Source organism: Esox lucius, chromosome 9 (assembly GCF_011004845.1).
Source record: "Esox lucius isolate fEsoLuc1 chromosome 9, fEsoLuc1.pri, whole genome shotgun sequence".
Lineage (NCBI taxonomy): Eukaryota > Metazoa > Chordata > Actinopteri > Esociformes > Esocidae > Esox > Esox lucius.
In genome coordinates this window covers 7,474,282-7,618,249 of record NC_047577.1, presented here as the reverse complement: position 1 = coordinate 7,618,249, position 143,968 = coordinate 7,474,282, and the positions used below count along the sequence as shown (strand labels likewise).

The following is a 143,968-nucleotide window of genomic DNA, read 5'->3' as shown; positions in this document are numbered from 1 at the left end:
GTCATTGTAGCAGGCAAAGTTTAATCCTTCAATTCAAAATTATGTTTCAAGTTAATTTTTTTATTGTAAATACCTATTCTCTCTTTGAGAACACTGTTTTACAGTCTGTGCTGGCTTATGAGATCCCTATGATATCTGTTTATTTCTAATGTTCTATGTACAACCAACTCTGTATTGTATTTTAGGGAAACGGACCTCAGGTGTGAGTAAAACTGTAGGAATCACAGCGGTTGTTCTGGTTGTCATCCTCTGTCTCTCTGGATTCATATGGTTCAGGTGAGGTATCATTAATATGACTTCCATTATTTTACCCAGTTACTCAGATATTTCACTAACTTCATACATTCATTTACACAGCAGAAGGAAGACATCCAAATCCACTGCTGATACCAGAGACACAGCAGACAATATACAGGTGAGTCTGTCAGAGAAAATGTAAATATATACAGCATGTGATCCTTTGTGGAACATGTCCTCATTTTGTCCTTTTGTCCAATCAGACAGACTCCAGACCTGTGTATGACAACGTATCAGACATGGTCATGACCTCTACTGCAGCACAGACAGCAGACACAGACAACCAGGATGTCCTTCATTATGCCAGCATCCACTACTCTTCCTCCAGGAAACAGGAAGTACCTCTGCACTCCACCGTCCAACTGTCTCATCACCAGGAACAGGAAGAGGAAGTCCAGTATGCTGCTGTGAAATTCAACTGTCCCAGTGCTGCCACCCGGTGAGTATATTCTGTCACTACATCAATGTACAGTCAACAGTTGAGCTTGAATGTTATTCGTACTTCATGCTTATACCTCATGTAGGGGACGTCTTCAATAAGCAAAGCATTTCACCCCTGTGTTCATTAGGGGTCAACTGATTTCAGTTCAATGTCAGTGTAATGAATGATATACTCTTCTATAATCAAGGAGTTATGTAGTGATGAAGAAATGTTGGGTTGAATTGCACCCTGTCCCTATTTAGTGCCCTCCGTATGACAAAGATCCATAGGCCCTGTTCAAAAATAGGGCACTAAAAAAGGAAACCAGATTCTGATTGATTCTGAAATTGATCCTTTTAGACCGACAGCACAAACAATTCAAGAGGATCCCAGTATTATCTACAGCACCGTTAACAAACCCAACAAAGAGGACCTGAACACAACAAGACCTGAACACAAGACCTGAACACAAGACCTGAAATCAATTAGACCTGAACACAAGAAGGCCCCAGCCCAACATCTGAACACAAGAAGATTGAAAATATCTTTTCCTGGCATACGCCGGTTTGGAAATTGTGCTGTTCGGTTACTTATCTGACTTATGTGCTTTTTCTGTAAATGTGGCCCCTGTCAATTCTAGACCATTAAAAAAAAACATGCGTTTAAAACATGGCTTTTGGAAAAGGCATTATTGGATTGAATCCTGACTATTGTATATCTGTCTCTGCATATAAAACCCTACTTCCTGTCACGGTGCTTGGTCAACCAGGAAGTGTGCGTCATAATCCCCACGCATTCTCCGGCCAAAGACCTCGACTGAGTTCACAGGTACCCAAGCCTCCTCGAGGAGACGATGGAGCTCAATGGTAAAGATCATACTTGAAAATAATGTACAAAAGACTACAGAATCAAACATTGATTTAAAAAAAGCATAACTGCCCCACAGACAGCCATTCTCATCTGTTGCTATGGAAATGGGAATGTCTGTCAGAGAAATGTGGGTCTGCATGGAAGGTACCAGGAGACAAGCAGGCACATGAGACTGGAACACCTTTTATTCAAATGAGGTGTAGTGGGAGGGGCTTCACTAAGTAACTGTCATCTGTATAAATCATTTTGATGAAGGCAACATTGTTTTCTATTTAATATCCACTGTTTGTCAGTGTATCACCAAGTTACAGAGGTGTAATCCATGTGTTAGGAAACAAGGTTTCTGGAACAAGTTCACTGCTTACCCTTTACAGCTGTTTTTGCATGCAGTTTGGACACATTACTGCATTAAAAACATGTTCTGAATTGTCCATACAGGAGAATGTAATGTGTACATTTGGAGATTGAGCCAATTTTTATCAAGCCGCCAATCAAAAGATTGCATGTGAGTGATATTTTATTTCTAAATATATGTTTTGGTTGTTACAGGAATGTAAATATTTACAGTGTCAGAGTTGGAGGGTTAATCTGCAGAATGATCAGGTCAGATTCAACACTAGGCATTTGACTAGATCCTTATTATGTCGATAGACAGCAGCTCGCAAGTCTTCATCCCCCTTGTTTTATTTTGAACAAGAAATGTAAATGGATTAAAAGTTTCAGCCATTGTTTACCATCTTGAAAGTGACTCCTTTTGCAGAAATTACAGCAGCAATTCTTCCTGGATGAGATATGTGAAGCTATTAGTTTATTATGTAACTTAATCATAATGTAATTCAAAGTTCCAGGATGCCATTGTTGAAGTATGACCTACACTTCCCCAAGTTGGTTGATGAGAAGAGACACAAAGGAGATACATGTACCTGGAGACACTGTGGCACTCAGTCCAACAGAGTCTGAACATTGTAGTTCAGCAAGCAATATTTATACTCGTTTTACACTCTATGTTTGGCTCAGGCCACACTCTTAGTTCCTCTTTTTGACCAGTCCAAACTGGTTCCAGAGTCCAAACCAAGAGTAAGGGGAAACATTTATTTTGAACAGCTAAATGTATTAGTTGTACTTTTTAATGAGTATTAATAAAAAAGTGAACTAAGATATTGGACAAAAAAGGAAAGAAAAACTGATCTAAAAAAAAAATATCACCAGCCAGTAGTAATGCCAATTAGCTAGCTAGACTTACACATTCTCAGTCAGACTGTCAGCTCAGCTGTACAGAGATCAGTTAGTGATGGGACACTTGAAGCAATGCTTCAGTTCGCGCCTCAAGACAGGTCATAACGAAGCTTCGGTACCTGTTTCAGATAAAAGAAAACACCTGATAGATTCTGCACTGTACAACCTGATGTGCTGGCTTTGGGTCTTGAGTCCAATTTGTGTGTGAAAGGAAGGGAAACACTGTAAATGTCCGAGAATGGGCAAGAGTAATGACTGAACAGTCATACTGTAACTGGTGGGATTTATGGAATGGAGCCATTTAGGGGAAAGAATGTGTTCCTCAGTAAAGATTTATAAGATATTTCCCTGTTAAAAAAGCACTGTTCTTCCATCACTGTCCAGGTACAAAAGCTCAGTTGCAAGTTCAAATCACATGTAAAAGCGCACACAAATGTCATCTCTCTTTATTTCTTTACTCACAGATTAAATGTGCACTTTTACATTCAGTATGTACCTACTAATTAGAGAAATAATAACAAACATTTAGGAAAAAAAATAAGAATACACAAATTGTGAACAGGCTTTCGTAATGAAAGAAACATTTTAGGCTATGGTTGTATTGACAATATTGACTTTGCATTGCGAGTGATGTGACTGACGTGAGTCCTTACTGAAGTGAATGACTGAAGCTTGAATTGAGCCAATTGAGTCAATGGGGTAATCATTATTTGACCTGCAGGTGCCCTCAGTGAGCGCTAGAAATGTGCTGGAAAGACTCATCGATTCAACAAGGCCTCATTTGGGCATCACTACGATCAGCCATAATGACCACTGGTAAAGTGAATATCAGTGATAACCTCATTATCGTGGCACCTGTCAGTGGGTGGGACTAATTAGGCACCAAGTGAACATTCTGTCCTCAAAGATGATGTGTTAGAAGCAGGAAAAATGTGAAGCATAAGGATCTGAGTGACTTTGACAAGGGCCAAATTGTGATGGCTAGATGACTGGGTCAGAGCATCTCCAAAACCGCAGCCCTTGTGGGTTGTTCTTGGTCTGCAGTGGTCAGGACCTATCAAAAGTGGCCCAAGGAAGGAAAAGCGGTGAACCGGCAACAGGGTCATGGATGGCCAAGGCTCATTGATGCACGTGGGTTGTGAAGGCTGGCCCGTGTGGTCTGATTCAACAGATGAGCTATGGTAGCTCAAATAACTGAAAAAGTGAATGCTGATACTGATAGAAAGGTGTCAGAACACACAGTGCATTGCAGTTTGTTGTGTATAGGGCTGCATACCTGCAGACCAGTCAGGGTGCCCATGCTGACCTTTGTCCTCTGCCAAAAGCGTCTACAATGGGCACGTGAGCATCAGTACGGGACCATGGAGCAATGGACCAAGGTGGCCTGGTCTGATCAATCTCGTTTCCTTTTACATCACATGGATGGCCGGGTGCGTGTTTGTCGCTTACCCAAAGAAGACATGGCACCAGGATGCACCATGGGAAGAAGGCAAGCCGGCTGAGGCAGTGTGGTGCTTTGGGCAAAGTTCTGCTGGGAAACCTTGGGTCCTGCCATTCATCTGGATGTTACTTTGACGTACCACCTACCTAAGGATTGCTGCAGACTGTGTGGTTGTTCTGGTTCTTGAATATCTCTGTCTTCATGGTGTTCAGCTGAGGTATCATTAACATAATTACCATTAGAAATGCTCAGATATTTCACTAACTTCATAAGTTCATTTATACAACAGGAGGAAGAAATCTCAATCCACCGCTGATACCAGAGACACAACAGACAATAAACAGATGAGTCTGTCAGAGAAAATGTAAATGTATACAGTATGTGTTTCTTTGTGGAACATGTAATAATGTTCTCTTCTTGTCCAATCAGACAGACTCCAGTCCTGTGTATGATAACGTATCAGACATGGTCATGACCTCTACTGCAGCACAGACAGCAGACACAGACAACCAGGATGACCTTCACTATGCCCAAAAAAGTATTCAGCTCACATATGCTTGTACACACAACGGTTGAATTTTTTTTTTTTAGAATAAACATAATTGGCACTTAATTATCATAGTTTTGATTGCGTTTTAGGAAAATATGTTGCTAAAACACAAATCTGCAATAGTGAAACCAGAAAAGGAACCAGGCAAGCCAAGTTCAGCCGGCCCACAATTAAAAGTGGTAAATGTCATGGCCCCTTTGAAAACTGACTTTTTCATCAAGTGAAAAGTTGCGAGGATCGTGGAAACTCCTACTCTTTTACTGCCCAAGGGATTTTGATCTAGCCTATATTACCCAAAAAGCATGCAAGGAATAGTTGCAATATTTATTTTATTTTATTTTAGGCTTACTATAACGTAACAAAGTTTTAGTCTATCCTGACCCCAAAAGCATGCACAGATGTGTAGTCTACATCAAACATCCACCAAAAATAGTTGCAATATAACCATGAACAGGTTTATTTTAGGCTTAATACAACGCAGCTACTGAAGGTTGTGCTCTGACTGGGACAAGAGTCAAACACAGGACCAATTTGTCACAGATCCGTGTCTCTAACCTCAATGCTTTTTAACAAGAGTCAGTCAGTCAGTCAGTCAGTCAGTGAAGTTCATTCTTCTTGGCCGACTTCGCTTACGCGGTCCGGCAAAAAGACAATCATTCCTGGAAAAAAAATGATGTAAAGACTAGTTTTTATTTATTTAAAATGTTTCCTAGTGAGCTGAAGTTGTCCCCTTGAATGCTGCCACATCACTTTGAAACATGTAGTTCAGTCAGTAGAGCATGGGGGGGGGGGGTATGACATTCTGTGAATATGTGCACACAACTCTGTACATTTCCCTGGAGAAGAACGTCTGCTGAACGCCTTAACATGTTTCAGACTAAGTATGATTGGCCTGAGTCTCACCGTACAAGAATGTTGCTAGGAGACAGCTGAGAATTCAGCTACGTAGCGTAGTTATCCTGATAATGTATAGAGGCTGAGCTAACTGTGTTCAGCTAACTGTGTTCAGCTAACTGTGATCAGCTAACTGTGTTCAGCTAACTGTGTTCAGCTAACTGTGTTCAGCTAACTGATCAACGTCAACAGCCAGTCAGCATGACATCCGACCATTCAGAAGGAATGACTGGGATGCATCTTTAGATACAAACATTGACTGGGAGGCGTCCTTGACATGGAACTAATCACCAGATTTAGAGGAAAGTATGAATTCACTCGTCGTGTTTAAAAAAGCACTGAAAGAAATGTGGTGTTGTCACGTCCTGGCTATGCCCCTAGCCATCTCTGCGCTGGGCTGGGGGAATAGTCAGGACAGGACAGGAGGTGGCACCTTTTAGTCTCCCCAATTGGAGGCCCGTGCTGCCCAGGGGCCGCAGCCGCCAGTTCCCCCTGCTGCCCTATTTTCGACGCCGCCAAAACCCGCCGAGGACTGGTCGCCGCCCGAGCCCACCGATGACTGGCCGCCTCGTCCCGTGGCGCCGTCTCCTGTCCCGGCCGCTCTGCCGGCTCTCCCTGCTTCTGTCCCTCCGTCGTCGTCGTCCCGCCCCCCCGCCAGCGGGGTTGTTCCCGGTCTTGAGGTCGGTCCTTTAAGTCTGTTTACGTTCCCTTTTTTGCCCTTGTGGTTCATTTTGGTTTCTCCGTCCTTTGTATGAAATACCCCACGTCACTGGTTGCTGCTGGTTGTTTTTTTTTTGAGTCTTTTGTGTCATTAAAACATGGATTACACCCTTTTCCTCGACTCTGCGTTCGTGTCCTATACCTACCACAACCATGACACTTGTCTATGTTAAATTCTACATGGTCTTTAACCATCCTAAGCACCCAGATGATGAGAATATATTGAATGAGTTAGTGGAATAACATGAATGAGATCACAGGTCTGACCCAATCTACATGGAACCCCTTTCCTGATGTGTTGGTCTGGTCGTCATGTATGTTCATAGTGACAGTGGATCTGACTGCCTTGACTCCTTGTAATGTGAATCCACCTCAGATCTCACACTTACCTGACAGTTTTCTAAAGAACAAAACCTCCGTTCTTCACTTCTAGTCCTGAGAATAAAATTGAAATTGAACAATGAGTGTTGATGCAACGCAACACGTGTTCAATAAGTTACTGTGGTTGTCGTCATTGTTGTTGGCACTGATGTTTTTGTTGTCGTTTTTGTTGTTGTTGACCGGTGAAACCATAAGAATTACTTTGACGTTGAGACCCAGCTGATGATGATGATGTGAATACATTTAATGGGATTATTAAATATTGTGAATGACATCATGAGCAGACTAGATTTAAATAGAACTTTGACCTGTTCTTTGAAGAAGGGTAGAGCAACATATTCTTATGTCTTATAAACGTTCCAAATTGAAGGCTATTTCTAAACAGTTCACATGATTTTGTATGTAGTCAACAGAACACACAGCACAAGACACATTACATCTTTTTGACAAAATCATCCACTTCCTCAAATAACTACGGTGGCCTGTTGAACATTTTCCATTTGAAAAACAATTACGCCCCTTTTCTCAAGTGCCTGTCTGATTGTGATACCGTCTTTATAAGGAAGGAAAAGAAATTTCAGCATCAGGGATTTTTGTCTCAACTATTTTTAATTTCTTTCACCAACAAAACTCCCTTTTTATTGTCACATGGTTTTGCTTCAATGCCATTTAGTTGACTTGTTACACAACAGGAGCTCTTACCTTCACCTGCAAGTAACTAAATCACACACTTGACAATGTCTAGAGGTAATCATTTTTATTATAATATTTGGTTTTGGAGGGTTGACATGTGTGACATTTTGGAGGGTTTGTACTGAATCCTTTTATTTATTATGAGGTGTGTTTAGGGTATTACTTCTAGATAATATATAATATGTTCTTTAATTGAGTGCTGACTTAGGATGTGTCCACAGTATCTTTATTACATAGAAGGTGTGTATATGTGGGTGTGTGTATGTGTTTGTCAAACATAATGACATAGTGTACATTTGTATAGGGCTTCGCTTTAACACTGTGAAGGGTGGATATTTTAACCATCCACATGGGTCTCTTTTTTACTGAAACATTTTTTAAATGTTGAATCCTGCAGAAATATGCTTATTGTTGATGATGATTGATGACGATGAACAGGACGATTTCGAAATAATAATGTCAGCTTGAGAAGTGAGACGCAGACAAATGTAACACACACATGTACATTTTCCTGTAGTGTTGGGAAAAGTGTTTGGGAAAGTGAATTTCAAATTGCTATTTTTGCTGAACAATCAAGTGACATTAAAATATAATTAAATGATGAGTCTGGGACAAGAGAACAGAATCTCACTTTATATGTATGCCTGTTTCAACTAAATGTTTTGCCAGCTAAGTATAAAAACACTTTCAAAGTTTCATTACCATATTAATGTATATATAACTCAAATAATAATGATGTTATAATAACTAAATCTTCCAATAAGTTGTACATCACAAACATTATATACACTGTCCAACTAGCATTAAGACCTTGAGGATTCACATGTAGACAACACTATTAGATCAAACAGAACAGAATTATATGAGACTGGTTCCTCTTCAGTTATGGGTCCTTGTTCTCCATTGAGAGGGTACCTGTCTGTATGTTAAATGTACCAGTCCTAGAGTGAGTGGTTCTTTATATTTCCAAGACTACAGGGAGGGAGATACATCAATGGTCTTGAGAACAACAGGAAGTGTGTTGGTGGTCTTTCTTTGGTCTTTGACAGGTATGTACTGTTTCCTTTCCTTTACATTCCCTCACCCATCTGCATAGGTTTCTTAAAGGAGGACTTAAGTATTATTCGAGTGTGTTCTGTGCACATTCATTGACTCTGAGTGATGGATGCTTTATAGACTGCTCATGAAATCTACTAAGGAATTTACCAGTTTTTTTGTAACATAATTTATTTATTTCTATTAATTTATTTCTATTTAGTACAACGCATTGAATTGCCAATTTGATGTTTTTGTTCTAGTATTTGTTTTTATTCTATTGTAGTTTCATATTTTCTTTTTAGAAGCACATTGAATTGCTTCTATGTATGACTTGTGCTATATAATATAAATAAACCTGCTTGCTCGTGTTTAAAGTAACATCCTGTTTTGTGTGAAGGTGTTGCAGTGGTACTGGGTCAGAGTGTGAAGTACACCTCCCAGAAGATCTGTGCCTTGAAGGGGTCAACCGTGGACCTGTCCTGCTATTACACAAATCCCTGGGGTTACACAGTCACAGCAACTGAATGGTATTACAGGAAACATGGAATCTGGACTAAAATCCCAGATAATTCTGCTGGTCGTGTATCGTATCGTGGGAATATGGACAATGACTGTACCCTGAGAATCACAGACCTGAGAGAGGAGGACTCAGGATCATATTACTTCAGATTTACAACTGGATATTCATGGATATCTGGATCACAGATTGTCCTGTCTGTCACAGGTACTGGAACCTTGGTTGTGTAATAATTATATTCCTTCAGTTTTACACCTTGGGATTCAATGAAAGATGACTATGTCTCCCTGACTGTCACAGGTACTGTAATCGTAGTTATGTAATAACATAGTACAACTGGGATCATGTATTACATTTCCAATAAGAACAGCTATGTTTTAACTAACTAATGTTTCCATTCTTTTAAAATCACACTGTTCAGATCTACAGGTGAATGTGGGTTGGTACAATGAAAGGACTCTGACCTGTAGTTCATCCTGTTCTCTGCCTTACCAAACCACCTACATCTGGTATAAAAATGGACAACGTGTTAGTGGGGACTCTTCCAGCTTGTATGTTCACGACTTTAGTAATGGAGACAGTTACTCCTGTGGTGTTAAAGGCCATGAGAACCTACTGGCTCCTGCAGTGTGTGAGTATGAAACAAACACCATTGTAAAACAAACACCATGTTGTGAATCATAAGTGATATTTCTCAGTATAATTGTTGTATTCCAGGTAAGGACAGTTATTGTGTGAAGTACACCTCTCAGAGGATCTGTGTCTTGAAGGGGTCAACAGTGGACCTGTCCTGTTCTTACACATATCCCAGATATCAAGATGTCAAGACAACCGAATGGTATTATCAGAAGAATGGAAACTGGAAAGCAATTGTAGATAATTCTACAGGTCGTGTATTGTACCTTGGGAATAAGGACAAAGACTGTACCCTGAGAATCACAGACCTGAGAGAGACTGACTCAGCATCATATTTCTTCAGTTTTAAAACTGGATTTCATTGGACAACTGGATCACATATCACCATGTCTGTCACAGGTTATGGAACCTTGGATATGTAATAACACAGTACAACTCAAATCAGGTGTTACATTTTAAATAAGTGATATTGTGATATTGGTTTTAACTAAAACACGTTTTCCTTTTATTTACCCTCCAGATCTCCAAGTGGAGGTGACTGGTGAAGATATAAAGACACTGACCTGTAGAACCACCTGTTCTCTGACTGGTAACCCCACCTACATCTGGTACAAGAATGGACAACCTGTTGTAGAGGGCAATTCCAGCTTTTATGTACACAAATTTAGTGATGAAGATCGTTACTCCTGTGCTGTTAAAGGCCATGACAGTCTCTTGTCTCCTGCAGTGTGTGAGTGTGGTCATGTTCAAATGAATACCATTTTGTTGTATCTGATATATCATATGATATAAGCAATCAGAATTTTTCGATATTTACATCTATATTTATATTATTTTTTCATTTCAGGTAACAATGATAATTGTGTGACTTACTCCTCTCAGAGGATCTGTGCCTTGAAGGGGTCAACAGTGGACCTTTCCTGCTCTTTCACATATCCCAGGGGTTACACAGTCACAGCAACTGAATGGTATTACTGGAAGAATCATGACTGGAAGAAAATCTCAGATGATAATGCAGGTCGTGTATCGTACTGTGGGAATAAGGTCAACAACTGTACCCTGAGAATCACAGATCTAAGAGAGGAGGACTCAACATCATATATATTCAGTTTTGCAACTTGGGATTATAGGAAAGATGGCTCTTCTATCTCACTGACTGTCATAGGTAATCTGTCACTCCTTGTTTACTTTAATTACCATGTTAAAGGTGGACTCAGCTAAATTAGTTCACCATGATCAGCAGATAAGATATACACTCACCTAAAGGATTATTAGGAACACCTGTTCAATTTCTCATTAATGCAATTATCTAATCAACCAATCACATGGCAGTTGCTTCAATGCATTTAAGGGTGTGGGCCTGGTCAAGACAATCTCCTGAACTCCAAACTGAATGTCAGAATGGGAAAGAAAGGTGATTTAAGCAATTTTGAGTGTGGCATGGTTGTTGGTGCCTGACGGGCCGGTCTGAGTATTTCACATTCTGCTCAGTTACTGGGATTTTCACGCACAACCATTTCTAGGGTTTACAAAGAATGGTGTGAAAAGGGAAAAACATCCAGTATGCGGCAGTCCTGTGGGAGAAAATGCCTTGTTGATGCTAGTGGTCAGAGGAGAATGGGCCGACTGATTCAAGCTGATAGAAGAGCAACATTGACTGAAATAACCACTTGTTACAACCGAGGTATGCAGCAAAGCATTTGTGAAGCCACAACACGCACAACCTTGAGGCGGATGGGCTACAACTGCAGAAGACCCCACCGGGTACCACTCATCTCCACTACAAATAGGAAAAAGAGGCTACAATTTGCACAAGCTCACCAAAATTGGAAAGTTGAAGACTGGAAGAATGTTGCCTGGTCTGATGAGTCTCGATTTCTGTTGAGACATTCAGATGGTAGAGTCAGAATATGACCATGTCCATCCCTTTATGACCACCATGTACCCATCCTCTGATGTCTACTTCCAGCAGGATAATGCACCATGTCACAAAGCTCAAATCATTTCAAATTGGTTTCTTGAACATGACAATGAGTTCACTGTTCTGAAATGGCCCCCACAGTCACCAGATCTCAACCCAATAGAGCATCTTTGGGATATGGTGGAACGGGAGCTTCGTGTCCTGGATGTGCATCCCACAAATCTCCATCAACTGCAAGATGCTATCCTATCAATATGGGCCAACATTTCTAAAGAATGCTTTCAGCACCTTGTTGAATCAATGCCACGTAGAATTAAGGCAGTTCTGAAGGCAAAAGGGGGTCAAACACAGTATTAGTATGGCGTTCCTAATAATCCTTTAGGTGACTGTAGACTTCTGCATGTGAACACATTTGTTTAACACTGTTGAAGTGGGGTTGTCATGGGACACAAACATTGATAAAGTTGTGGAGAAGATCAACCTTGTATCCCACTCTCTGAGTTGTTGTATAAATTGAGCCACTTTGTTGATTTACTATAGATGTTGTGTTGGAGATGGAGCCTACATCTGTGTCAGAGGGGAACAGGGTCACTCTGACATGTACAACTAATTGTAGTCTGGACCCCAACCCAGAATACAGTTGGTATAAGAATGGACAGCCTATAGAAAACATCACCACCAACTCTACTGTCCATATCCTCTCAGTCAGCAGTGAAGATGCAGGCAAATACTCCTGTGGTGTCAAAGGTCATGAGACTCTCCTGTCTCCTGAAAAGACTCTCAATGTCACATGTAAGTACATGAGATACACAGTGAATTGTACATTCTCAATGTATATATATATATATAATACAGTATTTATATAATATTCATGTTCCCCTGAATGCTGATGGGCTGAAAGCCAAGGCAATTTTGACAGTATGACACAAGTGTGCCATCAAATAACTTGACATTTACTATTGTGTCAGCAGTTTTAAATTGCAAAAATGAATCTTGAGGGGTTTGTGGTTTACACCACACTATGTTTTCTACTGATTAATGTATGGTCATTGGTATTTGTTGAGATCAGGCCATGGCATGCATAATTAATGATGCTCTTAAACATCCTAAACTACATCCAGACTGGCATTAAGTTACACTGTGAAGAGCAAAGTCAATACAGACAGAATTGGGGCATTCGCCAGAAGCACTTATATAATTCCAAACGCATGCTGACCGTTTTCTGCCTGGTAGTCCTGATGTCCTGTGTAGCAAACAGTTCAGAGAAACAGTCAGAGGGCAAAGTGAAAGCACACACCACAGGCAGAAAATATTTCCTGCCTATCTGTGGTTGCGAATGACAGGTGTGCTGGTCGTGTCTGGGGTCTGACTCTCACCTCATGTCCAAGGTACTTGATGCCTCTCCTGGACAACTGGTATTCAAGTGGCTGAAGCTCGAGACCCTGAAATACCCATTCAAGAAGCGTTTAGTGTCCTCGGAAAGTTTGCCATCCAGATCGATCCCTAGAAATTTGTGTCTACACTTGAGATTACAATTAGAGTATTTTTTTTTTTACAATTAATCTCATTTTAGTAGGACAAGAACAAGATACACATCTGTGTTTAGATTCTCTCTCTGTAAGTCACATTCTGACAACCTCAGTAATGTATGATTGACCATCTGGCATGGGGGTGTCATTGAAAAGTGATTTGTGGGTTCATCTTAATGTACAGCTCCAGAAATAAATATTTTAATTTTGTAAGTATATGACTGTACCCAATCTACTGAATGACTGCTTACTACTGGGGGTTTAAGGCTGGGTATTTGTATGAGCAATTTCTGATTAATTCTAATTTACAAGGGACAAGACAACACATTTACTAGATTGACTTTTATGGAATGGCTTTTCAGATACATTTCTTATAACATTTAAAATACATCTTTCTATAAACATTATGATCCTAACAGATCCTCCAAAGAACCCCTCAGTGTCAGTCAGTCCCTCTGGTGAAATAGTGGAGGGCAGTTCAGTGACTCTGACCTGCAGCAGTGATGCCAACCCACCTGTGGACAAATACACCTGGTACAAGAAGACGGTAACCTCACCAAAAGCATCAGGACAGAGTTACAGCATCACTAACATCAGATCTGAGGACAGTGGAGAATATCACTGTGAGGCTGAGAATAAATATGGACGTCTCAACTCTTCAAATGTGTTTGTGGATGTACATTGTAAGTAAACCAAACATTACCATCTGATGTTTTCTTTAGTCACAGTGTCACCATATCAAACAGACAAACTGAATTTGTTACAGCAATGTTTTACTTGCAAATCCATGCAGTATATTCTATAATGCTCCAGTGTAAATATTTATTTTTTAAACAGTGTATTGAAACATAATGTTCCCCAGATGCTCCAAAGAACACCTCAGTGTCAGTCAGTCCCTTTGTTGAAATAGTGGAGGGCAGTTCAGTGACTCTGACCTGCAGCAGTGATGCCAACCCACCTGTGGACAAATACACCTGGTACAAGAAGACTGTATCCTCACCAAAGGCATCAGGACAGAGTTACAGCATCACTAACATCAGATCTGAGGACAGTGGAGAATATTACTGTGAAGCTCATAATAGAAAAGGAACAAAGAATTCAACATCTCTGATGGTCATTGTATCAGGCACAAGTTAATTCTTCAATTAAAAAATATTTTTCATGTGTGTATTTATTATAAATACATATTCTCTCTTTGGGTACACTGTTTAATGACAGTCTGTGCTGGCTTATAAGATCCCTTAAGTATTGCATAACTTTGATATGTTGATTTCTATGTACAACCAAATCTATTTTGTATTTCAGGGAAACTGACCTCAGGTGTGAGTAAAACTGTAGGAATCACAGTTGTTGTTCTGGTTGTCATCCTCTGTCTCTCTGGATTCATCTGGTTCAGGTGAGGTATCATTATTAGGATTTCCATTATTTTACCCAGTTACTCAGATATTTCACTAACTTCATACATACATTTACACAACAGAAGGAAGACATCCAAATCCACTGCTGATACCAGAGACACAGCAGACAATATACAGGTGAGTCTGTCAGAGAAAATATATACAGTATGTGTTCCTTTGTGGAACATGTCCTCATGTTGTCCTCTTGTCCAATCAGACAGACTCCAGTCCTGTGTATGAAAACATATCAGATATGGTCATGACCTCTACTGAAGCACAGACAGCAGACACAGACAACCAGGATGACCTTCACTATGCCAGCATCCACTACTCTTCCTCCAGGAAACAGGAAGTACCTCTGTACTCCACCGTCCTACTGTCTCAACCCCATAAACAGGAAGTCCAGTTGGCTGCAGTGAAATTCAACTGTCCCAGTGCTGCCACCCTGTGAGTATATTCTGTCATTACATAAACAGATTCAACAGTTATAACAGAAAGACAGAATCAAGGTCATTTAAATCATATTAATGTTTTGACTATCGTAAACAGAGGATTACATGAATGCCTAAAATAAACAACAGTTTAATCCTTATTCACTTGTTAGAGTCAGGACCAGTAATAACACTATTCCTGCCCAGAGTCTAAAACGGAAAAAGTTTGAATTCTGCTTGAATTCTGTCTCTCTTTAGACCTCTGGCACATGGAGCTGAAGGGGACCTCTCCGTTATCTATAGCACAGTCAACACAACCAGACCCACGGGGCCCTGAACATAAGAAGACCTGATCGCAACAGAAGACAGGAAGTTGGATCTTTAGTATCACTGGACCTAGTGTTAATTGAATCCATGCTCCGTTCTCTACCGACTGAGCAACATTTTTGCTTTTTATAACTGAAGTCGGCAGTCTCAATGTCCACACAGATTTTAAATGTTCCTTTGAGGGAGGCATTAACTTACTATATTCCACAGCGTTGTTGAATATTTGTTGCTGATTGTTTGGCTGGAATAAGTCCTAGAATGCACATACATTTCTGATATCTAGGACACATAATCATGAGATATAACGCCACAAAACTAAAATCTTTAGAAATCGTTTATGGAGTTGGTTATATTGTTTACACTGCAGATGCCAGCAACATAAGCAAACATCTTATATCAAGAGTTATGTTTTCGGATTTACATTTACACGTTAATTACATTCATTCATTCATTTCTGCAAAATAAAGCTTTTTGATCTCAGTGATTCTGTTTGGTACCAGCCAAACGCCACACATAATCCTGACAACACAATCTTTACATTGAAGCACCTTGAGACAACTGCTGATGTAAAAAGGGCTTTAACAATTAATTTGATGGATTGATGCTATGTGGATGATTCTTCACATCAGGGCCTGGAATGACTGTGACTGTGAGACATTTGAAGATGGAGGCACCAATCCTGGTAGAACAATATATTGTGACGGTTTGGGTTCCTGTCACTATACCAGAGTAATTAAATGATCAGACCAGAGATGAATTCAGGGGATTTATTGTCAATGTATTTTCCATATTTTGGTCTTATTTTATCTCTCTTCAGCCCATTACAAACATAGGAATGCAATTCCAGCACATTGCCAGTTAAAGAAATTAAATGAACATGAATTCAAATAATGATGGCAGTTCCAAAATGCAAAATCACCAACAGTCACACCTAAATAGAAGGCACAAGGTGATTAGTGGGTACAGCTGTGAATGGGTGGGTGGTGCTACAGGTACCTGACCACTGGGGGGCGATCATGAGTGGAATGTTCCCCTGCATTGGTCACTGAACCATCACAATATATATATACATATTTTGGGGCCCCTAAGAAGCTACTTATTTCGCTTATGCCTGGAACCGGCCCAGAATAGACCCATCTATTTCATACTTTATCATCCATCCATCATCTTCCGCTTATCCGGGGCCGGGTCGCGGGGGCAGTTTAATACACTGGACACTTATTCCAAATTAATTTAAATGTATTTGTCAAATAACTTTTCAACATTATTAGTAGACACATTGAGGAGAACAAGTATTTGATACACTGCTGATTTTGCAGGTTTTCCTACTTACAAAGCATGTAGAGGTCTGTAAAGTTCTGTAAAAATTCAGAAAATCACATTATATGCTTTTGATATAATTTATTTGCATTTTATTGCATGACATAAGTATGACTTATGACTACAGGCAGGGGGATACAACAATGGTGTTTACAAAATGCAGTTGCATTAGTCACATGATTTCTGCACATGGGATGGGGTTTTCTGCTTCAGTTAAGGAAAGGGCCGTTCTGCTTCAGTTACTTCTTGCTCCAACAACCTAATATCAACCACAGAACAAACACTTATTTCTGTCACTTGGTTTCAGGAGTGCTAGCAACTTGACTGACTGATGTGCCACAAGACCTCTTCTTCAGATCATAGTGTGAGTGATGACAGTGCAGGCTTGATGATATTTAGATTTTGTTGGGTAGATAAGTGAAAAAGAAATGAGCTACTGGTGTTTGTGGTGTTGATGAAGATGTTGATGATATCTATGATATGTTCTTTTGAATTCACAGCATTTCTGTAAACAGACAAAGAAAGACATATGACACTTCAGACACAATACGTACATGGAGAATAGACAGACATACAGTACATTGAGTATTCACATGAACAATCAAACAATACAATGCAATTGACATACATACACTACATTGAACATTCATATAGATAACCATACAATACAATATCATACAAAACAATGTTAGCCTGGTTCATTTTCAGTAATGTCTTCCTGTACACCATCTACAGTTTACACTTCTGAATGTTAGATGTAGTGACTCACAGTTATATAGTGAGTTGTTGTTCATGTGTTTCTAAGACAACAGGGACGGAGATACAACAATGTCCTTGAGATCAACAAGTGTGTTGGTGGTCTTTCTCTTCACTGTAACAGGAATTTACTCTTCAATATGACCTGTTTATCAGTCTATACACATTTGCCAAAGTGGAAATTAAATATTATTCTGGTGTGTTTTGTCTTAAATGTTTTTTCTTGAACATCATCCGTATCCATCTGTTTCCATCCACACAACTACGCCAACAAAGTGGGGCAAAACCCAGATATCAGAATGATTCAAAAGGTGCCAGATGCCAGTGCAAAAGAAATCCTCTTGTGATATGTCTGACTGTGTTCCAGTGGTACTGGGTCAGGATGACTGGAATGTGACCTACTCCACTCAGAGGATCTGTGCCTTGAAGGGGTCAACAGTGGAGCTGTCCTGCTCTTTCACATATCCCAGTGGTTACACAGTCACAGCAACTGAATGGTATTACTGGAAATGGATCTGGACTAAAATCCCAGATAAGTCTACAGGTCGTGTATTGTACCTTGGGAATAATGACAATGACTGTACCCTGAGAATCACAGATCTGAGAGAGGAGGACTCAACATCATATTACTTCAGATTTACAACTGGACATTCATGGATATCTGGATCACAGATTGTCCTGTCTGTCACAGGTACTGGAACCTTGGTTGTGTAATAATTATATTCCTTCAGTTTTACACCCTGGGATTCAATGAAAGTTGACTATGTCTCCCTGACTGTCACAGGTACTGTAATCGTAGTTATGTAATAACATAGTACAACTGGGATCATGTATTATCATAGTACAACTAGGATCATACTACAACTAGGACTCAACATCATATTACTTCAGTTTTAAAACTGGATATTCATGGACATCTAGGTCATATATCACCCTGTATGTCACAGGTACTGGTACCTTGGTTCATATAAAGTGTTCACCTACAACAAAAGTATAGTTAACACAATAATACATAATATTACAGTTTTTTTCAATTGTTTACACGCAATTTTGAAAACAGAGTTCTTTTTGTCAAAATATAATCACAATTATCCAAACACCACAATCAATTTGCAAACTTCCTAGATTGTTTGCAAAATGACACACTTCAGTCAAAACATACACACTTCAGTCAAAACACATATACACATATTTGTGAAAATGCTATTTGTTTTCATTTAACCAACACAGTCATCAATGATCATACACTATTGCAGCCAGTTACACACTGCTGTGATTAATAAAAAACACATTTGTAAAAAAAAAAATACATTGATTTTTGGCCAGACATTCTTACTGTATGTAAGAGATAATTTAGGTGACAAAAAATAGTGAGAAACTCACAAAATTATTCATGATTTGTTTTGAGATATAAGGAGAATGTAGACAAATACTGTAGGCCTACTATAACCTTACCAAGCACTGCACAACACTTGATCCTGCAGACTGAATATTTCAAGTATTTATTTCAATACTTACAGTATTTCTTACCATAATCAGTTACAGTAATCAACCAACAATGATATCAATTACTGTAAACAAATAAAATCAGTAGACAAATAACAATTACTCCATGAATTACAGTACATACACTTTGACTCTGAAGAAAAGTAAAGTAAAAGTAAACAGAAATGAAAGAAAACTACTGTAAAAGCAACAAGAATACTGTAACTATCCGTCTCTCCGTCTGGCTGGATCAGGCCATGAGATTTCATCCACATCACAGGCTATGTCTTCATTGGCAAGGCACCATTGGAAGAATCGCCTTGTGTGGCGTTTTCAAATTAGCACATGGGTGCTTCCACACCTGGTAGATGTGTTTATCCAATTCCTTCATTAGTGTGGTAATTGGCAATCCGGTGCTTTGTAATGACAAGGAAGTAACCTCACGATCCTTATCTGTGTCTAAGGTGTGAAAATGTGTGTAGAGTTTTAAAAATCACTGTGTGTAATGTTTTGCAAAAAGGGTGAAGCGGACATTGTGTGTAATGTTGTGCAAATCTGTGGAGGTGTTTTACTCATTGGAGTAAAATGTTGCTAATTGTGTGGAAATTTAAATTTTAGTGTGTAAACAATCGTAAAAAACTGTAATGCAGGTCGTGTATCGTACCTTGGGAATGAGGTCAATGACTGTACCCTGAGAATCACGGACCTGAGAGAGAAGGACTCAGCATCATATCAGTTCAGCTCAACAACTGAGTATCCAAGGACCTCTGGATCACATGTCTCCATGTCTAACCTTGGTTATGTAATAACACAGTACAATTCAAATCAGGTGTAATAAGGACATTGATATAGGTTTTAACTAACAGATATTTTCCTTTCATATTCTCTATCCTCATTTCTCCAAGTGGAGGTGACTGATGGAGATATGAATACACTGACCTGTAGAACCACCTGTCCTCTGACTGGTAACCGCACCTACATCTGGTACAAGAACGGACAACCTGTCATAAAGGAAACTTCCAGATTGTATGTTCACTACTTTAGTAATGAAGATCGTTACTCCTGTGCTGTGAAAGGCCATGAAAATCTCCTCTCTCCTGCAGTGTGTGAGTGCGGACACTTTCAAATAAATACAATTTTGTTGTATCTTAGGAATCATATGAAATTATCAATAATTATTTATCAATAAATAATAATATCTGATATTTCATAAGTCAGTGCCATACAATATTTTACTTGCACAACCATACTGTTTTTTCTATAATGCTCCAGTGTGATTATTTGTTTTAAAACCCTGTATTGCAACTTAATGTCCACCAGATGGCCCAAAGAACGCCTCAGTTTCAGTCAGTCCCTCTGGTGAAATAGTGGAGGGCAGTTCAGTGACTCTGACCTGCAGCAGTGATGCCAACCCACCTGTGGACAAATACACCTGGTACAAGAAGACTGTAACCTCACCAAAAGCATCAGGACAGAGTTACAGCATCACTAACATCAGATCTGAGGACAGTGGAGAATATTACTGTGAGGCTGAGAATGGAATAGTATCTATGAACTCTACAGGTCTGATGATCATTGTGGCAGGTACAAGTTACATCTTAATTACTTTAATACAATATTTCTTGCAATATTAACTGATCAGCCATATCATTATGACCACCTGCCTAATATTGTGTTGGTCCTGCATTTACCGTCAAAAAAGCCCTGACTTGTCGAAGCATGTGTGCTCTGAAAGTGTGCTGTGGTATCTGGCACCAAGACGTTAGCAGCAGATCCTTTAAGTCCTTTAAGTTGTGAGATGGGGCCTCCATGGATTGGACTTGATTGTCCAGCACATCCCACTGGAACCACTTTGTAGGATTGATCTAATGACATCACAGAAATGGAAATTAAAATGGTGAATTGTTTGATGAAGAACTCAGAGGTTAAATGCAACACATTGTAACACTACAGAATACATTGAGACTTTCTGAATAAAGGGAGCCTGCCTTGAAATGAAGACAGATAATTAGATGTGTTCTGCTTCACATTCTGGGTTGAAATGCAGTCAGCTCCATTTCCTGACACACTGGTCTGTTTGTTATGACTGTTAATGACATAAAGAGGAAGGAAAAGATAATCAGCTACTTGTGCAATAACTCTTTGTAATATATACCAACCCAGAATTACTGTCAGTCTCAACCTGCTGACAGTAAGTTGAATGGGCGTGCCAGAACTCTCAGCCAGGGACTCCAACAAGGGGGGGACAACTGAGAACTTTGTCCCGGGCCCAGGCCTTTGATTGCCTTAATATAATTATTAATTTGTCAGTCATTGATAGTATTCACTACAAAAATGGTTTGTTCTACCGACAGCCAATCAATGATACCCTAACAACTACAGCCAATCAATGATACCCTAACACCTACAGCCAATCAATGATACCCTAACAACTACAGCAAATCAATGATACCCTAACACATACAGCCAATCAATGATACCCTAACACCTACAGCCAATCAATGATACCCTAACACCTACAGCCAATCAATGATACCCTAACACCTACAGCCAATCAATGATACCCTAACACCTACAGCCAATCAATGATACCCTAACACCTACAGCCAATCAATGATACCCTAACACATACAGCCAATCAATGATACCCTAACACCTACAGCCAATCAATGATACCCTAACACATACAGCCAATCAATGATACCCTAACACCTACAGCCAATCAATGATACCCTAACACCTACAGCCAATCAATGATACCCTAACACCTACAGCCAATCAATGATACCCTAACACCTACAGCCAATCAATAATACCCTAACAACTACAGCCAATCAATGATACCCTAACACCTACAGCCAATCAATGATACCCTAACACCTACAGCCAATCAATGATACCCTAACACCTACAGCCAATCAATGATACCCTAACACCTACAGCCAATCAATGATACCCTAACACATACAGCCAATCAATGATACCCTAACACCTACAGCCAATCAATGATACCCTAACACCTACAGCCAATCAATGATACCCTAACACCTACAGCCAATCAATGATACCCTAACACCTACAGCCAATCAATGATACCCTAACAACTACAGCCAATCAATGATACCCTAACACATACAGCCAATCAATGATACCCTAACACCTACAGCCAATCAATGATACCCTAACACCTACAGCCAATCAATGATACCCTAACACCTACAGCCAATCAATGATACCCTAACACCTACAGCCAGTCTTAGTGGTACTAGTGATGGAAGGACAAATCTAAAAGGGAATGTCTAAATATATGTAGCAGTTATGTAATGGCTGATTGGGATTGAATGGGTTATGAATGGAAAAGATGTGACAATCACTTGTGGGTGATTAGAATGTGGCCTATTTATGAATTAAAACATTAAACAATAAAACCTTTATGACCTATTTTTTTGGACATTAATGACTATTAATTTATTTTATTTTTTTTACCTTTCTGTCAGGGTCCCTGCTCTGAGCATGTGTTTTTTTTTTATATATTAAGATGCTTGATATTTTATTTCTAGCTAAATGTTAATGTATGTTTTGGTTGTTACAGGACTGTCAGTATTTACAGTGTCAGAGTGGGAGGGTTAATCTGCAGTATGATCAGGTCAACCCTCAGTGAAAACACAGAGATTCAACACTAGTCATTTGACTAGATCCCTATTATGTCGATAGACAGTTGCTCGCAAAAGTCTTCATCCCCCTTGTTTTGCTTTGAACAATAAATCTAAATGGATTAAGAGTTTCGGCCATAGATTTTTGGCCACCTTTTGCAGTAATTACAGCAATAATTATAGGCTAAGATGTGTAGAGGTATTGGTTTATTATATAACTTGTACAATCATAATGTAAGTCAATGTTCCATGATGCCATCCATAGTAATTGTTTTAAAACACTGTATTGTAACCTACTGTCCACTAGATGGTGCAAGAAACACCTCAGTGTCAGTCAGTCCCTCTGGTTAAATAGTGGAGGGCAGTTCAGTGACTCTGACCTGCAGCAGTGATGCCAACCCACCTGTGGACAAATACACCTGGTACAAGAAGACTGTAACCTCACCAAAAGCATCAGGACAGTCCAAAAAAATCACTATCATTAGATCTGAGGTCAGTGTAGAATATTACAGTTTTTCTCAAATGCTAAAACACAAAAGCCAATCCTCTAAACCAAATGACCAGTTGTCTAAACACATTTACTAAATCTAGCCATCATTTTCCAATATCATGAACACATTTCACATGAAGACACAATTCACAAAACACAATCCTCCGTTCTCATAAATCTTAACAAATGTTTCCTTGCTAAAACACAAGTTGCAAAACAACTCTGCTCATATTCTCAAATGAAAGCTCATGTGATGCCAAATGCTTGCCACAGTCAGCAATATTTGAACACAACGAACACACCTGGCATCATTCATTACACACAACGACTCAAAATTGAAGACACTTGTTGCTAATGCTGTGACCACATGTATAAAAGCACGTTCAGAGTGCACAGTTTGCTAAAGATTCCAAACAAACACAATGGATGAAGGCAGAGTCAGAGAAGAGCTGGCCATGGAAGAAGAGGAGCAGGCCAATGAGGAAGAGGAGTTCAAATCAGAGGAAGAGGAGCATGCCAACAAGGGAGAGGAGGAGGCCAACAAGGGAGAGGAGAAGTATCTAGGGGTATTGTTCACGAGTGAGGGAAGGATGGAACGGGAGATTGACAGACGGATCGGTGCAGCTTCTGCAGTAATGCGGTCGATGTATCGGTCTGTCGTGGTTAAGAAAGAGCTGAGCCGCAAGGTGAAGCTCTCGATTTACCAGTCAATCTACATTCCTACTCTCACCTATGGTCATGAGCTTTGGGTCATGACTGAAAGGACAAGATCCCGGATACAGGCGGCTGAAATGAGCTTTCTCCGCAGGGTGGCTGGGCGATCCCTTAGAGATACGGTGAGAAGCTCGGTCACCCGGGAGGAGCTCAGAGTATAGCCGCTGTTCCTCCACATCGAGAGGGGTCAGCTGAGGTGGCTTGGGCATCTGTTTCGGATGCCTCCGGAACACCTTCCTGGGAAGGTGTTCCAGTCCCGTCCCACCGGGAGGAGACCCCGGGGAAGACCTAGGACACGCTGGAGGGACTATGTCTCCCGGCTGGCCTGGGAACGCCTCGGTGTCCCCCCGGAAGAGCTAGAGGAAGCGTCTGGGGAGAGGGAAGTCTGGGCATCCCTGCTTAGACTGCTGCCCCCGTGACCCGGCCCCGGATAAGCGGAAGAAGATGGATGGATGGAACCATACACTAGAGAGAACCTCCTAAGGGCAATGGAGCTGGCCTGTGTTGACATCCCAGTGGAGGCCTTCCAAGGATGGATTCGCTATTCCAGGGCGTTTTTCCTGCGGTGCCTGGCAAGAGACAATATAGCCTGCGATGTAGATGAGGTGATGTGGCCCGATGCAGCTCAGCGACATGATGCCGCACAGTGATTGTGGTGTGTGTGTGGTGTGAATAAAGTAACTAAAATAACTTCACACCCTGATCATGTTTTCAAGAGTACTGTTGTGTGCAATAGATGTGTTGTGTTGTGTTACAGTAGTGTACATGCAGAATTTACTATAGATTTATACTCTTCATATGAAACTCACAAATCTAAATGCCTAATCCTCTGCAGAGATCTAAGAAGATCCATTACTGTAAAGTTTCAAAAAATATGCATTGGCAGTTATGAAACAAAGAACCTTCTCACAAATTGAGCATTGTGTTTTCAATTGTTTTGCTGTAGTGTGTAATGATGTGTATAATGTTTACATTTTTGAAAGCTTCGAGCTGCTCTTTCGGTGTGAAAGTTTGAGTTTTGAAGTGAGAAGGTGTGGTTGTGTATATGTAGCTTTAGAAAAGGGTGTTGTGTTTAGACATTGGGGAACATGGAGGAAACGTTTGTGAAATGTGTTTTAGCATTTGAGAAAAACTGTAATGTGAAGCTGATAATGTATGTGTCAGAAATACCCAGGCATTTAGCTTTGCAAAGCAGCACTGAGTCATTTCCTCATTCAGATCTCACAGTGAAACACCACAAACAAAGTAAGTATATCCATGGTATATTTTATTGCAATCATTTCTTAAAACACTAAATAAAAAATGACTAAAAAGATACAACTCTAAAATCATAAAGGTAGTAACCAGTGTTTCGGTTGATCACCCAGTCCTTTACTGTTGTCATGACGATGTAGAACTCTGTCCAGTCCGTCCTCAGAGCTCTGAGTTCTGGTGTCCATTAAGATGTAATAAGCATCAGACAGAGTGAGTCAGTGTGCACAGAACCCACACAAGTAATACCAAATTTCTCCTAACGAATAAGAGACAGAACATTCCTGTCAAAGACGAGGGAAAGACTACCAACACACTTCCTGTAGTCTTGGAAATATAAACAACAACTCACTCTGTAACTGGTGAACCACTGCATCTGACATTCAGAAGTTTAACCTGTCGATTGAGTACAAGAACCCATAACTGAAAATGTAGGCTCCCCATGGCTCAGCAGGCTAACATTGTTCGGCGCTGTGTGGTTCAATACTGTTGTCTACATGTGAATCTGTATGCTAGTTGGACCATGTGTATAATGTTTGTGATGAACAACTTATTGCAAGATTTAGATTTTATAGTATTATTATTTGAGTAGTATATACATTAATAGTGTGATAGGTTGTTTTTGTCCTTACCTGGTAAAACATATTTGTTTTGAATCAGGCAGAAATATAAAGTGACATTTTGTACTCAGGCCCGAGATTCATCTTTTAATTATATTTTCATGTGCCTTGAGTGTTCAGCAAAAATAACAATTTGGACAATTTCACTCTCTTAACACTTATGGAGGGAAATGTACTAAAGGTGTATTACATTTGTCTGCGTCTCATATCTCAAGCTGACAGTACCTTTTCATCTAAACAGATGTATTCAAATCCTCCTCCTCATCATAAACAACAACAAACACATTTCTGCAGGTAACTAATCATGCGAGAAAGTAACATATTAAAATTATTTAAAAATTGTTTCAATATTTTAAAAATGTTTGAGTAAAAGTGACCCGTTTGGATGGTAACAATACATATTCTTCATAATGTTTAAACCGAACCCTGTGTTTGAAAAATTAAGTCAAAAAGGAAGGTTTTGAGTGAGGAACAGAAGGGTTAAAATCAAGAGACCACTGAAAATGTAACGCTTCTGTTCAATTTTTTTTGAAAGGAAAGAAAAAGGTACAGTGGTCTCTTAATTTTTACTGGAGCTGTATATCGTCTTGAAATAAAACATAAAACCAACAAAAATACATAAAAGGATTAAATAATTCAGTAAAAATCCTCAAAAATGTCACTTATACACAAAAAACAAATATTATAATAAAAATGATTACCTCTAGACATTGTCAAGAGTGCGATTTAGTCACATGCAGGTGAAGGTAAGAGCTCCTGTTGTGTCACAAGTCAACTAAATGGCATTGAAGCAAAACCACATGCCAGTGTGATGGAAATACCTATGGATCGACACTCGGAGTAAGGGACACACAGACAAAATTATCTTTGTACATTATAACTATTTTATTAACTATTATGCACAGAGACTATTATGAGAGACACGTCAACCGCTTACACACAAATAATCGTCTGAGGAGTCTCTAACTCAACATAGCTCATTCAACCGTATATTTCACATAGAAAAAGGGGTGTGGTAAGATGCTGCCATCGGTCTTGTCACAAGAGTTTACCCAAAGGGCGGGCTGTCCCCCCACCTTATCCTTCTCAACTCCTGAGGAGACACAATGTCTGGATAATCAACAGAGACACTAAAGGGTTATAGAGATTTACGAGTACCCCTCTAATCCACACGTGCCGGTCAAGGATGTCTCCTATTCAAACACCAGACCCCTCTCGGTATCATTAACTAGTAACTCATTCATACATGTATATGACGACAAAGAATACATCCTTCTTCTAGGCAGGAGGACATGGCCCAAATACCTAATACTCCTCTGATATTATACAGACATGTGTGTCACAATCAAAGTACAGATTTACATACCAGCCAATAGAAAGACAGACATTTCTCAAATGCACCTTAGTTCAAAATTTCCATAACACCAGTAATAAGGGATTTCTATTGGTGAAAGAAATAAAAAATTGTCGAGACAAAAATCCCTGATGCTGAACAGTCTTTTACTTCCTCATAAAGTCGGTATCACAATCAGACAGGCACTTGAGAAAAGGGGCGTAACTGTTTTTCAAACGGAAAATGTTCAACAGGCCACCGTAGTTATTTGAGGAAGTGGCTGATTTTGTCAAAAAGATGAAATGTGTCTTGTGCTATGTGTTCTGTTGACTACATACAAAATCATGTGAAGTGTTTACAAATAGCCTTCTATTTGGAACGTTTATAAGACATGTAGCAGCCCTTCAACTTGAAATAAACAGTCTTGGGAGTGTTTCCATACGGGTGTACTTTAATCCAGATGAGTGTGCATAGCACCAACACCGTGAAAACTCAAGGGAAAAATAACAAAGGCAATTTAGCCAGATACAAAATAATCCTTTGACAAATGCACTTTAGCTAGCTAGCATCACATTGATAACAGCATAGCAGGTAACAGCTATCATGTGAAATGAACGTATGAAATGAATTTATATGAAATAGTACACTACAATGAAACACATACCTCGCTCCGCATATCAAAGGGTGCTAAAAAGTGGTGATCCAGGGAAGGCTGCCGCCATTAACTTAACTTGGCCGAAGGAACGTGCATCGTCTTGTAATGTGCCTTCCCATGAAGCTATTGATGTATATTTGGTTATATTTTTTTTTGTGTAATATTTTTTAATTTAATTTAATTTTTGTGTGTGTGTGTGCGAGATTAGTCCCCCATGCAGATAGCATAATGTAAAAATAAGTCCCATGAAATAAAAGTATGAAACAAAATACTCATAATAAAACACTGCTAGTGGTCATCTACACTCCCACCACTCATGTTATGAAGAGTGAAGACAAAGATCAACAAGGCTGAACGGCTCATACTTGAGTCCTATGTCTGTATCAGTGTTTATAGATATGTGCAGGTGAGTACTACTTAATAACTAAGAGAGTGTAGCCTATGTCATAAGGGGTAAAGGTGTAGACAACTAAACTGATCAATCACTCTCGAGGAGGAGAACTAGTTTCTGAATGGGCCTTTCTATAATCAAAGGTTTGATAGGGCGATCTTGTTTCACTGACGTCCTTTCTCCTACTAACACCTTGACGCGACGCACTAGTCCATCGCTCTCCTTTGTGGTTTCGACCACTCGTCCCAGGTGCCACTGATTTCTAGGCTTAAGGATGACTGATTTAGTCTCCCACCGACACGAAGTGCTCCTCCTTCTAAGATGGGATCCAAGCGAAACAGAGGGCTGGAGTTTTGAAGACTTTTTCCCTTTTGAAGTATCTTCATCTCTTGGGAGAATGCTTCTTCTTGTGCAAGCCTCATTACTGATTCGGCAGCTCTCTCGCGTTCTTCCACACTCACAGGTTTGCCAGGATGGGTTTGCTTTGAATTCAGCCTCTTGATTCTTGCGATGACTTTCAGTAGTTTTGACCAGGAGGAGAATCGATTTAAACGGGTCAGAAAGTCTGACTTTGAGGGTTCAACTTTAGTTGTAAACGCCTGCATTGACCTGACCTCAGGATCACCAACAAGCAACTCAGGAGTGAGGTGAGACTCTGGATGTATTTCTTGTTCCCACAGGAATTTGGGTCCTGGTAGCCAGTTTGTTGAGGATATGTCTATTGCATGGAGACCTCTCGACGCATGGTCAGCAGGGTTTTCTGTTGTGTCTATGTAGTGCCACTGGCTGGGGCTGGTGTGTTCTCTGATCATTTGCACACGATTGGCAACGAAGACATGGAACCTTCTTGCTTCGTTGTTGATATAAGCCAGGACAACTTGGGAATCAGTCCAGAAGAATTCTGCATGGATCGGCATTTCAAGCTCGTTTCTCAGCATGACACTTGATCTTGCAGCGACCACTGCTGCTGAAAGTTCCAATCTTGGAATGCTTGTGAGTTTTGTGGGCGCAACTCTGGCCTTTGCCATCACGAGGCTGCAGTGAACTTCGCCATCTTCATTCTTGCTTCTCAGATAGGAACAGGAGCCATATCCTATATTGCTGGCATCCGAGAAGTGGTGCAGTTCCCTCGTGACAATTTTGAAGAACCCTTGTGGTTGGTAGCATCTCGGAATTGAGACTTCCTTCAGCCTTTGTAGGTCGCTCTTCCATCTCTCCCACCGTGGACTTAAGTCTTCGGGAAGTGGGTCATCCCATCCAATGCCTCGACGGCACAACTCCTGGAGTATGCACTTTCCGGTTAAGATAAACGGAGCCATGAATCCGACTGGATCGTACAAAGAAGCAATGACGGATAGGATGCCGCGACGTGTGGAGGGCTTGGTCTGTGGGTTTATATTGAAGCTGAAGGTGTCATGTTCAAGGGACCACTGGATACCGAGAGCACGTTCTGCTGGAGCTGCATTTAGGTCCAGATTGAGGGGTTCAGATGTGACCGCTCTCTCAGTTTGATCCACAGAGTCCAGAACTGACCGTTCGTTTGAATTGAACTTGTGTAGACGCAAACCTCCTCTCTTGCACAACTCTCGTGTTTCAGCGATCAACTCCTTTGCTTCTTCTATTGAGGGGACGCTGATAAGCCCATCATCGACGTAGAAGTTCTTTTCAACGAAGGCTGACGCTGATGGATACTCTTCCTTGTGTTGACGTGCCAAGTACTTCAAACCAAAGTTGGCACATCCGGGTGACGAAGCGGCGCCGAATAGGTGGACAGCCATTTGATACTCTTGAGGCTCTGCTTCAAGGTCTCCATCCTCCCACCAGAGAAACCGTAAGTAGTTCCGTAGTTCAGGAGGAACGTAAAACTGATGGAACATTTTCTCTATGTCGCATATGATGGCTACAGCCTCTTTCCTGAAACGACAGAGCACTCCAAGGAGAGAGTTGATCAGGTCAGGACCTGTTAGCAGTGTCTCGTTTAGTGAGACACCACGGAACTTCGCTGAACAGTCAAAGACGACCCTTAGCTTCTCTGGCTTCTTGGGGTGGAACACCCCATGGTGTGGTATGTACCACGTAGTCTGCTGTCCTGTTGCAGGAGAGGCTGGCTCTGCGTCGCCTTTCTTTATCATATCTTTCATGAAGGCCTTGTACTGTTCTTTATACCGCTCGTTATTTTTCAATCTTTTCTTTAGGTGCTGCAGTCGAATTGTTGCCAGCTTCTTGTTGTCTGGTAGCAGAGGAGGCTCTGAGCTCTTGAAAGGGAGGGGCATTTCATAGTGTCCATCTTTCCTTTGAGTTATGTTGTCACTCAGGAGCTGAATGAAGCGAACGTCATCTTGTGACACATACTTGTCTTTGTCTGCATACTTCCTTTCATTGAAGTCTGATTCCAAGACCTTCAGCACGTCAGTGGTTGATGGTGCTGGTATTTCCTTCACTGTCACTCGATGGACAAACCTCTGGTTTCCCTGGCGGTCCAGATGTGGATTGGATGAGCCTACGATGCTCCAGCCGAGTTCCGTTCTCTGGGCGAATGGATCATTTTCGCCTCCTGTGACGACTTCCTGGGGGGCTAACGCCAACGGGCAATCACTTCCAATTAACAGTCCGACCTCACAGTCCTTCAGCAGTGGGAGTTTGTTTGCTAGATGCTTTAGATGAGGCCAGAGCAGCGCTGTTTTGGAAGTCGGGATGTAGGACTTGTCGACTGGGATGAAGTCACGAGTGTAGGCTTGGCGTAGCTGAATCTGTTTTTCAGACTGTAGTCCTCGAACTTGTAGACCGTAGACACTTTTACTTGCTATGGGTGTATCAACAGCTGTCATGGTGCTCAGTTTGAGCTGTACTGGTTTAGTCTCCACGTTCAGCTCTTCGAGTAGGTCTTCCAAGACGAATGTCGAATCACTCTGCGTATCTAGCAGAGCATACGTTAGAACTTCTTTCTGTGGTTCATTTACAGATGACATGAAAACAGGGACTATGCTTGATGTGGCAAAGACACGCTGCGTCACTGCATGGGACGTCACTTTGATCTCCTCCTGACTAGTGCCTTTGTCTGTAGAAGTGGACTGTTTCTCTTTTGTTTCCACAGATCGGTTCTCTCTCTCTTCATGTAGACAGGTGGGGTGACGTCTGCTGCATATGCCACAAGAGTGTCGTGTTCTGCAATCCTTACTGTTATGTCCCTTTCTCAAACATCCGTAGCACAAATTGTTTTCCCGTATGACGGCCTTCTTATCTTCCATAGATTTTGCTGCAAAGGTAGGGCACTTTACGACGCCGTGCATCTCATCTTTGCAGATAGGACAAGGTGGCTTTGACTTAGTGCTGAACACTTTCTCAACCCTTTCTGTGGGAATGTTCCCTTTAGTGTTTGTGTGAAGTGCTCTAGCTCTCTTGGGCTGCCTATCATCTGTGGCCTTGATCAGAAGTGGAGAGGCGACAGGGTTACAGGCTATCCGAGCCTCCTTCTGGATGAACCTTGTGAAACAGGAAAAGCTTGGGTAATCCCCGGATTCGTCCAACCTTTCCGTGACGACTCTGCTCCATCTTCGTGTGATCCAGTCTGGTAATTTCTTCAGCAACTTGTGGTTCTCTTCACAGTCGTCCAAGATGGACAATCCTTTCACATGAGGCATTGCTTCAACGCATCCTTGCAGGAAGTCAGCAAACTCTCGAAGTGCAGCAGGATCACTGGTACCAACCTTAGGCCATTTCATGAGCTTGTCTCTAAAGGCCTTTTGCACAATGAAGTGGTTTCCGTACCTTTCTTCCAGGACCTTTAAGGCCCCTTGATATGCTTCTTCTGAGTTTCTATAGAAGAATCCCTCTACAGCTTTACGTGCTTCTCCATTCAGATAGTTTTTTAAATAGAACATTTTTTCATGAGCTGGGAGAGGCTGGTGGTCTATGAGGGCCATGAAGGACATCTTCCAGTCTACATACTTTAGGGCTTCGCCAGAGAACTTTGGTGGCTCAGGAGCAGGCAGGCGATTCATACTGAGTGAGTTAATGAGTGCTTGGGTAAGGCCATCTTTCTCAGGAGATGCTAGCGCATTGGCATGTGCTTGTGGAGGCTGATATGCGTTGGCCTTTGGATTAAGCAGGCCTTTGAATTCAACTGTGAGATCAGTCTCTTTTAGCCAGTCTCTGGAGTCATGTTCAAAGCTCTCATATGCGTTTACTCTCGCCTCTGCTATTCTTACTCCTGACTCTGCTTGAATTTGCTGTAGTCTTTTTCTCTCCTGACGCATGTTTGCCTCTATCCTTTTAAGAGCTACTTGCCTTTCTTCTTCCAACCTTTTAAGAACTAGCTGTTTCTCTTCTTCTAACTTGCTAAGAACTTCCTCTTGAGCTTGTATTTGATATACTGCTTTAACCCTTTCTTGTTGAGCTGCGAGTTCTGCTCCCGCATCTACATGTTTGCTTGAGCCCTGTGAGTGGATTGAATTTTCTGTGAGAGAGAGTACAGTGTCTGTCTTGGTCTGTCCGAAAATAGATCCATACTCATCCTTCTTAAGTGCCATCCTCACTCGTAGTTTCTCAAGTTCTGGATTGAAGACCTCATCTATAGTTTCTAGCCGCATCTCTATTATTTCGCTGATCTCTGCAGTGAGTGCTATACAAGCATCCATTTTCGGTACAATGTCTGGGGTGGCATTGTGGTTGCGTTGAATGGGCTCATAACATTCACTTACTGCATTGTGTCGAATTTGGATTTCTTCTCTGATTTTATTTAGTTCATCTTGAGAACAGAATGATTTTAGTGCAGTCCTAACCTTTCCTGCCACCTCTTTCCAGGAGCCATAAGCTCTCATGAATTCTTTCTTGTGTTTAATGGCTTCCTGTTTGTGCATCTCTAATCCCTTTTCTGTAAATGTTCTTTCACGTGAACTAGACCTGACTGGCTGTGGGTTATCTGTTTGCATGGGTGGGTCATGTGTGCTAGCTACTTCTTCTCCATTAAGTGACATTTTTGTTGAAGTTGTGTTGCTGTTTGGTTATATTGAACTACTGAACTATAGTTCAATTACTGAGATATAGCTCAGTAACTCGACAAATACTTAATATCAAACATGCACTGGGGGATTATCATCAACAAAAAATTTAGTCTAACACACAAACAGCTTAGCAATGGATGCTATTATACAGATTTACCCATGGATGAATTTACCTTTAACAGGTTAAATTACTTCAATAGTTTTTTGTTTAGTTTTTTACCCTTCTGTATCTTTATATTCCCCTTTCAAATGTATGATTAGATCATTGCATCAAACATGTACAGTATATTGTTTATAAAGGTGACTTCAGTCCATTACATAAATATCACTGTTCGCAATCAAAGAGTCCCTGTGATTTTATGCAGCAATCCGCATAAACGAAATAGTCCGATCTTGCCTGGGTGCCGGTTGAAGTCAGGGCGTTGGAACAGAAGGTGGCAGTCTTGTTCACGGAATGGCGAATGGTAATCCTTCTAACGTCGCGTTGAGTTTCACTCCACATCGATCGACGAGTTTTCACTGTAGCAGCCCTTCAACTTGAAATAAACAGTCTTGGGAGTGTTTCCATACGGGTGTACTTTAATCCAGACGAGTGTGCATAGCACCAACACCGTGAAAACTCAAGGGAAAAATAACAAAGGCAATTTAGCCAGATACAAAATAATCCTTTGACAAATGCACTTTAGCTAGCTAGCATCACATTGATAACAGCATAGCAGGTAACAGCTATCATGTGAAATGAACGTATGAAATGAATTTATATGAAATAGTACACTACAATGAAACACATACCTCGCTCCGCATATCAAAGGGTGCTAAAAAGTGGTGATCCAGGGAAGGCTGCCGCCATTAACTTAACTTGGCCGAAGGAACGTGCATCGTCTTGTAACGTGCCTTCCCATGAAGCTATTGGTGTATATTTGGTTATATTTTTTTTTGTGTAATATTTTTTAATTTAATTTTTGTGTGTGTGTGTGCGAGATTAGTCCCCCATGCAGATAGCATAATGTAAAAATAAGTCCCATGAAATAAAAGTATGAAACAAAATACTCATAATAAAACACTGCTAGTGGTCATCTACAAGACATAAGAATATGTTGCTCTACCCTTCTGAGTACTAAATAGAACAGGTCAGAGTTCAACTTACATCCGGTCTGCTCATAATGTAATTCACAATATTCAACTATCCCATTAAATGTATTGGCATCATCAGCTGTGTCTCAATGTCAAAGTAATGCTTATGGTTTCAGTGGTCAACAACAACGACAAAAACGACAATAAAAACATCAATGCCAACAACAACAACAACGACAACAACAGCTGATTTTCAAATAGAAAATGTACAAAAGCTCCTCCTATTTGAGGAAGTGGCTGATTTTGTTAAAAAGATGAAATGTGTCTCGTCGTATGTGTTCTGTTGACTGCAAACAAAATCATGGGTTTGTACTGAATCCTTTTATTTATTATGAGGTGTGTTTAGGGTATTACTTCTAGATAATATATAATATGTTCTTTAATTGAGTGCTGACTTAGGATGTGTCCACAGTATCTTTATTACATAGAAGGTGTGTATATGTGGGTGTGTGTATGTGTTTGTCACACACAATGACACACTTGTACATTTGTATAGGGCTTCACTTTAACACTGTGAAGTGTGTATATTTTAACCATCCAAACGGGTCACTTTTTTACTCAAACATTTTTTAAATGTTGAAACCTGCAGAAATATGTTTATTGTTGTTGATGATTGATGACGATGAATAGGACGATTTGAAATAATAATGTCCGCTTGAGAAGTGAGACGCAGACAAATGTAACACACACATGTACATTTTCCTGTAGTGTTGGGAAAAGTGTTTGGGAAAGTGAAGTTCAAATTGCTATTTTTGCTGAACAATCAAGGGACATTAAAATATAATTAAAAGATGAGTCTGGGGCAAGAGAACAGAATGTCACTTTATATGTATGCCTGTTTCAACTAAATGTTTTGCCAGCTAAGTATAAAAACACTTTCAAAGTTTCATTACCATATTAATGTATATATAACTCAAATAATAATGACGTTATAATAACTAAATATTCCAATAAGTTGTACATCACAAACATTATATACACTGTCCAACTAGCATTAAGACCATGAGGATTCACATGTAAACAACACCATTAGATCACACAGAACAGAATTATATGAGACTGGTTCCTCTTCAGTTATGGGTCCTTGTTCTCCATTGAGAGGGTACCTGTCTGTATGTTAAATGTACCAGTCCTAGAGTGAGTGGTTCTTTATATTTCCAAGACTACAGGGAGGGAGATACAACAATGGTCTTGAGAACAACAGGAAGTGTGTTGGTGGTCTTTCTTTGGTCTTTGACAGGTATGTACTGTTTCCTTTCCTTTACATTCCCTCACCCATCTGCATAGGTTTCTTAAAGGAGACATTAAGTATTATTCAAGTGTGTTCTGTGCACATTCAGTGACTCTGATGAATGCTTGTGGTTTCTAGTCACACTCAGCTGAGGAAAAATACTGTTGCTTTGTGATTCTGATAAAATGCGAGTTCTGTTTCTGTTAGATTTCAGTGCTACATTTGACACTGTGGATCACAGAACACTTCTAGACAGGCTAGAACATTGGATATGACTCTCCGGGACAGTCCTTGATTGGTTCAGATCTTAACTGGATGGCCGGAGTTACTTTGTCGCCATTGGCAATCATGAATTTGATAGGGCAGCTGTGACATGCAGAATTACCCAGGGACCCCGTGCCCCAAATGTATCACTTTTTAAACCCAGATTGAAAACACTTCTCTTTTCACGTGCTTATGACTGAGCACTTAAACTGAACCACACTGTTTAGCCTTATAGCTGTTATAGCTTCCTCATTAAATCTACTAAGGAATCTACCAGTTATTTTTTAATATAATTTTTATTCTATTTAAAAAAAAAATTCTATGTACAGCACATTGAATTGCCAATTTGATGTTTGTAATTCTAGTATTTTTTTTTTATTCTATTGTAGTTATCTTTTCTTTTTAGAAGCACACTGAATTGTTTCTGTGTATGAATTGTGCTATAAAATATAAATAAACCTGCTTGCTCGTGTTTAAAGTAACATCCTGTTTTGTGTGAAGGTGTTGCAGTGGTACTGGGTCAGAGTGTGAAGTACACCTCCCAGAAGATCTGTGCCTTGAAGGGGTCAACCGTGGACATGTCTTGCTCTTACACAAATCCCAGGGGTTACACAATCACAGCAACTGAATGGTTTTACAGGGAAAATGGAATCTGGACTAAAATCCCAGATAATTCTGCTGGTCGTGTATCGTATCGTGGGAATAAGGACAACGACTGTACCCTGAGAATCACAGACCTGAGAGAGGAGGACTCAACATCATATTACTTCAGATTTACAACTCTATATTCATGGAAATCTGGATCACAGATTGTCCTGTCTGTCACAGGTACTGGAACCTTGGTTGTGTAATAATTATATTCCTTCAGTTTTACACCTTGGGATTCAATGAAAGTTGACTATGTCTCCCTGACTGTCAGAGGTACTGTAATCGTAGTTATGTAATAACATAGTACAACTGGGATCATGTATTACATTTTCAATAAGAACAGCTATGTTTTAACTAATAAATGTTTCCCTTCTTTTGAAATCACTCTGTTCAGATCTGCAGGTGAATGTGGGTTGGTACAGTGAAATGACTCTGACCTGTAGTTCATCCTGTTCTCTGCCTTACCAAACCACCTTCATCTGGTATAAAAATGGACAACATGTTAGAGGGGACTCTTCTAGCTTGAATGTTCAGGACTTTAGTGATAGAAACAGTTACTCCTGTGGTGTTAAAGGCCATGAGAACCTATTGGCTCCTGCAGTGTGTGAGTATGAAACAAACACCATTGTAAAACAAACACCATGTTGTGAATCATAAGTGATATTTCTCAGTATAATTGTTGTATTCCAGGTAAGGGAAGTTATTGTGTGAAGTACACCTCTCAGAGTATCTGTGTCTTGAAGGGGTCAACAGTGGACCTGTCCTGCTCTTACACATATCACAGTTATCATGATGTCAGGACAACCGAATGGTATTATCAGAAGAATGGAAACTGGAAAGAAATTGTAGATTATTCTACAGGTCGTGTATTGTACCTTGGGAAAAAGGACAAAGACTGTACCCTGAGAATCACAGACCTGAGAGAGACTGACTCAGCATCATATTTCTTCAGTTTTAAAAATGGGAATCATTGGACAACTGGATCACATATCACCATGTCTGTCACAGGTTATGGAACCTTGGATATGTAATAACACAGTACAACTCAAATCAGCTGTTACATTTTCAATAAGAAGAGTGATATTGGTTTTAACTAAAACATGTTTTCATTTTATTTTCGCTCCAGATCTCCAAGTGGAGGTGACTGGTGAAGATATAAAGACACTGACCTGTAGAACCACCTGTCCTCTGACTGGTAACCCCACCTACATCTGGTATAAGAATGGACAACCTGTCGTAGAGGAAAAATCCAGCTTTTATGTACACAAATTGAGTGATGAAGATCGTTACTCCTGTGCTGTTAAAGGCCATGAAAATCTTTCTCCTGCAGTGTGTGAGTGTGGACACTTTCAAATAAATTCCATTTTGTTGTATCTGATATATCATGTGATATAAGCAATCATTATTTTTCAATATTTACATTTATATTTATATTCTTTTCTCATTTCAGGTAACAATGATTATTGTGTGACTTACTCCTCTCAGAGTATATGTGCCTTGAAGGGGTCAACAGTGGACCTGTCCTGCTCTTACAAATATCCCAGAAATTATATAATCAAGACCACTGAATGGTATTACTGGAAGAATCATGACTGGAAGAAAATCAGAGATGATAATGCAGGTCGTGTATCGTACTGTGGGAATAAGGTCAACAACTGTACCCTGAGAATCACAGATCTAAGAGAGGAGGACTCAACATCATATTACTTCAGTTTTTCAAATTGGAATTTAAGGAAAGAGGGTTCTTCTATATCACTGACTGTCACAGGTAATCTGTCACTCCTTTTTTACTTTAATTACCATGTTAAAGGTGGATTCAGCTAAATGAGTTTACCATGAGCAGCGCATCAGATAAGGACTTCTGCATGTGAACACATTTGTTTAACACTGGTTGCCATGGGACCCAAACATTGGTAAAGTTGTGGAGAAGATCAACCTTGTATCCCACACTCTGAGTTGTTGTGTAAATTGAGCCCATTTGTTGTTTTACTATAGATGTTGTGTTGGAGATGGAGCCTCCATCGGTGTCAGTGGGGAACAGGGTCACTCTGACATGTACAACTAAATGTAGTCTGGACCCCAACCCAGAATACAGTTGGTATAAGAATGGACAGCCTATAGAAAACACCAACACCAACTCTACTGTCCATATCCTCTCAGTCAGAAGTGAAGATGCAGGCAGATACTCCTGTGGTGTCAAAGGTCATGAGACTCTCCTGTCTCCTGAAAAGACTCTCAATGTCACATGTAAGTACATTAAAGACACAGTGAATTGTCCATACTCACTGTATATTTGCTAAATTAAATTAATGTTCTTCTGAATGCTGATGGGCTAAAATTGTGACTATAATCAATTGTTACTATTGGGTTGGTAAGCAGATCTAAATAGAAAAAATGCAATAAAGGTAAGAATACATGGCTGACTGGTTCATTATTTCTGACATTTTAAATATTGAATTTAAAAAATGTAAATATTGAATGGATAACGTCCTACTGTACATATCAACCCAAAGCCAGATTAGGCAGGTAGCGAGTGCGTAATGGAGAGTCAAAAACGAAGTAACAAAACAACGCAAGGTTTCTGGTCACACGGTGTCAACAAACAGACACAATAACCCGTGAGTTGCTCACAGGGTGGAAACGAGGAATCATAATAACTAACTGAAAACAGGTGTGTGGGTGTGTTGGGTGCTCTGCTGCCATCTGCTCCAGGCGAGAACAGAGACCAGGGAACGGTCGTTGAAGCTCCCCCGCAGCCTCGGAGTCAATCAGGGCTGTGGATGTATGAGAGGGAAACCCACCAGACAACACCACAGAGCAACAGAAAGGGCTTGCTGTATTATGTACAGCCCCCAAACTGTGCTGCCTTGTTACTCAAGACCTTCCTGCCCTGGACCTGGGCCTAGACACACCCCTTCAGGAAGTGCCCCTTCTCACCACAGAACAGGCACCGACACCGCAGACTCTGTCCTTCTCTCTCCGCTGCGAGAGGGAGAGTGATGGGCGCGGCGCGCCAAACGGTCACGGTCCTGAAGCTGCCCGTCGATGGCAATGGTTCATTCTCTAAAGACAACATTTGTAAACTTTATCCCTTCCTGCCTCGGTTGTGTCTTCCTCTATCTTGTCTTAGGTGTTTACTCTAAAGGGAGTAGGGGAGCATCGTAAAGTCACTCTCAGACAGCTAGTCCTATTCCTGAAGAACAAAGAACAGATAACCTTATTGGTTTAGGCAGATTAACAGATGGTCAGAGGACCCAATTATCCACTGATATTATTCAGACATCACAAACAAAGACCAGTTACATACCAGGGAGTAGAAAAGCAGACATTTCTAAAGTGTACATTAGTTCAAGAAGTTCCACAACAGTTTACACCACACTTTATGATTTCTGCAGATTCATGTATGGTCACTGGTATTTGTGGAGATCTGGCCACGGTTTGCATAATTAATGATGCTCTAAATCATCTCAAACTACATCCAGACTGGCAGTATGAAAAGCAAAGTCAGTACGGACAGAATTGAGGCATTCACCAGAACCACATTCACATTTCCAAACACCTTTTAAAGGCAGAGGAGTGTCCTGATGTTCTGTGTAGCAAACAGTGCAAGGAAACAGTGACTTGTGAAAGCGAAAGCACCAACCACAGGCAGAAAGTATTTCCTGCCTATCTGTGGTTGACATTGACAGATCACTCACTGTGGAGGTCGTGTCTGGGGTCTGGGACTATATATGACTGTACCCTATCTACTGTATGAATGCATTGTTTTGGGGGTTTGATTCTGGGTGTCTGTTTAAGCCATTTCTGACAATTTACAAAGTAATTTATAAACTAATTGACTGACTAATTGACAAAATGGCTTTTTAGATTAATTTCTTATAACATTGAAAATACATCCTTTATACGTATGATCTTAACAGATGCTCCAAAGAACACCTCAGTGTCAGTCAGTCCCTCTGGTGAAATAGTGGAGGGCAGTTCAGTGACTCTGACCTGCAGCAGTGATGCCAATCCACCTGTGGACAAATACACCTGGTACAAGAAGACTGTAACCTCACCAAAAGCATCAGGACAGAGTTACAGCATCACTAACATCAGATCTGAGGACAGTGGAGAATATTACTGTCAGGGTGAGAATGTAAGAGGATCTATGAACTCTACAGTTCTGATGGTCATTGTGGCAGGTACAAGTTACATCTTTGTTACTTTAATGCAATATTACTAGCAATATAACTCTTTACAATGAGTATTGCAATAACAATTTATATCATATTCATCTGTTGTGTTTTACATTATGCCATACATTCATGTCATTCAAATGGCATTTTAGGAAAATCCTCAGTTCTGACTGCATCTGTAGGAATCACAGTGGTTGTCCTGGTTCTCATCCTCTGTCTCTTGGCATTCATCTGGTTCAGGTGAGGGGAACATCACAATTTGTAAAATTATTTGATCTGTTGATTATTTGGTTAACATTATTAATTATTAATTAATCTACTAAACAGGAAGAAGGCTCCCAAATCCACCTCTGATACAAGAGGCAAAAGAAACTCAGAAGACAGTAGACTGGTGAGTCTGTTACAGAACCAGTAAATAAACATACTGTTTAGTCATTTAAAAACCCCTCGGGAAAAGTGCACTATTTCTTACATTTTTTTTATTAAATGTATATTAATATGTATTCTGTACTATTGTCACATAAAGGTAAATTAGCTAACAAAGGTCACTGACAGATTATACTTTACAATCATACAGTGTTTTCCATATTAGTATCATGACATTCAAGTCAAATAGGATGTTTGCTGTACACTCAAGACACAGGAAAATACACTTGAAAGACCATTATGAGGCAAAAGTGCAGAATGTCACCTTGTTTCTGTCTGCTTCAACAAATTTGTTTTACCAACTAAGAACAACACTTAATATACTCTGCAATGATATTCTAATCACATGCATCTGATTAGGTACACATGGTTTAATTTAACCAGTTTATTTGGTAGGAAAGTCCACATTAGGAAATGTCGTTTCTATAGTCTTTGTTTACATACATGGTATCAATTGTAATTACTTTGTGTGATTGGTTAAATATGCTTTTCGTAATCCATGAGTGTAATTAGAATTAATCTCAAACATACATGTGTGCAAATATGCAAAGTGAAAGTGTCCCTTTTCACATGACTGATCATGGTTGACCACATCTGTTCTCACGCTGTCCTCTCCTCCCATCAGAGAGACTCCAGTCTGGTGTACCACAACGTGTCAGGAATGGTCACCATGAGCCCAGACTCAGACAACCAGGAAGACCAGGTCTACACCAACATCCCCCTCTCTTACCCCCACCACCAGGAAGAGGCTCTGTACTCCACCGTCCAGATGCCTCCACCCCAGAATCAGGACACCAGCCTGATGTACACTGTTGTGAAATTCAACAGCGCCAGTGGTTCCACCCGGTGAGTATTTTCTGTCAGTCACACAGTACTTGGTTGTCTGTTGTGAGATGAGAGTATGTCATCAATTTACATGAACAGTGGGACCTCTAACATCCACTGATTTAGTGATTTTATAATTCAATTAACATGAACAGTGGGACCCATAACAACCACTGATTTAGTGATTTAATAATTCAATTTACATGAACAGTGGGACCCGTAACAACCACTGATTTAGTGATGTAATAAATCCAATACTAGTTCATAATGAGTGACTTGATGATGGTTCTGAAGAACTGTTCAGAATGTGTTCCAAATGGTTCCCTACACCACATGTACCACACTACCTTTGACAGGAGCTTCATAGGCCCAGGTCTGAAGTAGTGGACTAAATGGGATCATGGTCACATCTGGGGTGCAGATTCAGACTTTTGGATTGTCTCTCTACAGACCAGCAGCACCAATGACAGAAGAGGATCCCTCTGTGATCTACAGCACAGTGAACAAACCCAGAACGTGACGACCTGAACACAACAACATCTGAAGTCAATATGACCAGAAATCAAAAATAAAAGACATTTGATAAAAAACGTGTCTCTGTGTTAGACGGTTCTCTCATCTCAAATTGATCTGACAAATAAAGGTTTTAGTGTGAATGTGGTGTCATGTGAATACTTGTCTACTAATGATGACTGGATTGAATCCTGTCCATGTACAGTATATCCTCATCTGTCCCTTCAAACAAAGTGATATTCAGATATAATCTGTGTAGAAGTCAGTCACACGTGCACAGCCACATTGGATTCAGTTACAATTCAGACCCTTCACTTTTCTCCACCTCTCCACCTGTTGGGAAGACGATGAAGAGGATGACGAGGAGCGTGACTGGAACGGCTTTGTAGGATAGATCTAATGACATCACAGAAATTTAAATTTAAATGGTGAATTGTTCAATGAAGAGCTCAGGGTTAAATGTAAAATATTCTGACAACCTATAAACATAACAAATTGTGTGCAATCAGTAAACACATACAAAATATACAGCAGGGCTGTTTAATTAATTTGGAATGGGGGCCAGCTTATGAAAAGGATTCCAATTGAGGGGCCTGACAAATATTACTTGAAATATGAGTAATTGCAGTTACAGATATAGTAAAGAACCACAACATAGGAGTGAATATTGTATTTTGTAAATGCATAAGAACAGAATCTGTGCATTGTATTGTATAAACACAGAGGCCCAAGGCATCTCTACATTCAAATGACAGTATAGGCTACATCACGTTCAGTAATCAGTCCAGGTGATCCAGATCAGACTTTTATTTCTCAACAGACAACATCCACTTAAGTCCACCCAACTATACCAACTAAAACCACACAAGTGCAAGGTATGGTACATAAAACAGAATTGTAACAACACAACCGTGTGTTTTATGAAGGCAAATAATATCTATATTTATATTGCATCAGACACCTCAATATAAGTCCATGTGAGCCATACATACCATATCAATGGCTACATTAAGTGCTTAAAATGGCATTATTTTATTTCATGTCACATAAGTAATATTCTAAATGAAACATACACCCTGTTCAAACATCTAACCTTATTACTTTTTTCTTGAACATGCCTCTTAACATATGTAACCTACTTTACTTAGCCAACATTTGCCATCTCATGAGAGAAATTACATTTCTTCGATTTAGCTAGAGCAGTGAAGTCAGGTGAATATATTGTGAGGGCAATACACAAACAGTGGTGGAGATGCTGGGCAGAGAGGGATGTGCGATTATTGGTTTTAATTGCATTCATGTGTGAGAATGACGACTCACGTGTGTAAATTGTGCCAAACATTGTGAAGACAGAAAGTGCAAGACTCCAATAAGGCATATCTGCAGACTTAATGTTACTTAATATGGGGGTTCCTGAATATTAAGCAATACGAGAAAAAACTCAGCTAAACTTTTCTGTAGGTATCTGCTGTGTAGATCTCACCAGTTTTCATGCATATGATATTCTCCTTAATTTGACTTGCACTGTTCAATTTAACATCAATGCTGTAGAGAAGTTGAAACTGGTAACAGGAAGTGTTGAATTCTCTAATGCCTGTGGCAAGGTGGCAAGTTTCACTTTGCACCATGTTAAGGTCAGGGTCAAAATAGCACAACAGACATTACTGAAAGTCAAATAATGTAAAAGTTAATGGCATAACCTAAAAATACACAGTTAAATTATTTGCCAGTTAGATAATGAAACATCTAATCACCACATCAAATGTTCAAAACATTCAACACTGACAAAACTAAACTGTTTCTTTATGTGCTGTATATTCATGGGCTGTATGCTGCTGGCAATACTTGGCCCTCTTTCAGGGAGGTTGCGGTTGGTGGCTGTCCCTTTGGTTGATGCCTGGCAATGTGGGTGGATTGATTTCCTGCCTGTTGGGCCATGTCTGGGGCCTCCCCCGGGTAGGGCCACAGTGTCACCGGACCCCCCCGTCTCAGTTCCAAAGTGTTACGCTGCTATATTATACTGGGGGATATGCTATATTATACTGGGGGATAAATTTTAGGTGGTGATGAGGTCCTGGTCCACACCTGCGGAGTACCTGGTTTGGGGGGCCCGTTGCTGTCCCTGTCCTTGCCCACCTGGTCATACTTTTGACCTAGTCTAGAATCAAACAGACTCTGTATTTAGCCCAGAGAAATGTATTTATTATTCTAATTGGACTCTTAATATCTCACACGGCACAGCCAGAAGAGGACTGGTCACCCCTCTGAGCCTGGGTCCTCTCTAGGTTTCTTCCTAAAATTCGGCCTTCTTGGGGAGTTTTTCCTAGCCACTGAAATCCAACACTACTGTTGTTTGCTCCTTGGGGTTTAAGGCCGGGTGTCTCTGTAAGGCACTTTGTGACAACTGCTCTTGTAAAAAGGGCTTTATAAATAAATGTTATTGATTGATATAAATAAATTTGATATTCAGTTTTGCAAAGATTCGGTCCAGTTTACTCTTGCTAAACAACTGATGTTTCTTGTCTCTTTGTCGCGTCAAACTATATGGTGTTTTCTGAATCTTGTAATTGTTGTTGTGTGGAAACCAGCATTAGCTGATGGTTTAAAGACAACTAATGGGTAGCCTCATCAACAAAAACAATTAACAGAAAAGTCCAAAAGTCTTTTGTCCATTTCGTCCATTTTCGTCTTCAGAGTTATCAAACAAAAACATGAACGGGGAGAAAGCTTCTTGTTCTTCCTCTAGAGTTGAGGCCTCTCTGAGCATCTGCACAGCACCCTGTATTTCCTCATCATTCAGGGGAGAGGACTTGTACCCGGTCTCAGAAGAGGCCTGTGTTGGCATTTACCCAGGCAACAGCATGCCCCAGGTCAACAACGCACCTTGGCAACTGAAATGACGATCTCCCGATTCTAGCATCGTTCCTGGAATTGGCCAGGATACACACTTTCTGAGTGGTGTCCCTTCCCGTGCGATTAGGACTCGTTGTGAATTGGAAGAAGAGTGTGCCGAGGCCAGCTCAGCAGGTTTCTCTGTCCTCAACCCCTACAGACGTTCGGTTTGGGCTATAGTGCGTGCAGTGGTCCCCCTGGGGCTACTGCACATGGTCCCACTGGGGCTACTACACATGGTCCCCCTGGGGCTACTGCACATGGTCCCACTGGGGCTACTGCACATGGTCCCACTGGGGCTACTGCACATGGTCCCCCTGGGGCTACTGCACATGGTCCCCCTGGGGCTACTGCACATGGTCCCCCTGGGGCTACTGCACATGGTCCCCCTGGGCCTACTGCACATAGTCCCCTGGGCCTACTGCACATGGTCCCCATGAGGCTACTGCACATGGTCCCCCTGGGCCTACTGCACATGGTCCCTCTGGGCCTACTGCACATGGTTCCTCTGGGCCTACTGCACATGGTCCCTCTGGGCCTACTGCACATGGTTCCCCTGGGTCTACTGCACATGGTTCCCCTGGGCCTACTGCACATGGTTCCCCTGGGCCTACAGGCCTGGTTCGCTCGCCAGCCGGTCGACCCTGTACGTCATCGGAACTGGACCTTGTCTCTGCCAGCTCACCTACGAGGGGACCAGGACTATTGGAGGGACCCCTTGGTGCTCTCTCAGGGCGCTCCTCTGGGCAGGGTGTCAGAGTGCGTTCAGGTTTTCACGGACACCTCTCTCCACGGATGCGGCGGTGTGTGCATTTTGCTAGGGAATCTCTTGCTTTGCCTTGATTCTATCTCTGCTCTAACCCTACAGATTTCTGCAGCCTGCTTGTGTTCAGGGCTTTGCCTTGATTCTATCTCTGCTCTAACCCTACAGATTTCTGCAGCCTGCTTGTGTTCAGGGCTTTGCCTTGATTCTATCTCTGCTCTAACCCTACAGATTTCTGCAGCCTGCTTGTGTTCAGGGCTTTGCCTTGATTCTATCCCTGCTCTAACCCTACAGATTTCTGCAGCCTGCTTGTGTTCAGGGCTTTGCCTTGATTCTATCTCTGCTCTAACCCTACAGATTTCTGCAGCCTGCTTGTGTTCAGGGCTTTGCCTTGATTCTATCTCTGCTCTAACCCTACAGATTTCTGCAGCCTGTTTGTGTTCAGGGCGTTGCCTCCTCCTTGGGGCTTCCCCTATATTGTGACCTTTTTGTATCCCCATGTGGTGCGTGAGTGTGTTTTGTTGTGCTCATGTGGAATGTTATGCTGAAAAAACTCGGGAGGGCGTTCTCTGGGCTCACGGGTCCTACATAGGGGCAGGCGTGCCCTGATTGGCTGTCGCATCTTGCATAATTAGTTTTCAGTACAGCCGCGGATGCGGCCAGGGTAACCCATTAGGAGCTAAAGCCCCTTTACAGGACTCCGCTCCACTCATTTAACCAGAGTTACATCCCATCTTGGGGCTCCGCTCCATGACATATTACCAGAGTTACATTCCCTCTAGGGGGCGGAGCTCAACTCATATAACCAGAGTTTCATTCCCTCTAGGGGGCTCCATTCATATAACCAGAGTTACATTCCCTCTAGGGGGCGGAGCTACAATCATATAACCAGAGTTACATTCCCTCGAGGGGGCGGAGCTACAATCATATAACCAGAGTTACATTCCCTCTAGGGAGCTCCACTCATATAACCAGAGTTACATTCCCTCTAGGGGGCTCCACTCATATAACCAGAGTTACATTCCCTCTAGGGGGCTCCACTCATATAACCAGAGTTACATTCCCTTTAGGGGGCAGAGCTCCACTCATATAACCGGAGTTACATTCCCTCTAGGGGGCAGAGCTCCACTCATATAACCGGAGTAACATTCCCTCTAGGGGGCTCCACTCATATAACCAGAATTACATTCCCTCTAGGGGGCAGAGCTCCACTCATATAACCGGAGTTACATTCCCTCTAGGGGGCAGAGCTCCACTCATATAACCGGAGTTACATTCCCTCTAGGGGGCAGAGCTCCACTCATATAACCGGAGTTACATTCCCTCTAGGGGGCAGAGCTCCACTCATATAACCGGAGTTACATTCCCTCTAGGGGGCAGAGCTCCACTCATATAACCAGAGTTACATTCCCTCTAGGGGGCAGAGCTCCACTCATATAACCGGAGTTACATTCCCTCTAGGGGGCAGAGCTCCACTCATATAACCGCAGTTACATTCCCTCTAGGGGGCAGAGCTCCACTCATATAACCGCAGTTACATTCCCTCTAGGGGGCAGAGCTCCACTCATATAACCGGAGTTACATTCCCTCTAGGGGGCAGAGCTCCACTCATATAACCGGAGTTACATTCCCTCTAGGGGGCAGAGCTCCACTCATATAACCGGAGTTACATTCCCTCTAGGGGGCAGAGCTCCACTCATATAACCGCAGTTACATTCCCTCTAGGGGGCAGAGCTCCACTCATATAACCGCAGTTACATTCCCTCTAGGGGGCAGAGCTCCACTCATATAACCGGATTATATGAGTGGACATTTTCACTTAGGGGTGTACTCACTTTTGTTTCCAGCGGTTTAGAAAATAATGGCTGTGTGTTGTGTTATTTTGAGGGAACAGCAAATGTACACTGTTATACAAGCTGTACACTCACAACTTTACATTGTAGCAAAGTGTCATTTCTTCAGTGTCACAGTGTCACATGAAAAGATAAATTAATTTTTTTTCAAAAATGTGAAAAATGTACTCACTTTTGTGAAATACTGTATATCAACCCAGAGTTACTGTCAGTTTCAACATGCTTGCATTAAGTTGAATGACTGTGCCAGACCTTTCAGCATCACTTCACTTGGTAAGTTTTTTTATTAAGACGCTTACTTTTTATTTCTAGCTAAATGTTGAGCTATGTTTTGGTTGTTACAGGAATGTCAGTATTTACAGTGTCAGAGTGGGAGGGTTAATCTGCAGTATGATCAGGTCAACCCTCAGTGAAAACACTAGAGATTCAACACTAGTCATTTGACTAGATCCATATTATATCGATAGACAGCGGCTCACTAAAGTCTTCATCCCCCTTGTTTTACTTTGAACAAGAAATCTAAATGGATTTAATCAAGAGATTCAGCCATTGATCAGTATCTCGAAAGAGGCATGTTTCACAGTAATTACAGAAATTGTGCAAAGTTTGCAAGTTTTGTCCACCTGGACACAGCGGTTTTTGCCCATTCTTCTTTGCAAAATTGCTCAGTCTCCATCAACTTGGACGTAGACCATTGGTGAACAGCAAAGTTGAACTCTCTCCACATTTTCTCAACTGGATTGACTCTGGGCTTTGACTGGGCCCCTCCAGGACATTGACCTTGTTATTATTAAGCCTCTCCATTGAGGCTTCGGCTGTATGTTGGGAGTCATTGTCCTGCTGGAGGATCGATCTCCCCCCAGGTTTCTTGCAAACTTCCACAGGATTTCATCCAGGATTCCTCCCTTAGAGAAGCCTGTGGCCTTCATGCCTGGGTGTTCAGATTCTGAGGATGACTGGTAGAAGTTAGCTACATAACAACAACATCTTCCATTATAGTCACTAAACCCACTTCTGGTTGAAGAGAAAGACAAATTCATTTACAGTGTTGTCAAAGATTTTGGAAAGACCTACTCGCTGGAGAAATTGTAAATATCTTATTAATTTAGATCATAGCAATTTTTATTTTTTTTATGAATCGAATATATTACAGCATAAGGTGGTAAGATAGAAGTGTTGTTTTTGTTCTATACAGGAAAACAGGAACTAACACTGCTAAGGGTAGAAATGACCTGATGAACTGTCTAGAAGTGCAGAGTTGTGGTTACGGGTGGTAAAAATCTGCACACACTTGTTTCGATCTTCTTCGCTTGTGTTTCCTGCTTTACACATATAGACAAAGAGTAGAGGAAGGGCAACCTGCCCCAGGTGTCACATTATAACTGTCTAAGCCTCCTGTACCTCCTGTGGTGTACAACTTGCCCTGTCTGATAAGATTCTGTGCCTCGTTGTCTAAAGCCCATATTTGGGCCTCAGGAAGTAATACAATGGTATTTCTATACTGTATTAGTCCATTTTATCAGCTCAAATACGCTAATAGAAAAGACATGAAGTTCAAGCAATCCGGAATATTTCAAGAACTTTGGTAAGATAAAACTGTCTCTCACGAGGACCGCCACAGTTAAGGAAGATGGACACACAACACACACATTACAAACATGCAATAAACAACATACAGCAATGGCTGCCTGTACACCATTGACAGTTTACACTTCACTGCATCAGGTATATGTATCCCCAGTTACCCAATGTGTTGTTATTTCTACGGAAGCCCTGAAGCCCAAGTAGTAAAAACAAATTCGGGCCCAGATACTAAGTTTAGTATCTGATGTGGCTGAGTTCTGAGGTGTGGTTGAGTTCTGAGGTGTGGTTGAGTTTGGAGGTGTGGTTGAGTTCTGAGGTGTGGTTGAGTTCTGAGGTGTGGTTGAGTTCGGAGGTGTGGTTGAGTTCTGTGCTGTGGTTGATTTTCTGAGGTGTGACACTGTGCTTCAGGTGTTCAGGGGCAACATGACGTGAAGCACGTCTGCGCTTTAAAGGGGTCCTTTGTGACCCTCCCCTGTCCAATCTCCAGCTGGGCCCGGGTCACAGAGACAGTCTGGCATAAAGACAGGTTAAACAGAGAGCCGTACGATCTGAGATGGGACCCTAATTACGAAGGTCGTGTCGAGTACCTTGGAACGGCACAGGAAGACTGCGCCCTGAAGATTGCAGATTTACGGGAGATACTACCTCAGCTATAAAACTGAAAACTCTGCATGGGCTGTTGGGTCAAATGATTTGTATTTAAAAAAAAAAAATCTCCATGTTAGGTCTTGTGGATCTTCTGTTTAGCAGTTCATTTGGTTGCCTTTTCACTATCCATTAAGTGTAATTGTTCTTCATGTATGCTTTTTTTTTTTTTTATTTGTAGAAATGTGGCTACAGATTCTCTCCACCTCCATACACTTGTATTTTGATTGTAATTAATCTGCCAAAAAAGCAAAAAAAAAAAAAACCACATTATTTCACTTTAGCAATCTGGTTTGTTGCAAAAAGCATTAATTATTTCATTAGAACATCAATTAAAGCATTAAGTAATTAATTTACAAAACAGGAGAAAGTTTTCTAAATCCACCCTGATACAACAGATCAAACAGATGATGGACAGGTGAGACTGTTGGATTCAGAAGACTACTGTGATTAATGTTATGATTTATTAATGTGTCCTAATGCTGACCTCATATTGTCCTCTTGTCCAATCTGGGACACTCCAGTCCTGTGTATGAGAACATATCAGATATGGTCATGACCTCTACTGCAGCACAGACAGCAGACACATACCACCAGGATGACCTTCACTATGCCTGTGTCCACTACTCTTCCTCCAGGAAACAGGAAGTACCTCTGTACTCCACAGTCCAACTGTCTCATCAACAGAAACAGGAAGTCCAGTATGTCGCTGTGAAATTTAACTGTCTCAGTGCTGCCCCCCGGTGTGTATATTCTGTCACTACATCAATATAGGGTCAAAATGTCAGACAGTATCAAGGTCTTTTAAATTATGTTCATTATTTGACTATTGTAACCAGATTGTAAACAGAGGATTACAAGAAAACATATTGTACTTGTCACAAGCTTCATGAACAACAGTTTAATCCTTATTCACTTGTTAGAGTAAGGAACAATAACAACACTATGAGTCTAAAACGGAAGAAGTTTGAATTCTGCTTGAATTCTGTCTCTCTTTAGACCTCTGGCACATGGAGCTGAAGGGGACCTCTCTGTTATCTACAGCACAGTCAACACAGCCAGTACGACAAGTACGTCAATCTCACCATCACAGTTTCATTGCTCTCAAACAGAAGTGTAATCCAGTAAGGCCTCCCTGCATCCTCTCCTTGGCCACTAAATTAAAGCTGAATGGAGGAATAATATTTGCATGTTTGCCATGGTGGATTCTTTGACAGCATGGTCAGCGCAAATGAGGGCTATCTCCATTTTTAAGTAGTTAGTACATCTTTTACTACTCTGAGTGTATTGATGGCAGGTAAACAAACTGCTGCATATCGGTGAAACAGGCTGAAATATTTACGTTCTCTGTTCCTCTCTAAGGTCCCTGACTACCAAGTTGTGTTAACCAGAGGCATCAGTCCTGAGAGTTTCAGTTTCGACAACATACAAGACCGCTCTTCCTTTCACTCTGTGACGGTGTTTTATTTTATCTTATAATATGTATTTATATAATGTCTTTGTAGCCACAAAAACCCTGTCATCTGTTATGGTTACGATAAAGGTTAAGGATAGGCTGAGGATGCGAGTTAGGTTGAGAATAAGGTTTAGGGTATTGGTTAAGTTTAGGCTAAGGAACCTCTGCTTCTAACAGTAAACATGTGGGCTGTTTTAAAAGTGACAGTGAGTTGTTGTTTATGTTTCTATGACTACAGGCAGGGGGATACAACAATGGTCTTAACAACGACAGAAGCTGTGTTGGTGGTCTTTCTCTGGTCAGTGACGGGCAGGATATGATCATTTATGTCGCCCGGTTTATCAACCTACAGACTTTTATATACAGTTTAAGGGAGCTCATTTTAGAAGTATGTCTCACTTTCAGTGCCACAGGTATTGTAATGTTGCCCATAGTATGGTAACATAGTACCACATCAGACATTCATGAAGTGACAGAGGTGCAGTCCATGAATATTTGACCCGTTCCATGTAGATCTCAGAGGGGAAGGCAAGATGTTTTTAAAGCATGCCAAAGCAGTTGCATTAGTCACATGATTTCTGCACATGGGATGGGGTTTTGCTCGTACGATCTATGGCCAAACAGAGAAAGACACCAGCTGTATATTTTCCATTAACAAACGGTAATTTCCATTAACAGTAATGGTGTTCTGATCATCGTTTAAGGAAGGAAAGGGCCGTTCTGCTTCAGTTACTTCTTGCTCCGACAAGCTAATATCAACCACAGAACAAACACTTATTTCTGTCACTTGGTTTCAGAAGCGCTAGCAACTTGACTGACTGATGTGCCACAAGACCTCTTCAGATCATAATGTGAGTGATGACATTGCAGGCTTGATGTTATTTTAATTTCATTTGTTTTATAAGTGAGTAATATACTATGGGTTTTGTACGGTATCATTTAAAAAGTAAATGAGCTACTGGTGTTTGTGGTGTTGATGAAGATGTTGATGATATCTATGAAATGTTCTTTTGAATTCACAGCATTTCTGTAAACAGACAAAGAAAGACATCGGACACTTCAGACACAATACGTACATGGAGAATAGACAGACATACAGTACATAGAGTATTCACATGAACAATCAAACAATACAATGCAATAGACATACATACATTGAGTATTCATATAAATAGCCATACTAAACAATATCATACAAAACAAAGTTAGCCTGGTTCATTTTCTGTAATGTCTTCCCGTACACCATCTACAGTTTACACTTCTGAATGTTAGATGTAGTGACTCACAGTTATATAGTGAGTTGTTGTTCATGTGTTTCTAAGACAACAGGGACGGAGATACAACAATGTCCTTGAGATCAACAGGAAGTGTGTTGGTGGTCTTTCTCTTCACTGTAACAGGTATGTACTCTTGAACATGATCTGTTTATCAACACACATTTGCCAAAGTGAAAATCAAATATTATTCTGGTGTGTTTTGTCTTAAATATTTTTCTTGAACATCATCAGTATCCATCTGTTTCCATCCCCACAACTACGCCAACAAAGTGGGGCCAAACCCAGATGTCAGAATGATCCAAAAGGTGCCAGATACCAGTGCAAAAGAAATCCCCTTGTGATATGTCTGACTGTGTTTCAGTGGTACTGGGTCAGGATAACTGGGGTGTGACCTACTCCTCTCAGAGGATCTGTGCCTTGAAGGGGTCAACAGTGGACCTGTCCTGCTCTTTCACATATCCCAGTGGTTACACAGTCACAGCAACTGAATGGTATTACTGGAAATGGATCTGGACTAAAATCCCAGATAAGTATATTGGTCATGTATTGTACCTTGGGAATAAGGATAAAGACTGCACCCTGAGAATCACAGACCTGAGAGAGGAGGACTCAACATTATATTACTTCAGTTTTAAAACTGGATATTCATGGATATCAGGCTCCTCTGTCTACCTGACTGTCACAGGTACTGGAACTTTAGTAAATATAATGTGTTCACGTACAACATCTGTATAGTTAACACAAAAATAAATAATGATATGAATTCAGGCCTTTCATGGTTTATTTGACAGCTAACACTGAAAGATAAAAGAGTTTCAAAGGAATTCATTTTCACTGAAAACATTTTCTTATTGAGTTGAACTGATGCTAATATAGATGGTGTACAGGTAGATAATGTCTGTTAATATAGATGGTGTACAGGTAGATAATGTCTGCTAATATAGACAGTGTACAGTTAGATAATGTCTGCTAGATCAGGGCTGATTTATACACCAAGCTTATATTGTTTGACTAACTAAAGTTCCACAATTGTTTTTATAACATGTCCCTTCAGATCTTCAGGTGCAATTGGGAGAACGATACAATAAGAAGACACTGACCTGTATCACATCCTGTTCTCTGACTGGTAACACCACCTACATCTGGTACAAGAACGGACAACAGATAGATGAGAGCTCCTCCCCCCAGTACAAAGACCCAGTCTCCAGTAACTATATAGACAGTTACTCCTGTTCTGTTAAAGGTCATGAGGATCTTCATTCTTCTACAGTGTGTGAGTGTTTATTTAATATATAATGTTAACACTATAAACTCTGTGTTGGTTTCACTTTCATGTGAGAACTGTAAGCATTAATACAAATAACAGAGAAAATATTACAGAATGTTTACATCATTGTGTTTCAGGTATCTTTGGTCAGTACTGCAACATATTAAAATACACTAAGAGGAAAATCTGTGCCTTGAAGGGGTCATCAGTGGACATATCCTGTACTTATGCTGGTTATTATTATGTCACATCATCACTGTGGTTTAGTCCTAAACAGAGTGGTAGGGGGAGCGATAAGTTGATCCCTGAGGACCTAACCACAGACCCAGGGTATGCAGGTCGGGTGGAGTATCCTTACCAAGAGAGTAGAAGATACAGTGGTCCCTTCACCCTGAGAATCACAGATCTGAGAGAGGAGGACTCAGCTGAGTATCGTTTCACTTTTAAAACTAACTACTTTGAATGGGGTCAAAGTTTCCCTGGAACAACTCTGACTGTCACAGGTAAAACTGAGCACATGATTATTTGTACATTCATTGAATTCTATCTGCTGTCTGGTTTCTTTTCTTTTAGTCAATATCACTTATCTGGTCAATGTCATTGTAATTTACTCTGTATTCAGATCTACAGGTGAAGATGAGTCCTGCTACAGTGACTGAGGGACAGAATGTAACACTGACCTGTATCACATCCTGTCCTCTGACTGACAACCCCACCTACATCTGGTACAAGAATGAACAACCTGTTCAAGAGGAAACTTCCAGCTCGTATGTTCACTACTTCAGTGAAAGAGACAGTTACTCCTGTGGTGTTAAAGGCCATGATATCCTCCGATCTCCTGCAATGTGTGAGTGTGGACATCATTGTACGAATACAATTCTTTGTCGTTGCAAGTTAAGGAATTCATATATTTCAATATTCAATCTTTATTTTACCTACCATCAACCCCTGACAATTAACATCATCTAATTCTCTAGTGATAGATATGGTTAAAGAGCCTTTGGAAGTTATTCTTTACCCACATTTTGTAGTTAAGACTTGAGACTGAATTCATAATTTATTATATACTTTTTTTCTGCCCTCAATCCATGCAAAAAAACACTTATAATGACAAAGCGTGAAAAGATCTTTAGCTATTTTTTGGGTAAATAAAACACTGAAATATCGATCAAACGTAAGTATTCAGACCCTTTATTCAGACTTTCTAGAAGCTCCTTATGCAGCAATGATCATGACCATTACTGGTCCACTTCCATCATCCTGCACTCCTTCACACCAACCGCATCCACCACAACCGGTTCCACCACGACCGGTTTCACCTTCACCCCAACCGGATCCATCTCAACCGGTTCCACCTTCACCCTGACTGGATCCACCACGACTGGTTCCAACTTAACACCGACCTGATCAACTACAACTGGCCAGCTTCAAACTGCCTGGTTCTACATCGACTGGTTCATCCTTCCCATTGACCGAATCCACTACGACCGGTTCCACTTTCAAAACGACTGGTTCCACCACGATCGGTTCCACCTTCAAACCGACCGGATCCACCTTAGCATTTACCATTTCCACCACGACCGGTTCCACCTTAACACCGACCGGTTCCACCTTCAGACCGACCGGTTCCACTTTCCACCACGCCCCTCATCACCTGAATATTGATGACCTGTGTTGAGACCAGTCCCTGCTCTGTTTCCATGTATATTCAGTTCAGTTCTCATTGCTGTTGTGAGGTATTTTTGGTCTCTGTGCAACTATACCAAGCAGTTTCTTGGCATATTTTAATTATTCACCTGTGTATCAGACCTGTGCTACCTGTGTTTTAACCTCGTCTAGCTCTTTGGTTCCTTTGCTCCTGCTGATTTTGGTTTTCCCCTGTCTGTGTATTCGTGACGGCAATCAAGTCTTGTTGAACAAGGCTACCAGTTTTGCACAGCTGGATTTGGGGAGTTTCTCCCATTCTTTCTTATAGATCCACCCAAACTCTTTCAGATCTATAAGATAGGGAGTTTAAAAAAATCAACACTGCTGACAGTTTGCATCAACACTGCTGACAGTTTGCATCAATACTGCTGACAGTTTGCATCAACACTGCTGACAGTTTGCATCAACACTGCTGACAGTTTGCATCAACACTGCTGACAGTTTGCATCAACACTGCTGACAGTTTGCATCAACACTGCTGACAGTTTGCATCAACACTGCTGACAGTTTGCATCAACACTGCTGACAGTTTGCATCAACACTGCTGACAGTTTGCATCAAAACTGCTGACAGTTTGCATCAACACTGCTGACAGTTTGCATCAACACTGCTGACAGTTTGCATCAACACTGCTGACAGTTTGCATCAACAATGCTGACAGTTTGCATCAACACTGCTGACAGTTTGCATCAACACGGCTGACAGTTTGCATCAACACTGCTGACAGTTTCTTCATGACTTGAAGAAACTACTGACAATTGTCGGACCGTGTCTGTGCATTCCTAAATAATGTACAGTAGATGAGCTATTTCATTATTTTTATAAAAAGGCAAGCATTAAAAAGATGTTTTCACTTTGTCATTATGGAGTGTGTAGATGGATGGAAAAACATTAATCTTTTATTTGATTATAAATATACAACACAACATACTGTGTGCATGATTTTATATCCAGATGTATACATAGAAATGTGTTCTATTGTCTATTTGTCATCTCAGGTCAGAAGTGTTGGAGTGTGACTTACACCTCTCAGAGTATCTGTGTCTTGAAGGGGTCATCAGTGGACATATCCTGTTCTTACACTTATCCCAGTTATCATGAGGTCAAGAAAACTTTCTGGTTCACTAAATGGGATCCTGGTAAGGAGCCTGAAGATTTAATCTTGGTACCAGGGAATGAGGGTCATATAGATTACCATGGAGATAAGAAGAATGACTGTACCCTGAGAATCACAGACCTCAGATTAACTGACTCCTCTGAGTACAGGTTTAGATTCATTACATCTGGAGGACACTTTTCTGGCTCCCCTGTCTCCCTGACTGTCACAGGTAATCTGTCACACCTGTTTTACCATGTTGATAGTATACCTCTGCCGGTGCAGGTTAAATAAAAACATTTGTGCTGGTCGCCACATGGCCTCGTTCAACACCTCATCCTAGGTATTGCAGCAATTCACCCACTATGCTGTACTTTATTTTCCCCTAGATGTTGTGTTGGAGATGGAGCCTACATCTGTGTCAGAGGGGAACAGGGTCACTCTGACATGTACAACTAAATGTAGTCTGGACCCCAACCCAGAATACAGTTGGTATAAGAATGGACAGCCTATAGAAAACACCAACACCAAATCTACTGTCCATATCCTCTCAGTCAGCAGTGAAGATGCAGGCAGATACTCCTGTGGTGTCAAAGGTCATGAGACTCTCTTCTCTCCTGAAGAAACTCTCAGTGTCACATGTGAGTACACAACATACTTGGGTTGAATATATAAAATATATCATGTGTATGCATAAATTGGACACACCTACAATTTCTTTTCTTTTTACTATTTTCCACATTGTTGAATAATATAAAAAATATCAAAACTGTAGAATAACATATGTAGAATCGTCTAGTAACCCAAAACTCTACTGTAGATTCTTCAAAGTATCCTCCCTTTGCACTGATGACAGCGTTGCACAATCTTTGCATTCTCTCAAACCTTAAAGGCTTTTTGTTGAGTTTTATTTGTTTATTTCTTGGGGAGATTTTTACATTGAAAACTTAACAATTAAGCTAAGAAAATTATGTTTCATGTATTGGACAGTGATATTCTTGGCTTTAATTAATCCCTACGTTTATAAAAAAAAATAAAAAATGTCCCCCAGATGGCCCAAAGAACACCTCAGTGTCAGTCAGTCCCTCTGGTGAAATAGTGGAGGGCAGTTCAGTGACTCTGACCTGCAGCAGTGATGCCAACCCACCTGTGGACAAATACATCTGGTACAAGAAGACTGTAACCTCACCAAAAGCATCAGAACAGAGTTACAGCATCACTAACATCAGACCCGAGGACAGTGGAGAATATCACTGTGAGGCTGAGAATAAATATGGACGTCTCAACTCTTCAAGTGTTTTTGTGGATGTACATTGTAAGTAAACCAAACATTACCATCTGATGTTTTCATTAGTCAGTGCCACCATATCAAACAGACAAACATAAGTTGTTAAAAGCAAATCTTATTTGCACAACCATTCTGTAAATTCTAAAATGCTCCAGTGTAATTTATAGTTTTAAAACACGGTACTGTAACAAAACATCCCCCAGATGGCCCAAAGAACACTTCAGTATCAGTCAGTCCCTCTGGTGAAATAGTTGAGGGCAGTTCAGTGACTCTGACCTGCAGCAGTGATGCCAACCCACCTGTTGACAAATACACCTGGTACAAGAAGACTGTAACCTCACCAAAAGCATCAGGACAGAGTTACAGCATCACTAACATCAGATCTGAGGACAGTGGAGAATATTACTGTGAAGCTCATAATAGAAAAGGAACAAAGAATTCGACAGCTCAGATGGTCATTGTAGCAGGCAAATTTTAATCCCTCAATTCAAAATTATGTTTCAAGCATATTTTTATTATAAATACTTATTTTCACTTTGGGTATACTGTTTAATTACAGCCTGTGTTGGCTTATGAGATCACTTAAGTATTGAATACATTTCATATGTTTTTTTCTAATGTTCTATGTAAAACCAAATCTTCACTGTATTTTAGGGAAACAGACTTCTGTTGTGAGTAATACTGTAGGAATCACAGTGGTTGTTCTGGTTGTCATCCTCTGTCTCTCTGGATTTATCTGGTTCAGGTGAGGTATCATTATTAGGATTTCCATAATTGTACCCAGTTACTCAGATATTTCACTAACTTAATACATTCATTTACACAACAGAAGGAAGACATCCAAATCCACTACTGATACCAGAGACACAGCAGACAATATACAGGTGAGTCTGTCAGAGAAAATATATACAGTATGTGTTCCTTTGTGGAACATGTCCTCATGTTGTCCTCTTGTCCAATCAGACAGACTCCAGTCCTGTGTATGACAACGTATCAGACATGGTCATGACCTCTACTGCAGCACAGACAGCTGACACAGACAACCAGGATGACCTTCACTATGCCAGCATCCACTACTCTTCCTCCAGGGAACAGGAAGTGCCTCTGTACTCCACCGTCCAATCGTCTCAACCCCAGAAACAGGAAGAGGAAGTCCAGTATGCTGCTCTGAAATTCAACTGTCCCAGTGCTGCCACCCGGTGAGTTTATTCTGTCACTACATCAATGTAGAATCAACAGTTGAGCTTGAATCTTATTCGTACTTCATGCTTATACCTCATCTAGGGGACGTCTTCAATAAGCAAAGCATTTCACCCCTGTGTTCATTAGGGGTCAATGATTTCAGTTCAATGTCAGTGTAATGAATGATATACTCTTCTATAATCAAGGAGTTATGTAGTGATGAAGAAATGTTGGGTTGAATTGCACCCTGTCCCTATTAAGTGCCCTCCGTATGACAAAGATCCATAGGCCCTGTTCAAAAATAGGGCACTAAAAAAGGAAACCAGATTCTGATTGATTCTAAAATGTATCCTTGTAGACCGACAGCACAAACAATTCAAGAGGATCCCAGTATTATCTACAGCACCGTTAACAAACCCTGAACAAAGAGGACCTGAACTCAACAAGACCTAAACTCAACAAGACCTGAACACAAGACCTGAACTCAACAAGACCTGAACACAAGAAGGCCCCAGCCCAACATCTGAACACAAGAAGATTGACAATATCTTTTCCTGGCATACGCCGGTTTGGAAATTGTGCTGTTCGGTTACTTATCTGTCTTATGTGCTTTTACTGTAAATGTGGCCCCTGTAAATGCTTGAGCTTAAAAAAAATATATATAGTTCAAAGTTTAAAAATAGTTGGATTGAATCCTGACTATTTTATATCTGTCTCTGCATATAAAACCCAGCGATACTCGCACCAAAAAACTAAAACCGAAATGTGCCCTACGAAGCAGATCTGATGCCGTTCTACTTCCTGTCACGGTGCTTGGTCAACCAGGAAGTGTGCGTCATAATCCCTACGCATTCTTCAGCCAAAAACCTTGACTGAGTTCACAGGTGCCCATGCCTCCTCGAGGAGGAGTTCAATGGTAAAGATCATACCTGAAAATGTATGTACAAAAGACTACAGAATCAAACATTGATTTTAGGAAAAGCATAACAACTGCCCCACAGACAGTCATTCTCATCTGTTGGTATGGAAATGAGAATGTAGTGTGTACATTTGGAGATTGAGACAATTTTTATCAAGCCGCCAATCAAAAGCTATTCATGTGCAGGATGTTGACAAGAAAAACATCAGCACATCACTAACATCAGATCTGAGGCCAGTGGAGAATATTACTGTAAAGTTCAGAATGAAATAACCTCTAGCAATGCCACAACTCTGACAATAACTATAATAGGAAATGTTAATCAGAACGTATTATCATTATAATGTGTCTCATTATACTTTATGGATATACATGATGTCTTCCTGGGACAATACGGTCACTACATAGGACATTCATGTGCCTATACTCCATTTCTCTCCTCTACCAACATCAGACCAGCGCACCCCAAGGAAGAGGATTTTCGTGACACTGTTAAGACAATGCTGGTGACGCAGACAGTTTAACAGTGTATTAGTCAAAATGCTACAGATGAATGAAGACATCGCATGAACAGACTGCAGTGATTGTACACCTACTTCTCGAATGAACACAACCGATTAGATTGTGTGTTTCACATTAACTTTTGAACTGTAATATATTTTATTTTCTGACATGCTGTCATGTTTGTCATGAATGGTCATGTCTTAAGAGGAAGGAACTGAAAGTTAATCTGCTATTTGTAGCTTGACTCCTTATAAGAAACATCGAATACAGATCTCACAGTTCCAGTTAGTTTCCATTCCCTGACAGTCAGTTGACTCACTTAAACAAACCTCCTCCTTCACTTGCCCCTGTAAGTAAGTGTAACCCACGTATAGGGTAAGTACACCACGCCTCTGGGTTCGAAGGAGCAGTGGTGGCCAAACTGTAAAGAATCGGAGCAGGACACAAGGAGTATAGGATGCACATACATTTCTTTAGGGAGTGTGAATATTAGTGGAAGTACATACATGTACAAATGACCGATCTTTAGTATACAATAGGTATTCAGAATCCATATCCATACCTAATAGAGAAATTACATTTTAAATTCAATAAAGAATTAGAACACACAAAACAAAAACAAAATGTGTGTATGTGTGGTTCAGTTTGGTCCCACCACACGTGTGTGTGTGTGTGTGTGTGTGTGTGTGGAAGATTTAGAAGTCAGGGCTGTCAGGGCTGTTAACCATGGTTACCTGCAAGGATTTACACCATGTATTTTTTTTAAAGTGTTAACACAATTAATTGTTCAGTGAATTAAATCATGATACTGTACAGTACATTTTCTCAACACACATGTAATAGAAATATTACAATAGAATAATTCACTTTAACGCTTAACCTGTTTTAAACACCTAATTTCAAAAGTATAGCTAGAATTACATTTTACCGCATCTAAACCCTTATCAACTAACGTACTACAAAAATACTTTTCATACACCATACTCCTTTTTGGCGGTGTTAGCTCTAAAGGAAACTTCACCGACTGCACTCCCGCTCTTTCTCTCTCTCAGATAAGGAGACTCAGCCAAAGGCAGAACATCTGCCACAACCACTTCTGATTGGTTAAGAAAGTCTCCACATATTCTGTATTGTTACATTGTGTTGCATTTAACCTCTGAGATCTACATCAAACAATTCACCATTTTAATTTCCATTTCCGTGATGTCATTAGATCTATCCTACAAAGTGGTTCCAGTCACGATCCTCGTCATCCTCTTCATCGTCTTCCCAACAACAGGTGGAGAAAACTGAAGGGTCTGAATTGTAACTGAATCCACTGTGGCTGTGCACGTGTGACTGACTTCTACACAGATTATATCTGAATATCACTTTGTTTGAAGAGACAGATGAGGATATACTGTCCATGAACAGGATTCAATCCAGTCATCATTAGTACACAAGTGGTCAAGTATTCACACGACACCACATTCACACTAAAATCGGATCAATTCGAAATGAGAGAAGAATGCAACGTCCAAACCGTCCAACCCCGAGACCTGTTTTTTGTCGAACAGGTTGTATTGTTGATTTCTGGTCATATTGACTTCAGATGTTGTTGTGTTCAGGTCGTCACGTTCTGGGTTTCTTCACTGTGCTGTAGATCACAGAGGGATCCTCTTCTGTCATTGGTGCTGCTGGTCTGTAGAGAGACAATCCAAAAGTCATCTGAATCTGCACCCCAGATGTGAACATGATCCCATTTAGTCCACTACTTCAGACCTGGGCCTATGAAGCTCCTGTCAAAGGTAGTGTGGTACATGTGGAGTAGGGAACCATTTGGAACACATTCTGAACAGTTCTTCAGAACCATCATCAAGTCACTCATTTTGAACTAGTATTGGATTTATTACATCACTAAATCAGTGGTTGTTATGGGTCCCACTGTTCATGTAAATTTAATTATTAAATCACTAAATCAGTGGATGTTATGGGACCCACTGATCATGTAAATTTAATTATTAAATCGCTAAATCAGTGGTTGTTACGGGTCCCACTGTTCATGTTATTTGATGACATACTCTCCTCTCACAACAGACAACAAAGTACTGTGTGATTGACAGAAAATACCGGGTGGAACCACTGGTGCTGTTGAATTTCACAACAGTGTACATCAAGCTGGCTTCCTGATTCTGGGGTGGAGGCATCTGGACGGTGGAGTACACCAGACTGGAGTCTCTCTGATGGGAGGGGAGGACAGCGTGAGGACAACAGATGTGGTCAACCATGATCAGTCATGTGAAAAGGGAAGTACACCCCCTTGACAGTTCTTTTTCTTCACATATTTGCACACATGGAGGTTTGAAATGTATTCTAATTAAACTCATGGATGGAAGTAAGCGGATTTAAATCACACAAAGTAAATACATTTGATACCATGTATGTAAATTAAGTCTACAGAAATTACATTATCCTGTAGATCCTATTCTGGGTGCTCCTGTGTACCTGTAAAGAAAACAACTTTTGTAACATCTTCAGGTACTAAGGAGCACCCAGACTCAGAGAGATAGATTTGAAGTCATATTGTTTAATTCCAAAAAGGGCAAACCAAAAATCATAGTCAAAAATACAGAGCACAGGTCGTACATATTTTGGAGGCAGGTAATCAAAAGGGCTAAGCAGAAATTGTAGTCTGCTTAGCCCTTTTGGAAACAAAGGGCTAATGACAGTACTCAAACTCACTATTAATAATCAGGCTCAGTATGTCGCTAACACAAACAATACCTCACAATGAACAACAACAAAAACTGAACTGGACCACGCAGCAATGGAAGAAGGAGGCCGGGTCTGATGAATCACGTGTCCTTTTACGTGGATGCCCAGGTGAGTGCACGTGTCGCTTACCTAGAGAACACATGGCACCAGGATGCATTATGGGAAGAAGGCAAGTCGGCGGAGGCCATAGACATCATATATAAAGGCTAGATACCTTGTCCGCGCTGTTGGCCAATGTAGGTCGACGACCGCACATGGCGGCCATCTTGCCACAGGCCGCTCGCTCACTCGTAACATTGTGTTTTATGGTGCATGTACTTTTAAATAACCATAACTTGCAAATTTTCCCACCGATTTTCAAATGGTTTGGTTTGTTATAAACGTCAGAGATAAAGTTATGGCACTGCATGCATATGAACCCTTAAAACCATGGACTTCCATATGAAAATATCCTTGAACAGAACTAGATAGGTGTAATGAATATACAGACAAGGTATTTATGTTAAATCAATAAATAGGCTACAGAATGGCAACAAGACATATACACTTTTGTACTATTATAATAAAATTACTATTATAAAATAATTTTAATTACTACATGTTTTTTTCTTTATGCTGGATAACAAGCATCTCTGAACTGACCACATTTCAGCCCTCTAGGTCACTTGATATGACTTCAGAAACAACTGAGCCCTAGCACCAGGTCTTGTGAAGCTGTGTGCAAAAGCAGATCAATATAGAATGAAATTCAGTACTTTAGACCATTATTTGCCAAGGTATGGTCATGCGTATTGTAAAATGCCCTATGGAAACTCCCCATAGGACTTTGTCAGACAGAATGCTGACAATAAAATGCTTACTGTGGGGCAACCTCTTTGTGTAGAAGCAAAATGAAATCAAATCAAATGAAAGGTAACACTGATGTTACTTGTAGACTATTTGGATTGTATGTCATGGGTTCTGATATAGAATGACTACAAAAAATATGGAATAATTACACAAGTCTCAATTTTTAAACTATTATAAGAGTGACATTTATTTGCACACAAAAAATAGGTACATGATTCCCCTTTACAAATATCCAACAAAAAGAAATGCTGTAGAGAGCATTACACTACTGTTGAAGTAAAAGAGGACAGTACCTTGAAAACACATACCTTGGGCTAATGCCCTTTGAAAAGGACAGTTTTATAAAGTTTCTGTCGCATGTTGTTGCTCTGTAAGCTGAGGATTGTAATAACCAGTGAGTATTTTCTGTCAGTCACACAGTACTTAGTTCTCTGTTGTGAGATGACAGTGTCCTCAATTTGCATGAACAGTGGGAACCGTAACAACCATTGATTTATTACTTTTATAAATCCAATACTAGTTCAAAATGAGTGACTTGATGATGGTTCTGAAGAACAGTTCAGAATGTGTTCCAAATGGTTCCCTACTCCACATGTACCACACTACCTTTGACAGGAGCTTCATAGGCCCAGGTCTGAAGTAGTGGACTAAATGGGATCATGGTCACATCTGGGGTGCAGATTCAGATGAATTTTGGATTGTCTCTCTACAGACCAGCAGCACCAATGACAGAAGAGGATCCCTCTGTGATCTACAGCACAGTGAAGAAACCCAGAACGTGACGACCTGAACACAACAACATCTGTCAATTCCACAAGAAATAGCCAAAAAAAAACAGGTCTCGGGGTTGGACGGTTTGGACGTTTTTTCTCTCATCTTGAATTGATCTGACATATAAAGGTTTAGTGTGAATGTGGTGTCGTGTGAATACTTGTGTACTAATGATGACTGGATTGAATCCTGTCCATGTACAGTATATCCTCATCTGTCTCTTCAAACAAAGTGATATTCAGATATAATCTGTGTAGAAGTCAGTCACACGTGCACAGCCATAGTGGATTCAGTTACAATTCAGATCCTTCAGTTTTCTCCACCTGTTGTTGGGAAGACGATGAAGAGGAGGATGAGGAGAGTGACTGGAACGGCTTTGTAGGATAGATCTAATGACATCACAGAAATGGAAATTAAAATGGTGAATTGTTCAATGAAGATCTCATGGTTAAATGTAACACACTGACATCCTATAACCATACCAAACTGTGTGCAATCATTAAACACAAAAAATATATAGAATACATTGGGACTTTCTGAAAAAAACGGGGACCTGCCTTAAAATGAAAATTAGATGTGTTCTGCTTCACAATCTGGGTTGAGATGCAGTCAGCTCCATTTCCTGACACACTGGTCTGTTTGTAATGAATGTAAATGACATAAAGAGGAAGGAACTGATCATCAGCTACTTGTGCGATCACTCTTTGTAATATTTATCAACCCAGAGTTACTGTCAGTTCCAACACGCTGACTGTAAGTAGAATGACCGGGCCAGAACTCTCAGCATCACTTTATTTTGTAAGTTTTCTTTTTATTAAGATGTTTACTTGTGGGTGATATTTTATTTCTAGCTAAATATTGAGTTAGGATTTGGTTGTTACAGGAATGTCAGTTTTTACAGTGTCAGAGTGGGAGGGTTTTTCTGCAGTACCATCAGCGACTCGCAAAAGTATTCATCCCCCTTGTTTCACTTTGAACAATAAATCTAAATTGATTTAATTAAGAGTTTTGGCCGTTGGGCAATCATTCTTCTTGGATAATTTTTACAAGTTTTGTCCACCTGTACACTGCAGTTCTTCCCCTTTCTTCTTTGCAAAATTGCTCAGGCTCCATCAACTTGGACAGGGATCTTTGGTGAACAGCAAAGTTGAACTCTCTCCACATTTTCTCAACTGGATTGAGTCTGGGCTTTGACTGGGCCCCTCCAGGACATAGACCTTGTTATTATTAAGCCTCTCCATTGAGGCTTCGGCTGTATGTTTGGGGTTATTGTCCTGCTGGAAGATTGATCACCATTAGGTTTCTTGCAGACTTCCGCAGGATTTCATCCAGGATTCCTCCTTTAGAGTTGCTGTGTGGTTGCCTCCCTGACCATCCAGGATTCCTCCTTTAGAGTTGCTGTGTGGTTGCCTCCCTGACCATCCAGGATTCCTCCTTTAGAGTTGCTGTGTGGTTGCCTCCCTGACCATCCAGGATTCCTCCTTTAGAGTTGCTGTGTGGTTGCCTCCCTGACCATCCAGGATTCCTCCTTTAGAGTTGCTGTGTGGTTGCCTCCCTGACCATCCAGGATTCCTCCTTTAGAGTTGCTGTGTGGTTGCCTCCCTGACCATCCAGGATTCCTCCTTTAGAGTTGCTGTGTGGTTGCCTCCCTGACCATCCAGGATTCCTCCTTTAGAGTTGCTGTGTGGTTGCCTCCCTGACCATCCAGGATTCCTCCTTTAGAGTTGCTGTGTGGTTGCCTCCCTGACCAGGGCCCTTCATGCCTGGGTACTCAGATTCTGAGGATGACTGGTGGAAGTTAGCTAAATAACAACAACATTTCCATTATAGTGCAGTCACTAAACTCCTAGTTGAAGATTTAAAAAAAAAAGCTTTAAAAACTGCTTTTATTTACAGTGCTAGTCAGATATTTTGGAAACACCTACTCAATCAAAGGTAATAATTATTTTCTTTTAATTTTCCAGAGTTTATTCTATAGTATAAGACCATCATTATGCCAATACTGTATTATTCCACATTAACAGCTCAAATAATTAACAGTTCAAGCAATCCGGAACATTTCAAGAACTTTGAAGTTCTCTTTCATTGCAGTAGAAAAAACTGCCTCTCACGAGGACCGCCACAGTTAAGGAAGATGGACACACAACACAACACACACATTACAAACATGCAATAAACAACATACAGCAATGGCTGCCTGTACACCATCAACAGTTAACACATCAGTGCATCTGGTATATGTATCCCCAGTTACCCAATGTGTTGTTGTTTCTGTTTCTATAACGACAGGGAGACACCACAATGGTGTTGAGGACAACAGGAAGTGTGTTTGTGCTCTTTCTCTGGTCTGTGACAGGTATGGTCTCAGTCTTATCTTGTAAAAACCCTGTTTATCAAATAGACAAAACTAATAACAGGGATGCTGGGCAACTCCACTTCATTTCAAATAGCAGTTTTTCCACACCTCAGTGAGTGACACTTTCGGTCTCCAATCCCACTCACTCAGTGTTAAAATGTTGTCAGCCACATCCTCCTTCCATGCAGTACATTTGTAGTGAGTGTACCTTTGTTTCAATGCAATATATTGTAGTTTTCTACTGCACATTTAGTTCTACTGGTTGAGTTCTGAGGTGTGGTTGAGTTCTGAGGTGTGGTTGAGTTCTGAGGTGTGGTTGAGTTCTGAGGTGTGGTTGAATTCTGAGGTGTGGTTGAGTTCTGAGGTGTGGTTGAGTTCTGAGGTGTGGTTGAGTTCTGAGGTATGGTTGAGTTCTGAGGTGTGGTTGAGTTCTGAGGTATGGTTGAGTTCTGAGGTGTGGTTGAGTTCTGAGGTGTGGTTGAGTTCTGAGGTATGGTTGTGTTCTGAGGTGTGGTTGATTTCTGAGGTGTGACTGTGCTTCAGGTGTTCAGGGGCAACATGAGGTGAAGGACGTCTGCGCTTTAAAGGGGTCCTTTGTGACCCTCCCCTGTCCAATCCCCAGCTGGCCCCGGGTCACAGAGACAGTCTGGCATAAAGACAGGTTAAACAGAGAGCCGTACGATCTGAGATGGGACCCTCAGTACGAAGGTCGTGTCGAGTACCTTGGAACGGCACAGGAAGACTGCGCCCTGAAGATTGCAGATTTACGGGAGACTGACAGAGCGACATACTACCTCAGCTATAAAACCGAAAACTCTGCATGGAATGTTGGCTCACATGGATACATTCTCAGTCTCACAGGTACTGTACTGCTACACCTGACAAGCAATCAAACAAAGCATTTCCCTTAATTTAACCAGGTGCCTAACCAGCACTGGGCACATCTACAGCTGACTGGTCTTTGTGGATTCCTTGAACAAATGACGACAGAAATTAACTCAGACTGTCACGACAGATAGATATAAATACAGGATGTTAGATTATGAAATGTTAAGAAAGTGTTTCGTTATTATCACCATATCTGCCTGTAATCGATGAATGCCCTGGCACAGGGACCCTAAGTGTTTTTCACCGTTCATTATGGTTACATCCCCGCCAAATCAACCAGGAAACGGTGTTAAATGATGGAACATTGTAATACTCTTCATGCAGGCCTGAAGGTAGGGGTGTCAGATCAAGGGTCAAGTCAAATATTACTGACCTGTAGCAGTACCTGTACACTGCCAGAAAACCCCACCTACATCTGGTACAAGAATGGAATAAAAACAAGCCCGACATTCCCTCGGCATGAGAGTGGGTGCTACTACTGTACTACAGACAGGCATGAGGGTCTTCCTTCTCCGGCCGTATGTGAGTGGAGATCAATGACTATTTAAAATCATGACAGATAAAAATGTTATTAATTTACAATACACTGAGGATGGTAAAGTAGCCTGACCCCACAAACAACATATATAATCTTTTCATGTTTCAGGTTTTCATGGTTCAAATTGTTGGAGTGTGACTTACACCAAGAGGAGAATCTGTGTCTTGAAGGGGTCATCAGTGGACATTACCTGCTCCTACACTCACCCTAGTGATCATAGAGAACAAGGATCATTCTGGTTTACAAAGAAGGACCCTGTGGATCTCCGTTCTGATCCAGACTATCTGGGTCGTGTGACATACAGGAACCCATGGAAACAACACACCATGACAATTAAAGACCTGAGAGAGAGTGACTCCGCTGAATACAAATTCAGATTATTAACAACAAATGATGGCAGATTTTCTGGCCTTCCTGGGGTGATCTTGACTGTGACAGGTAATGCATTTCCAACATTAGCAGTAGAAGGCTATCAGGTCAGTGTGTAATTGAGGATCACCTTGTCCCCCTCAGATGTCCTGTTGGACATGAATCCAACATCCGTGTCAGAGGGCGGAAGACTGACGCTGAGGTGTAAAACCAGATGTACTCTGGATGCCGTCCCAGAATTCATCTGGTACAAGAATGGACAACGTGTCACCCGCCCAGAAACCGGTTCTAACAGGCTGATCCCAGACCAGGAAACCAGTTCTAACAGGCTGATCCGAGACCCGGTCAGCAGGGAAGATGCAGGAAGATACTCTTGTGGTGTAAAAGGGAGAGTTGATCTCCATTCTACTGAAGAGACTCTAACCATCATGTGTAAGTATATGAGGCTGATATAACTACTTACATAAGGCTGATATAACTACGTACATAAGGCTGGTATAACTACGTATATGAGGCTGATATAACTACGTACATAAGGCTGGTATAACTACGTATATGAGGCTGATATAACTACGTACATAAGGCTGGTATAATTATGTATATGAGGCTGATGTAATTACGTACATAAGGCTGGTATAACTACCAGTTATAGGTTGGTATAACTACCAGTGATATAAGTATGTACATAAGGCTGATATAACTATGGGTACATTATATTAAATCATATTTTCTGTGTCAGTGATATTTAGGTTCGGATTAAGGTTGGGTCTTGTTGTGTCTCAATATGTCAAGAATGTTACAATGCCACTTCAAATTCATATTTTCTAACAGATGAGCCAAAGAACACCTCAGTTTCAGTCAGTCCATCTGGTGAAATAATGGAGGGCAGTTCAGTGACTCTGACCTGCAGCAGTGATGCCAACCCACCTGTGGACAAATACACCTGGTACAAGAAGACTATAACCTCACCAAAAGCATCAGGACAGAGTTACAGCATCACTTACATCAGATCTGAGGACAGTGGAGAATATTACTGTGAGGCTGAGAATAAATATGGACGTCTCAACTCTTTCTCTGTGTCTGTGGACGTTCATTGTAAGTACGCCTAACTCTGTGATGTTTTCACTAGTCTATGCCAACATATCAAACATTAAACCTAAAGCTTCAATTAATACTTACATTCTTGAGCAACATTGAGCTGATAGTACATTATGTAACTTGTACAATCATGATATAAGTCCTGGTTCCATAATACCATCTAAAGACATTATTTGCTTTAAAACACTGTATTTTAAACACAATGTCCACCAGATGGCCCAAAGATCCCCTCAGTGTCAGTCAGTCCCTCTGGTGAAATAGTGGAGGGCAGTTCAGTGACTCTGACCTGCAGCAGTGATGCCAACCCACCTGTGGACAAATACACCTGGTACAAGAAGACTGTAACCTCACCAAAAGCATCAGGACAGAATTACAGCATCACTAACATCAGATCTGAGGACAGTGGAGAATATTACTGTGAGGCTGAGAATATATATGGATGTCTCAACTCTTCCTCTGTGTATGTGGACGTTCATTGTAAGTACACCTAACCCTCTGATGTTTCCATTAGTTAATGCCAACATATAAAACAGGAAAACAAAAGCCTCAATTAATAATTACATCATGATATGTAGAGCTATTAGTATATTATGTAACTTGTACAATCATAACATGAGTCTCAGTTCTATGATGCCATCTTAAGTAATTAATTGTTTTAAAACATTGCATTCTATTATAATGTCCCCCAGATGGCCCAAGAAATACCTCAGTTTCAATCAGTCCCTCTGGTGAAATAGTGGAGGGCAGTTCAGTGACTCTGACCTGCAGCAGTGATGCCAACCCACCTGTGGACAAATACACCTGGTACAAGAAGACTGTAACCTCACCAAAAGCATCAAGACAGAGTTACAGCATCACTACCATCACATCTGAGGACAGTGGAGAATATCACTGTGAGGCTCAGAATGGAAGAGGATCTAACATCTCTACAGCTCTGATGATCATTGTAGCAGGTAATATTTCACCTTCAATTCAAACTTAGAAAATTAAATGTCTCATGGTTTCCTAATCATTAAACATTATTGGCATATTGCATTTTGTTTTCATTTAAAGTTGTAGGTAATTTCAACAAATATTGAATAATTAGCCTTTAGAAATAATGGCCCATGTGTTGTTAGTTCATCATAAAATGCCATCTATTCCTCCACATTGTATTTTAGGGAAAAAGGCCTTAGTCTCTGTGGTTGTTGGTATCACAGTGGTTGTTTTGGTTCTCATCCTCTGTCTCTCTGGATTCATCTTGTTCAGGTGAGGGGGAATTCATAGATTTATTTTTCCAAAAAGCATTAATTCATTCATTAATACATCGATTAAGACAATCATTAATTAATTTGAAAAACAGGAGACATTATTCTACATCACCCTCTGATACAACATACAAAACAGATGATGGACAGGTGAGTCTGTTGGATTCAGAAGATTACTGTGATGATTGTTATGATTTATCAATGTGTCCTAATGCTGACCTCATATTGTCCTCTTGTCCAATCAGACAGACTCCAGTCCTATGTATGAGAACATATCAGACATGGTCATGACCTCTACTGCAGCACAGACAGCAGACACAGTCAACCAGGATGACCTTCACTGTGACAGCATCCACTACTCTTCCTCCAAGAAACAGGAAGTACCTCTTTACTCCAGCATCCAACTGTCTCATCACCAGGAACAGGATGTCCAGTATGCTGCTGTGAAATTCAACTGTACCAGTGCTGCCCACCAGTGAGTATATTCTGTCATTACATCAATATAGAGTCAAAAGTTGTAATGGACAGACAGCATCGAGGTCATTTCAATTATACTGTTTGACTATTGTAACCAGATTGTTAACAGAAAATGACAAGAAAACATATTGTACTTGTCACAAGCTTCATAAACCACAGTTTAATCCTTATTCACTTGTTAGAGTAAGGAACAATAACAACACTATTCCTGCCCAGAGTCTAAAACGGAAGAAGTTTGAATTCTGCTTGAATTCTGTCTCTCTTTAGACCTCTGGCACATGGAGCTGAAGGGGACCTCTCTGTTATCTACAGCACAGTCAACACAACCAGACCCACGGGGCCCTGAACATAACAAGACCTGATCGCAACAGAAGACAGGAAGTTGGATCTTTAGTATCACTGGACCTAGTGTTAATTGAATCCATGCTCCGTTTTCTACCGACTGAGCAACATTTTTGCTTTTTATATCTGAAGTCGGCACTCTCAATGTCCACACAGATTTTATATGTTCCTTTGAGGGAGGCATTTACTTACTATATTCCACAGCGTTGTTGAATATTTGTTGCTGATTGATTGGCTGGAATAAGTTCTAGAATGCACATACATTTCTGATGTACAGGACACATAATCATGACATAAAACGCCACAAAACTACTATCTTTAGAAATCGTTTATGGAGTTGGTTATATTGTTTACACTGCAGATGCCAACAACATAAGCAAATATATTTTATCAAGAGTTATGTTTTCTGGTATACATTTACACGTTAATTACGTTTATTAATTTCTGCAAAATAAAGCTTTTTGACCTCAGCGATAAGTTCTGTTTGGTACCAGCCAAACACCACACATCATCCTGACAACATCATCCTTACCGTGAAGCACCTTGTGACAACTGCTGATGTAAAAAGGGCTTTAACAATACATTTGATGAATTGATTGATGCTGTGGGGATGATTCTTTACATCAGGGCCTGGAAAGACTGTGACTGTGAGACATTTGAAGATAGATGCACATCCTGGTAGAACACCTGTTCATGTCTTCTAGATGCCGGGGACTTGAGAGATGATTCATTTTCAAGTAGGACGAGGAACCAAAACATAATAAAATGAGGTGAATTTCCTGTAGTGGCCCGGTCAAAGCCTCAATCCATTTGAAAATACAGAGTTGAAAACCCTTGTTAGGGAAAGGTCCCCGTCCAACTTGATAAAGCTTAAGCGATGTTGTGGAAAGAAACTGGCAAACACTGTTGTGTCCAGACATCCTGCCAATGGGGCCCCTGTCAAATATTAACAGAAGGGGGTGAATACTCCAGCTATTATTTGCTGTCTTGTGTTGGTAATTCTTTTAGAAGTTGTAGATGTTATTTTTCACTGATATCATGGTATTTCTGTGTTGATCAGTAGCAAAACCTCTTTTTTTGGGATGATCTGATGATGACATTGGGGCTACTGGACACATCTGTGTTGAAATTATAAAGAAGCAACTGGTTAAATTGCAGGGTTTTAGTAAGGAAGACCTTTGCTTTAGTTTGCAGGGGCGAAGTTCGGCCGTTATACCGCAGCTACACTGAAAGAGAGACATTAAAACAAAGTGGAAAGAAGAAAGCTAATACTGGTAAATTGCATAGTAATAGGAGGACAGCCATTGGAATTGCAACTACGCATGGTATTATGGAGCTAACAGGTGAGTAAAGGGGTTAGTTACAGTGACACAAACATAGAATTCTGACCATTACTAGTGGCAACAATATGAATGTGGAAAGAACAATGAATATCCAAGGAACCGATAGGTACACTCGAAATAAACATGGAATAAAAGGTTAACAACGTTTGAAAAGGGTGAAGGCTAATGATGTATTTCACCTTAATAGCACAAAAGCATTGCAGTAAAACTATGCTTTGTAGAATTGTGAATACAGGGGAGTTTAACAATGAATTGTGCTGAAATAACAGTAATGTCAGGAAAGTAATGAAATACCGGTGTACGTCATATCAACTGGTGACATATTCTGACGTGGTTCACATATTCTATTGTGGTTGTCGCGGTATTCATTCTGTACTTGTTTGTGTAAATTTCCTTACAGTTTCCTTGTTATTTCAGCATAAACAAACAATGATAAATGGGTGACTAGCATGCCCTTGTTTAGTGTTGCCGTCTCAGTTACAAAACTTTTTCAATACAACGTTCCTAGCAGTTGCCTACTATTTGCTGCTGAAACATGCTTACTATTGATGTGTAGTTACCATGTTGTTGCCAAGTTGTTCCTCTTTTTTTAATGTTATTTCCTGGAAATAACCTTGTTTTTACCTCATTGTTTCTATCCTGCCAAATAAAGTGCTACCGATGAGGGCTAGGTTGAGAATGAGCCTTAGGGTATGGGTTAAGGTTAGGCTAAGGATGAGAGTTAGGTTCAGGATTAGGGTTAGGGTATGGGTTCAGGTTAGGCTAAGGATGAGAGTTAAGTTCAGGATTAGGGTTAGGGTATGGGTTAAGGATAGGCTAAGGATGAGAGTTAGGTTCAGGATTAGGGTTAGGGTATGGGTTAAGGTTAGGCTAAGGATGAGAGTTAGGTTCAGGATTAGGGTTAGGGTATGGGTTAAGGTTAGGCTAAAGAAGAGAGTTAGGTTCAGGATTAGGGTTAAGGTATGGGTTAAGGTTAGGCTAAGGATGAGAGTTAGGTTCAGGATTAGGGTTAGGGTATGGGTTAAGGTTAGGCTAAGGATGAGAGTTAGGTTCAGGATTAGGGTTAGGGTATGGGTTAAGGTTAGGCTAAGGATGAGAGTTAGGTTCAGGATTAGGGTTAGGGTATGGGTTAAGGTTAGGCTAAAGAAGAGAGTTAGGTTCAGGATTAGGGTTAGGGTATGGGTTAAGGTTAGGCTAAAGAAGAGAGTTAGGTTCAGGATTAGGGTTAGGGTATGGGTTAAGGTTAGGCTAAAGAAGAGAGTTAGGTTCAGGATTAGGGTTAGGGTATGGGTTAAGGTTAGGCTAAAGAAGAGAGTTAGGTTCAGGATTAGGGTTAGGGCATGGGTTAAGGTTAGGCTAAAGAAGAGAGTTAGGTTCAGGATTAGGGTATGGGCATGGGTTAAGGTTAGGCTAAAGAAGAGAGTTAGGTTCAGGATTAGGGTTAGGGTATGGGTTCAGGTTAGGATTAGGTGGAGAATAAGGTTTAGTCTGTGGGTTTGGTTCAGAAATAGGCTCAGAAGTGTGAAGATCAGCTTGAAGTATTTGTGTTTAAGACTGGTAAGGGTTTTGAGATTGGTAAGACTTTTGAGAGATCCCAGAGAAGCAATTAATCGAAAACATGCAATGGCAGGAACTCCTCTAATCAAAAACATTTTTAATTCATGTTGTAACACTAGAAAATATGAAAACGTCCAAGGGGGTGAATACTATAGTTCTCATTGAGCCTCTCGGCCACCACACAACACCAGAACAACACAACATCCTCTGCTTCTAACAGTAAATGAGTGGGTTGTTTTAACAGTAAAAATGTCAGTTGTTGTTTATGTTTCTATGACTACAGGCAGGGGGATACAACAATGGTCTTAACTACAACAGAAGGTGTGTTGGTTGTCTTTCTATGGTCAGTGACAGGCAGGATATGATCATTTATGTCGCCCTGTTTATCAACCTACAGACTTTTGAGCACGAGAATGTCATGTACTTGAAATACTAGCAGAGACTTTGCAACATATCACTTCATATACAGCTTAAGGGAGCCCATTTTGGAAGTATGTCTTACTTTCAGTGCCACAGGTATTGTAATGTTGCCCATAGTATGGTAACATAGTACCACATCAGACATTCATGAAGTGACAGAGGTGCAGTCCATGAATATTTGAACCGTTCCATGTAGATCTCAGAGGGGCAAGGCAAGACGTTATTATTCTGATTTCTGCACATGGGATAGGGGGTTTTCCCTATAATGTATGGCCAAACAGAGAAAGACACCTGCTATACATTTTCTATTAAGAAACAGTCATTTCTGACATGGTGGTCTGATAATCTTTAAGGAAGGGAAGGGCCGTTCTGCTTCAGTTACATCTTGCTCCGACAACCTAATGTCAACCACAAAACAACCACTTATTTCCGTCACTAGGTTTCAGAAGCGCTAGCAGCTTGACAGATGCGCCACAAGACCTCTTCTTCAGTACATAGTGTGAGTGATGACATTGCAGGCTTGATGATATTTAGCTCTTATTGGATATATGAGTGAAAAAGAAATGAGCTATTGGTGTTTGTGGTGTTGATGAAGATGTGGATGATAACTATGATATATCCTTTGGAATCCACAGCATTTCTGTGAACAGACAAAGAAAGACATATGACACTTCAGACACATTACAGATATACAGAATATAGAGTTTAAACTTAGACAATCATACAAAATAAAAGACCTACATACATTATATAGAGTATTCACATAGACAACCATACAATACAATAGACATACATACATTATACAGAGTATTCACTTAGACAACCATACAGTACAATAGACATACATACCTAATATAGAGTATTCACATAGACACCCATACAATACAATAGACATGCATACATTATATAGAGTATTCACATAAACACCCATACAATACAATAGATATACATACATTATATAGAAGATTCACATAGACAACCATACAATGAAATAGATATACATACATTATGTAGAGGATTCACATAGACAACCATACAATGAAATAGATATACATATATTATATAGAAGATTCACATAGACAACCATACAATGAAATAGATATACATACATTATATAGAGGACTCACATGGACAACCATACAATGAAATAGATATACATATAATATATAGAAGATTCACATAGACAACCATACAATGAAATAGATATACACACATTATATAGAGGACTCACATAGACAACCATACAATACAATAGATATATACAGAGTAGGGTAACTTGGGGGGAAACCTGTATTTTCAGGCTCAGAAAAGCAATGTTTGGTGAAATTTCTATATTGTATAACATATTGACTATAGTCAGAGAAATACAATTAGACAAAAACAAAATATTGGCCAGAATGACTCTTTTTTATTGCAACTTAACTGAATGCCAAACTATGTAAATGGGGTGTTTTACTCCACTATCGGGGGCAAAATGCCCCTCTCTATGGAGAAAAATTTCCTCTGTTTTACTTTTTACCCCCATTTAAGATGTATTACATAAATAGGTGTCAAAATCATTCTGTCAATGTAATCTATACTGTACCATTGAAAAAGTATCCAATCTTAATAGCGGTATTTAAGTGGGTTAACAAACCTGTGATAGCGCACATTCCAATATCCAAAGGCAAAAAGCTATGTACAACATTTATTACTATTACAAACATGTATTTAAATATGTAAAAATATTAAATCAATAATGTTGAGCAATTCAGTCAATATCAGTGCTAATTGATATTATATTAGATGTTAACATATGCTCAGTAAACTAGCGATTAAACGAAACACTAACTTTTCTTCTATTTCAGTACATTTTGAGCTAGAATTTTTTTACAAAATATACCAAAATAATTTCTAAATGAAGAAAAGTAGGATCAACATTTGTCAAAATAGTTTTTGTGGCATTACTTATTCCGGTTTAGATGATTCAACACAATTTTCTAGATGAACAAGAACAATGGCAACCAAGGAATGTGTGGATATAACATTTGCAGACATTTGGTGGTTGGGTGGAAAATTACAGGGGGGGGGGGGGGGGGGGGGGTTAATCCAGGGAGGCGTTTAACCCCAATCCAACATAAATACAGTATTCACATAGACAACCACACAATACAATATCATACAAAACAAAGTTAGCCTGGTTCATTTTCAGTAAGGTCTTCCTGTACACCATCTACAGTTTACACTTCTGAATGTTAGATGTAGTGACTCACAGTTATATAGTGAGTTGTCGTTCATGTGTTTCTAAGACAACAGGGACGGAGATACAACAATGTCCTTGAGATCAACAGGAAGTGTGTTGGTGGTCTTTCTCTTCACAGCAACAGGTATGTACTCTTGAACATGATCTGTTTATCAATCTACACACATTTGCCAAAGTGGAAATTAAATATTATTCTGGTGTGTTTTGTCTTAAATGTTTTTCTTGAACATTATCCGTATCCATCTGTTTCCATCCACACAACTACGCAAAACAAAGTGGGGCAAAACCCAGATGTCAGAATGATTCAAAAGGTGCCAGATGCCAGTGCAAAAGAAATCCTCTTGTGATATGTCTGACTGTGTTTCAGTGGTACTGGGTCAGGATGAATGGAATGTGAACCACTCCTCTCAAAGTATCTGTGCCTTGAAGGGGTCAACAGTGGATCTGTCCTGCTCTTTCACATATCCCAGGGGTTACACAGTCACAGCAACTGAATGGTATTACTGGAAATGGATCTGGACTAAAATCCCAGATAAGTCTACAGGTCGTGTATTGTACCTTGGGAATAATGACAATGACTGTACCCTGAGAATCACAGATCTGAGGGAGAAGGACTCAACATCATATTACTTCAGTTTTCAAACTGGATATTCATGGACATCTAGTTCATATATCACCCTGTCTGTCACAGGTACTGGTACCTTGGTTCATATAAAGTGTTCACCTACAACAAAAGTATAGTTAACACAATAATACATTATATGAATATATAGATGGTGTACAGGTGGATAACGGCTGCTAGATCAGGGCTGATTTATACCCCCAGCGTAAATAGTTTTGACTAGCTAAAGTTCCACAATGTTGTTTATATATCCTGTCCCTTCAGATCTTCAGGTGCAATTGGGAGAACGAAACAATAAGAAGACACTGACCTGTATCACATCCTGTTCTCTGACTGGTAACCCCACCTACATCTGGTACAAGAACGGACAACAGATAGATGAGAGCTCCTCCCCCCAGTACAAAGACCCAGTCTCCAGTAATTTTGTAGACAGTTATTCCTGTTCTGTGAAAGGTCATGAGGATCTCCACTCTCCTACAGTGTGTGAGTGTTTATTTAATACATCATGTCAACTCTGTATAACATTGTGTTGATTTCACTGTCATATGAGAACTGTAAGCATTCATAGAAATAACAGAGATTATATTACAGTATTCTGACATCACTGTGTTTCAGGTATCTTTGGACAGTCCTGTAACAAATTATTATACACTAAGAGAGGAATTTGTGCCTTGAAGGGGTCATCAGTGGACATATCCTGTACTTATGTTGGTCATGATCCTGTCACATCATCACTGTGGTTTAGTCCTAAACAGAGTGGTAGGTGGAGGGATAAGTTGATCCCTGAGGACCTAACCACAGACCCAGGGTATGCAGGTCGGGTGCAGTATCCTGACCAAGAGAGTACAAGATCCAGTGGTCCCTTCACCCTGAGAATCACAGATCTAAAAGAGGAGGACTCAGCTGAGTATCGTTTTACTTTTAAAACGTATAACTTTGAATGGGGTCATAGTTTCCCTGGAACAACTCTGACTGTCACAGGTAAGAGTGAGCACATGATCATTTGTATATTCACTGAATTCTATTTGCTGTCTGGTTTCTTTTCTTTTAGTCAATAACATTTAACTGGTCAATGTCACTGTAATTTGCTCTGTATTCAGATCTACAGGTGAAGATGAGTCCTGATACAGTGACTGAGGGAGAGACTGTAACACTGACCTGTCTCACATCCTGTCCTCTGACTGACAACCCCACCTACATGTGGTTCAAGAATGAACAACCTGTTCAAGAGGACACTTCCAGCTTGTATGTTAACTACTTCAGTGAAATAGACAGTTACTCCTGTGGTGTTAAAGGCCATGATATCCTCCGATCTCCTGCAATGTGTAAGTGTGGAATACGAATACAATTCTTTGTTGTTATCAGTTTTTGCCAGTTAAGGAATTAATATATTTTAATATTCAATCTTTATTTTACCTACCATCAACCCCTGACTATTAACAGCATCTAGTAAGTTTCTGGTGATAGATATAGTTACAGAGCCTTTGGAAATTATTCTGACCACTTTACCCACATTTTGTTGTTGTAAAGACTGAATACATAGATGATTATAAAAAAAAAATTCTGCTCTCAATCTATACAAAAAAAGACCCATTATGACAACACGTTCAAAGGTTTTTAGCCACTTTTTTGGGTAAATGAAAAACTGAAATATCGATCAAACGTTAGTATTCAGACCCGTTATTCAGACATTCTAGAAGCTCCTTAATCAGCAATGATCATGACCATTCCTGGTCCACTTCCATCATCCTGCACTCCTTCACACCGACCGCATCCACCACAACCGGTTCCACCTTCACCCCGACCGCATCCACACCAACCGGAACCACCTTTACCCAGACCAGATCCACCACGACTGGTTCCACCTTCACACCGACTGGTTTCACCACGACTGGTTCCACCTTCACACCGACCGGTTCCACCACGACTGGTTCCACCTTAACACCGACCGGTTCCAACTTCAGACCGACCAGTTACACTTTCCACCACGCCCCCTCATCACCTGAATATTGATGACCTGTGTTGAGACCAGGCCCTGCTCTGTTTCCATGTATATTCAGTTCAGTTCTCATTGCTGTTGTGAGGTATTGTTGGTCTCTGTGCAACTCTACCAAGCCGTTTCTTTACATATTTTAATTATTCACCTGTGTATAAGACCTGTGCTACCTGTGTTTTAACCTCGTCTAGCTCTTTTGTTCCTTTGCTCCTGCTGATTTTGGTTTTCCCTTGTCTGTGAATTCCTGACGGCAATCAAGTCTTGTTGAACAAGTCTATCAGTTTTGCAGAGCTGGATTTGGGGAGTTTCTCCCATTCTTTCTTATAGATCCATTGAAGCTGTCAGATTGCAGAGGGAGTTAAAATGTTTTTAACTTCCCTGGATGTTTGCATCAACACTGCTGAAAGTTTCTTCATGGCTTGGTTTTCATCTTACATCTACTGATGTGTGTGCATTCTTAAATAATGTACATGAGCTATTTCATTATTTTCATTTTTATAAATTGGCAAACATAAAAAAATGGTGTATTGTGTGTCGATGGATGGAAAAACATGTATCTTTTATTTGATTATAAATATATAACAACATATGACAGATAGAAATTTGTTCTATTGTCTATTTGTCATCTCAGGTCAAAAGTGTTGGAGTGTGACTTACACCTCTCAGAGTATCTGTGCCTTGAAGGGGTCATCAGTGGACATACCCTGTTCTTACACATATCCCAGACATCATGAGGTCAAGAAAATGTTCTGGTTCACTAAATGGGTGTTTAATGTGGAGCCTGAAAATGTAATCTTGGTACCAGGGAATGAGGGTCATATAGAGTACCATGGAGATAAGAAGAATGACTGTACCCTGAGAATCACAGACCTCAGATTAACTGACTCCTCTGAGTACAGGTTTAGATTCATTACATCTGGAGGACACTTTTCTGGCTCCCCTGTCTCCCTGACTGTCACAGGTAATGGGTCACATATGTTTTACCATGTTGATAGTAGACATCTGCTGGTCGCCACAAGACCTTGTTCAACCTCATACTTTAACATCCTAGGTGTTGCAGAAATTCACCCACTATTCTGTACTTTATTTTCCCCTAGATGTTGTGTTGGAGATGGAGCCTACATCTGTGTCAGAGGGGAACAGGGTCACTCTGACATGTACAACTAAATGTAGTCTGGACCCCAACCCAGAATACAGTTGGTATAAGAATGGACAGCCTATAGAAAACACCAACACCAACTCTACTGTCCATATCCTCTCAGTCAGCAGTGAAGATGCAGGCAGATACTTCTGTGGTGTCAAAGGTCATGAGACTCTCCTGTCTCCTGAAAAGACTCTCAATGTCACATGTAAGTACACCACATATTTGGGTGGCATATATTAAATATATAATTTGTATTTATAAATACACCTACCAATGTACTTTATTTTCTTTTTATCATTTTCCAATTTTTTTAATAATATAAAACATCAAAACTATTGAATTACACATATGGAATCTTGTAGTAACCCATATACCTTTAAACAAAACAAAATTAATGTAATACTGTAGATTATTCAAAGTAGCCACAGCTTTGCACAATCTTTGTATTTGATAAGGAAATAATATTTTCTCATTAAAAAAACTTAACCATCAAGCTAAGATAATTATTTTTCAATTGTTGGACTCGGATAGTCTCGACATTCAAGCTAATGAGTTCCAACATTAAAAATACATTATTATCCACTAGATGCTCCAAATAACCCCTCAGTGTCAATCAGTTCCTCTGGTGAAATAGTGGAGGGCAGTTCAGTGACTCTGACCTGCAGCAGTGATGCCAACCCACCTGTGGACAAATACACCTGGTACAAGAAGAATGTAACCTCACCAAAAGCATCAGGACAGAGTTACAGCATCACTAACATCAGATCTGAGGACAGAGGAGAATATTACTGTGAAGCTGAGAATGAATATGGACCTCTCAACTCTTTGTCTGTGTCTGTGGATGTTCAATGTAAGTACACCTAACCTTTTCTTTTGACTGAATAATATGTACTGTTATATTTCCCTCATTTATCATGAGTGCACATTTCATCAGTTTTCTTCATATAAAAGACTGTTTACCTACAACTGTGCTGAAGTACAAGTGATTCACAAAAACATTGTTTCATAATGTCCCCCAGATGCTCCAAAGAACACCTCAGTGTCAGTCAGTCCTTCTGGTGAAATAGCGGAGGGCAGTTCAGTGACTCTGACCTGCAGCAGTGATGCCAACCCACCTGTGGACAAATACACCTGGTACAAGAAGAATGTAACCTCACCAAAAGCATCAGGACAGAGTTACAGCATCACTAACATCACATCTGAGGACAGTGGAGAATATTACTATGAAGCTGAGAATGAATGTGGACATCTCAACTCTTTTTCTGTGTCTGTGAATGTTCAATGTAAGTACACCTAACCTTTTCTTTTGACTGAATAATATGTACTGTTATATTTCACTCATTTATTGTGAGTGCACATTTCTTCAGTTTTCTTCATATAAAAGACTGTTTACCTACAACTGTGCTGAAGTACAAGTGATTCACAAAAACATTGTTTCATAATGTCCCCCAGATGGCCCAAAGAACACATCAGTGTCAGTCAGTCCCTCTGGTGAAATAGTGGAGGGCAGTTCAGTGACTCTGACCTGCAGCAGTGATGCCAACCCACCTGTGGACAAATACACCTGGTACAAGAAGACTGTAACCTCACCAAAAGCATCAGGACAGAGTTACAACATCACTAACATCACATCTGAGGACAGTGGAGAATATCATTGTGAAGCTCATAATAGAAAAGGAACAAAGAATTCGACAGCTCTGATGGTCATTGTATCAGGCAAAGTTTAATCCCTCAATTCAAAATTATGTTTCAAGCATATTTTTATTATAAATACTTATTTTCACTTTGGGTATACTGTTTAATTACAGCCTGTGTTGGCTTATGAGATCACTTAAGTATTGGATACATTTCATATGTTTATTTCTAATGTTCTATGTAAAACCAAATCTTCACTGTATTTTAGGGAAACAGACTTCTGTTGTGAATAAAACTGTAGGAATCACAGTGGTTGTTCTGGTTGTCATCCTCTGTCTCTCTGGATTCATCTGGTTCAGGTGAGGTATCATTAATATGATTTCCATTATTTTACCCAGTTACTCAGATACTTCACTAACTTAATACATTCATTCACACAACAGGAGGAAGAAATCCAAATCCACTGCTCATACCAGATACACAGCAGACAATATACAGGTGAGTCTGTCAGAGAAAATATATACAGTATGTGTTCCTTTGTGGAACATTTTCTCATGTTGTCCTCTTGTCCAATCAGGGAGACTCCAGTCCTGTGTATGACAACATATCAAACATGGTCATGACCTCTACTGCAGCACAGTATTGTAGAAATGTACTGAGCGGATATATGGATTAATTATACCATTGTATGAGAGTTTGAAAAATCACTAGCTACCAACCGTGTTGATAGTAAAGCACTGAGTTCATGTATTTAGACAGTAGGAAAATGCAAAATGTTAATATTCAGAGCTAAACTAATCAAAGGAACATGACTGCACCGATTGACACAGTAGTCATGTGTTGCTCAAAGGTCAGTTATTTTGTGAGATATCGTCCCACCTTCTTGTCCAAATAAAAGGAGGTGTTTCTGAGCTGTATGGCAGACAGACAGTCACTGATCTTGGGTTAGTGTCTTTCTGTCTCTATATTAATTTATTAATATTAAGTTTATATTAATAAACTTTATTTGTGTTAAAGAGTATTTTGATGTCTACCTTACCTGCCTTACAGGGTTCTGACTTTAGATTTCTATCACAACAGACAGCAGACACAGACAACCAGGATGACCTTCACTATGCCAGCGTTTACTACTCTTCCTCCAAGGACCAGGAAGTTCCTCTCTACTCCACCGTCCAATCGTCTCATTACCAGGAACAGGAAGAGGAAGTCCTGCATGCTGCTGTGAAAATTCAACTGCCACCCGGTGAGTATATTCTGTCACTACATCAATGTACAGTCAACAGTTGAGCTTGAATGTTATTCGTACTTTATGCTTATACCTCATGTAGGGGACGTCTTCAATAAGCAAAGCATTTCACCCCTGTGTTCATTAGGGGTCAACTGATTTCAGTTCAATGTCAGTGTAATGAATGATATACCCTTCTATAATCAAGGAGTTATGTAGTGATGAAGAAATGTTGGGTTGAATTGCACCCTGTCCCTATTAAGTGCCCTCCGTTTGACAAAGATCCATAGGCCCTGTTCAAAAGTAGGGCACTAAAAAAGGAAACCAGATTCTGATTGATTCTGAAATGTATCCTTTTTGACCGACAGCACAAACAATTCAAGAGGATCCCAGTATTATCTACAAAGCCAGAAGAAAGAGGACCTGATATCAACAAGACCTGAACACAACAAGACCTGAACACAACAAGTTGTGAACTCAGCAAAACCTGAGCTCAACAAGACCTGAACACAACAAGACCTGAACACAACAATTTGTGAACACAACATGACCTATACCATGAGCACAACAACACCTGAACACAAGAAGATTGACAGTATCTTTTCCTGGCATACACTGGATTGGAAATTGTGCTGTTCGGTTACTTATCTGACTTATGTGCTTTTTCTGTAAATGTGGCCACTGTCAATGCTTGAGCTTTAAGAAAAACATTTGTTTAAAACTAAAAACAGTTGGATTGAACCCTGACTATTGTATATCTGTCTCTGCATATAAAACCCAGCGATACTCCCCCCAAAAAACGAAATGTGCCCTACGAAGCAGATCTGATGCCGTTCTACTTCCTGTCACGGTGCTTGGTCAACCAGGAAGTGTGCGTCATAATCCCTACGCATTCTCCAGCCAAAAACCTTGACTGAGTTCACAGGTGCCCAAGCCTCCTCGAGGAGACGTTGGAGCTCAATGGTAAAGATCATACTTGAAAATTAATGGACAAAAGACTACAGAATCAAACATTGATTTTAGGAAAAGCATAACAACAGTCCCACTGATAGCCATTCTGGATCAGGACATAGAGGTACTGGAGGATTATGAGGCTCTAAATTTAAGAAAATTAAGCTTTTAATGTTGATTATATTATGTTGTCCCTGTTTTATAAGTATTTTATTGTAAGTGTTTTATTTTTTATATAATCGGTTGGTATGAAAATGGCAATGTCTGTCAGAGAAATGTGGATGAAAGGTACCAGGAGACAAGCAGACGCATGAGTCTGGAACCCCTTATATTCAAATGAGGTCTAGGCTTCAATAACTGTAATCTGTATAAATCATTTAGATGAAGGCAACTTGATTTCATTTAATATCCACTGTTTGTCAGTGAATCACCAGACCCTGGTATAATTTATACATGTGACCAAGTAAGAGAGGTGCAATACATACATTAGGAGACAAGCTTTCCTGCTTGCGTTTTGGACACTTGTGAGAGAGACACATACAAGCCACATATGGGTGAGGGTGTAGTGGGAGGTTGGTTGTTTAAGAAAATGTTATGACCACTAAGTCCACTATCATCAGTAGACACATTCCAATCTATAGGCACTGTCTGTTTAAAGCAATGACCTAACTTACACATCTGTTGCATTACGTTTGGACTAGGGCACAGAAAGAGAAGAGCAGCAACAAATAATATTCAAATGACATCATATAAGGCTCATTCGGGAACCTGTCATAGGATTTAGAATGATCAGTAGGATATACACCAATGCTTAAATGTTTATGTGTACTTGTTTTTATATGTAACTGTTTTTGTACTTTAATTATTATAATTTTTTTTATTAAAATAAAGTGAAATGCAATGATGTGCAAATACGTTGAGCCCTATATTTAAGAGAAAGAAGTACAAAGACACCATATCAAATGTGAAAACTGAGAAGTGTTATTGTTCATTGAAAAATAGGCCCACTTTAAATTTGATGCCAGCAACACTTTTAAAAAAAATAGAATACCTGGTGGAACATCTCACAACTAATTAGGTTTACTGGCAACGGGTCAGTAAAATAATAGGGTATAAAAAGAGCATCCCAGAGAGGATGAGTCTTTCAGAAGTAAAGAGGGGAAGGGGTTCACCACTCTGTGAAAGACTGGGCAGGCGTATAGTATAACAATTTAAGAATAATGTTTCTCAATGTAAAATTGCTAATATTCTGGGGATCTCATCATTTACGCTAGGAACACAATACATTCGGACTTAGAGGAGAGGAACCATCTGGCTTGTTATCAGCCAGCATACGTGATGGTATGGGGGTGCATTAGTGTACATGGCATGGGTTAATTGCACATCTGTCAAGGCACCATTGATGCTGAACAAAACAGGTTTTGGAGCAACACCTGCGGCCATCCACACAACGTCTTTTTCGGGGACGGCCTTGCTTATTTCAGCAGGACAATACCAAACCATATTTTGCAGGTATTACAACAGCATGCCTCTGTATTAATAGTCCAGGTGCTAAACTGGCCTGCCTACAGTCCAGATCTGTCACCCATTAAAAATAATTGGTGCATTATGAAAAAAAACACTATGACAAAGGAGACCCAGAACAGTTGAGCAGCTGAAATCCTATATCAAGCCAGAATGGGTAAACATTACACTTTCAACAGTACATCAATTGGTCTCCTCCGTTCCCAAATGCTTACAGAGCGTTGTTGAAAGAAGAGGTGATGCAACACAGCGGTGACCATGCCCCAACTTTGTGTTGCTGGCATTAAATTCAAAATGGGCGTGTATCTTCCCAAGAACAAAAACACGCCTCAGTTTCAACATTTGACATGTTGTCTTTGTACTGTTGCTTATTCAATGTAGGCATTGAATGATTTAGCATTGAGTCATTGCATTTTACACAGCATCCCAACTTTTGGAAATAGGGTTGTAACATCAAATTGATCAGAAATACAGTGTAGACATTGCAAATGACTGTTGTAGCTCTATGCGGCTGGTTTTTGTTGGAATATCTACATAGACGTACAGAGGCCCATTATCAGCAACCATCACTCCTGTGTTCCAATGGCACGTTGTGTTTGCTCATTCATTTTATAATTTTAAAACGCTAATTGATCATTGGAAAACCCTTTTGCATGTTAGCACAGCTGAAACTGTTGTGCTGATTAAAGAAGCAATAACACTGGCCTTTAGACTAGTTGAGTATCTGGAGTATCAGCAATTGTGGGTTCAATTATGCCTCAAGATGTCCAGAAACAAATAACTTTCTTCTGAAACTCATCAGTCTATGCTTGTTCTGAGAAATGAAGGCCATTCCATGCGGGAAATTGACAAGAAACTGAAAAAACGGAAAAAAAAGATTTAGTTTAAGAAACAGACACATCACAGGTCCTCAACTGGCAGCTTTGTTAAACAGTAACCACAAAACACCAGGCTCAACGTCAATAGTGAAGAGTTGACCCTGGGATGCTGGCCTTCTAGCCAGAGTTGCAAATAAAAAGCCACATCTCAGACTGGCCAGTTGGAGGGTGCTTTGGGTCTTCTGTGATGATGGGCAAAAGCCTGTGGCCTGTGGACGACACTTGATTGGAGCCAATTTCCTCCTACAACAGGATGTTGACCCAAAGCACGGCTCCAGACTATGCAACAACTGTTTAGGGAAGAAGCAGTCTACTGGTATTCTGTCTGTAATGGAGTGGCCGGCACCGGATCTCAACCCATTTTGAGCTGTTGTGGGAGGAGCTTGACTGTGTGGTACGTAAAAAGTGCCCATCAAGCCAATCAAACTTTCTAAGTGACCTCAAACTTTTGAACGGCAGTGAACCTTTGAATGGATAGACTACAAAATGAAGGCACATTGAATGGGTAGTAAATAAATCTAGAATTTATATTTTTCAGTTCCTCCCGTACACTATGATAAACAGTTAAGTTAAGATTTGGTCAAAAAGCACTTCCTACATTCAAAGGTAGTGTTGTCCTTAAGTATATATGCTCTTTGATGACTAAAAAGTTCACAATATCTGTCATATTCTTACAAAGGACACATTTGGAGCATGGGTCCACCAATCATTCCTCAGATTTTGTCCAAAGTGTCCGATAACGAGGTTAGCAAAACAGAAGCACGTGTACCTTATGTGGGTTGACCCAGATGAGGTTCGCTGGAAAAAAAATTGCTTGGTGAAGAGAAAGCCATGAATAGATCTGTGTGAACGTTTAGGAGGAGATCTTGTGGTGATCTTGTATTCTCCTTAATATGTTGAGAGTGTTGCGATGAGACATGACTGTAGAACAATGTGTAGAAGGGTTAAAACAGTGTTCAAGAAATGTGTTAACCACAGAATTCACATTTCCTGAAGGCTACTTGTTGTGTCAGCAGCACTGTCAGTAAGTGTTGTTGGTTTATGATGCACACACTAAGCATCATCTTCCTTTACCCCATTAGACATCCTGTATCTTATCAAAGTTATTTGTGTACAGAATGTTAACAAGAAAACAAGAAAAAAATTACTTGTCAAGCCTGGTCAGTATCTGCGGTGAGCCATGGAGGGGGCTTGAAGAGCAGCTATTTATGGGCCTTAAGATACCTAGTAGCCAGTTGACATGTTTTGGGTAATTACTATATATAACCCAAGAACAGACAAACATTATAATGATATTGCAATGCCATCAACACTTGTCAATCTCCCACATTCTATCGTGTTGAGGGTCAGTTATGTAGCAGATTGACTTACACCAGGAGGAGGATTTGTGTCGTGAAGAGGTCATCAGTGGACATATCCTGTACTTATGTTGGATATTATTTTGTCACATCTGATAGAGGAAGACTCAGCTGAGTATCGCTTCACTTTTAAGACAAATAGCATTAAATGGGGTCATAGTCTCCCTGGAACAACTCTGACTGTCACAGGTAATACTGAACTTATAGAGTTTTATACATGATAACTGATACAACCCTATATCATCTTGAATTAGTAAAGAAATACATGGATCATTCAGTTCATTCATTGATGGGTTTGGTTAATTCATATGTCATCAGATGTACAGGTGAAGATGACTCCTTCTACAGTGACTGAGGGACAGAATGTAACACTGACCTGTATCACATCCTGTTCTCTGACTGACAACCCCACCTACATCTGGTACAAAAAGACTGTGACATCACCAAAAGCATCAGGACAGCATCACTAACATCAGATCTGAGGACAGTGGAGAATATTACTGTGAGGTCAGGAATGGAAGAGGATCTAAGAACTCTTCAGCTCTGATGGTCACTTTTGCAGGTAATATTTAATCTTCAATGCTTCAGTACAAAATATGTTTCAAGATAATTGAATCTTTACATTTTGTCTAATTACACTTTTGTGTCTGCATACACCCATCTGCCACAACATTATGACCACCTGCCTAATATTGTGTTGGTCCCCCTTTATTGCCAAAATGGCTCTGACCCATCAAGGCATGGACTCCACCAGACCTCTGAAGGTGTGCTGTTGTTCTGGCACCAAGACGTTAGCCGCAGATCCTTTCAGTACTGTAAGTTGTGAAGTGGGGCCTCCATGGATCAGACTTGTTTGGCCAATACATCCCACAGATGCTCAATTGGATTGAGATCTGGGGAATTTGGAGGCCAAGTCAACACCTTCAGCTCATTGTTGTTTTCCTCAAACAATTCCTGAACCATTTTGCTTTGTGGCAGGGCGCATTATCCTGTTGAAAAAGGCCAATGCCATCAGGGAATACTGTTGCCAAGAAAGGGTGCACATGGTCTGCAACAATGCTCAGGTAGGTGGTACGTGTCAAAGTAACATCCACATGAATGGCAGGACCCAAGGTTTCCCAGCAGAACATTGCCCAAAGTATAACACTTGGCCACCCATGACCCTGTGTAGTTCACCACTTTTCCTTCCTTGGACCACTTTTGTTTGGTCCTGACCATTGCAGACCAGGAACACCCCACAAGGGCTGCAGTTTTGGAGATGCTCTGACCCAGTCGTCTAGCCATCACAAGTTGGCCCTTGTCAAAGTCACTCAGATCCTTACGCTTGCCCATTTGTCCTGCTTCTAACACATCAACTTTGAGGACAGAATGTTCACTTGCTGCCTAATATATCCCACCCACTGACAGGTGCCATGATAACGAGATTATCAGTGTTATTCACTTCACCTGTCAGTGGTCATAATGTTATGGCTGATGGGTGTATATGGGTTGTCCTATTCAATCCCTTACCAAGTAGTTCTTTCAATATCTGTTCTACCGACCATATATTAATTTACTAATTGTGTATTACTACATGTCATGTATTCATATCATCCACATTGTATTTTAGGGAAACAGACATCAGTTCTGACTGCATCTGTAGGAATCAAAATGGTTGTTCTGGTTCTCATCCTCTGTCCCTCTGGATTCATCTGGTTCAGGTGAGGAGAAATGGGATTGTTTTCAAACCAAATGTCACTTTTACACTTTGATGTGATGGTTAATATGTGTAATATTTAATTGTGTACCAAAGAGGGAATTCCACCTCCTCTGACAGAAATACCAGAGACACAGAAGACAATGGACAGGTGAGACTATTAGAATAGATGAATAGTGTTTGATATCATAGGTGATATTTTACAGCATGATCTCTTTATTTATTGTGATGGCAATTCCATTGAATATAACTCTTACTAAGGAAGGCAAGACAGAGATCAAAATGCTCTTAAACACAATAACAGTTTATTATATAATATTTGCAAATAGAGACAGATCTGTCTGAAGAAGAGTTCAGAAAACCTACCTTTTGCATAGGTAAGAATGTGTAACAATAACTCACAAAATAACTGACATTTCATGAATACATGTTTATCAAGTTAGGTTTATTCCTCTTATCAGTTTCACTGTCCCCCCAACGTTTCACCCAAATGCAGGTTGCCCATCTGCATTTTACAAATACCTCTTGACTTCCATTGTCCACCCATGTCTTGTCCCCCTCTGACTTACAACACCATTAACATATTTTGCATTCTTCCTGCTTGGCAAAATACAGGTTTGGTGCCTTTTGAATAAACACAATACTAAACCAGTAATTCTCTCCTCCCCTGCACATATGTAGAAGTCACTAATACATTAGTTCAACAAATTTCTATAACACTATCTCTTTCTCTCTCTATCAATCTCTCTCTCCATTTCTTTCTCCAGAGTGTCCATCCTGGTACTAACAGTGACATGTACTCATCCCTGAACATGAAGACCAGGTCACCTGACTATGACACCCTGGTAGTAAGTATTGTGATGTTTCCTCTCCTCTATCAACACAGGACCAACAAATCAAAGGGAGATGGTTTGTGAGTGTGTGTGTGTGTGTGTGTGTGTGTGTTTGTTTATCTTTCCACATGTGTTCAAGTGAGTGGTGTGTTAAGTGTTTCAGTGTGTCTTCTTTCAGAGTGTCAGACATCTAGAAACACCCTAAGCATTCTGATTATGAGAACTAAAGAGGCCCCCTAAAGAACCTGGACTGAAAAGAACCACCACCAAACCTGAACTAAAGAGAACCACCACAGAACCTGGACTGAAGAGAACAAACCACAGAACTGCCACAAAATTCAAATCTAGTTTTAACATTTTCATTCTATTTCTATAATTCCTCTACCCTATATTGAAGATGTCCAGATGAGCTTAACCAAACAGTTGGTGGTGAATTATGTTTCATGGTAATGATAATGATGATTAAGTATATTGATGATTAATTGTACAGATTATGCACCGGATACTATTTGTGTTAGTGACCAATATGAATAATATTGACAATAGCTTTAGATACATATTGTGTTGTTTTTGTAGAATTTGGACAAAGCTGTTGAATTAACTTTTTTATATCATTCATAGATCAGTGAATCAGTCAGTCACTTACCCATGATGCATCACATGACCCTCTAAAACACATCTGGTGCGCATAAGAAAGACATCCCTGTACTGTCTTGATTCCTGTCATAGAGTTGAATAGAGGGAGCATCCTTGCTGGTGTCCCACAATGGCTTCTGACACGGCAAAAGCAACTGTCTCCATTTTAAAAGCAGAGTTTATTTTGGGGTACGCAAATAATTGCTTTCTTCTTCTACTACTTTTTTGTAGCCGTAAACAATTGAAAGAGGTGAATACTAAACCCAGGTTTTGTTAAAAGAGTGTCCTCAGTTGAAATCTGTGGTCCCTGACTAGTTCAAAACTGTCTCTATAATTCATTACACTGTCATCATGTTGACTGTCAGCATTCTTAAAGCTATATGAAAATATGTATCTTTAATTATTTGTGTTGAGGCCAATATTGCCATAAAATGCTTATTGGAAATACACACTTTACTGAATACACACTACTTGGCTTAAAAAAACAAATTGTGCGACAATACCATACTCCCTTGTTTTTTTTGTTTTTTTCTCCTCTCCACATAACATATTCCCATGAAGGTCCTGAGAGCATTTTCAATTTCGTATAAAAGTTTGAGCAATTGAGGTTTTGTAAGGTCTCTGTGTGTTTTAGCCAGACTCAGATTAAAGGTGGTATTTAGTAATGAACCGCTGTGTGATGTTAACGATTTTGGAAATTAAGTATTTTTTGGGGATAATATCATGTTGCTAACAGACTTCTATTTAGATGAAATTAAAATGACAGCATTTTAACTAGCAATGTATGAAATATAATATAAAATACACCAGATTCAATATTAATACTTGAACTGTCCATAATAAAGTAGCAAGAACAGTTCCTGAAATCAGAATGAGTGTCTCTGAGAAGTTACCATGTAATGTCTAAATATGGCCACCAGATGGGAACAAAGTCTAGAATTTTATGTTCTCCACTTCATCCTGGAACCTCCAACAAACCTCAACGTTCTGTAATGTAACAGATTCCAAACCCCTTAGTAACCAGGACAAAAACATTTTTCTTTTTTAAATAAAGTCAAAACAACACTAAAAACTGAAAGAGAACATGAATGCATAATGATCTATTTAAAAATACAACATTTGTGCTATACATGATCTTCCATTGATGGAAACATGAATGCTGATCACACTATATTTCACACAAAACCACACAATTCTAGATATTAAATAAACATGAATGTGTCAGTAGTTTAGCCTGCGGACAGGATCAAACAAGGTTAATTAAACAAAAAGATATTAAAACCAGAAAACGAGGTCCCCACAAGGGGAAATGTGCCATCTGTATCAGGGCTTTCAGGGTAGGGAGAAACAAACATCATTGGTTACAGTGTCAGAGTGCTGGATACCTGAGGTATATGCATTGCAGGGGAGGTTTTGAGGACGTATAGTCAAATAAACTAGGTAAGGTGAGGATTGGCCTATGGAATAGGTGTCTGAGGTTCCCACAAGGATGAAACTGAACACATTTGTGTGTGTGTGTCTGTAGTTCAGGACACGGTCGGAGTCCCAGACAGTATAACAGTACATAGTTATGCCACTGTTTTGCCGATGAATGTGCATCTCATGAGTGGACTGCTATAATGTACACCTACTTCACAAATGAACCAAAGTTATTAAATCGTCTGCTGCACATTTGCTTTGGAATTCTGACTTGCTGCTCTGTTAGACCGTGAATGCTGATGTCATAAAAGGGGAACGGACGGGCAGCTCATCTGCTGTTTCTTCCTTGAGTCCTTGTGATAACAATCGATTACAGATTTCCACTCACTGACAGTGGGTTGGGCTGCCCCTTCACTTCCCTCTGTAAGTATTCTTGGCAATATCTTGTTAGTTGGAATTTTCTGTTATTCCTTTATAAATCTAATTCATGCAAAAATGATAAATGTTCTGTTATTTATTACATTCAGCTGTGTTTTGGTTGTCACTTGATGGTATGTTTAAAGGATCTCAGAGTAGGAGGATTGATCTATAGTAGGATCCCAGAGGACACACTACAGTGTGTCATTCCATGATCAATCCTGGTGCTAGGCAACAACATTGACCTTTTGTGAGGGAGATCAGAATTTTATATGATGAAACACATCAGGAAATGGGTTAGGGTCTGGCTTTTTTAATTGCAGCCTTCGGGAGGGTTTACAGTACTGTATTTTTTTAAATAGAAGCATGCTTTATTCATGTAACTCTATCAGTTAATCCACACCTAATAAAATCCTTAATGTTAACTATATCAGTTAATCTACACCTGATAGAAACAACCTCTATTTTACGTTACAGTAAAGTAATTATAATAGTGTTTGAAATAACTGGTTGAGACTAGCATTTAAACATGGTAATAACTGGAATTGCAGCCAATTCATCGAGACCGAAAGACCTACAAATCATCTTTCATGATAAATAGTCAGTCACCCATTATTTCATCACAGTTCTCTCGAAAGCATCTTGTGTAATTGAGGAAGGAAGCCTTCACTGGGTCTCGGTCGCTGACACAGAGTTGTATAGAGGAACCACATTTGAATATTTGATATTGCAGAATGTGTGTGGCCATAACACAGCTTTTCTTATGAAGAAGTACATTTCTTCTACTTCAAAAAACTCTTAATTTAAGGTCTGAGAAGAAAAAATAAATAAATAATAATACCATGTTTTAAGCAAAGCTTTGTTGCAAGTCAAACTATATGATCACGTGGATGGCAATTCCATCATTTATAACTCTTAAAATAGTAATTGCTTAGAATTCATTAATATATCAGTTCAACAAATTTCTATTACGTTCAGGTAAAAGAAAAATAAGGATGTTCATTGTTTGGTCATACTGGTACATTACCTACATGGACACCAAGGGTTTTCAGAAAAAGCAGCAGGCTGGACAATTAAAGGTAATTCATTCTAATGTCTTCATAACCTGACTTAATGTGTTACACACAGAACTCATACTTCTTACCAACACAATTGCAGCAGTAAAAAGTGATGTGCTTTAATACCCGTGGTATAAGCTCTGTAACACCATGGCTATAAGCCAATCCAAATTCAGTATTCAACCAGTTTTAAATATGCACAGATAACACGCCACATTAAATCATACAAGAAAAGCAGCAAGCTACAATAGTGATGATGTTACAGCTACAGACATTACTAGTTATTGGTCAACAGTGTGACAGGATGTGACAGAGTAATGTTTTACTACTACAGACATCATCGGTTATGTGTTGTAATGTCACTTTGTCAAGTATCAGTTTCGTTTTTTCATTAGATCCTCTAATGCATTAGTGTGTTATGTTGTTATTAACACACCATGAATGAGGTCCAGTTAATTATTAAGGTGCAGTAATGCTGAAATGCCAGTAGGTGGACAAAGTAATGTAAAACACCAGAACATTCTGAAATACTTTGCTGCATTTAAGGAATGTCAACAGAATGAGTTAGTAAAACATGATGGTCAACAAGGACAATATACTTCTACATCAGCAACTTGTCCGCTGAATTATTTTATTTCTTTGTAACAACTGAACTCACCACTGTCTGTTTCCACTCACTGACAGTAAGCTGACTTACTGTAGAAAAGTGTTTTTCACCATTTAGAGAAAGTAACTGATCACATCCACAGTGTTGTGTATTCAGTTTGTCCCAGAGGACCCTCACAGTGTTGTGTATTCAGTCTGTCCCAGAGGACCCTCACAGTGTTGTGTATTCAGTCTGTCCCAGAGGACCCTCACAGTGTTGTGTATTCAGAGAAATGGACTGATAGTATTAGGAGTGTTGTTGTGTTTTACTACAACCAGTGATCAGTTTACCAACACATTTGCTTTTTTATTCACTGAACGTGTGAAAAAAGAAACTGAACAAGATTTGAAGCAGGAAGGCTTTCAAGAATGGGTTTGCTGTACATTGTAATGTGTTTATTTAACAACCAACTGAATGAAATGTTGTATATGTCTCTGAGACGACAGGGAGGTCTAACAATGTCCTCGAGAACAACAGGAAGTGTGTTGGTGGTTTTCCTCTGGTCTCTGACAGGTATGATCTTAATTCTATGGAGGACTAAATGTGCCCTATCATTTAATAAATAAATATAAAAATAAATGCACATTTATGTTTGCATTGTGTATATACATCTGATTTCAAAAGCATTGGGGGGGCGAGACCTTCAGAATGTGTATGTGCATTGAGACTCTCTGTCAGGTTGAGCTGTTCTGATTGGATTGTGACACGAGACTCCTACAGCCAACTAACAACGCAGTCCAGTTGTGAACTGTCAATCAATTAGTGAGATGCAGTGTTGTCCACTACACTGCTACAAAATTGTGTGTCATTTTTTTAGGGGTTGTTTTTAAATTGCGTAACGCCCACGGTGGCATTGCTTTTGCAATGTGTGTATTCGTCATTTCCCAATATTGCTGATGCTGAGTTTGCTCCAGGGAGGGATGGAATGGCGGAAGTGTGTTTGTCAGTGTAGCACCAGCATAGTTCTTCAATAGCTTAATAGCCAACACATGCGCAAGTGAAGACAAAACATGCAAGGCATCATTAATTATATGTAAAAACATCAAAATCTGACCGAGGAAGGAGAACGTATGATACAGCAGACCAGTGTTGATTACAGACATAGAAAGACAATAACCAGTGGAAACAATATAATATAATATCCATCAAATTCATCAAAGCATTTTATCAAGGGGGTTCAAAATGACAAGTATCTAATAATATATTATGACCCAAGTGTCTGCAGCAACTCCTGCAACGCGTTCAACATCAGAATCCTTTAACACTGCAATCTCCTCATGCCCAGAAAATCATCCACATTTATTAAAACCACACCATTCATATATCTACATTCATTAACTTTACTGGAAGCTCAACCATTTTGCAAGTTATCAATAGCTTCTAGCCTCAAAGATCTTCTGAATGGCCCATTGGGTGACATTTATCCAATCAGTCTTCTCACTGTACACCACTGCCACAAGGGGCCACAATCTACATTTTCAGAATGTTTCTTCTAATTGACCATATTGTATTGAGGGAATCATTCTGTTGTGTTACTGTGTTTCAGTGGTACTGGGTCAGGGTGACTGGGGTGTGACCTACTCCACTCAGAGTATCTGTGCCTTGAAGGGGTCAACAGTGGAGCTGAGCTGCACCTACAAGTATCCAAGTGGTTATAAAGTCACATCAACCTTCTGGTTCACTAGAAAAGAAGCTGATGAGAATTTTGTGAACTATGACTACAGAGGTCGTGTGACGTACCGTAACAATAATAATAACCACACCCTGATAATCACAGACCTGAGAGAGAGTGACTCAGCTCAGTACTGGGTCAGATTTACACCAGATCAGCCTGAAGGGAAATTGATTGGCCAACCTGGAGTCAATCTGTCTGTCACAGGTATTGTAATAAAATATATATTTCTATTAAGATCCAGATCATTTTGTAAAAACAGGTCTATTACAGTTTAAGTTAAAAAAAAAATTCCACACTATTGTGTCCTTATGATAGGTTAGTGATGACATGTTGTAAATTTACACTATGTTGTTTATTAACCAGGTCTTTGGGTTGAGGTGACTGGTGGATATATGAAGACACTGACCTGTAAAACCAAGTGTCCTTTGACTGGTAACACCACCTACATCTGGTACAAGAATGGACAACAGATAGATGAAAGCTCCTCCACCCAGTACAAAGACCCAGTCTACAGTAACCATGAAGACAGTTACTCCTGTTCTGTTAAAGGTCATGAGGATCTCCACTCTCCTACAGTGTGTGAGTGTTTATTTAATACATCATGTTAACACTGTACAATGTCTCTGTGTTGGTTTCACTGTCATTTGAGAACTGTTGACATACATAGAAATTACTGAGAATAAATAGTTGTAAATGTCACTGTGTTTCAGGTGTTCAGGGTCAGTCCTGTAACAGAGTGACTTACACTAAGAGGAGAATCTGTGTCTTGAAGGGGTCATCAGTGGACATATCCTGTACTTATGTTGGTTATTATAATGTCACATCATCACTGTGGTTTAGTCCTAAACAGAGTGGTAGGTGGAGGGATATGTTGACCCCTGAGGACCTAACCACAGACCCAGGGTATGCAGGTCGGGTGGAGTATAAGGATGAAAAGACTGGAAACTATGAGGGTACCTCCATCTTGAGAATCACAGATCTGAGAGAGGAGGACTTAGCTGAGTATCACTTCACTTTTAAAACAAACACATTTGAATGGAGTCATGATTTCCCTGGAACAACTCTGACTGTCACAGGTAATACTGAACGTTTTAGTGTGTGATACAACTGTTAATCATGATGAATTACTGAAAGAAATACATAAATAAAACAGTGTGTTGGTTGATTCATATTCCATCAGATCTACAGGTGAAGATGACTCCTGCTACAGTGACTGAGGGACAGAATGTAACACTGACCTGTATCACATCCTGTCCTCTGACTGACAACACCACCTACACCTGGTACAAGAAGAATGTAACCTCACCAAAAGCATCAGGACAGAGTTACAGCATCACCAACATCAGATCTGAGGACAGTGGAGAATATTACTGTGAGGTCAGGAATGGAAGAGGATCTATGAACTCTTCAACTCTGATGGTCACTGTTGCAGGTAACATTTAATCTTCAGTGTTTCCATACAAAATGACGTTTCTGTCTTGATTCCCACCATGTGTCTATGTTCCACCTCCACCATGTGTCTATGTTCCACCTCCACCAGGTGTCTATGTTCCACCTCCACCAGGTGTCTATGTTCCACCTCCACCAGGTGTCTATGTTCCACCTCCAGCATGTTTCTATGTTCCACCTCCACCATGTGTCTATGTTCCACCTCCACCATGTGTCTATGTTCCACCTCCAGCATGTGTCTATGTTCCACCTCCACCAGGTGTCTATGTTCCACCTCCACCATGTGTCTATGTTCCACCTCCACCATGTGTCTATGTTCCACCTCCACCAGGTGTCTATGTTCCACCTCCACCAGGTGTCTATGTTCCACCTCCAGTATGTGTCTATGTTCCACCTCCACCATGTTTCTATGTTCCACCTCCAGCATGTGTCTATGTTCCACCTCCACCAGGTGTCTATGTTCCACCTCCACCATGTGTCTATGTTCCACCTCCACCATGTGTCTATGTTCCACCTCCACCAGGTGTCTATGTTCCACCTCCACCAGGTGTCTATGTTCCACCTCCACCAAGTTCCTCTCATCTGCCCATTACCCCCTGTGTATTTAATGTGCCCTTCCCTTGTTCCTGTGCCAGTTCGTCTGGTGTCTTATGCCAAGGTTCCTCATGTTTGTTTTCTTGTTTTTCCTTTGCTCCCAGTGCCCGTATCTCTATATTCCCTGTGTACCGTACCCCTGCCAATCCACGACCACAAGCCTGTTTATCGCCTGCCTGTCCTTCAAGCCATAAACGCCCGTGTACTGAACCTCTGACTGACCCTGACCTACCTTTGACTTTGCATACAATACATTCTTGTTGGAACAGTTCCCATGAGTCTGAGTCTAACTCCAGAGTCCTAATAGGTTCAAGATAATCTGATCTTTATATTTGGTAAAATTCCACATTTGTTCTATACATGTATGGGTTTTCCTGTGTAATCCCTTACCAAGTAGTTTTTTCATATTCTGTTCTAATGACTGTGTATTCATTAACTTATTATTTAATATAACATGTCATGTATTCACATCATCCACATTGTGTTTTAGGGAAACAGACATTTCTGACTGCATCTGTAGGAATCACAGTGGTTGTTCTGGTTCTCATCCTCTGTCTCTCTGGATTCATCTGGTTCAGGTGAGGAGACATTTATATTTAAAAAAAACAAATGTCACATTTACATTCAGACATAATGGTTAAATAATTAATGAATTAATCGATTTTGTGCAAAGAAGGAAAAAAGACTCCAAATCCACCTCCTCTGACAAAAGAAACACCAGAGACGCAAAAGACAGTGGACAGGTGAGGCTGTTAGAATAGATTATTTTGAAATTATGGGTGATGTTTCCTACCACATTGTCTGTCTTTCTCTCCACAGAGTGACCATCCTAACAGTGAAACATACACAGCTCTTAACACGAGGAACAGATACTCTGAATATGATACCCTGGAAGTAGGTATCTGATCATACATAATAATGTCTTTATCTTGATTCTTGTTCTTTTGTGTTTTATACAATATTCAGTGTTGACAGAAAAGTGTGTTGTTTCATAACACTTATAATCTCCCTCTCTACATTTCTCTCCCTCCCTCCCCCACAGAGTGTCCATCCTGATACTAACAGTGACATGTACTCATCTCTGAACATGACAACCAGGTCACCTGACTATGACACCCTGCAAGTAAGTATTGTGATGTTTCCTCTTCTAAATAAACATTAGACTTACAACTTCAATGTTTCAAGTTAGATTGTTCGTGCGTGTTTGCCTTTCCACATTCACGTTCAAGTGTGTGGTGTGTTAAGTGTTTATTCAGTGTCCTCAACCAGAGTGTGAGACCCCTCAGCGACACAGACGCCCAGATGCACACTGAGCCTTCTGATTATGAGAACTGAAGAGAACCACCACAGATCCTGGATGGAAGAGAACCACCACTAAACCTGGACTGCAGATTACCACCACAGACCCTCGACTGAAGAGAACCACCATAGAACCTGGTGTGAAGAGAACCACCACAAAACCCGGTCTGATAGTTTCACATTTCAATTCTATAACTATCATATTTCTACCTTGCTGGAACGTAGCAGCCAATGTCGATAACCTCCCCTAACATGTCTATTCTATTTCTATAATTCTTCTATGGTATATTGAAAATGTCCAGAGAGACCTGGAGGGTGGTTAAAGAATTGTAACAGTCTGTTACAGACTGTTTTATTTATTCCATTGCATTTTTATATCTTTCTTTTCATTGTAAAGCACATTGAATTGCTTCTATGCATGAATTGTGGTATATAAATAAAGTTGCTTGCTTGCTAATGATAATGATGATTAAGTATATTGATGATTTATTGTACAGATTTTATTCCAGATATTTGAGATAAACCAGTGTCGACAATATTTTATTATGCTTTTGTATGTGAATAAATGTAATAATATTGACATAATACATGCATTTTTATGTGCTGTTGCGGGAGAAGAACACTCAGCGCTACCTTACCATTCTGGGATTCGATGGCTTTCCCGTTGAAAAGTGCTGGCACGTGTGTTCCAGCTACCTACGCCTATTTGGGAGATTTTACTTTGCCAAAACTGCTCAGAGCTGGCTGCAAATTACCGTGACGGTGTCTGTGTTACTAAACCATGCAAGGCTGCGATACACAAGACACAATTGACAGCAAAAGCAACAAGGAGCCTTTAACCTCCCTTACCTACCTGAAAAGCAGGTACAGGTCAAGACTGCAACCTGAGGCTGATATGGCCCTGTCACCAGGGTCAGACTTCTCACTAAAGTCGAAGCTGTGCCATCCACAGATAAAGGTAAGCTTAATGCTTCATTCTCCCTCCCCCATTAAAATATGTCAAATTGTAAATATTTTTTTTTTAAAGCACCTTACTGTTATAGACAATGGGGGGTCCTTCCACTGTGCCCCAGTAGCCAAGGGGTTCTTCGCCTGAAAAACATTGAAGATTTCTGCCTTACAAATTCAAAATATGTAACTGTAATGATTTGTATTTAGTCCTCTATTACGGGCATGCAACACTGATTGGAAATTATGTTATTTTGCTTTACTCTATACACACTATTTTTCTACAACCCTGCTTCCCCAAAAATTGGGACCCTGCATGAAATCCATATGAAAACAGAATGCAATGATGTGCACATCATATATTCCTGTATTTAATGGAAAAAAGGGCAAAGACAAACTATATTGTTTTTGGAAAAATACATGCCCATTTTGAATTTGATGCCAGCAACACATTTCAAAAAAGTTGGGACAGGGGCATGTTTACTACTGTGTTGCATCACTCTGTACGCATTAGGGAACCGAGAAGACCAACTGCTGTGCTGTTTTCCCATTGAGGTGTTTAAAGTGAAGTGTTTTCACATTTGCGCTTAATTTTGGATTTGCTCAAGAGTTCGGGGTCGCCTTTGTCGTATTTTCCTTTTCATAAAGCGCCAAATGTTTTCAATGGGTGACAGGTCTGGACTGCAGGCAGGCCAGTTTAGCACCCGGACTCTTTTACTACAGAGCCATGCTGTTGTAATACATGCAGAATGTGGTTTGGCATTATCCTCCTGAAGTTCCCTTAAAAAGATGTCCTTTAAATGGCAGCACATGTTTCTACAAAATTGTTTAACATTAATGGTGCATTCACAGATGTGCAAGTCATGATTTCCAGGTGCACTAATGCACCCCCATACCATTACGGAGGCTGACTGTTGAACTGTGTGCTGATATCAAGCCAGATGGTCCCTCTCCTCTTTAGTCTGAAGGATGTAGAGTCCACGATTCCCAAAAAAACGTTCTAATTTTCAAACCCTTTAATGATGAGAAAAATCTTGAGGTCCGTGACGTCGCCTGGTATGGCACAGCTGGGGCCCCACCCTGGAGCCAGGCCCGGGGTTGGGGCTCGTACGCGAGCACCTGGTTTCCCGGCCGGGCTCAGCCCGAAGGAGCGATGTGGGGCTGCCTTCCCGTGGGCTCACCACCTGCAGGAGGGACCATAAGGGGCCGGTGCGGAGAGGATTGGGCGGCAGTCGAAGGCGGGGGCCTAGACAACCCGATCCCTGGACACGGAAACTAGCTCTAGGGACGTGAAACGTCCCCTCGCTGGCGGGGAAAGAGCCTGAGGTGCGTGAGGTTGAGAGGTTCCGACTAGAGGTAGTCGGGATCACCTCTACGCACGGCTTGGGCTCTGGAACCACACTCCTTGAGAGAGCATGGACTCTTCACCACTCTGGAGTTGCCCATGGTGAGAGGCGGTGGGCTGGTGTGGGTTTGCTCAGAGCTCCCCAGCTCTGCCGCCATGTGTTGGAGTTTACCCCGGTGAACGAGAAGGTCGTTTCCCTGCGCTTACGGGTCGGGGATAGGTCTCTCACTGTTGTTTGTGCCTACAGGCCGAACGGCAGTGTAGAGTACCCGACTTTCTTGGAGTCTCTGGGAGGGGTGAAGGAAAGTGCTCAGACTGGGGACTCTATCGTTCTACTGGGGGACTTCAACGCCCACGTGGGCAACGACAGTGACACCTGGAGGGGCGTGATTGGGAGGAACGGCCCCCCTGATCTGAACCTGAGTGGTGTTCAGTTATTGGACTCCTGTCCTAGTCACAGTTTGTCCATAACGAACATCATGTTCAAGCATAAGGGTGTCCATCAGTGCACGTGGCACCACGACACCCTAAGCTGTTGGTCGATGATCGACTTTGTTGTCATTTCATCTGACCTGCGGCCGTATGTCTTGGACTCTCGGGTGAAGAGAGGGGTGGAGCTGTCAACTGATCACCACCTGGTGGTGAGTTGGATCCGATGGCGGGGGAGGAAGCTGGACAGACTCGGCAGGCCCAAGCGTACTGTAAGGGTCCACCGGGGGTGGATGAGATCCGCCTTGAGTACCTCAAGTCTCTGGATGTTGTGGGGCTGTCTTGGTTGACACGCCTGTGCAACATCGTGTGGCGGTCAGGGACAGTGCCTCTGGGATGGCAGACCGGGGTGGTGGTCCCTCTTTTTGAGAAGGGGGACCGGAGGGTGTTTTCCAACTATAGGGGGATCACACTTCTCAGCCTCCCCGGGAAAGTCTATGACAGGGTACTGGAGAGGAGAATACGGCCGATAGTAGAACCTCGGATTCAGGAGGAACAGTGTGGTTTTCGTCCGGGCCGTGGAACACTGGACCAGCTCTATACCCTCTACGGGGTGCTGGAGGGTTCATGGGAGTTTGCCCAACCATTCCACATGTGTTTTGTGGATTTGGAGAAGGCATTCGACTGTGTCCCTCGCGGCATCCTGTGGAGAGTGCTTCGGGAATATTGGGTCCTGGGTCCTTTGCTAAGGGCTGTCAGGTCCCTGTACGACTGAACCCCAGTAAGTCAGACTTGTTTCCAGTGCATGTTGGACTCCGGCAGGGCTGTCTTTTGTCACCGGTTCTGTTCGTAATTTTTATGGACAGAATTTCTAGGCGCAGCCAGGGGCCCGGAGGGTGTCAGGTTTGGGGACCACACGATTTCGTCTCTGCTCTTTGCGGATTATGTTGTTGTGTTGGCCCCTTCAAGCCAGGACCTTCAGCATGCACTGGGACGGTTTGCAGCCGAGTGTGAAGCGGTGGGGATGAGAATCAGTACTTCCAAATCCGAGGCCATGGTCCTCAGTCGGAAAAGGGTGGCTTGCCCACTTCAGGTTGGTGGAGAGTGCCTGCCTCAAGTGGAGGAGTTAAAGTATCTAGGTGTCTTGTTCACAAGTGAGGGAAGGATGGAAAGGAAGATTGACAGACGGATCGGTGCAGCTTCTGCAGTAATGCAGTCGATGTATCGGTCTGTCGTGGTGAAGAAAGAGCTGAGCCGCAAGGCGAAGCTCTCGATTTACCGGTCAATCTACGTTCCTACTCTCACCTATGGTCATGAGCTTTGGGTCAGGGAAGGAGACCCCACCGGAAGGAGACCCCGGGGAAGACTTAGGACACGCTGGAAGAACTATCTCTCCCGGCTGGCCTGGGAACGCCTCTGTGTCCCCCCGGAAGAGCTGGAGGAAATGTCTAGGGAGAGGGAAGTCTGGGCATCTCTGCTTAGACTGCTGCCCCCGCGACCCGGCCCCGGATAAGCGGAAGAAAATGATGATGATGATGATGATTTGTCAGACCACAGGACAATTTTCCACTTCACCTCGGACTGTCTTAAATGAGCTTGGGCCCCGAGAAGGCGGTTCTGGATCTTGTTTAAATATGGGTTCTTCTTTCCATCTTAGAGTTTTAACTTGTTTTTGTGGATGCAGTGACATAGTGTGTGCTTAAGCCCAAGCAGTGATTTTCACTACAGATTTGTGTCTGGGCCAGAAATCATGGCCATCCAATATCAATAGCATTTACCTTATTCAGAGCAGAGTCTAAACACTCTTTGGAGTGGAGTGTGTTTTTTTTCTTCTGATGTTAACTTTGCAACATTGTGTTGTCAAATGCAGCCTTGTGGTTGCACAAGTTGATAATGTAATACTTAATTGCGTAACTGTTGAGCCAATCAACCATTTTCCTATAAAGGGTGTTTGTCTCACACTGATGTATAACACTGATGAAGGCATAAAGTCAAAATGTTTTTTTGTATGTTATTTCCCTTTTTGTGCACCTTGCCCTTTTTTGTTAAGTTTTCAGCATTGATTAAATTATTGTTTGCTACATCTCAGCTTCCTTGGATTCTTTCCATGTTTAAACATTTTAATGGGATAAATCCATCAAAAGTGTGCCCCTGTATAAGTACTTGAGTATATGGATAGCAGACTTTCCTTCAATGTACATATTGTTAATCTAGTTAGGATGCTTAAAGTGAAGATCCGTTTTTATTTTAGAAATAAATCAAGCTTTACATTCAATGCCAAAAAAATACGTTTTACCTTTCTGCTGGTGTTCGATTACAGTGATATATTATATATGCATGCAGCCTCCTCTGTCCTATGGAGCCGTGATTCAGTGTATCATGCATCTCTATGTTTTATTACACATTTAAAGTCCCTCACTCACCACTGCATTCTTTATGATTTGGTGGGTTGGACATCACTGACAGACAGCAGCACTGGTGTGTTTTTATCTATAAAGCAATGTTAGGTAAACCTCCAGCATACCTCTGTACCCTTCTCTGTCTCAGCTCTGGTAGTTATCAGCTACACTCCTCCAAGTGGTTGCTTTTTAATGTACCTCAGGCTTTGACAGATCTGGGGAGAACTGCATTTTCCTACTATGCACCTTGGGCTTGGAATAACCTGCAAAAAGATCTAAAATTAGACGTATTTATATCCATTGTTGAATTTAAGGGCATTGTGAAGAATATGGTTGTTTTTCTTGAGAGGCCACTGTGTTTGATTAGTTGTCTTTTATGTTTTATTTTGGATTTATTGTATTTCATGTTGGAAATGTGTTCTGTTTTTTATACGGCTGCTACCTTGGCCAGGTTTCTCTGTTGCAGTCTTGATTTTTGATCTCAATGGGACTTCCTGGTAAAATAAAGGTAAAATAAATTAATTAATAAAAATAAAAAATGTGATAAATGGGTCACCACAAGGACATCACTGTGGAAAATGGGATCTTCTCAAAGGTTAGGTTTGGGTAAGAACTTCCCATTGGACTCATTGTTAGAATTACTAACATGGTTACGTTTTTGTAAGAGTTGCTTTTAGATTCAGGCATTGCTGATTAGGTTAAGGTAAGGGAATAATAAGTGTTCCCCTTCAGGAGACAGGGGGCACAGGGACACTGCAAACATACCAGGTTACTTTAAAAACTCTTTGTTGGAACAAAAGGAGGGTGTTTTGTTAGAAGAATACTACAGAGTATGTCTATAATACAGTAGCAAGAACAGTTTCTGAAATAAGAATTAATGTCCACGGGAAGTTATCGTGTAAAGATGGCACCCAAGTCTAGAACTCCAAATTTCCCTAGAACTCATCAGGGTGGTAGTATTCAGGACTCCTACTTTGTGAGAAACTGTAAGGGAAATTTCTTAAACCGATGTATACTTACTGATTGAAGGACTGAGTCCCCATGTTTAGTCAAGTAAAGGAATGTAGTTAGAGGGGGATCTGGTATTTGTCTAAGGGAGCATCCTAGACCGGTACCAGTGGATTAGATACTCGTAAATTAGTATATCTGTATAACACTCTTAGGGTCTATCCTTTAGTGTCCCGACATTGTGGCTCCTAAAAGGTTGAAAAGGTTAACCATGTGAATGTGTTTTATTGACACACATCTTACCACACCCCTTTTTCCTCCTTTAAATGAGAATGCTTGTTCTGTGTTACTTTTGAGATTATTCATTGTTACTTTGTAACCTGTGTATTCTCTCCTTGCAAGAATAAATTGTTTATTGTGCATTTGAGTTTTCCTCTGTCTTACCTACTGTTTTCGTAAATCGTTTGGACTTTAGAAATTGCCATCACAGAAACAAAGATGGAATCTTGGACAACACAAAGTTAAAACCCTGACTAGAGAGTTTAGCATTAACTTATTGAATTTAAAGTACATTTAACACTGGCCAGTTGATTCTAAATGGACATGTCTTTGTCGTGTTTCATAATTTAGATTAGCAAAATTTTCCTACAATTTCGTGTGCACAGAGTTCTCCAGTTGGAATGGGAAAACAATTGCCATTTTAGTATTTCAACATAGAACCTGATTTTGCTCTATTTTAATCTATTTTAATATTGGGAATCTTCTTCCCAGAATCTCAATTGGTGTGTCTGTCATCTTTTGCACCCCTCTCCCAGTGTGTCTCTGTGTTCTGGATTGGAATGCTTAGAGTCACTCCCTACTTTCTGGGATGAAATAGGGGGGTTGTCACTGAAATAGGGGGGTTGTCAATTTTGACACTAAAAGCATGATACATCGGTAACACAGTGAATGCTTAGCTAACAGGCACAACTCAGCTGTAAACAAACTCCATGTAATTAAATAGTGGTTTAAAAGAAATAGGGGGCTAACAGGCACAACTCAGCTGTAAACACGTTCACATGTAGCTCACCAGATTGGTAGTGCTCACAATTATTAATACTCAACCATGCATTGAAGAGGAACAATTTCTCACTTAAGAAATGCAACATAACATTAACGTAACATGTAGGTCTAACTGTGTAAGGAATGCACTCAAAAACACCAATAGTTACAATATACTGTAAAGTGACCAAATTGGCTTATAGGAACACCAGTGGTTTACAAAAAAGACTTAATTGACTATTAAAATGAAATGTGTAATCCAATAAATATATACTGGACAATATAACTGCAACACTATGCAAAATGTATAGATTTGTATGCAAGTGTACCCTTTAAGCCTACCTAAACTCTATTGTGCTATTTACAAAGAAATTATTTGTTTTTTATTTTCTTACAGTCAATACATTTGTCTCCATAGATGCCTCATCATACAACTATTTATCCCACTGGTAACATATATTATACTTAATGCGTTAATGTTTTGCCCTTCTCTATTTGCCTTCATTGCATGTTTAGAATTGAGATTTCTACTATATTTGCCTTCATTGCACATCTATACATCCCACTTGTAACATACATTATACTTAATACTTGTACATATTCTGCCCTCTTCTATTTGCACTTCTGGTTAGATGCTAACTGCATTTCATTGTACTGTACTTGTTCAATGACAGTAACGTTGAATCTAATCTAAGTTAATCTTTATGGTATCAACCACCTGTTCTGCTTCTTCGACCTCTAACTCCATCTCACCTTTCAGAAGATTAGGATTAATAACCTCACAAGCACATAGCTTTTCTGTTAGTATTCTCTTATCTACTTTAAGTGTCTGGTCATCTGGCATATGGAAAGCCAGTGTCACATGGTCCCAAACAAAAAACTGACCTGATCCCATTTGTCTTGTTTCAACTGTACCGTCGTCATTGATGATCAGCTCATGACAATGGGTTTCACATATTGCCTCTGCATGCCAAACAATCTGGCCGTTTCTATAAGCACATATTCCCTCATTATCCTCAACAGGAAGACGTGGATACCCATCAAACTCCTCCACCTCTGCACTATGGACAACCACTGAGTACATGATCTCCTGTTTGTAAACTGTGGTTTTATAGATTCTTAGGACAGGCATCGTTCCTCCACAGATCTGCTCTTGGTACATCTGCATGAGATCCTCCAAGGGGAAGGTGAACTTGAAGTTTCCATATCGAGATCCCTCCTGGAAGACTGGGGATGTCGTGAATTCCTTCAGGAACTGATGGGAACCTGGGTCAAGCCTTTCCTTTTGAAGGAAGTCATTATTTGCTGCTTCAACTCCTTGGCGATGTGAAGACCCCACCAAATGAAACCGCCTCTACCTGCTTTAAATCCACTTGAACTCATTATTCCTGTCAGGCCTGCTGATGTTGTGACATGACAGACTTCCTTCACGGAAAATTCAGGTTTTGGGTATAGCGGGATACATTTATGTATGTATCTATTACTATTTAGTAACTTCATCACTTTCAAGTTGTCAATACTCAGATGCTTCCCTTCGATATTAAACTCCCAATAACCTCTTTCATTTTGTCCCCACATTTTCTTTCCCTGAAAGGGAAAATACAATTAGCAAGATCTTCACATGATATTAAACACACGGTATCATGCCGATACAGTACAGTTTGAATTACATTTCACTATCGCAATTTTCAGAAGTACCATAATATTTACTGTTAATAGCCTCACATAGAAAATTTGTACAAAAGCAATCTATATCCTATACTATTCTGAAAAGCTTTATTTAAGCACAGCAACTTATAATTTCCACTATGGGCTGAAAGGTGCTTCGAAAAGATCTACGAGAAAAAGCTGTTGAAAGGCACAAGTCGGGGAGCGGATATAAACACATTTAAAAGGCTTTGTCCTTCCCTTGGAGTGCAGTTAAGACCAGTATTAAGTAGTATGAGGTGTTTGCTTCTACCAATATAGTTGTGCTTATTTAGAACCGGTTCACTCACAGAGCCTGAGGTACTGAGAGTCGCCCCTATCGTGCCTGTGCTCTAAATACTCATTAGGCCCCCTTTTGGTCCATTTAAACTTCTGTCTGGTGCTCTCCAAGGTGAGGGTATTTCCCCACTGTAAGTCATCAACCCTTGTCAGCCTGTTCCCCTCCTATCTGGCTCTTAGCCAACCTCCGAGCACTCTGCCGAGACTCAATGCGGAGAGGTTGGATCCTTTTATGGACTTAAGGTTCCGTATTCCTTCTCGGGAACGAATCCCTGGTCAACTCGTTTTGCTTGACCCTATCATACACTACAGAAAAGATACTTACCTTAATTAAACCCAGAACAAACACCTCTAAGAATGAATGTATTTTCACCCAACCTTGGAGCAAACCAGTACCATTGGACCTGGACGGGGAACTGGTCTCATCCCAAGGCCTACGTTTTGATTTATGGAGTACGTGGTTCATCTCACTGCCTACTATCTCTGGTGAAAACAGGGCTGCAGCTCAGAGGCAGAGGAATTACGATCGAGCATTTGACAACCACACACACACACACATACAAGACCAAGAGGGAGAGCTCTTACAAGTTCCTACCTTTATTTGGGTTAGTCAAACACTAGTACAGACAGTGCAGGGTTTCGGGAGCGTCCAGTAGCCAAGAATCAGATCAACTCTTCTCAGGTCTTAGATCAAAAAGCCCCAGTTACGGGGCCCTCCAGGCCCTTTTATAATGGTTCTTATTCATGGTGTTTAAGGAGGTGCATATTTTACATAAATGTACAATGATTGGTTTACCATGATATCATCTTCCAGTCCCCTCCCTTTGGGTATGAAGGATGTAAATATTATACAAAATAGTTCAATGATTGGTTCATATTTAACACGTGACCCCAGACTTTACTACCCCTCTCATAGTCCTAATTTGGAGTCTATGTATGTCCTCCCCATTTCTTTACAGAGCAATGGGAACGTTTTCTGTTTTTACTGGGGTCTTCGTCTGGTTCATAGACAAACACCAAGGGGGAGGAGGGTAGTTGGACATCATCCGTCTCAGGTCCAGGATCAAGTCCAATTAGTAGAAACAGTTCTATTAGAGGTTATGTAAAATAGGATTATGTTCCACTGTTGTGTTCTAATGATTCCTTACAACATGTTGTAGAGTTACAGTATGTTGTTTGTTAACCAGGACTTCGGGTGGAGGTGACTGGTGGAGATAAGAAGACATTGACCTGTAGCTCCACAGGTCATCTGACTGGTAACCCCACCTACATCTGGTACAAGAACGGACAACAGATAGATGAGAGCTCCTCCACCCAGTTTAAAGACCCAGTCTACAGTAACTATGAAGACAGTTACTCCTGTTCTGTTAAAGGTCATGAGGATCTCCACTCTCCTACAGTGTGTGAGTGTTTATTTAATACTGGAACACTGAGTTAGATACAGGGGAGTCAGATACAGGGGAGTCAGATACAGGGGAGTCAGATACAGGGGAGTCAGTTACAGGGGAGTCAGTTACAGGGGAGTCAGTTACAGGGGAGTCAGATACAGGGGAGTCAGATACAGGGGAGTCAGATACAGGGGAGTCATCAGTGGACATATCCTGTACTTATTTTGGTCATTATTATGATCATCATTGTGGTTTAGTCCTAAACAGAGTGGTAGGTGGAGGGATAAGTTGATCCCTGAGGACCTAACCACAGACCCAGGGTATGCAGGTCGGGTGGAGTATCCTGACCAAGAGAGTAGAAGATACAGAGGTACCTCCACCCTGAGAATCACAGATCTGAGAGAGGAGGACTCAGCTGAGTATCACTTCACTTTTAAAACAGACACATTTGAATGGAGTCATGATCTCCCTGGAACAACTCTGACTGTCACAGGTAATACTGAACTTTTTAGTGTGTGATGCAACTGTTAATCATGATGAATTACTGAAGGAAATACATAAATAAAACAGTGTGTTGGTTGATTCATATTCCATCAGATCTACAGGTGAAGATGACTCCTGCTACAGTGACTGAGGGACAGAATGTAACACTGACCTGTATCACATCCTGTCCTCTGACTGACAACACCACCTACATCTGGTACAAGAAGACTGTAACCTCACTAAAAGCATCAAGACAGAGTTACAGCATCACTAACATCAGACCTGAGGACAGTGGAGAATATTACTGTGAGGTCAGGAATGGAAGAGGATCTAAGGACTCTTCAGCTCTGATGGTCACTGTTGCAGTTAACATTTAATCTGCAATTCTTCAATGCAAAATGACATGTTTGAAGATAATCTTTCTACTCTAATGACACTTTAGTTTATACATGTATGGGTTGTTTTATGTAATCCCTTGCCAAGTAGTTATTTCATATTCTTTACTAGTGACTGTATATTCATTAACTAATTGTTTATTTCAACATGTCATGTATTCATATCATCCACAATATATTTTAGTGAAACAGATATCAGTTCTGACTGCATCTGTAGGAATCACAGTGGTTGTTCTGGTTCTCATCCTCTGTCTCTCTGGATTCATCTGGTTCAGGTGAGGAGTTTCATATTTTCATTTATTACACTTTAATCTGATTCAATCTGATTTTTTGTAAATATTATTTATTGATTAATTAATTCAATAATAATGGATTATTCATTTATTTATAAAACAGGAAGAGGGGATGTAGATCCCACTGTAATAAATGAGACAAAATATTGTACTCGACCATCCAATAATCTCAACACCTGTCCAGTACGCTGCTGTGAAATTCAGCTGTCCCAGTGCTGCCCCCTGGTGAATATATTCTGCCATTGCATCAATATAGAGTCAACAGAAACGGAGATCATCAAGGATACTCATGCTGTTGTTTTTGGAGGCAATCATCAATCAGACATCAGTCAGTCATCAATTAGTCAAAGGTCAGTCATCAATCAGTCATTAATAAGTAAAGCAGATGGCCCCCAATGCCCCCAATGATGATATGTTCTCACTGACATAAATTGTAATATATTTATGTAGGACCGATGTGATCCATTCAGGATCTGTTCATCATGTGTTCAACATGGTCACCTTTTCACTATTTAGTACACTACTTTTGATAACAACACTGTAGACCCTGGTCAAATGTTGGGAAGAGGGTAACATTTGTGACACAGCGATACCATTCATTTTGGATTCTCTCTATAGACCGACGACACAAACAGCTGAGGTGGATTCCTCCAGATTTTACAGCTCAGTTTACAAACCCAGAATCAACAAGAAGTGAACAAGACCTGAGGGGTTCTGTTAAGTGCTGCTCATCCACCAATCAGATTCTATTCTGTCACCAGGGTCTTTTCCTTTACAGAACATCCAGTTCACATGGGAGTCTGCATTGTTCTCTGTGAATTACAAAAAGAACACGTTATGTGTCATTTTTATTGTCATTCTTTTATATAAAGTCAGTCATAGATCACGCAAACTTATTCAATGAACTAGTCACTCTGGAAAAATTACCACATTTTAAACTGTTACTCAATCAACTTGTGTTTGTCCAGCATTGGCGTTGTTAGGCCTGGGCATCCGGGGCTATAGGCCCAAATATTTTATGAATAGCCCCGGATCTCAAATTGACCAGAAAATAAATAAATTGACTCTGATCTATTCATCTATAATTCCAATCGCACATTATGACAATGTAGAGGTGTAGGCCGCTAGCTCTTCTGATATCGCCGTGTTGGTATAGTTCCTAAAACATCATAATGTTGGCACAACTGAGGTTAGGTTTAGGCACAGGCGTCTCTGAGGTTAGGTTTAGGCACAGATGTCTCTGAGGTTAGGGTTAGGTCAAAGGGTAAAGGTCGGTGGGGACTGGGGTAACCAACCAACTACAGGTCAGTCGCAAGGATAGTCCTGGAGCAACGTTAATTATGGTGACATCAACATGGCACTATCCGATTGCAAATATTGATGGTTCAGCGTCTTTTTCGGTGGGGGGGACCCATAGATCCCCTGGCAGATTTCCCCCTCCCCAATGTTGACTCCATGGCTATGACCTTGGTGTTGTTATATTACCAACCAACTGAATGAGGATGTCATGAGAAGAGACTGCAGTAATGATGAAATACCAGTAGGGAGCGCTCTATTCAAGAACCCTGGATACTGCAGCAGCACTTTGATGACACCTGTAAATGCAACATGCTGATAGAATGGAACTAATGACATCATGGATATGATCAAATGTAAATTAAACTTTGACCTGTCCAATGAAAAACTCATTGGTGAAAGAAAAACCTTCTTACATATTGTACAAATTCCAAACAGTTTCAGGAAATATTTCTGGTAAAAACAAATTTTTGTACATTTACATAGTGTACACCCCTCCTCAATAAAGAAAAGTAATTAGATATTCAGTCAAACATTTACATTCAAAAATTAGCAAACTCCCTTTTCTTAAATGCTTGTCAGTTTGTTCCTTAATGTAAACAGAATGAAGATGAAGGAACTGACAGTTCTGCATCTGCTACATGTGTCTTGAATCCTTGTTTCAAATGCAGAACCCACAGATATCGTCACATTCCACTCACTACAGTACGTTGACTTATTGAACAAGACCTCCCATTTCACTTCACCCTGTAAGTACGCTCTGTAATATATTTCTTTTTATTGTTTTTTGGTTATTTTAATACACAGTTATTCAACAGAGGACAACGTTTCATTTTTCTTGTAGTTTCAAGATACGTTTTGGTTTGGTTGTTACTCCAAGGCTAATCTCACGATTAACAGTGTGCTTTAGAAGAAACACATGTAACTGTGTGCTTTTGAAGAAAACAAATACATTATGAAGATTTCTGTATTTACAGACTAATTCTGGGCCTTTAGAACATAGGTCTTCAACCCTGTCCTGGGAAACCCCCAGCCATTCCATCTATTAGATGCATGGCTCCAAACAAAAAAAAATCTATTAAGGAGCCATTTGCTCCTATAGGGGAAAAAACAAACTGGCGCCAAATAATAACAATGCACTTACTTTTATTCACCTTGTTGTGTGTGCATGTCTCTCCTCTTCCGACTTATGAACTATATACAGTCAAATAATTTTTTTTATGCAGAATCTGAGCCAGTGTCACTGCCACTGACCATAATTATATATATAGGCTAATCCTTAGGAAATGTGCATTTCTCTCTTGCGCGTTCACTAGCCTACTGCAAAGATCGCAAGTCAGTAGGCTATCGTCAACCTAATCTTTGCAGCCGACAGAAAACACTTGTCTATTAATAAACAATTAAAATGTCTCATTGCAAACCATAGACAATAGCATATAAGAGGCGCAAACCGAGCGGAAATTGCAGCCGCGGCTCGAAATGGCTGTTATTTCAAATAGAGCATATTTGAAACTAACCGGTTAACTGGTTTCAACCGGCTAATGAGGCTTGGCGGTCGGTCAATTTTTTTTTTCGTTTTGGCCATAGTGAAAGGGGGCCAGACTATGTAGAATGACGTTAACAAAACAAATGAAGCGATAGGCTACTGGTTGTAAAACATGCATGTAGGATGCAAATGTTACAATCAAAGGGAGTACATTTGTATCGTCGCCAATGGCGACCTTGGCAGACATTTCACTCGCAAATAAATATATTTGGTTGCAATTGTCACCATTTTAGTCGCAGTTTGGAGCCCTGATTAGATCTATCCCAGAGCTAGCTCACCTGAATCAACTTATTAACAAGCCCTTACCTGCTGAATCAGGTAAGCTAGTTCAGGGCAAAAACTAAACTGTTAGGTGACTGGGGGGTTCCCCAGGAGGGGTTTGAAAACCTATGCTTTAGAATGTTGGCCTCTGGCATACGAGGGGGGCAGAGGTCCCGAGTTCCATGGCAGTTAGTGGGTTAAAAGGAACATCAAGGCCAATTCTCTTTAACGGTCTCACAGTAGGGTGGATGATGGACAGCAGGAAACCAGAGGACACACTACAGATTTTCCTCAAATATCCCATCTGTCTGGATCCCCATGAAGTCGATATGTCTTTAAATCCAACCATTAGGGGCCACAGTACAAAGCAAACAACTTGCCAGGCCTTCTGTTTGGGGATGATGTAAAGGTCTGACCCCAAGAGTCACATGTTCAGTCCCGGTGCTAGGCAACAACCATGACCTTTTGTTAGACCTTTTGTTGTTCCCTTTATTGAACCTTGCTTTAACTACAGCTTAATTCTAGACCAGGTATTGGTTTGAAGGTCCAAGTTGAGGTATCACGTCCCCTTTATGCATTTATCACCTCCAAGTGTCTGATTATGAAGTCAAAGAAACAGGAAGTACCTCTGTACTCCTCCTTTTATTGAACGTGTTTTAACTTGTTATATCATCCGTTGGTATGGAAATGGGAATGTCTGTCAGAGAAATGTTGTCTGAAAAACAGGTCTGCATGGAAGGTACCAGGAGACAAGCAGACATTTTTGGGCCTGGAGCGTATGTGACACATACGAGACACAAATGGTTGAGGGTGTAGTGGGAGTTTACATTTATTTACAGATTGAGCCAATGGCTATCAAGCAGCCAATTTCTTTCAGTTTTCATAATTGGCTTATGAATGCCACGTCTGGAGCGAGAGTCCACATGTGTTGACCCGCGTTAGTAACTGACCAGAACATTTTTGTGAGGAAAATACCCTGAATGGTTGAGTGGGGATGTTTAGGAGGAGATCATGTGGTGATCTTGAATTCTCCTTAATGTGGTGGGAGTGTTGCAATGAGACATGGCTGTAGAACAATTTGTAGAAGGGAGAAATGTGTTAACCACAGAACGTACATTTCCTGAAGGCTACTTGTTGTGTCAGCAGCACTGCCAGTAAATGTTGTTAGTTTACAATGCAAACACTCAACATAATCTTGTGCAATAGAGTGACTTACACCAATAGAATTCAAGAATCTGTGTCTTGAAGGGGTCAACAGTGGACATATCCTCTTCTTATGTTCATTGTAATGTAACATCATTACTGTGGTTTAGTTCCTCTCTCAGATCTGAGAATCACAGATCTCAGAGAGGTCTCACATTTAAAGAAGCAACTTGAATTGGGGTCAAAGTCTCACTCTTACTGTTACAGGTAAAACTGAACTTACTGTGTTTGATGCAGCTGTGTATCATAATTAATTATAGAACAAATAAATGTGTAATGGCGTTTCCTCCGAGATGTGTTTGGTTAATCAATATTCCATCAGATGTACAGGTGAAGATGAGTCCTGCTACAGTGACTGAGGGACAGAATGTAACACTGACCTGTATCACATCCTGTCCTCTGACTGACAACCCCACCTACATCTGGTACAAGAAGACTGTAACCTCACCAAAAGCATCAGGACAGAGTTATAACATCACCAACATCAGATCTGAGGACAGTGGAGAATATTAATGTAGCATTCAGAATGAAATAACATCTGGGAATTCTATAGCCTATATTACATTTCCTCTCCTATACAGTGTTGCCAACTTAGCGACTTTGTCGCTAGATTTAGCGACTTTTCAGACCCCCTTAGCGACTTTTTTTTTCAAAAAAGCAACTAGCGACAAAATCTAGCATCTTTTTGTGGTGTTATTGGAGACTTGTTCTTACTCTTCTCAACGAGCAGCGGGTGCCGCCGTGGCCCCCCCCCCCCCCATCTGAAAGCACTCACAGGAGGCCCAGTCCTCGCACAGCAGTTCCTCCGAGCTGTAGTTATTTAGGGTGTTTTTACTCACTTTTTGTCACTCTTACGACATTATTCCTCTCCTACAGGCAGCGTCCATCACGTGCAGTTGGTGCAGTTCTCTTAATCCATGACCATGATGATATCTCCCATTGTGTGTCGCTCTAAATTAAAAAAATATTTCTAGCCTTTTTATTTTGACTTAAATAGCGCCCACTTTTTTGATTTGTTCTTAGTTTTTTTGTTCAGGTGATTATTTCTTGTACATGGACAACATTTGTAAATACGCATGTATATTATTTTCCCCAACGAGAGTTTTGTATGTAAAAAATAAAAATCCATTCATGATGCTTATGGGAAATGATGCATACTAGGCCATTACGTCATCTTCTAGCGACTATTAGGACAGCCAATAGTGACTTTCCTTACTGAGGAGTTGGCAACACTGCTCCTATATTAACATTGGCGTCCCTCAAGAGAGAGGGTTTTTTGTGTGTTTATGTTGTGTGTGTTTTGTGTTCAAGTGAATATTATGTTAAGAGTTTATTCAGTGTGAACCCCTCTGTGACAAATACACAACACTGAGCCATCGAAATAAGTGAACAACACTGTTACTTTTTTGGGTAACAGTATATTTTGTGAGTCCTGAAAGTGTGCCTGTAGATCAGGGGTATTAAAATCTGCACGCTACAATGTCATAATGCGTGATCGGAATTATAGATGAATAGATAATTTTTGTCAATTTTAGATCCGGGGCTATTCATTAAAAACCCGAGGCTATAGCCCCGGATGCCAAGGCCTAACGACGCCACTGGATTAAGGTATATTTTGATTTATAACTTTTGAAGTTTAGGAAAGTACGCTTTGGTTTAAACTTGACCACGTTCCATGGTTTGTGTCTATAATTGGCTGTCATTTATTTTGGTTATGTACTGTTGCTTTAAGAGAGGCACCTTTACGAAGTTTTCTTTGGTGTCTTTGGTTGCGACTTTGCTAGTCTAGGTGTGGAGTCACACGGTTTTCTTACCGTAATGTAATCTCTTTTCTGACATGGTGGTCTGTTTGTCATGAATGATGATGTCATGAAGAGGAAGGAACTGACAGTTCATCTGCTATTTGTACCTTGACTCCTTATTATAAATATCAACTACAGATTTCACAGTTCCACTCAGTTCCCACTCACTGATATTTAGTTGACTTACTTGAAAAGGGAACTAGACCTCCCTCTTCACATCACTCTGTAGGTACGCATAGTGATATCTGGTTTATTTGTATTTTGTTTTTTCAGTTATGAAGTTAATCAACTGAGGGTGAAGTTACCTTTTTGTCATTCATTACATTCAGCTGTGTTTTTGTTGTCACAGGATGGTCAGTATGTGTAAAGGATCTAAGAGTAGGAGGGCTGATCTATAGTAGGATCCCAGAGGACACACTACAGCTACCTCAAATATTCCATCTGTCTGGATCCCCATAATGTAGATATGTCTTGTAATAAACTAAAATCTAACCAGGCCTTCTGTTAGGGGATGATGGATGGGTCTGACCCCAAGAGTCACATGGTCATTCCTGGTGCTATGCAACAACACTGACTTTTATTTAAAATGATTTACTTAGATGTTGACCAGGTAGTGGGTTTAATGTGGGTCAAAATTGACATATCAAGTCATCTTAACACATTTATCCCCCCTAGTGGCTGGTTTTAAAGTCAATAGAAAACTTTGAATACTAATGTCTATATCATTTTGCCACCCCTTTAATTGGATCTGCTGCTCAGTTATTAGGTTTCAGTAGAACTTTGTGGTCTGACTTTAGTCTGTGGTACAACTTGGTAGTCAGACTTTAGTCTGTGGTACAGCTTTGTGGTCAGACTTTAGTCTGTGGTACAGCTTGGTGGTCAGACGTTAGTCTGTGGGACAGCTTGGTAGTCAGACTTTAGTCTGTGGTACAGCTTGGTAGTCAGACTTTAGTCTGTGGGACAGCTTGGTAGTCAGACTTTAGTCTGTGGTACAGCTTGGTGGTCAGACGTTAATCTGTGAGACAGCTTGGTAGTCAGACTTTAGTCCGTGGTCCAGCTTGGTGGTCAGACTTTAGTCTGTGGTACAGCTTGGTGGTCAGACTTTAGTCTGTGGTACAGCTTGGTAGTCAGACTTTAGTCTGTGGTACAGCTTGGTGGTCAGACGTTAGTCTGTGGGACAGCTTGGTAGTCAGACGTTAGTCTGTGGGACAGCTTGGTAGTCAGACTTTAGTCTGTGGTACAGCTTGGTGGTCAGACTTTAGTCTGTGGTAGAGCTTGGTGGTCAGACTTTAGTCTGTGGTACAGCTTGGTGGTCAATCTGTAGACTTGCAGTACTGCCTGGTGGTCAATCTTTATGCTGGGGTAGCTTGTTTACTCAGAATCCAACTTACCCTCCTACGTTTTGGATTCTGTTCACACTAGCTCACGGTTCAGTGTTTACATACTCCACATTTCAGTTTACAGAGATCTCCTCAGTTCTACCAGGTCCTCCTACATTGCAAACATAATCAATATTTCCAACATGAACTCCCGGACTTTGTTCTCTACCGTCAGCAAATTATTTCAGACCTGCAATGACTCACTTGCTAGTCCCTCCAAAATAGCAAACTCATCACTATATAACACAGCTCCCCCTACTGTTAACCTCCAAAATACCAACAATAAACTCCTCACTATCTAACAAATCTATCACATCTCCAAACCCGCCTCCTCAAAAGCAATCTGTATGAGCCTCTTCAGTCTGGTTTCCGGCCAATCCATAGCACAGAAACTGTACTCTTCAATGTTTTCAATGACCTTCTTCTCTCTGCTGATGCCGGTTCCCTCAACATCCTGATTCCCCCTCGACCTGAGTGCTGCCTTTGACACGTTAACCACCAGATTTTGCTCACCAGACTTGAGGGGCTTGGCGTTGAGGGAACTGCACTCTCCTGGCTGAACTTCTATCACCAACCAAACCCATTACATTTCATTTAAGGCCTAAACTCAGCTACAGTCACTGAAGGTGTCCCCCAGGGCTCAGTACTTGGTCCCCTACTCTTCATCATCTACATTCTTCCTCTTGGTCAAATCCTCCGTCACTTCAGCCTTAATGTCCACTGTTATGCTGATGATACACAAATATGTCTAGCCTCCAAATCTCTCACCAACCCACCTCTGTCTCATTTTAAATCCTGCCTCACTGCAATAAAAGCTTGTATAAACGAAAACGTCCTCAAACTAAACAGAGACAAAACAGAACTCTTACTCATTAGAACCAAATCCACCCTCACCAAAACTGGCACTTTCACTCTTAACCCACTGTTTCACTGTTAACCCTTGTGTTACAGTGGGGAGAACAAGTATTTGATACTCTGCCGATTTAGTAGGTTTTCCTATTTACAAAGCATGTATAGGTCTGTAATTTTTATCATAGGCACACTTCAACTGTGAGAGTTCCGTAAGAATTCCCTCTGTCACAGACCTGTTAGATTTTCTTTGAGAAACCCTCCTGTTCTCCACTCATTACCTGTATTAACTGCACCTGTTTGAACTGGTTACCTGTATAGAAGACACCTGTCAACACATTCAATCAAACACTCCAACCTCTCCACATTGGCCAAGACCAGAGAGCTGTGTAAGGACATCAGGGATAAAATTGTAGAGCTGCACAAGCCTGGGATGGGCTACAGGACAATAGGCAAGCAGTTTGTTGAGAAGGCAACAACTGTTGGCGCAAATTGTCAGATTCTGTCCACTTTTGATCCATGAACAAAATATATTCAACTGGAGGTCAGGGGAGAACTTTATTTGCATGAGTCCAAGATGTTGATCTTCCATAGTTCTTACGTTCTCCAAATGTCATATTTATATTAGACCAAACCTCAAGCACGTCCCCTCTACTATCTGGCTGTCTTCCAATCACGTAAGTGCATTCTATATCCTAACCTTATATGGCCTGGTATATTGTATAATATAGCTCTGGAACTTTCTCCCCAAAACCATCCGTGACTCTGAGACTATACCCATCTTCCAGCAAAGCCTCTAGACTCTTCTGTTCAAAATCACCTACCACTAGTCGTGCCCAATACCATTATCTAAATTGTATTTGTTTTCTCATTATATTTTTTGTTTGTTTCTGTTCCATGTTCATTTTATAAAGCGTATTTGGGTCCTTGAAAAGCGTTGTATGATTAAATGTATTTTTTTTAAATAGCTTAAAAACAGTGAATGTATGAATATGTTTTCCTGAACATCGGATCTGATCAGTAAGTGATTATTGTTGTTGTTGCTGCTGATGATGAAGATGATGACGGAAATGTTGATATTCTTAAAATTATTTTACCTTCTCTCAGCATGTCAGATATAAAAGTCAGATGCCAACTGACATGCAACACATCACACATTAAAAACATACAGAATACCTACAGTGTTCTCAGACCACCATATCTACAATACAATATCAGTCTGGTTAGTTTTCATTGCTGTGGTCCTGTACTCCATCTATAAGTTACACTTCAATGTATAAGGTGTATTTATTCACCAGTTATATAGTGAGTTGTTGTCTATGTTTCTGAGACAACAGGGACGGAGATACAACAATGTCCTTGAGATCAACAGGAAGTGTGTTGGTGGTTTCCCTCTGGTCTTTGACAGGTATGTTCTGTTTCATGATTTAATTATGTTAACTCCAGTGATTCTGCAATGCTGGACGATCTCTTCCAGCAAAACACAAAAAAAAAATGATTGGCCTCTTTGCACTCTAGCGACTCCTTGTGGCCTCTTTGTATTATGTATCAATATAATTAAGTCATTATAACATTGAATCACTGTACTTGTCCCGATAAATAGATGTAGAATAAAAATCATGTCAACAGAGCGACACAAAATGATCAATCTGTGGTTTCCATGGCAACCAAGGCAGAGAATCAGTAGTCCAACAGCAAGCAGTTTCACCTTTTAAAAGTGTATCTTGTCAATTCACTGATTAAGAAGGATTACTGTTGAGACGTAGTGAACACTGGTTAACAAAGACAATCGTAATAAAAAATAATTTGTGTTAAATTACTAAATAAATACTGAATGCTGAATGATTTCTAAAAGTATAAATTACACACATCTTTAGATTTTTCGCTTGGCACTTGGCATTATGCTTTAAAAATATATTTAAAAAAGGTGAAAAAGGAGACACTTGAAGAAAGGTTTGAAATCCCTGGCCTAGATGGACAGAACAGGAAGAATAAAAAAATTAAACAACATTTGAATATGAAGTTGGTTTCAAGGATTCCTTTCCTACACAGATTAATCTGGTGGATTTGTCTTTACACAAGTCTATTTCCTTTTTCAACTTGACCGCAAGGTCTGTCGACATCATTAAAAATCCTGTTATGTGTCTAAATGCAACATTTGCCTTTAGACACTTTATATTTTGGAGAAAAAAAGTTTCTTTTTTTCTCCAAAATATGAAGTGGACATCAGAGTGGAAATATAAAGTGGACATAACATGTTACTGAATATCAAAAACTCACCCCTTCAGCAACATTTATCAGAATTCCATTGAAACCTCCATTTAATACCACAATAGACTAACCAGGGAAGCAGCTACCTATTTTTACTTGGTTTCATTCTAATCCCCTTGTGTTGTGTGACTGTGTTTCAGTGGTACTGGGTCAGAATGGATGGAATGTGACCTACTCCACTCAGAGTATCTGTGCCTTGAAGGGGTCAACAGTGGAGATGTCCTGCTCTTACACATTTCCCAGTGGAACCGTCACATCAACCTTCTGGTTCACTAGAAAAGATGCTGATTGGAATCCTGTGAATCTGAGTGATGATCCAGACTACAGAGGTCGTGTGACGTACCGTAGTGATGAGAAGAACAGACACACCCTGATAATCACAGACCTGAGAGAGAGTGACTCAGCTGAGTACAAGTTCATATTAATTACTGATCAGCCTGGAAGGAGATGGTTTGTCATACCGGGAGTCACCCTGTATGTCACAGGTATATTTGATTTGATATATATATTTATATAAAGATCCAGTCCCCTGCTTTGGGTCTCCATCCAGTCCCATGGAAGGAGCACATAGTGTACATTTCTATAAATACCCAGAACATTAATCACAACAATCATTCGGTTTTCTTTGCCAAATATCTTGACACTCTAAAGAAACGATCCGTGTATAGTTTGTGTTGCTATGGGGATCACAGCCTGTGTGAGGTAAAAGTAGAGTTGCACCAAAACTGGCCACTGTGACTCATGTCAAGTAATGTAGAATTCACCTTATCCCCTGTTTATAGATCTAATCCTTGTTGCCCAATCAGAAACAACGCTTGTTAGACACATTAACGTAATAACTTCCCACAAATGTTATGAACCACAAAACAGAACAATATTCTGCCGCCTATTAATGTAATAATCCCTCAAACGTAATAAGATTCCCACAAACGTAATAACAGTTGCACACCACAAATGTAATAAACAATAGTAATGTGGGGATTTATTACATTTGTGACAAGGTAAAAAAATATATGAATCAAAATGTTAATCAAAATCGGACAAATATTTTTAAACAGCCGAATCTATTAATAAAATATACAAAATTCTGATATACACTCACCTAAAGGATTATTATGAACACTGGTGACTGTGAGATCTGGTGACTGTGGGGGCCATTTCAGTACAGTGAACTCATTGTCATGTTCAAGAAACCAATTTGAAATGATTCGAGCTTTGTGACATGGTGCATTATCCTGCTGGAAGTAGCCATCAGAAGATGGGTACATGGTGGTCATAAAGGGATGGACATGGTCAGAAACAATGCTCAGGTAGGCGGTGGCATTTAAACGATGCCCAATTGGCACTAAGGGGCCTAAAGTGTGCCAAGAAAACATCCCCCACACCATTACACCACCACCACCAGCCTGCACAGTGGTAACAAGGCATGATGGATCCATGTTCTCATTCTGTTTACGCAAAATTCTGACTCTACCATCTGAATGTCTCAACAGAAATCGAGACTCATCAGACCAGGCAAAATTTTTCTAGTCTTCAACTGTCCAATTTTGGTGAGCTCGTGCAAATTTTGGCCTCTTTTTCCTATTTGTAGTGGAGATGAGTGGTACCCGGTGGGGTCTTCTGCTGTTGTAGCCCATCCGCCTCAAGGTTGTGCATGTTGTGGCTTCACAAATGCTTTGCTGCATACCTCGGTAACGAGTGGTTATTTCAGTCAAAGTTGCTCTTCTATCAGCTTGAATCAGTCGGCCCATTCTCCTCTGACCTCTAGCATCAACAAGGCATTTTCGCCCACAGGAATGCCGCATACTGGATGTTTTTCCCTTTTCACACCATTCTTTGTAAACCCTAGAAATGGTTGTGCGTGAAAATCCCAGTAACTGAGCAGATTGTGAAATACTCAGACCAGCCCGTCTGGCACCAACAACCATGCCACGCTCAAAATTGCTTAAATCACCTTTCTTTCCCATTCTGACATTCAGTTTGGAGTTCAGGAGATTGTCTTGACCAGGACCACACCCCTAAATGCATTGAAGCAACTGCCATGTGATTGGTTGATTAGATAATTGCATTAATGAGGAATTGAACATGTGTTCCTAATAATCCTTTAGGTGAGTGTATGTTTACTGACCTCTTGTTACAAAAACAATACTTTCTGTGGTTTACTTGTAAATATACTGCCCAAAAGAATTAAGGGAACACAATGGTCACAATATCCAAGGCATGGGGGAATCAAAATTTCAAATCGAAACAAAACTTCATTATGGTTTCATGAAAAATTATACCATATTGTTAGAAATCTGCGTTTTCGTATAGTGGTCAAATAATGTAGAACCTGTATCAAATCGAGGGAGAAGTTCGCTCAAGTTTATTGGAAAATTGCAGCACAGATGTCATTCGGTGAACGTTCCATTAACTTCTCACTGTAATGTTGGTTACCAGCTAGCCTATACATTAAGGGCATTTCTAAATAGCAAAGATCAGTTCTCCAAGACAGTAACCCCCAAGCCAAATGGTCAATGGGAACATTCCTGTGGTCATTAGAGCACAACCTACAGAGAGATAATCTAAACAGAGATGTTTCTGTTGTTCTCATTATCTAGGCACATTCACTTCCAATGAAACGTACATTCACATTGTAATTGTTAATGCTCAGATTCCACAATATCCAAGAAATGTCCCGCGCAGAACCCTTTTTTTGGCTTTCCATCACATTAATTACCGAAAATAGTATCCCAGACGTCAGTTGGTTTTTATTGTAGCTGAAAGTGTACTGATTACGTAGATATATTTCATGATACCTTTTACAGGAATTATTGTAGAACCCAAAATGTCCAAGTTGTAAAATCCGTCCGAAAATCGCCCGAGAAGTAAAAACAGGTCAAGGCTGTTGTAGAGCACTATATTATACTTACACACCCTTTTATGTTTGAACGTTTTATTAATATTATTATTATTCACCAGGGCCATCTCCTCCGAGACTGCTGAACGGATTTGCATGTCTTTTGGTGTGAAGGACCTTTGAACCATTATCTTTAAATGTTATATAAGGAAAGTTGATATCTCAAACAATATGGCCGAAATCGAATGAAATTGAGCTGGGCGGGTCTATGACTTCCATTAGACGTCCATTAAACCCAAATGGAACATCAAACAGCTACAGAACAAATCATACTCGTAAATGTGTCTGCTAGGAATGGACAGGAAAATTCCCATACAGAAATACTGCTTGGGGGCGCTATAAACATAACCAATGTTTCTCACGATTTTGCCGTTGATCAAAACACACTTTTCCTCCAAAACGACATTTCCTCCGAAACAGCTGAATGGATTTGGATAACAATTGGTGTAAAGGACGACTGGACCATTGTCTTTAAAAGTTATATAATTGTAAAAGTTTCTGGTGGATTTTCAAAATATGCATGTGTGTGCTATTTCGGTTATTATAGATCACAACCCGGTGAGACTATTCAGCCTGTCAGCCAGCCCTGTGGTGTAATGGGAACATCCTGGTCCTTCAATATTGTGACTCCAGTTTGATTCCCTTTTCAGACTTTCCAAATTCTGTATCTCATAAATTTTCCTCTAGGTGCTTTTCAGCCTTCACACAACAATACATATGTGAAATACCATGATTTTCATTTATTTGCGAGAATAATTGTATTACGTGACCCTTTTATGCTGTTATTGTTTTCCAAAGAAAGGAACCAGCCATGGAGTGATTGTAGTCACTGATTTCGAAATAAGTTGGATGTATAGCTATTAGCTAGCCATCTATAATAATATTTGTACTACAGTACACTTTAGTTAAGTTACAAACATTTTGTTGACAACTTTATCTCAGCAAAATTGTAATGGCTGGGGTAAAATTTACATTTGTGGTGTAGTGGGGACATCCCTGTTCTTCAATATTATGACCCTGGTTCAATTCCCCTTTGAGATGTTCCAAATATTGTATTTCAGAAATGTATATCCACTTGGTACTTTTCACCCTTCACACAACAGTATATATCCCCTCTGTAATACCATGATTCTCATATATTTAGAAAAAGAATTGTTTTACGTGACCCTCATATATTGTTATTGTTTTCCAAAGACACAAATCAGCCATGAAGTGATTGGAGTCACTGTTTTTGTTATAAGTAGGATGTATAGCTATTAGCTATATAGTCTTTGTGCAAGACTACTCTTTAGTTCCGTTAATAAATTTTATTTTGTCCACATTATTTCAACAAAAATGTAATGGCTGAGGTAAAAGTTGCATTCTGCTGTTTAAATAGTGTAATGATTAATGACAGTCTGCCACATAGAAAACCAGGGATTGAAATCTGCCAGCGACAACAATATTCATCCTTCCTAATCGCCTGAACTAGGATTCCCTGGTTCCTTTTCTGGTTTCAAGGTCTTTTTGTTTTGTTTTGATTTCCTCTCCTTCGATTGGACATCCTGAATACTAGCGGCATTGGGCATTTTTAAATGGCAAAACATTTCTCTAGTGAGAGCATGCTGTGAGATGCTTCCTATGCCCCACTTGGCCCCCTGAAACGCTGCTTGCAGCTTTAACTAATTAATTATATCCATACATACCTTCACATAACCTACGATCGCAAGATGCAGGCCTTTTAATTATACCAAGAATTTCAAAACAAACAGCCGGACGCAGGGCCTTTTCTCATAGAGCTCCACCACTGTGAAATGCAAAATCAGTGCAAACTTTCAATTGTCTACTCATCTCTACAGCACAGTTATGATTATGTGTAGCCTGGCCCGGGGGCGTGAAGGTGACCAGTAGGCTTGATACTGTCCACCCTTGCTGTCTTGCCAGGTGGGCTCTCTTCGCCACTGGGATGCCCCCCCTCCAATGCCTTTCGGGGGAAGTCACTGGCTTGTTGTTGACTCTCCGTTCTGCACTTGTGCAACTGGTCTGGACTCTGCGGTTGGGCCATGTCCGGGGCCTCCCCCGGGTAGGGCCACAATGTCGCCGGACCACCCCCCCGTCTCAGTTCCAAGGTCTTACGCTGCTATACTATTGTGCTGGGGGATTGGGTTCTCCTTCTCCACTATAAATCGTTGTTGATATCAGGAATGCATTGTTTGAATTTTCCCAGTCTCCTCCCGTTTTAAACTTTAGGAGGACATGAGGTCCTGTCCACACCAGCGGAGTACCTGTTTTGTTTCCTGTCCCTGTCCTTGTCCAATCTGGTCATACTTCTGGGTCCTCTCTAGGTTTCTTCTTAAAATTTGGCCTTCTTAGGGAGCTTTTCCTAGCCACTGAAAATCAAAATTACTGTTGTTTGCTCCTTGGGGTTTAAGGCCGGGTGTTTCTGTAAAGGCACTGTGTGACAACTGTTTTATCATGTTCCTATTAAATACGTATAAAAGTAGTTCGGTGTCAGTCCAGTTATTAGTTAATTATACATATTATAAGATACTACAGAGGATTATTTCCCGCTATTGTGTTCTAATTATAAGTAAGTGACCACATTATATGTTGATTATTCTCCAGGTCTTCAGGTGGATGTGACTGGTGGAGATATTAAGACACTGACCTGTAACACCACCTGTCCTCTAACTGGTAATCCCACCTATATCTGGTACAAGAACGGACAACAGATTGATGAGAGCTCCCCCCACCAGTACAAAGACCCAGTCTACAGTAAATGTGAAGACAGTTTCTCCTGTTCTGTTAAAGGTCATGAGGATCCCCACTCTCCTACAGTGTGTGAGTGTTTATTTAATACTGGAACACTGAGTCAGATACAGAGGGAGTCAGATACAGGGGAGTCAGATACAGAGGGAGTCAGGTACAGAGGGAGTCAGGTACAGAGGGAGTCAGGTACAGAGGGAGTCAGATACAGAGGGAGTCAGATACAGAGGGAGTCAGATACATGCTTCAAGGTATTTATTAACCAGGGCAGCAAAACTGATCAAAAACAAAAACTTGCATGAAAACAAAGGAAACAACTAAACAAGGTGACACACATAAGGACAGGTAAGATACCTACAACTAGACAACAGATAAACACAAAAACAAAACTACAAACAGTCCCTCATTGACCTGACAAAGGAACACATTAAACAGACCTCCTGATGGGAAATGGAAAACACCTGGACTCAATAACACACAAGCTCCATTCAAGTCCAGTGGTGTAGAGTGACTGTTGAGGAGGGTTGTGAGGGGTGTTACAAAGACCCCTGGTGGACCAAGTAGACTGGAGACTCTGACCGTCTCGGGTGTAGAAGGTCTGGAGGGAGATACTGATAGTGTAGGTGGGGGTGACGTAGCTGTGGTTATGACCAGTACATTGTGTTAACATGTTATAACCTCTGTGTGTTGGTTTCATAATATATTTTGATAACATTAGCATTTATAGAAATAACTAAGACAATGTCCTCTTATGTAACTGTGTTTCAGGTGTTCAGAGTGTGTACTGCAGCAGAGTGACTTACACCCAGAGGAGAATCTGTGTCTTGAAGGGGTCATCAGTGGACATATTCTGTACTTATGTTGGTCGTTATTATGTCACATCATCACTGTGGTTTAGTCCTAAACAGAGTGGTAGATGGAGGGATAAGTTGATCCCTGAGGATCTAACCACAGACCCAGGGTATGCAGGTCGGGTGGAGTATCCTGACCAAGGGCGTAGAAAATACAGAGGTCTCTTCACCCTGAGAATCACAGATCTGAGAGAGGAGGACTCAGCTGAGTATCGCTTCACTTTTAAAACAGACAAGTTTGAATGGGGTCATAGTCTCCCTGGAACATCTCTGACTGTCACAGGTAATACTGAACACATTTTTGTTATCATGAAGAATGACAGAAGAAATTCATGTATAATTCATTTCATTCAGTGATGTTTCAATTATAAATTTTCCATCAGATCTACAGGTGAAGATGACTCCTGCTACAGTGACTGAGGGACAGAATGTAACACTGACCTGTATCACATCCTGTCCTCTGACTGACAACCCCACCTACATCTGGTACAAGAAGACTGTAACCTCAATAAAAGCATCAGGACAGAGTTACAGCATCACTAACATCAGATCTGAGGACAGTGGAGAATATTACTGTGAGGTCAGGAATGGAAGAGGATCTATGAACTCTTCAGCTCTGATGGTCACTGTTGCAGGTAACATTTAATCTACAAAGTTCAATAGAGAATGACTGTAACACCTCCTCCTGTTCCACCTCCACCAGCCCAACGCCTCCTAATCAGCTACTCATCATCAACCGGACTTGTCTCCTTTCCCCATAACACACCTGGTTCCTGTTTCCCCATCACACACCTGGTTCCTGTTTCCCCATCACACACCTGGTTCCTGTTTCCCATTTACACACCTGGTTCCTGTTTCCCATTTACACACCTGGTTCCTGTTTCCCATTTACACACCCGGTTCCTGTTTCCCCATTACACACCTGGTTCCTGTTTCCCCATTAAACACCTGGTTCCTGTTTCCCCATTAAACACCTGGTTCCTGTTTCCCCAACTAGTTGTAGTATACAGGTGCTGGTCATATCATTAGAATAACATCAAAAAGTTGATTTATTTCAGTAATTCCTTTCAAAAAGTGAAATGTGTATATTATATTAATTCATAACACACATACTGATATATTTCAAATGTTTATCTATTTTAATTGTGATGATTATAACTGACAACTAATGAAAATCCCAAATTCAATATCTCAGAATTTTTTTTTTTAGAAATGTTGGCCAACTGAAAAGTATGAACATGAAAAGTATGAGCATGTACAGTACCCCATATATTTTCTATAGGGTTAACGTCAGGCGAGTTTGCTGGCCAATTAAGAACAGGGATACCATGGTCCTTAAACCAGGTACTGGTAGCTTTGGCACTGTGTGCACGTGCCAAGTTGGAAAATGAAATCTGCATTTACATAAAGTTGGTCAGCAGCAGGAAGCGTGAAGAGCTCTAAAACTTCCTGGTAGACGGCTGCGTTGACCTTGGACCTCAGAAAACACAGTGGACCAACACCAGCAGATGACATGGCACCTTAAACCATCACTGACTGTGGAAACTTTACACTGGATTTCAAGCAACGTGGATTCTGTGCCTCTCCTCTCTTCCTCCAGACTCTGGGACCTTGATTTCTAAAGGAAATGCAAAATTAACTTTCATCAGAGAACATAACTTTGGACCACTCAGCAGCAGTCCAGTCCTTTTTGTCTTTAGCCCAGGCGAGACGCTTCTGACGCTGTGTCTTGTTCAAGAGTGGCTTGACACAAGGAATGCGACAGATGAAACCCTATTAATCGCCTCTCTATTAATGTGCTTGGACAGAGCATTGTGAACAGCCAGCCTCTTTAGCAATTACCTTATGTGTCTTGCCCTCCTTGTGCAAGGTGTCAATGGTCGTCTTTTGGACAGCTGTCAATTCAGCAGTCTTCCCCATGATTGTGTTGCCTACAGAACTAGACTGAGAGACCATTTAAAGGCCTTTGCAGGTGTTTTGGGTTAATTAGCTGATTAGAGTGTGGCACCAGGTGTATTCAATATTGAACCTTTTCACAATATTCAAATTTTCTGAGATACTGAATTTAGTTGTCACTTATAATCATAAACATTTAAAGAAATAAACACTTGAAATATATCAGTCTGTGTGGAATGAATGTATACATTTTACAAGTTTCACTTTTTGAATGGAATTACTGAAATAAATCAACTTTTTGATGATATTCTAATTATATGACCAGCACCTGTATAATGCCCTCTGGTCTCTCCTGTCCTTTTTTTGGTTATTGTTACGTGTCCCTGCATTACGTCTCTGTCTCGTTGTTCACTGCTTTTCTAATCCTTATGTATTGAAATTTAGTCTCAGAGTTCTTGTACTCAGTGTTTTGTTGGTTATGCTTTTGGTGTATTGTTGTTTTTGTGGCATTAAAGAAATATCGTTGAATCCTGCGCCTGACTCCAGAACCCTTCTATCTCAACAATGACATGCTTCAAGGAAATATAATCGTTGTCCTTTGTCTAATGACACTTTAGTTTATACATGTATGGGTTGTCCTGTTTAATCCCTTTGCCAAGTCATTCTTTCATACTCTGTACTACCGACCATATATTAATTAACTTATTGTTCATTACAACATGTCATGTATTCATATCATCCTGATTGTATTTTAGGGAAACAGACATCAGTTCTGACTGCATCTGTAGAAATCACAGTGGTTGTTCTGGTTCTCATCCTCTGTCTCTCTGGATTCATCTGGTTCAGGTGAGGTGACTTTAATCTTTTTCAAACCAAATGTAAGTTTTATACTCAGTTGTGATGGTTGATTTTTCCATTAATTAATTTTGTTCCAAGAAGGAAGAATGACTCCAAATCCCCCTCCTCTGACAAAAGAAACACCATAAACACAGAAGACAATGGACAGGTGAGTCTCTTAGAATAGTTCCATATGTTATGAAATACTGGGTGATGTTTCACATAGAACATTCTCTCTCTCTATTTCATCTCTCTCTCTTTTTCCAGAATTTCCATCCTGATCCAAACAGAGATACATACACAGCTCTGAATATGAGGACCAGATCCCCTGACTACGACACTCTGGAAGTAACTACATTATCATACATTATTATGTCATGTCTGTGTTTTTGTCTAATATACAATATTTGAGTGCTGACAGAAAACAAACGTGTAACTGTTGTTTCATAACACTCGTATTCTCCCTCTCTACATTTGTCTCCCTCCCTCCCCCACAGAGTGTCCATCCTGGTACTAACAGTGACATGTACTCATCTCTGAACATGACGACCAGGTCACCTGACTATGACACCCTGAAAGTGAGTATTCTGATGTTTCGTCTTCTATATCAACATTGGACCAACAACTCCAGGGGTTTGTGTGCTTTGTCTTTGTTTCTCTGTTTGCTTTTCCACATGTGAGTGTCTTCTTTCAGAGTGTGAGACCCCTCAGTGACACAAACACCCAGATAAACACTGAGCCTTCTGATTATGAGAACTGAAGAGAACCACCACAGAACCTGGACTGAAGAGATCCACCACAGAACCTGGTCTGTAGAGATCCACCACAGTACTTGGTCTGTAGAGATCCATCACAGAACCTGGTCTGTAGATAACCACCACATAACCTGGTCTGTAGAGAACCACCACCGAACCTGGACTGAAGAGAACCACCACATAACTGGCATCATATTCAAAGCTAGTATTAACATGTCTATTCTATTAATATAATTTTCTTACCCCATATTGAAGATGTCCAGATGATAAGCTTGTCTTTGTTGTTGTTTTTATTTACAGTTTTGGACCATGTGGTTGAATTAACTACTTAATATTATTCATAGATCAGTTAATCAGTCACTTACCCATGATGCATCACAGTTTTGATAGTCTCAAACAACGGGTGTGAGTAAGGAAGACGTCCCTGTACCATCTCGGTTCCTGACATAGAGTTGAATCCTTGCTCTGTACCAAAATGGCTTTTGAGACAGCATAAATTACTATCTCCATTTTAAAGCAGTGGTCAGATTGAAGGGGTATGTGGGTAATATCTTTCTTCTTCCTCTACTTTACTGTAGCAGCAAACAAATGAAAGAGGAGAATACTGTAACATAGGTTTGGTTTCAAGTGTGTCCTCAATTAAATTCTATGGTCTCTGATAAGTTTGAAACTGTCCCCATATTTCATTACACTCTCATTAAATTGACTACATTAGTATTCTGTAACCTACTGTCAAGTGAATATTGCAGGCGTTCCATAACGTTTCTATTCTCTATGTTAGGGATGCACCGATGCCACTTTTTTCAGACGAGTACGAGTACTTACATTTGGGTACTTGCCAATACCGAGTACTAATACCAAGTACTCAAAGCTGCACTATGTAGATTACTTTCAATAAAAATAAATAACATTTTGTCCCCTATAAACATGTTGTGGACCGGGACGATTGTTCTGGCACGATTTTCTCTTTAACAAGCTATTAAAACGGCCATTGGCAAAAGCCATACAGCTCATTGATGCTATTTGTGGTGGAAGTAAACGTCATAGGAAATGTTAGTCAGTTTCACACAATGCTTAGTGGTGTCTAGCTAAATATTAAAACTTGGCCTAAGGTTAATGGGTGACAAAATGATCTAATGCTGAGACACAATTGTATGACAAGTTAGTGTGTCCCAATCGGTCCTACTGGCATACAGTGTCCCAAATTTACTTTGTGGCTCACCTGCCAATGGGACTGGTAGATGAAAAAATCCACCAGCCAAGCATATTTTTTAACGGCCAAAATAATAATTTACTTGTTATATCATGTTGTATAGATTGTTAACTAAATTGCCTTATATATTTCAATGATGGCTTTTATTTTGAAAATGAAAATCTGAGTATGCGCCGCCAGCTTCCCCTAGACCAGGGGGTATTCAAATCTTACCCTACGATGGCCGGAGCCAGCTGGTTTTCTGTGCTACCTCATCCTAAATTGGTCCCACCTTGTGTCTTAAGTCCCTGATTAGAGAGTTGCAATAAAAAAATGGAGAGGAACTGGCTTCAAGGGACATATTTGAATACCCCTGCTCAAGACATTAATTAATTAATGCCTAGGTGACGTTTCCATGTAATGTCTATTAATGGCCAGCAGATGGAATCAAAGTCTATAACTTTATACATTTCTCCTTAGTACCTCCAGCCAACCGAACACGTCTGTAATGTAAGTTGATACTATTACAGAGAGCAAATCCTAGTTAAAAGAAATACATTTCTAAACACTAAATGGCAAGCATTGGAAGTGCAATATTTTGTTTAGAAATCCAAAAAATGTGCAATTAATAATTATCCATTGATGGAAACATGTTAGTGCTTATCAGAAAATGAAGTGAATGAAAAAAATCTGACTATAATTCCCATATTATTGTACTATTATAAATGTGAAGTCTAAAACCTGATAGAGGACAATAATAACCAACCTCATTCAGACTGCTATGAATCAGGGTCCCTTATTTGTGTTTCCACTGCCTTTCTGCTGACAATTTTAAAACCATATAAAGAGGTTTCCACATATTTTTTTAAAGGTCCCCACAAGAGGAAATGTGATCAATCAATCAACCAATCAATCAAATTTATTTATAAAGCACTTTTTACATCAGCAGCAGTCACAAAGTGCTTTTACAAAACACCTGGCCTTAAACCCCAAGGAGCAAAAAACAGTAGTGATTTTTGCAATGTTTCGAAGATGAAAATAAGCAACTCTGATATCTGGATCAGAGGTTTAGAGTAGGGAGAAACTTACATCATTGGTTATAGTGATATAGTTATATGTCCTCATGTTTTCTCTCCTCCAATCAGACAGACTCTAGTCCTGTGTATAAGAACATATGAGACATGGTCATGACCTCTACTGCATCACAGACAGCAGACACAGACAACCAGGAGGACTTTCACTATGCCAGCATCCACTTCTCTTCCTCCTTCAAACAGGAAGTACATCTGTAATCCACTCCACAGAAACAGGAAAAGGAAGTCCAGTATATGTCACTGTGAAATTCAACTGTCCCAGGATACATTATGTCATTACATCAACAGAGTCAACAGTGGGGATGTTCAAGCTCAAAGTTGATCTTTCAAACACACTGAATAACACAGCATCATCCTGAATAACGCAGCATCATCCTGAATTACACAGCGTCATCCTGGAATACACAGTGTCATCCTGAATAACACAGCATCATCCTGAACACCACAGCGTCATCCTGAATAACAAAGTGTCATCCTGAATAAAAAAACATCACCATGAATTACACAGCATCATTCTGAATAACACAGCGTCATCCTGAATACCACAGCGTCATCCTGAATAACAAAGTGTCATCCTGAATAAAAAAACATCACCCTGAATTACACAGCATCATTCTGAAAAACACAGTGTCATCCTGAATAACCAAGCGTCATCCTGAATAACCAAGCGTCATCCTGAATAAAAAAGCATCACCCTGAATAACACAGCATCATCCTGAATAACACAGCATCAACCTTAATAACACAGCATCATCCTTAATAACACAGCATCATTCTGAAAAACACAGCATCATTCTGAATAACACAGCGTCATCCTGAATAACACAGTGTCATCCTGGAATACACAGCATCATCCTGAATACCACAGAGTCATCCTGAATAACAAAGTGTCATCCTGAATAAAAAAACCTCACCCTGAATTACACAGCATCATTCTGAAATACCAAGTGTCATCCTGAATAAAAAAGCATCACCCTGAATAACACAGCATCATCCTGAATAACACAGCATCAACCTTAATAACACAGCATCATCCTTAATAACACAGCATCATTCTGAAAAACACACCATCATTCTGAATAACACAGCGTCATCCTGAATAACACAGCGTCATCCTGAATAACAAAGCATCATCCTGAATAACACAGCATCATCCTGAATAACACAGCATCATCCTGCACAATTAAACTCTTGTAACATGGAACACGACATCTACGTATTACTGATTCAAGAAATATATAAAGCAAAAATATAGCAATAATATACATAACGTAAACTAGCAGCAATTTTAAAAAGAGCAGGATGGGGAATATGAACAGTATGGGTAGAAGTATTGTATATTATAGGTATGAGTATGAGTGTAATATGCTTATGAATGCAACATGCAAAGGAATATTCTAATGCCCATTAAATGTACCTGAACGGACATCAGAACATCTGGAATGTTCCTGTGTGACCAGTATGATCATGGATCAGTGTTTCGTATTATATATATACACTCACCTAAAGGATTATTAGGAACAATTGTTCAATTTCTCATTAATGCAATTATCTAATCAACCGATCACATGGCAGTTGCTTCAATGCATTTAGGGGTGTGGTCCTGGTCAAGACAATCTCCTGAACTCCAAACTGAATGTCACAATGGGAAAGAAAGGTGATTTAAGCAATTTTGAGCGTGGCATGGTTGTTGGTGCCAGACGGGCCGGTCTGAGTTACTGGGATTTTCACGCACAACCATTTCTAGGGTTTACAAAGAATGGTGTGAAAAGGGAAAAACATCCAGTATGCGGCAGTCCTGTGGGCGAAAATGCCTTGTTGATGCTAGAGGTCAGAGGAGAATGGGCCAACTGATTCAAGCTGATAGAAGAGCAACTTTGACTGAAATAACCACTCGTTACAACCGAGGTATAAGGCAAAGCAACCTTGAGGCGGATGGGCTACAACAGCAGAAGACCCCACCGGGTACCACTCATCTCCACTACAAATAGGAAAAAGAGGCTACAATTTGCACGAGCTCACCAAAATTGGACAGTTGAAGACTGGAAGAATGTTGCCTGGTCTGAGTCTCGATTCTTGATTTCTGTTGAGACATTCAGATGGTAGAGTCAGAATTTTGCGTAAACAGAATGAGAACATGGATCCATCATGCCTTGTTACCACTGTGCAGGCTGGTGGTGGTGTAATGGTGTGGGAGATGTTTTCTTGGCACACTTTAGGCCCCTTTGTGCCAATTGGGCATCGTTTAAATGCCACGGCCTACCTGAACATTGTTTCTGACCATGTCCATCCCTTTATGACCACCATGTACCCATCCTCTGATCGCTACTTCCAGCAGGATAATGCACCATGTCACAAAGCTCAAATCATTTCAAATTGGTTTCTTGAACATGACAATGATTGTTAAAATAAATGACTCTTTGTGTCTGAAGGAGCAACTGGGAGTATGGGGATTGTCAGAGCAATATTATCTTTAGACAAACTATCCCTTTAACACCTTCCTTTGTCACTGGATCTTGGACTTCCTGACCAGCAGAGCCCAGATGGTGAGAATGGGCAACATCACCTCCTCTGCACTGACCCTGAGCCCCGGAGCCCCCCAGGGCTGCATACTCAGTCCCCTCCTGTACTCCCTGTTCACACAGTACTGCATGTCCACATGTCCAAGTTTGCGGACGACAAAACCATCCCGGGATTCATCTCCAACAACAATGAGTTACACTGGCTTCCTATCTCCCAACACATTGACTACAAGATGATCCTCCTACTGATATTTAAAGCCCTAAACAATATGGCCCTGCCTACCTCTCTGACCTTCTATATCAACCAACACACACACACACACACACTCTGTTTCAGTACTGCAGGCCATCTCATAATCCCCAAATCCAAGCTAAAAGTATTTTGTAACCCAGGTTAAATTATTATTTGATGTTATTGATTTGAAATGTTAGTAAATGTTAAATAATTAATAACCGTCCAGTTATACAATACTTTTCATCAATTGGTTTCTTAGCCAATTAAATATGACTTAGTGCTCATGTCCCGCCCCTGCTTAAATGAACGAGACAGAATATGCCAGGAGACAGCAAGCGCAAGAGAACTCTGTTGGCTGTACATTAACAAACCATTACTAAAAGTACTAAACTTGAACCAAACGTTTTACAAAGATTTATTTTAATTCTTATGAGTGGATGGTTCATTCCTGCCTTCGCTAACGAAAGTTACTTGCACAGTTTGATAATGTACTTGGTTAGTTTGCCTACCTCACGGCAGCCTCATTGTCGCTAGCTTTTGGGCTAATTTATATTCGGTTTAAGACAAGTGATGCTATAGGTCTGTGAACGGTAACAGTAAGTATTTGATTTAGTTGGTCTTTATATTGTAAATATATAATGATTGGTAAAATGAATGTACTTTTCTGAAGTTCGCACCATGTTGAACTAATTTTGTCATGTCTTGAGTTCATAATTGGGAATGCATGTACCTTACACCACGTGGAAAGTAATTAGCCATACTTATGTAGGTTTTAGTGGTACCAAAGTACTACATTTTTTGAAAGTGTTTTCGTGTTGTTTTCTTTTTAAGGAAAACTAATAATTATTTTCTTGTTGAACATTAAATATGGTAGCAAAAATGTAACATGTAAATTGAATGTATGACCTTGTCAGGGTTTTTGTTTTGGTGAACTTTTGTCCCTGGAATTGGATGACGAGCTGCCCTGTGAAACTCAGATATTGAAGACCTCAGCCTTTTCTTAAAGGACGGTATTTTTATTTGCGTCCCTCACTTCAATGTGAGGGCAGGACTTTAGACAAAATAGAGGAATTACGTTTTGTTACTATTTTATTTTACACTTTTTCTTGGACACTTAACGAAGAGAGATGTATACTAGCTGAGAACATTATCTAAGCCATTTTGTACTGTTACGATTCTCAATGTAAGCCTTTTTTTTAACTATTACATTTTTTAGAGGGTGCACCCAGAAATAATTGATAGGCTGTATTTTATATGTAATATGTGCTAATCTTAACTTGTCTTAATATTTAATTGGTATTCATTTTTTCTGCATCCAGCCTGTTGTAGCCCAGTTTTACTTCTACCTCTAGCCATAATCTAGTATCTTCTGATTTACTGAACTAACAGATAATCTGCACACAGTGTAGCAGCAATAATAAGAAGCATGTTGCTGTATGTTACACTTTGGTGACAAGGATTCTCAAGGGTTGTTCCTAGGCTCTGGAACTCTCTCCCTAAAACCGTCTGTTACTCTGAGACTTTCCTTATCTTCCCGCGACTCCACGACACATCTGTTAAAATTGCCTAACCCTAGCCATGCCCAATTCCATTTTCTCAGTCGTCTTTGTTTTCTCATTGAATGTTATTTTTTTTTCTGTTTCATGTTCATTTTGTACAGCGTCTTTTGGTCCATGAAAAGGGCTGTATAAAAATAAAATTATTATTATTATTACAGGCACCCCTCACGACCGACGCTGCACCCACTGCCATAGCCCTCAGGACTGGGCCAGGATGTGACAACACCCACTGCCATACCCCTCAGGACTGGGCCAAGATGTGACAACACCCACTGCCATAGCCCTCAGGACTGGGCCAGGATGTGACAACACCCACTGCCATAGCCCCCAGGACCGGGCCAGGATGTGACAACACCCACTGCCATAGCCCTCAGGACTGGGCCAGGATGTGACAACACCCACTGCCATAGCCCTCAGGACTGGGCCAGGATGTGACAACACCCACTGCCATAGCCCTCAGGACTGGGCCAGGATGTGACAATACCCACTGCCATAGCCCTCAGGACTGGGCCAGGATGTGACAACACCCACTGCCATAGCCCCCAGGACCGGGCCAGGATGTGACAACACCCACTGCCATAGCCCTCAGGACTGGGCCAAGATGTGACAACACCCACTGCCACAGCCCCCAGGACTGGGCCAGGATGTCACAACACCCACTGCCATAGCCCTCAGGACAGGGCCGGGATGTGACAACACCCACTGCCATAGCCCCCAGGACCGGGCCAGGATGTGACAACACCCACTGCCATAGCCCTCAGGACTGGGCCAAGATGTGACAACACCCACTGCCACAGCCCCCAGGACTGGGCCAGGATGTCACAACACCCACTGCCATAGCCCTCAGGACAGGGCCGGGATGTGACAACACCCACTGCCATAGCCCTCAGGACTGGGCCAGGATGTCACAACACCCACTGCCATAGCCCCCAGGACTGGGCCAGGATATTACAACACCCACTGCCACAGCCCCTAGGACTGGGCCAGGATATTACAACACCCACTGCCACCGCCCCCAGGACTGGGCCAGGATGTCACAACACCCACTGCCATAGCCCTCAGGACAGGGCCGGGATGTGACAACACCCACTGCCATAGCCCTCAGGACTGGGCCAGGATGTCACAACACCCACTGCCATAGCCCCCAGGACTGGGCCAGGATATTACAACACCCACTGCCACAGCCCCTAGGACTGGGCCAGGATATTACAACACCCACTGCCACAGCCCCCAGGACTGGGCCAGGATGTCACAACACCCACTGCCATAGCCCTCAGGACAGGGCCGGGATGTGACAACACCCACTGCCATAGCCCTCAGGACTGGGCCAGGATGTCACAACACCCACTGCCATAGCCCCCAGGACTGGGCCAGGATATTACAACACCCACTGCCATAGCCCCCAGGACTGGGCCAGGATGTCACAACACCCACTGCCATAGCCCTCAGGACAGGGCCGGGATGTGACAACAGCACTTAATGGCTACCAAGAGTAAACCATGGGTTTTCCTAATCAGTGTCCAGATTTAGTATTAACATTTTCATTTTTTGTTTCAATTACAGTGATTAACAATTGTAATATCACTAATCTATAAGCCACCATTTAAAATACATTAATTATTGCAATTTTCCTGGAAAATGCACAGAAAATACTATTCTGATATTGTGGAGAAATCCTGAACTTGTACAACATTTTAATGGCAATCAATACATACAAAAAACATTAAGAAATAAAATAGGTGGTTTAAAAAAAATAGGGGGGTTGTCAATTTTAACACTAAAAGCATGACACATCGGTAACACAGTGAATGCTTAGCTAACAGGCACAACTCAGCTGTAAATAAATTCCATGTAATTAAATAATGGTTTAAAAGAAATAGGGGGCTAACAGGCACAACTCAGCTGTAAACATGTTCACATGTAGCTCACCAGATTGGTAGTGCTCACAATTATTAATACTCAACCATGCATTGAAGAGGAACAATTTCTCACTTAAAAAATGCAACATAACATTAACGTAACATGTAGGTCTAACTGTGTAAGGAATGCACTCAAAAACACCATTAGTTACAATTTACCGTAAAGTGACCAAATTGGCTTATAGGAACACCAGTGGTTTACAAAAAAGACTTAACTTAATTGACTTTTAAAATAAAATATGTAATACAATAAATATATACTGGACAATATAACCGCAACAATATGCAAAATGTATAGATTTGTATGCAAGTGTACCCTTTAAGCCCACCTAAACTCTATTGTGCTATTTACAAAGAAATGAAACTTTTTCATTTCTTACAGTCAATACATTTGGCTCCCTAGATGCCTCATCATACAACTATTTATCCCACTGGTAACATACATTATACTTAATGCGTTAATGTTTTGCCCTTCTCTATTTGCCTTCATTGCATGTTTAGAATTGAGATTTCTACTATATTTGCCTTCATTGCACATCTATACATCCCACTTGTAACATACATTATACTTGTACATATTCTGCCCTCTTCTATTTGCACTTCTGGTTAGACGCTAACTGCATTTCATTGTACTGTACTTGTTCAATGACATAAACGTTGAATCTAATCTAAGTTAATCTTTATGGTATCAACCACCTGTTCTGCTTCTTCGACCTCTAACTCCATCTCACCTTTCAGAAGATTAGGATTAATAACCTCACAAGCACATAGCTTTTCTGTTAGTATTCTCTTATCTACTTTAAGTGTCTGGTCATCTGGCATATGGAAAGCCAGTGTCACATGGTCCCAAACAAAAAACTGACCTGATCCCATTCGTCTTGTTTCAACTGTACCGTCGTCATTGATGATCAGCTCATGACAATGGGTTTCACATATTGCCTCTGCATGCCAAACAATCTGGCCGTTTCTATAAGCACATATTCCCTCATCATCCTCAACAGGAAGACGTGGATACCCATCAAACTCCTCCACCTCTGCACTATGGACAACCACTGAGTACATGATCTCCTGTTTGTAAACTGTGGTTTTATAGATTCTTAGGACAGGCATCGTTCCTCCACAGATCTGCTCTTGGTACATCTGCATGAGATCCTCCAAGGGGAAGGTGAACTTGAAGTTTCCATACCGAGATCCCTCCTGGAAGACTGGGGATGTCGTGAATTCCTTCAGGAACTGATGGGAACCTGGGTCAAGCCTTTCCTTTTGAAGGAAGTCATTATTTGCTGCTTCAACTCCTTGGCGATGTGAAGACCCCACCAAATGAAACCGCCTCTACCTGCTTTAAATCCACTTGAACTCATTATTCCTGTCAGGCCTGCTGATGTTGTGACATGACAGACTTCCTTCACGGAAAATTCAGGTTTTGGGTATAGCGGGATACATTTATGTATGTATCTATTACTATTTAGTAACTTCATCACTTTCAAGTTGTCAATACTCAGATGCTTCCCTTCGATATTCAACTCCCAATAACCTCTTTCATTTTGTCCCCACATTTTCTTTCCCTGAAAGGGAAAATACAATTAGCAAGATCTTCACATGATATTAAACACACGGTATCATGCCGATACAGTACAGTTTGAATTACATTTCACTATCGCAATTTTCAGAAGTACCATAATATTTACTGTTAATAGCCTCACATAGAAAATTTGTACAAAAGCAATCTATATCCTATACTATTCTGAAAAGCTTTATTTAAGCACAGCAACTTATAATTTCCACTATGGGCTGAAAGGTGCTTCGAAAAGATCTACGAGAAAAAGCTGTTGAAAGGCACAAGTCGGGGAGCGGATATAAACACATTTAAAAGGCTTTGTCCTTCCCTTGGAGCGCAGTTAAGACCAGTATTAAGTAGTATGAGGTGTTTGCTTCTACCTAGAAAGCCAATGGCGACTTGGAAGGAGCTTCCGGCCTTTATGACAAACACAATAACACATCTTTCCACCTAAAGGACCACGTGCCTACAGTAAAGCACTGCGGTGTCAGCATCGTGGTGTGGGGGTGTTTCTTGTCAGGATAGAAGGGGAAATGGATGGTGCAAAATACCAACAGATTCTTGAGGAGAACCTTTTTAACCCTCAGTACAGCACACTGCACATGGAAATCACATTGCCTCATTCGTTAGTAGCTATTGGCTTTTATTAAGAGTCAGGGAGGTGATTCACGAACACTTTTAGAGAATGGTTAATTGAGGGGGAATACTTAGGTTAT

At 40.6% G+C, this 143,968-nt stretch overlaps 4 protein-coding genes and 4 long non-coding RNA genes across 13 annotated transcripts; 7 read left to right on the top strand and 1 right to left on the bottom strand.

The window, feature by feature from the left end:
• The first annotated feature begins 14,367 nt into the window (after positions 1-14,367).
• Positions 14,368-14,982, top strand: LOC105030136. Its single transcript, XR_004576173.1, has 3 exons — positions 14,368-14,540; positions 14,625-14,679; positions 14,759-14,982. It is a non-coding gene; the product is annotated as an uncharacterized LOC105030136 (long non-coding RNA).
• A 19,361-nt stretch (positions 14,983-34,343) lies between these two features.
• LOC106024433 lies at positions 34,344-36,217 on the top strand. The gene is made up of 3 exons (XR_004576174.1): positions 34,344-34,409; positions 35,267-35,344; positions 36,101-36,217. It is a non-coding gene; the product is annotated as an uncharacterized LOC106024433 (long non-coding RNA).
• A 15,884-nt stretch (positions 36,218-52,101) lies between these two features.
• On the top strand, positions 52,102-83,304 carry LOC105030138 (sialoadhesin-like). The gene is made up of 10 exons (XM_034294474.1): positions 52,102-52,233; positions 52,712-52,782; positions 53,021-53,344; positions 53,714-53,932; positions 54,064-54,429; positions 54,549-54,773; positions 56,632-56,961; positions 57,119-57,370; positions 83,088-83,181; positions 83,298-83,304. Coding segments are annotated over exons 1-10 (1,890 nt in total). The 5' UTR covers positions 52,102-52,231.
• Positions 71,059-76,130, top strand: LOC117594881. Its single transcript, XM_034294317.1, has 6 exons — positions 71,059-71,198; positions 71,406-71,493; positions 71,588-71,642; positions 71,738-71,967; positions 72,237-73,654; positions 76,071-76,130. The coding sequence occupies exons 1-5, from the start codon at positions 71,183-71,185 to the stop codon at positions 72,313-72,315; spliced, it is 468 nt and encodes a 155-aa protein (XP_034150208.1). The 5' UTR covers positions 71,059-71,182; the 3' UTR covers positions 72,316-73,654; positions 76,071-76,130.
• LOC106024432 lies at positions 83,211-101,262 on the top strand. Of its 6 annotated transcripts, none has more exons than XM_034294331.1 (6): positions 98,902-99,018; positions 100,120-100,207; positions 100,306-100,372; positions 100,449-100,523; positions 100,672-100,752; positions 100,875-101,262. In XM_034294331.1, exons 1-6 carry the CDS (start codon positions 98,985-98,987, stop codon positions 100,962-100,964), a joined length of 435 nt encoding a protein of 144 aa, XP_034150222.1. In that variant the 5' UTR covers positions 98,902-98,984; the 3' UTR covers positions 100,965-101,262. The 6 variants fall into 6 exon arrangements, 4 of the variants coding, with proteins under 4 accessions (XP_034150224.1, XP_034150222.1, XP_034150223.1 ...); XM_034294332.1 differs by having other exon boundaries at positions 100,303-100,372; positions 100,899-101,262; XM_034294330.1 differs by having other exon boundaries at positions 100,303-100,372; positions 100,875-101,261.
• LOC109616112 lies at positions 83,343-84,407 on the bottom strand. Its single transcript, XR_002197174.3, has 2 exons — positions 84,310-84,407; positions 83,343-83,860 (listed from the first exon to the last, which is right to left on the bottom strand). It is a non-coding gene; the product is annotated as an uncharacterized LOC109616112 (long non-coding RNA).
• On the top strand, positions 94,153-98,512 carry LOC117592766. Its single transcript, XM_034294320.1, has 6 exons — positions 94,153-94,213; positions 95,186-95,286; positions 96,358-96,424; positions 97,458-97,790; positions 97,950-98,165; positions 98,427-98,512. Exons 2-6 carry the CDS (start codon positions 95,203-95,205, stop codon positions 98,459-98,461), a joined length of 735 nt encoding a protein of 244 aa, XP_034150211.1. The 5' UTR covers positions 94,153-94,213; positions 95,186-95,202; the 3' UTR covers positions 98,462-98,512.
• Positions 101,263-111,385: 10,123 nt separating the features above from the next.
• LOC117594891 lies at positions 111,386-112,101 on the top strand. The gene is made up of 3 exons (XR_004576179.1): positions 111,386-111,427; positions 111,670-111,905; positions 112,010-112,101. It is a non-coding gene; the product is annotated as an uncharacterized LOC117594891 (long non-coding RNA).
• Positions 112,102-143,968: the final 31,867 nt, after the last annotated feature.

What these genes read in the sequence shown, in the direction of transcription:
- LOC117594881 (XM_034294317.1), top strand. An exon ending in TCTGGATTCATCTTGTTCAG is followed by an intron (nt 71,494 to 71,587) that starts GTGAGGGGGAAT and finishes TTTGAAAAACAG; the next exon opens with GAGACATTATTCTACATCAC. An exon ending in ACAAAACAGATGATGGACAG is followed by an intron (nt 71,643 to 71,737) that starts GTGAGTCTGTTG and finishes TTGTCCAATCAG; the next exon opens with ACAGACTCCAGTCCTATGTA.
- LOC105030138 (XM_034294474.1), top strand. An exon ending in CCTCCGATCTCCTGCAATGT is followed by an intron (nt 54,774 to 56,631) that starts GTGAGTGTGGAC and finishes TTGTCATCTCAG; the next exon opens with GTCAGAAGTGTTGGAGTGTG. An exon ending in TGTCTCCCTGACTGTCACAG is followed by an intron (nt 56,962 to 57,118) that starts GTAATCTGTCAC and finishes ATTTTCCCCTAG; the next exon opens with ATGTTGTGTTGGAGATGGAG.
- LOC117592766 (XM_034294320.1), top strand. Translation starts at nt 95,203, where the DNA reads ATGTTCATTGTTTGGTCATACTGGTACATTACCTACATGGACACCAAG. An exon ending in AGCAGGCTGGACAATTAAAG is followed by an intron (nt 95,287 to 96,357) that starts GTAATTCATTCT and finishes CTGAGACGACAG; the next exon opens with GGAGGTCTAACAATGTCCTC. An exon ending in TTTCCTCTGGTCTCTGACAG is followed by an intron (nt 96,425 to 97,457) that starts GTATGATCTTAA and finishes ACTGTGTTTCAG; the next exon opens with TGGTACTGGGTCAGGGTGAC.
- LOC106024432 (XM_034294330.1), top strand. Translation starts at nt 98,985, where the DNA reads ATGAACTCTTCAACTCTGATGGTCACTGTTGCAG. An exon ending in TCTGATGGTCACTGTTGCAG is followed by an intron (nt 99,019 to 100,119) that starts GTAACATTTAAT and finishes ATTGTGTTTTAG; the next exon opens with GGAAACAGACATTTCTGACT. An exon ending in TCTGGATTCATCTGGTTCAG is followed by an intron (nt 100,208 to 100,302) that starts GTGAGGAGACAT and finishes TTTTGTGCAAAG; the next exon opens with AAGGAAAAAAGACTCCAAAT.